Source organism: Hibiscus syriacus, unplaced genomic scaffold (genome assembly GCF_006381635.1).
Source record: "Hibiscus syriacus cultivar Baekdansim isolate YM2019G1 unplaced genomic scaffold, ASM638163v2 tig00111105_pilon, whole genome shotgun sequence".
NCBI classification, from domain to species: domain Eukaryota; kingdom Viridiplantae; phylum Streptophyta; class Magnoliopsida; order Malvales; family Malvaceae; genus Hibiscus; species Hibiscus syriacus.
In genome coordinates this window covers 330,740-452,635 of record NW_024062987.1, presented here as the reverse complement: position 1 = coordinate 452,635, position 121,896 = coordinate 330,740, and the positions used below count along the sequence as shown (strand labels likewise).

Sequence of the window (121,896 nt, the reverse complement as noted above, 5' to 3'; positions counted from 1 at the left end):
AAGTACATAACTTTTGTGTGTGATAAGATTTAAACCGTTGGAGATGCATAACAAATTATACATTAATGTATAGACCAAACCTAAGTTTTTCTTTTTTACCAGTTTGAGCTTGGAGTGGGCAATAATGGCCACTCAAGTGCTTCCACCCATATGTCTCTCGTCCTCCCTTCCTTTGTTGTACTCTCTCTCTCTCTCTGGAGTAGGAACATTTTAATGTACATATAATCTTCTTTTTCTTATGGTTTGACTACGAAAATCTTACATTTTTTATCACTCAATAATAATTTTTGGTGAAAAGGCTAAAGTGAAACAAAAAGGATGGTAGCTTCGAATAAAAGAAAAGAATTCCCTTTTTTTCATCTTGTCGGAGTGGAAAGGTACTAAGGGCCTAGGGTGGGCTTTTTGACAAACATGGTCCCTCATAGTATATCCCTATATACATACACACAACCCTTCGACGATCGTTTAATCAAACAATATATAAAAGCCACATTCGATTCCATACCCAGTTTATGATCTACGTTCAGACTTTAGGATTAACCCACCAATATCATTCTTGAAATTGAAATTCTCTTTTAAATAGGTTTTATCACTATATACAAACTAATTTGATCATCTTGGTTCTCGGACAACAGGTTAAGCTTCCCCTAAATTTTACCACAAATTGTTTGTTTATAAACCAACTGACCAAATGATTTATCCACCTGTTTAGAATGATCGATTTTCAACAAAGCCTTGAATTCCCCCGATAAATAGATATAGAAATAGATATAGAAATACCAACAAAGACTTGGCTCTCCGTCTCTACTACCAAAAAACCAATTTGGTCCGTAAAACTCATGATGACTTCGTACGTTATGATAAAAGCAATTGAGACCCGACGACCAATTGTCAATAACGTCAAAATGTCCCCCAAAAATCCAATAGCTTAGGGGCAAAAAGATCATCAATATGCAGAAAAGTTCAGTAATCGTGCAGCTGCTACAATTATGATGGATCAAAAGCTAAGGTGAGAATATTAACTAAATTTCAATAAAATATAAACTTAAAACCTTATCTAGAGTTCATGGTAACTGCATGGTAGTACGATCATAAAAACGAAAGAAGGTTCTTAAGGAATTTCAGTCCCCGGAATATCATGTAGATAATTAGTTGAGAGTTGAACCGTCATACTATCCACTTGTATCCATCGAACTAAACTCCTCGGCTTCTAGAGCATAATCTTTTTTGTTTAGAACACAGAAACCAAGCAATTGCAAAGAGTGTACCCACTACAGATATCAGCCCCAGCACAACTCAAACCGATTTGGTTATGCGGTAAGAATCTGAATGATATGCATGTAAGCATTTTGCATTAAATCCATGAGCAAGTGAGCAACACAAGGCATTATAATCATTGCCAATCGTAACACCCACTCAAGGCTAAAGACCCAAAAATTCTTGATATTGGCATTAAAAAAGTACAAGCTTAAAAACCAGAGTCACCCCGACTTGAATAAACAAACAATAAAGAAGAACCATTAATCATGGTATTTTGAAACATCCACAACAAACTACAGTTATCATAGTAAGCATCTTAGAATTTTAAAACATCCAACACCCTCCTGTCTTATAATTATAAAGCATATACCAAAAGCACCTACTACTCTGTCATGGCTGGTTTATTCTCATTTGCTTTGGGTTTTTGATCCTTTGGCCTCTGTTCCTCCATTTTCCTGAAAGACAAAGCAACAATTACATCAACACGTCAGAAGTTTGTCGCCATAACAAAAACTTATCTTACAATAAGATTGCAGCAGAAACCAATCATATAACTCATCATATACATCATTGGGCAAAAACATGGGAGAGGAAATAAAAGTATAGCAAATTAAAGCTACCAAAACACAAACAGAACATCCCTCTAAATTGTGAACACAACCACAAAGGAAAATTCACTCTTGCCGGTTAAAATGAACTTGCCAAAAAACATGTTTCAGTGAGTGTCCATATGAAACGACTCAAAGAGACAGACAGCCATAAAAACTTCCTAGGTTGTAAATTTTGGGATATTGGATAGGGCACAGTAATTATGAGAAGTTAAGGGTCCTAACTCCTGTTATGAAATTAGAAGCACCAATTTCGGCAGTGGCTGAGTCACATTGGAACCATAATTTTGATTCTTGTATATATGGTGTCATGTGCATTTTTTTGGGATATATCTTCCAAAATAAAGAAATGGCCTCCAAAGCTCCAATTTTATTTGTAATTATCTAACTCATTGAATCTTTAAAAAGGTATTAAAATTTCTCTAATTTTAATATTTAAATTACTTTTAACTTTTTTTAAAAAAAACTATATAACCAATCAGTTCTAAACTTATGATATGTTTGAAAAGAGTGAAGGTTTTTTCCCTTATAAAATGATTTACTGATATAATTGTGGTGCCTCAAAATAGGCTAAAATCTTTTGGTTCAGGGACGGTGGGATCTAATTTCTGCTCTTTGCATTGGGGGGATCATGCACCAAACACTAGTACAAAAGATCTAAGTGTAAATCTGCTAAAAAAAATAAGCATAAAATATCAATACATATAAATTCTAGGAACCCTAATTTTATGTTTTGAACTGTACATAATATAAATTTGCTTTCATAACCATTTTTCCCCCTTAACTAACGTATCGGACAATTACAGAATATAATAAGTTCATAAAAATGATCGTACACTCGAATATGTATTTGGTCCTATACAGAAATCCTAGCTCCGCCATTAAGTTCCATAAACCATGATTGTTATTAAGCGTTTAATACAATTAGCAGGCAAATCCTCCAAATCCAAGATAAAACATATCACACAATAAACGTGCTAGCTAAGCGTTGTGTACAGAGAACCATATATTACTACAAATTAGAGGCAGCCCATTTTATCACAAACATCATATTACCGTAGTTCATAATCATAAAAATCAAGAAATTCACCACCGTTTGATACTTTATTCACTATAATCACATCGAAGGATAACAAGAGAGGGATAGAGAGGGAACCTCTTGTCGGAGGAACCGCCCTTCTGGCTGAGGAATGAGCGAAAGAGAGGAGAATTGACGTCGTAAATCATTTTTTTCCACGGAAACCCTAGCTAGCTTACTCGCGCAGCTTCAATAACTTTAGCCTGGAGAGGATTTTGGATTTTATTTAGAGCCTCGACCGCCATTATCTCGACACCGCTTATTATTGTGGGGGTTTTTTCCCCAGGCCTCGCCCATAAATCTGTTATGATTCGGCGGTTTTGGGCTTCTGCATGAACTGGCTCATCATTTGAGTATTAAATTTCTGCTCACTTTTTAAAATAATTCATATATTAAAGGGTTTTTAAGCAAAGAAAAATCGTAGTATAATCCTAATCTTAAGACTAGTACCCGACATCGATATGATTGGGAAAATTCCCTCGTTCCCGCAAGAAAACCTTATCGAAAAACAAAACCTATATGGAACCTTTGGAGGAAGACTGCCGGAGGAGAAGATGGAGACCAATTTACAACCAGCTTTAGAAAGAACCGAATATCAGGCGAATCTGAAAGAACAAAGAAATCCAAAGAAAATCAAGAACACAAAGGATTGAAATATCAACGATAGTGTTACAGAAACAGAAGAGATGGATGTCGATAATCTATCAGAGAGAGACATGGCCGAAGCATCCGGCATAAATGAAGTAGAAGAAATTGAAAGCGCAATACAAAAAGAAACAGGAGATAAACCAGAAACAGAGATAAGAGGGAAGGCAACTTACGCAAGCATGGTAGCCAACACATCTAGGGCAAGGAAAACGCTAAATACAGGCTGTGGTATTAATAATGATGAAATTGTGGTATTGGATGAGGACTACGTTATCGACAAATCGGGTGCCTTCCCAACAATCAAATTCTCGGAAAAAGTTCATGATCAAATTGATAAAAACATGAGGAATGTCATCATCGTTCGGCTGTTAGGACGGATGATAGGATACAAAGCCCTGCTAAATCGGATCCAAACCCTATGGAAACCAATTGGAGAAATACAACTAATCGACCTAGAAAACAACTATTTCTTAGTCAATTTTGCAGATGAAGAAAATGGAGAAACAACAAAAAGGAACCTACCAGATCATCAAACAAGGGGAACAAATCGCAACATGAACAATATGGTACCAAAACCAGCAAAGAAAATGAACGAATCAGACAACATAAAAAACGCAATAGAAGTAATTCCAATGATAGAAGGACAGAACATGGAAGCAATGGAACATATAACCACAACAGGGAACGGAAACCACACAGCCATAACCATAAAAGAACCAAGCATGGGAAAAAAAACGCATGGGACTAAATTCCCAAAAGGGGGAGAAGAAGCTGGAAGGATGAGAAAAGAAAATAATGTGAAATGATTAAAAGTAAAAAAAACAAACAACTTTTCGCCCTGCAAATCATAACCTGATCAAAGAATGGGTAAAGACGGTATCTAATAAGCTATCCACAGCCTCGAATGATGAACATGTCAACATTGAACCACAAACACTAGTTAATGTGCCAATACGCAAAAACATGGTGATAAATGATCAACAGATAAAGAACAGCGAAGTGAAGGGAGACACAGAGAAGTCCCGGTTAATGGCCGGACAACAAGGATCTGAAACCTCACAAATTCAACTAAATGACTAGTTTCATGTTTTGGAACTGCCAAGGAGCTGCAAGCCCGACCTTCAAAAGAATATTTAATCTCTTTGTTAGAGAACACAGACTAAATATGGTTGCATTATTCGAAACAAGAACGAGTGGAACAAAAGCAGACAGAATAATCAATAAACTAGGATTCACACAGTCACTTCGAGTAGAAGCACATGGATTTGGAGGTGGAATTTGGCTACTTTGGGAAGAAACAATGGAAATTGAGATTACCCATATATCAAATCAATTCATAAATGGTATATTTCGGCCTAAGGAAGTGAATACATGGGCACAATTCACAGCAATTTATGCAAACCCAAACTGGTCTAAAAGGAAACATCTATGGAGCCAACTAGAGGCACTAGCACCAAACGATAATACACCTTGGATCCTGGGGGGAGATCTCAACGTGATATTAGACGTAGATGAAAGAAAAGGAGGTGCGACGACACGCACAAATGGAAGTTGATTATTCGCCAATTTCATGCATTCTACTGGATTATTAGATTTAGGATTCCATGGTCCACCATTTACATGGAATCGTAGGAACCTACAACAAAGACTAGATCGTTGCCTCGGAAACACAAAGTGGATTTCAACATTTCCAAACTCACAGGTACCGCATCTAGATCGAATTGGTTCAGATCATCGACCCCTTCTCCTAAGGCTGACAACAGACAAACAAGATCATAAAAATCGACCATTCCGCTTCATAGCAGCATGCCAGGAACACCATGAGTTTAAAGACTTTATCAAATCCATATGGAAAGAAAACGGGGAACTAAACGAAAATATTAGCACATTCAAAACTGAAGTGGAAAAATGGAACTCAGACGTCTTTGGTCATATAGGAAAAAGGAAAAAAATCTTATTGGCACGACTGAGAGGAATAGACAAAGCTCTACAACGAACACACTCAGAATTTATGGTAGAGTTGGATAAACAATTACGGACAGAACTCGACACTGTACTAGACCAGGAGGAGAGTCTGTGGAGACAAAAAGCACGGACAAAATGGATACTGGAAGGGGATCGAAACACTGCATTCTATCATGCCTCAACAATAACAAGAAGAAGAGCAAACAAAATCGAAACCTTAAAACGCGAAGATGGCAGTTGGAGTACTGATCAAGAAGAACTTAGAGAAATGGCAAACCAATTTTATACCAAACTATTCTCAAGCAATAAGGATCCTAAATACAATTATGAAATAAGAGGCAAGTTCAAAAAAATATAAGAGCATGAAAAAGAAAGCCTTACATGAGAAGTAACCAATGAGGAAATCAAGGAAGCTATTTTTGGAATGGGACCACTTAAGGCACCTGGAATAGATGGAATCCATGCGTTATTTTATCAGAAAAATTGGAGCTTAGTTGGGAATTCAGTTTGCATGATGATCCGAAAAATATTCACAGAAGGAATAATGCCAGAACAACTCAATCAGACAATACTGATACTTTTACCAAAAGTAGCTAAACCAGAAAAAATGCACCAGTTCCGACCGATCAGCCTTTGTTCAGTGCTATATAAAACAGTCACAAAAATCATAGTTAATCGTCTGAAGCCCATGTTACCAGAATGGATATCAGATAACCAAACCAGTTTTGTTCCGGGTAGAAGCATCATTGATAATATCATAATAACCCAAGAGGTAATACATTCTATGAGAAGGAAATATGGAAAAAAAGGTTGGATGGCAATAAAAATCGACTTGGAAAAAGCATATGATAGTCTGGAATGGAGTTTCATAGATGATACATTACGAGACCTAGGTATCCCAGATGCTCTATGTAATCTTATTTACCACTGTGTTTCGACAGCTTCAACACAAATATCGTGGAATGGATCATTGACAGACGCTTTTAAACCATCAAGGGGGATAAGACAAGGTGACTCATTGTCTCCTTATATTTTCGTTCTATGTATGGAGAGACTATCACAAGCAATTAAAATAGAAATTGAAAAAGGACGATGGAAACCATTCCAAACATCAAGAAGCAACCCAAAGATATCCCATCTATTTTTTGCAGATGACATGATTCTATTCGCAGAAGCCTCCTTAGACCAGCTCAATACCATCAGAACAGTACTAGAAAGATTCTGTGAAGTCTCGGGACACAAGGTAAGCATTGCAAAGACAACAATTTTCTTCTCTAATAATACACAAACAGCACTGCGAAATCAGATAAGCACATCATTTGGATTTACTATGGTTGATGATCTAGGGAAATATTTAGGAGTACCAATATTACACTCCCGAGCCACATCGAAATACTATTATTACTTGGTACTAATGGTTCAAACTAAATTAAGCGGATGGAAGGCAAAAACATTGTCACTAGCTGGTCGAATTACACTTGCAAAAGCTGTTTTGGCAGCCATCCCAACTTACACCATGCAAACAGCAGTATTACCCAAAAAAATTTGTGGAGAAATGGAAAAAATCATCAGACAATTTGTATGGGGTAAAATAGATGGAAAATGAGGGTTGCCATTAGTAAAATTGGAGAAAGTATGCCAAAAAAATATCGGATGGAGGTCTTGGATTTAGAAAGATAAAAGAGCAAAATGAAGCATTTATAATGAAAGTGGCGTTTAATTTAATAGCAAAAAAAGACGTATTGTGGGTTCGGGTTCTCAAGGTGAAATACAAATGCAAAGATGAGATACCGACTAACATTAGAAGCCAAAACTGCTCCAAACTATGGAAAGGGATAAGCATGGTATGGGAGGATGTCCGAAGAAACATAACCAGAATAATAGGAAATGGGGTACATACCGATTTTTGGAGAGACCACTGGATTGCAGAAATAGGGCCATTAATAAATTTGGTCAATCAACGAGACCATAATCAGGTGGGAAAAGTAACCATAAAAAGCATGACTGATGAAAATGGTAATTGGAACTGGAGGCAGATTGAACACCTTCTACCACTGCATATACTTCTGAGACTGGCATCGATTAAAGGACCTCACACAACTGCAAAAAATGATAGAATTGGATGGTTAAAGAGAGATGGTCGTCAATTCTCTGTCAAAACATCATATGAAGTTAGAATAAAACAAAGGGAAGATACTCAAGAACCTATATGGAAGGTCATTCACGCATATAAAGGAACACAAAAGCTGAAAACATTCATATGGCTAGTTTGCAAAGGTAAAATTCTGACAAATGCAGAAAGACTTCGACGACATCTTACAATTGATGGTAATTGCCCAATCTGTGTGACACAAACAGAGGATATTAACCATATTTTTCGACACTGCATTACCGTGACCCCTATTTGGACAACACTGGTGAAAAACGAGAGATTACAGAACTTCCTAACAATGGACATAAAGAATTGGGTTGAAGTGAATTTAACAAGACCAAGCATGTTTGCTAAAGAAAGTAAAGATTGGGAAATCCTATTCGGATCGGTATTATGGAACATATGGATCATGAGGAATTCGATTGTCTTCAACAATCCTATGGAAGATAACACAGGAATATTAGAACGAAGCCGCAGGATGACAAACTCAATAAACAATGCAAATAGAGAAAGAGACCAGGCAAACAAATCACAGCCAATTGAATTAGTTGGTCCAACAGTTTGGCTACCTCCATCAGAGGGATGGGAAAAACTTAATACAGATGCAGTCCATAGAAATACATATGGAAAAGCAGCATGTTGAGGAGTAATCAGAGATTTGAATGGAAAATGGAGGATCGGCTTCAAAAAATTCATAAGAATATGTTCTACAATGGAAGCAGAATTATGGGGAGTATATACAGGGCTAAGATGTGCATGGGAACAAGGAATCCAACAACTCATAGTTGAAGTAGATAGCCTCAAAGCAATATAGACACTGAAGAATAGCACAAACAAAGAAGGAAATATTACCATAATACCGTACATAAGGGAACTGATAAATCGGGATTGGAACATCAGATTGCAACATGTCCGAAGAGAAGGGAATAAAATTGCTGATAAACTAGCAAGAAGCGTCAATTTCGAAGATAGCCAAACCAGAATCTTACAGGAGCCTCCAGCTGATATAAACCAACTCGTGATTGAAGAATGCAATTAGGTTTAAGTAATTAGGTAGTTTTCATTTTCTTACCAAAAAAAAAGGGTTTTTTTTTGGGTAAAATAGATACTTGATTTTTTTAATTAATTAAATCTTTCAAAAAGTTTTGTATATAGTTAATCCCTTCTAATAAATTTAATTAAAATTTTTAAACCAATGTCATTTTTTTAATAGAAGCTACTATTATTATTAAAAGGTAAAATTATCTAAAATTATAATAAAGAATCACAATTATTATCGTAGATTATAAATATAATTTAGACATTTTCTTATAACATTAAAACTAGTATCTTCAGATCATATAAGAGTCGTACATAGAAAATGATAAAAACACAACCAAAAGACTTAAAAAAATAGATACAAAAAAATCTGATTGCTTCGACAAATGAACCACAAAAATGAATTGAGTTACTGAAAGGCCATTGAGAATCGAAAATCAAAGCTAAGCGTCATGAAAAACTATCCACGAACGTAAAATTATGCATCCAAATTCAATCCGACAGTCCATAGCAGGAAAGATCATCAGGATTATAAATAAATGTATATTAATCATTTGTGATATCGTCAAATCTAGCACCAAGAAAACAAAAACAAGAGAATGTTAAATGATCGAGAAATAAAACAAAAAGCATTTCACAGAGACAAAGAAAAACTTATCATAAAAGTAGAATTATTCTTATTAAAAAAATTAAAAGGGAACAAAGAGAAAATAGAATTGGCAGGCAATAAACTTCAAAATCAGTGTCGCCTGCTAAACAAAATCAAAAAATAAAAAGTTAATATGATATATAAAAAAAGAAAAAACTCAAAGGAAAAAAAGAGAAAGAAGGAAGTTGTCAGGGTTTTAATCGATGTTGGTTTCCCCCCATAAAAACAACTAATTTTATTCAAAATATGAAATAACTCAAATTACAATAAATATTTACAATTATAATAGTAAATTAATCACATAATTAGGACAATTTCCTATAATCATTGAAACAAAACTAATAACTTAATATCACATGAGGACATACAAGTAAAGATTAAAATCTAACCAAGAAACTTGAACAAATATAGATATGAACATATCTAATTGCATCGAAAAACGAACCACAAAAGGGAATCAAGATATTAAAAGACCACCGACAAATCGCAAATCAAACTCAAGCGAAGTGAGAAGTTATCTACGAACGCAAATCGAGTATCCAAATCCAATTTGAGGGTCCAAAGCAGGGAAGATCAACAAGATAGCATAAAAATGTCATCTTGATCAGTCGTGACGATGTCAAATCAACCTTTAGGGGAAAAAAGATAAATGAAAAATGGTTAAACAATCGAAAAACATGTCAAAAACATATGAAAATTTGTCATAAAGGCAGATGAAATGTGTCATACAGACAAATTTGTTGAAAATAAAAAATAAAAGAAAATATAGATACAATATAAAAAAGAAAAAAACAATAAAAATATCGACAATCAATATTAAAATTAGTGTCGTTGGCGATCAACGAAGACGAGAAAAAAGAGAGATGAATAACACACTAATTAAAAAAATAAGTTTTTTTCTTCCTGTAATCTTAAATTGATCGATGTTGGTTATTAAATATATTAATGTGATAGTAAATGAATGATAGATTAATATTTTTTGTAGATGTGATAATCTACACGGATGATTTTTTTTCCTTTTCACCCTAGAATATTATTGTTGTCATCGTTGCTCCTACTCCGGTGAACTTCTTTGATCAAGCTAAATCTTAAATCAACTCGTGTGGACCCATTTTCATTTTGTTCAGATTAATTTCATAAAAATCCGGTCTTAAATTTCAATTTAAAGCTTTAATCTTATTATTATTCAATCTAATATTCAATTTGTTAAATCGTTGTGTTCTAAGAATATGTTGTTCCCCAGTTAAAAGAATGTTATTCACCTCCTTGAATAAGACTTCTTTTATCATTAGGATATTAAAGATTAAAAATAAAACTTTCCACCAACATTCAGTTGATTTATTAGGATGAGATATTAAGTCCCTTAAACAAGGTCAGAGGTTTGAATCACGTTTGCTAGTGGAGTAAACTGGATTGGGAGGATAACCCTCGCCTCTGCAGTACCCGATCTGGATTAATTGATCAATAGATCAAATATCAATGATTAATTCAAAAAAAAAACTTTCCTTATTTTCATTTTCTTTTTATATTATAGTTTGATTTTCATTTTTACTTTCTTCTTCTTCTCAATTGTTCTCTACATGTTTCTTACGGGAGTGAGATTTTTTAACTACTTCTTGTTTGTTTGTTTCATGATTTAATTTTTAGTATAAGATCAAATTTATTTAGTAATTTCAATGGTTAAAAGGAAGCGATATTTTCATATATATATATATATATATATATATATTATCTTATAATTATCCAAATTGTTTTAAAAAATGATTAGAAATAGTTAATAGAAAAATAACGGAGGAGGAAAATAACTCTTTAACGTTAACAAAATATTCATATTTAATAATAATAATTTTTTTTGAAAGATGTTGATTTTGTATTTAAGAATCGAGTCAAATACAAAATCGGACATAAACATGGACCTCATTAAAAAACCTCCCTAAATCTAAGTGGAGGAAAAAGAATGTCCATGTTCGTATCATAGAATACATACCACAACTGTTAAACTCAAACACTACACAATACTTTGAAAATACAATCCACCCAAAACAAAAAAAAAAACATCATATACCCTTCCTTAGAAAACATCAGCAGACAAATAACAAAAGAATTGATAGTTTAAATTATTTTCTTATGAAAAATGTCCTTAAATTTATAATGTTTATATCACTTTTCAATCAGACTAACATTAAATTTATATTTAAGAGATTAAAAAATATAAATTAAAAAAATTGAGGTTAAACTAATGTTAATGACAACTACAGACAATGCCAAGATTTTTGCTAGAATAAAAGATTAGAAAAAGAGAATATATAAGAGTGATCAAATTGATAATATATATATATATATTAGGAGTTAATTTATTAAATATTTTAAATTAAGATCAAATTTGTATAAAAATAGACTTGTAAACATAATGTAAATACACGTACAGAAGCATACGTTCCCCTCATCACATTCAAGACTTGGCCTTTAGTATTGGTTCTTTGCCTGTGCAGCGTTTTCTTCGCTTTGACTTTTAATTCCCCCCAAACCCCCCCCCCCTTCTCGTCCTTTATACCAGCAGCTCCGCCATCCTTTGATAAAGGAAAATTATTTGTCAAAAGGTGGTAAAGATAATGGATGTATGAGCCACCACCACCACCTTCTTGGAAACACTCTCTTCATTCATTCTTTTATTCTCTCCCCCATCTTCCTTCTTTCCCTTTACCAACAAAATCCTCAAAAGTTGCCAGATTTCAACATTAAAAAGTACCCGCCTTTCTATCTCTTCTTCTACTCGGTTTCTCTGTGTCTATTGTCTACCACTTCCTTTTCTTTCCCTTTCTCAGGTACCAAACAACATTGACTCTTTTATCTGTTTGTGATTTATCTTATCCTTTGTAATGGGTGATTTTTGCGGTTCCTGATAATGGGTCATCTCCATTTTTTGCTTTGATGGATTTGGAGCCTTTTGGCTTTCTGGTTTTCCCCCTCTTTGATTGTTGTGTGTCCCCCCACTGTCTCTGCTTCCATGAAGGTGGTAGGTTGGTGGGGTTGGCTTATTTTGCTGCGGAGATAGTTGGGATTTTTATCAGGCATACATATTGGGCAACTTTGTTAGTTTCAAACGATGGAAGTTTTTGGCTTTAGATTAATTTATCTTATCTTTTAGTTTTAAATAAAAAAATTAGTGCCGAACTTTATTTCACCTTGCTCCCTTATCGGAGCCTGGTTAACTTTAGGAACTGAGTACCATTTCTTTAGTTTCATTTGTGAATGATTTCTGCTTTTTACCAGCCATCAACTCTGTTGTTCCTTTTTGCAAATCTAATCGGTACATGGGATTTAGCCCCATGCTTTTCTATGTAGCATTATTGAATCAAACTTTGAAGTTGAACATGCTAAAAAGATGATGCCTAAAGCATTTTGCTTTGATCATTCGAATGTCTGCCGAGTGAAATGGTTCCTCGTAGCTGTTGATGAGAAATTGGTTGGTGTTCAGCCAATGGATTGTGTAAGAACTAAGAAGTACTTGCAGATGACATTAATTTTTTGTAACAAAAAAGTTGACTAACATCTGGGAACTTCACCTGGCAATTCCATTTTCCCTTTAGTTTAGATTGTGTAGGTGCATCAGGTTAATTGCATGGACTCATAGTTTTGATGCTCTTCCTTGTTCATTTTGACGATTGTCGTCTTATGCTGTTGTTTCCTATATCTCTCTCAGCAACCTTCTGTTTTTATCTGCCATCTTGTTCATTTTCTATTTTTTTCTTCTTTAACGTTTGCATCAAATGGTTTGATCCACTTCTAAGTTCCAACTCGTCCTTCCTTGCTAATCTTAGGAGCACATACACAAGGATAAATGCAAAGGACGATAAATTAAACCATTGTTCACTAATTAAGGGATTGCCAACATGGTGAGCTTACGCAGAAGGAAGCTTCTTGGACTCTGCTATGGTAATGTTTAATTGGAATGTGCCTTATATTGTATAATTAATTGCTTCTGTGGATAGCAATGGATATGAACTTTCACTATGTTTTGTCATGTGAAATCTGTCTTTCAATTCTTTGCTTTTGTTTTTTAGGGTCAGTTTGTTTGAGTGAATTGCGAGTATTTAAAATTTTAAACATCTTCGAAATTATGATTGATTAATGACCTTTTGTAGGGAAGAGTTCCTTTTTGACTCCACTCTCCAGATTCTTTTGTAGTGGAAATGCTCTTGAAAATTCAAGTCAGAATGCAAAATCAATCAGCGTGCATCCTATGCCCTCATATTCCATTTCCATCAACCAAATGCACGGGGTAAGAATGTGTATTAATCAACCGATTAGATATAGTATATCGAGATTTCACAGTTTATATGAGTTGGTCGTATCACTTTCTTTTACCATTTTGTATAAACTTAGTAGCTTGCAGAGATTCTTTTATCTTTCTTCCCTTTGTTAGGGATGCTTGCCTTTAAAATGCCTCACAAATTTATTTATTCTTATTGTCCGCTTTGAAATATATATCTGGGCCTTCAATCTTATTTCATTTTGTCTGTTCTTTTAATCCTCTGCCAATCTTAACCGATCATTTAAATTGTAACTTTCCCATAATTATATATTTATTAGTTTGTCTCACAAAATGTAACGATCCTAGGAGTGAGCCGGTTGTCACAAATGCATCTTTCATATTGACCAGCGTTCCTGGCTGGTACGGTAGTTATAGTTATGTGAATATCATAGCCAACTGTTGGTGGCATGTATGGTTATGTCATGCAGCAGTGAACAAAAGGTGGATCCATTAGAAAAAGTAGGGCGTTATACATGCTACTTGTTTGGACCCCTTTAACTGATCTGGATGAGAATCATCAAATGGAAAGACTCGTGTCTTCACTCACTACGCCAATGGTAATTTTTGTACTTTGTTCTGTGAATGCTAAGTATGCAAACCTAAGGATTCCTAGGCTCCTGTTCCATTTGGGGGAGTGAAACCATTAACTCTTGATGCTTGGTCATTGCATTGCATCCCGGGCCACCCACTTATCATAGATGATGTTTCACTGTTCCTTTTGAGCAAGAATCTCAGGGTAAAAAGCTAGTTGTCAATTAAAATGGTACTTTTAGGTGCCCCTAGGTGCATCATACTAGTTGTCAATTTCTGCTTATTACTAATCAGTTCCGTATAACTATTTGATGTTGTTTCTCAGAAAAGCACTGCTGTGGTTGGCTCTGTATCAGCAAATGTTTCTGCTTCTGGATCTGGTTCATCAAAAGAGCCTCACTATCAACCTTTTCCAGGTTCGTCTCTTAGGAAACCCGTGTTCCATATGTTTGTTAATATTTTTTTATAAGAATTGGAGGCCTCGTTAAAAACCCCCTTCATAATCATCAACATACTAGACCGTATGTCAACGAAAATTGGAAGGAGGAAAAGAGTACCTCATGATTTATCAAACCAGTACACCATAGAGGAAAGAACGCACCAATCTAGATACAAACACCAAATCAAAAAAAACCAGAAAACCTTTAAGAAAACCCCCTCAAACAGCCAAATAAAACAATGACAGCCCTATCCGATACCAACTCTCGACCTATCCCGAGCCTCACATCACTAAAAATCAAAATAACCGAAAGCAGTACCCAAATTCATTAATGTGAGAAAAGCACAACCGACTCCAAGAGGCGAACCATCTACATATTTGGAGAAGCAATACAATCCAATCAATTAAAAATCCTTCAAAAACCGCTAACAGACCAAAGCCCAAGCTTCCGCCGAGCACTTAAGCAAACCTTAGCCTTTTGCTTGTTCTTTTTAGATTCGTGAGGTCTCTTTTTCTTCCCAAGCTTTGGGCCCTTCGTAAGGTCCTCTTCCTGCAACCAGATTGAATCACCTATTGCCCCATTAGAAACCAATAGGCCCATACTGAGACCGTCTTCCAGGGCACGATATTCCACAACGTTTTGATCTGATCGATCGAGGGCATTAGGTAAGGAAGACTCTGAAACTAAACATGGCCTCGAAGCTAAACCAATCTCACCACCGGTGGTTCCACCGCCAGGTACAACTTCCTTCCCAAGCTGATTTGACAAATTTTCCAGCGATCCAAGGGGAAAGGAACCCGGTGTAGCCTCGGGGGAACTTCAACCAGGAGGAGGAGCTGGAAAACTTCTAGTTGTTTATGGCTATATGTTGGTCTTTCCTTCCTTTCTTCCTCTTCTTTCTGACTTCTTTTATCTTAGTACTTCTGTTTTATTTTATCCTTAACAAGTAGGATAGAAAATTAACCTAAAATATAGTGCCTTCATTTTTCTCTGTATTTGATGCACATATAAATACATAAAAAATGGGGGATTGATTGATGCAACTGGTTTCCTGTTGAATGATATTTATATGGGACCTTTAACATCAGCAAGTCCAATTCAATCTACCCGAGACTGTATTCAAATATTAGGTTCCGGCATCATTAGTTTGAGCATGACCGCATGCTACTAATTTCTATATAATAATTAAGGAAGGACGTTGTAAAAAAGATTTTATCTGCAGATATATAATGTACAAAATTGAGGTGTTATACTTTTAAGTATTAGAATCCTGTTGATGTGTGTTTTTGGATTTTTCTCTTTTCTTTTCTTGTTCTTTTGGGTATACCTAAGAGAGCGGCTTGTGATAAATGACATGTTTGACACAATTACAAAAGCAATTCGAGGAAGAGACAGCATATCACCCTGTTTGTTGGTTAGAATAAAGAGGAAAATGATATATCTCGGAGCTGAGTTCATGCCATTGCCCTTCTGGATAAAGCATCTCACTAAGCAGCATCAAAAATGGATTTTGGAAGCCATTTTAACTTCTACATTTGACTGATGCCGATGTACGATTTCTTTATTTATAGGGCAACCAATCAAGCGCAGGAAGCGACATAGGAGGAAGCACGCTCAAAATCAAGAACCGTGTCTAATGAGGGGTGTATACTTCAAGAATATGAAATGGCAGGCCGCGATAAAGGTTGACAAGAAGCAGATTCACTTGGGGACCGTTGGTTCACAAGAAGAAGCTGCCCGTTTATATGACAGGTAACAACCTGTCCTTTTTTATCTTACCTGTAACGATCGCCACTACAAATTTTCTGCAAATTCTGATCTCCTTGGGGTTTACTTTAGTATTCTGATAAAAACAAAAGAACAAGTTTGATTCCTTTATTTTCACACTTACCATGGGTCGAGGTAAAATTGTTCTCTTCATGTTGTTAACGAGTTTGTTTAAAAATGTTCATGTACTACTGATGATAAATACGATAAAAGTGGTATATTTACAATTTAGTGATCAGAGAAAAACGATGGGAGGTGTATGTATGAGAAAGCTGTGAAAATCATATGTGATTCCTAGCTTCTCAGAAAGGATTTGGAACTCATTGGTTGATATTTTTATCTATAGAGCCGCTTTCATGTGTGGAAGGGAGCCGAACTTTGAGATGTCGTCGGAGGAAAAGCAAGAGCTTAGTAGATTCAAGTGGGATGAGTTTTTGGCATATACTCGCAGTTCAATCACCAATAAAAGTAACCCTTTCTTTATGCTTACGAACCTTATCGTCTTGGCTCTTTTAATCTAATCGAACACTTAAATGTGCTTATTTTGAAATGAATATGATGTTACAGAATACAAGCAAAGGGTTGGGGCTGAACCCCAGAAAATGTCTGAACCTGCAATAGAGAACGGTTATCCAGACGGCAAACGATTCGATAGCTCCTCAGCTTCAGAAGAGGCAGGGCCAGACTCTTCAGCCTCGTGAAAGATTTTGAGAGGGGGGCTGAATAATCCGTGATGTTTAGGTAGTTGCTGGGTTTCCAATTTTCAGGGTTGAAATTCTGTTAGGTAGCCGAGTAATATATATAGATATGATTATCATGTACCAAGCAGATATTATAGTGCTTTAACCCTGTAATAGGTGGTAAATATTACTGGTTTTCATCAGTCAACGTACTGCATATATGCTTGAATGCTCAACCAACTGCGTTTAAACAAGTAATGTATTAAGATCCTCTCTTCCTACACTTGCTGTTAATCCCTATTTTACTCTTTTATCTCTATGATTTCATCTTACGTGAGCAGACTAAGGATATTTTAAAAATATTACTTTATTACTTCTACTATTCTAGTTACAAAACTGTAAAAATAATATTTTAAAATAATATTATTATTTTTTTATAATAAATAATATTATTTATTATATTTGATATCCATAATAAATAATTTATCAAAGCTTTACCAAGCAACTAAAATGTTTCGTAAGTTATTACCCAGACACACGCATATATTCGATAGACCCAACTACGCAAACTTAAAACATATAGAAAGAATAATATGCTTTCTTTACTAATAAATTCATTTAATTAATTCAATAAATATGAACTTAATACCAACTGATAACATATCTGTCTAATAAACACAAATAAGCCCAATAAAACTCTGGGTTGGGCTATACTTACATGTCGAGATCTGACCTATTAAAAACTCTTGCATTAAGGGAAAGTTAAGTTGAGTTCGAGTATTATTAAACTCGTCGACTTAAAAAATTTAAAATTGAGTTTAACTTCAGTAAAAAATTTATAAGATTAAAATTATCAAGTTTGACTCAAACTTGAAATAAAAAAAATTAAAGTTCAACACGATTTGAAAGCTTGTGAGCTTTAAATTTTTAAGTTCGACTCGAAATAAAAAAAATAAAGCTTGACTTGAGCTCGAAAAAATTTAAACTTGAAATACTTTTAAACTTAACTCGACTGAAGCTCAAACTCAACCTAAGTTCAAGCCTAAACTTATATTAAAATATGAATCTTAAATATATAAAAGTCTTATAGTGTATAATTTAAAAAAACATAAATATTAAAATATTATTAATAATTTATTTTAAAAAATTAATATATTTTTCTTAGTTGCTCGAATTTTTTAAATAAGATATTAAATAATTTATTTAATAATTTAGTTGATTTTTCCAAACATAAACCGATTCTTCTATATAAAAATCAAGTGACTTTGATGAAAAATGACTTATTATTATTATTTAAAATTTCGATTCGAAAACAAAAATTATCAAACGTGTAACCGATATATCTCAAATAATAAAGCATCATATTTAAATAAATATTGCATCATATTTAACCAGATTAATCGAAAAAAATAACTCGTTGTAGGTCTTTTGTCTTTTTGCCTTGTTCATTGAGACATCGGGAGTCGTGAATGTTTGCATCGGTTCTCTTTGTTTGAAACAGGGGTTGCCGGTGGAGGATTTGGGCTGGTTTCAAAGCATCGAAAACTGCATGGCCTGGCTAATATTTCAGCTACTTATGCCACTAATTTCGCTATTGTCATCGGCTGCCACTGCGGTATTTCCTTTCTTAATGGTTGCTATCAGCTTTCCTAAAGTATTTAACTGCAAGTGATCGGTTGTTAAAGTCAAAATCTTTTTCGTTTTCGACTCTGATCGGTAGAGGCGATGACTTTGCAAATTAGTCAACGAGATGTTAAGTTGTACTGTGATTTCAACCCTAAAATTAGATAGAAGAAAAACCATTAGTTTCATCATCTATAGCCAACACACATTTTCAGTATTTAATTCTTCCAAAGTATTACTCTATTTTGCACCCAAATCCAGCTTTAGGAGCATATAAAAAGGGTCCTACAGGAATTCTTGCTACTAATTCTCTGTCATTGGTTGTGATAGTGGGTCATATTTTCCTTAGTCGCTTCATTTGTACTCGTGTATAACTGCAAGTCATACTAAAATTTGTTTTCATCTTTCAAAACGTCTGCAATATCTATTCACGAAATTGTCATTAACGGGAGTTACATTGGTGGAAAAGTTAAAGTAACTTGGGAGATCAGCTTTCTTGACCTGGATAACTATGCGGTTTTTTGACACCATGGAGTGCTGCAGCTGCTTGGCAGCTAATATTGTATTCCTCGGATTAAGTTTTGTTTTATTTTCAAAATATTCTAATAATATTCTTTGTTTTACATTAGCTGTAATTTGAAATTTAGAGTACTATTCAATATATTTGTTGTAGAAGAGTTACATTTATATATATATATATATATATAAGGCATAATCTTAACTTTAGGAAACTCTTAAGCTGAAAGTACTAGGGAAATATATAATCCCTAAAAGTTAGGGATTATAACAACTAAAAGATATTCACATAATCCTATTTAATCCATATAATCTTTCTAATTTAGGAATCTATTTTCTGACACTCCCCTCAACATGGGGAATGGATATCCTCCATCCTCAACTTGCTGCTAACTTCTGAAAATAGTTTTCGGCATTATTTGATCGAAACAGTTTTATGTCTGCCCCTAACTGAGTCTTAATCATGGTGTAAAAGGTCTTAAAGGTAGAGCTTACATCAACTTTCTGTTTTAGAAGAAATATTCGTGACACTCAGCTACAATCATCTACGAAGGAAACAAATCATCGGGCCCCAATTATATTTGGAATGGTTGATGGCCCCTAAACATCATTATGAATATGAGTAAAAGGCATGAAGGCTCTTTTTTTGCTTACTGGAAAAGAAGCGTGTTTATGTTTTGCAAGTTCACAAATGTCACAGTGAAATAAGTTAACATTTAAGGATTAGAACAAAGAAGGAAACATAAGTTTTATAACTTTAAAGGATGGATGACCAAGACGAAGGTGATGAAGCCATACTTGATCTTTATTGATTTTAGATTTTGATAAAAGGGATAATGGTGAGGAACTTTGGGCATTAACTTGTGCACCAGAGTCTTCAAGGTAGTATGGGCCATTCATTTCTTTAGCACGTCCAATCCTCCTCCTCATTTCTTGTTCCCTGAAAATACATTATGTAGGATGGAAGATAACACTGCAGTTAATGTCTTTGGTAATCTTCTGGATTGAAATAAGATTAATAAATAGTTTGGGTACACGAAGAACATTTTTTAGTGGAAGAGTTTCACTTATAACAATATCCCCTTGACCAGCCATTGTTATCACAATACCATAAGCTATTGTTATATCTTTATTGCTAGGACAAGGTGTATAGGTGATAAATCTGAGTGAAGAACTTGTCATGTGGTTTGTAGTCCTCGAGTCAATTTCCTTGGAGCTTTGGGTAGGTAAATCTGAGGCTTTAGAGTAATGAGAAGAGGATATATCTGAGAAAACCAGACTACAAGTACCTGTTGAGGAGGGCTTTTCTAGAGACCCTAGCAAGCTTTTCAGTTTTTCAATTTCTTCTCTGTTGAACTTAATCGACAGTTCTTGAGAGTCTTCAACCATTTGTTTTTTGTATATGCTCTTCCTTGCCCTTTTGATGGTCTTTCTTTCTCTTAATAACTCTTATTTGTTGTTTGAGGCTTCCCATGAAGTTTCCAACATTTTTTTTGTGGCGAGGTTTCTTGCAGTAGGTGTGCCATAGGGAATCCCTGTTAGTTGTTTTTACTACTTCTGGTTGCCTATTATCTTTAGTAACCAACTGTTCCAGACCAGTTCTTCTTTCAGTTACGACTCTAATTACCAAGGCTGGACTCTCTACTTGATTGCTTTCAATCATAACTCCCTTTATTCCTTTCTCAGCACAAATAATTGCAATTACTTCATTTAGTGAGAGCAGATATTCATTTCCAAGAATTTGGACTCTCACTGCATCGAATTCAATATTTAATAAAAAAATCATAAATTCTATCTTTTTCAATAACCTTTTTAGGATTGATGCATCTTCACTGTACCTCATTTGGATACACCGGTAGTGATTCATCTCTTGCCACAGATTTTGTAGTAGGTTAGAGTGTTATGTGATTGAGTTGCATCCTTGTTCAGTGGATGAAATCTTGGTCTTGATTTTATAGATTTGGGCAACATCCCTAACTTTTGAGTAAGTTTGTTTTACAACCTCACATATTTCTTGGGTTGTACATGTATCACTAATCTCTGGCACCATAGAATTACATAACCAGGACATTACTAACGAATCTTGTTCATCCCAAGCATCAAATTTGGGAGTTCCCTGTTCAGATCCAGTCCCAAGAAGAAAACTTATATTAGCTCTTCCTTTTAGGAATGTAAGAACTAATTGAGACAATTTAAGATAGTTCTTCCCATTCAATCTATAGACAACTTGTATCTGTAAGTCACCCGTTGAATTAGAGCAACTCCCTGAACAGTCTCAAAACTACTGGTGTCAACCACTTCAATCATGATTTTGTTGCGGTAAGACTACACACTTAAGTAGGGGAATCAAGGGTAAAAAAAGGCTATTAAACAAAGGTTAACAGGACCCAGAAACGATTAAAAAAGCTTTGATACCGTGTTAAAATTAGAGTAATACATAATATATTTGTTGTAGAAGAGTTACAATTATATGTACAAGCCATAATCTTAACTTTAGGAAATTCTTAAGCTAGAAAAGCACTTAATTCTAGGGAAATATATAATCCCTTAATAATTAGGGATTATAACTACTAAAAGATATTTACATAATCCTATCTAATTTATACATAATCTTTCTAATTTAGGAATCTATTTTCTGACATTAAGCATCCGTAGATAATTGTAAAAGAAAAAGTTATTCACTTCTACAATACTTGAGATATCTTAAAAATTGTAACACTTCTCTTGACTCTTAGAATCTCTAGGTCTTTCTTATTACTATTCTCCCCCGATGTTGAGCCTCAACAGTTTCTATAAACGACTCATCATATTCGAATCGCTCTTTTCTTTTCCTAGATTTCTCCATCCAATTTGATGATTCCGGCATCGAGCTTATGCAGGGCAAGCGGAAACCTTCATTTTCAGCTGCCAAGCATTGTTGCATGTTTCCTTCTTGAAGGTAAGCTTCATTTTTATCAGCAAAAGTTGAATTCAAGAGCTCACCATGTTCTTTGTTGGTGATATATTGATCTTGAATCCAATTCGAGTTATTAGTTGCTCCTGGCGCTTCTAATAACCCATCAAGTGGTGATAATTTGTTAGATAATCCATCATTATATAACAGTTCCTGAAACATGGACAATAAAACATATTAGTTATTTCCTTCAGTTTTACATTCTGCATCAATAAATGATTAAAAGAGAGAGAGAGAGAGTTTACTGCTGGAATAATGTCCTCTTCGACATGATACTCTAAGTAAGAAGGCCCTTCAAAGCCCTTGGCTGCAATAACTATATTATGTTCATTGCTACTTTCATTTGAAGGCAGATGTTGAGCCTCAGTTTCTATAGATGGCTCATTATATTCGACATGCTCTTTTCTTTTCCTAGATTTCTCCATCCAATTTGATGATTCCAGCATCAACCTTATGCAGGGCAAGCCGAAACCTTCATTGTCAGCTGCCAAGCATTGTTGCATGTTTCCTTCTTGAAGGTAAGCTTGATTTGTATCAGCAAAAGTTGAATTCAAGAACTGATCATGTTCTTTGTTGATGATATATTGATCTTGAATCCAATTCGAGTTATTAGTTGGTCCTGGCGCTTCTAATAACACATAAAGTGATGATAATATGTTATATAATCCATCATTATATAACGGTTCCTGAAACATGGACAATAAAACAGATTAGTTCTTTCCTTCAGTTTTACATTCTTCATCAATAACTGATTAAGAGAGAGAGAGTTTACAGTTGGAAAAATGTCCTCTTCGGCAAGATACTCTAAGTAAGAAGGCCATTCAAAGCCCTCGGCTGCAATAACTATATTATGTTGATTGCTGCTTTCATTAGACGGCATTTCGAAGCCCTCGACTGCAATAACTATATTATGTTGATTGCTGCTTTCGTTAGAAGGCATTTCGAAGTCCTCGGGTGCAATAACTATATTATGTTGATTGCTGCTTTCATTAAAAGGCCTTTCGATGCCCTCGGCTGCAATAACTATATTATGTTGATTGCTGATTTTGCTAGAAGGCCTTTCGAAGCCTTCGGCTGCAATAACTATATTATGTTGATTGCTGATTTCGCTAGAAGGCCTTTCATAGCCCTCGGCTGCAATAACTATATTATGTTGATTGCTTCTTTCTTTGGTGATTGTTTCTTCATAGTTGGTGAGAATTGAATTGCAAGACTCATCATCTTGTTCAATGGTGTTATATGGATCTCGAACCCTATTATCGTCCTTGGGTTCATTTTGATCCGTTGACAACTCTTTAAGGTGTAAAGGTACCTGAATCAGAGAAATAAGAGTGAGTTTTAGAGAGTCATCATCATCCGCATGGATAACCGATTAAGAATTTTGCATCAGACATCTTACTTTCATAATTGTATACTCTGCAACATGATTTATGAAATTAGATGAAATATTAGAGTCTTCATCTTCATTAACCATGTTATGTTGATTGCTTCTTCTTCCTCCACCATATATCTCAACAGCGCTGCAAGGGTTATGAGCACCGTCATGGTCTTTAGATGTTTCCGACCTGTTAGGGTCTAGAATGTCCTGAACATAGAGAAAGAAACAGTAGCTATGAATACCCACATCATGATAGAAATATACAACTGAATGAAGAGAAGAAACATAGGGAATCTAAGTTCTAACCTCTGACATTGCTTTGTTTGCTACATGATTTTCTAAATTAGAAAGAGAATCCTGATTTAATTGACCGACTTCACTACTGGATATATCGACTTTTTTCTTCAGTTTACAAAGTTTGAAAGGCTTCTACACAAATTAAGGGACAAAAACATATTTGTTGGTGCTGTTAAAGCTCATAAATAGATATAAAAAGTGTATATATATATATATATATATGATAGCAATTTGAAAAGATTGCTTACTTGATCGGAGTCAGTTGTAGCCTTGAGTTCATACTCATGCATAACCCAAGAAGTCTTGTTTTTGTTCTTATTGTTACATTGGCCTCTATAGAAAACCAAAGTCTTCTTGCTGCCTATCTCTGATCCGCTTTCGGAATTAATTATCTTACGAGCATTGCCTGTAGGCTTCCAGTACCCCTCCAGGGTGGTCCTGCTAATCAGTTTACTGTTGCGGTACTTGTATTTAGGTGGGTACATGAAGTACCATGATCGATCTCCTGTCTGCAAGTTTGAGCACCCTGAAAGAAGAGCACAGTCAGCACACATATCCATTAAGATGTTACAACATTTCTTGAAGTAAATCCAGAATTAAGAAGCAAAGAAAGAAGGGATTTGACCAGGTAATTCCCAAGGCTCCAACTCGCAGATGTCTTGTATTTCAGCAATAACTTCGAAAAGAGAATCATGGTCGAAGGTTTTGATATGAAGATACTCGATGAGTTCTTCGTCAGTTGGGTGAAATCTGAACCCTTTCACCAGATTCATTCTTTTTCAAGAGATTGCTGATAAGAAACCTAATAAAAAGCTGAAGAAGATCAAGATGAAATAAGAACTTGGGACTCTTCCTTTTGGTGTATGTGTAATGTGTATATATAGAAAATACTCCTTGCTTGATGAAAATATTGTAAGTGGATGTCGTTAGGTCATGTCTACTTCGCCTCCAAGTTCCTACTGTTACTGTAAAGTGTAAAGCAAAGTCAATATTCTAATGACTTGGCTTTTTTTCCCCTTCTTTTCTATTCCTCAAGATATAAGGCTTTGCTCTATTAATTGGATCGATCAAAGTCGTACACTTAACTTTAGTAGGTGAGTTTTCAATAGAAATTTTTTACATGCACAAAGACTCAAATATAAAATCTCATTTAAACAATATCAAATTAATTATCGTTTAAATTAACTCTCATTTTTTCTCCTTTTAAATATGAATTTCAACATTCGGTTTTAAGGTTTTAATCTCTTAAAACTAATTTATCAATTCCAATATTCCTGTAGCTTACGTCGTATTCATTTATTTATGTCCACACAATTTCATAAGCTTCGTGAGCAAGGAGTACCTTTTTAAGTACACTATGACTGTGACCATGAGCAGGGATAAGAAGCTCCTTTATTTTCTATTAATGATGCTATTATTGCTAATATTAAAATATATTATTAATAATTAATTTATTAAAATAAAATATAAAATCATTTAAATAATATTTAGATCTAAAGTTTTGATGTTAATATTGTGGATAATGTAAATTAAATTGAGAAAAACATCCAATGAGGGGCAAGTCTCTTATTGCCTTCATTCTCAAGATTGCTTGGAAAGCTACAATCTCTCTCACTTGGACGGAAAGGAATTGAAGGAGTTTTTGGAATCAAATCAATAATGGTGAGGAAATTTTGATGTCTATTAGAGAGCTCGTTAGAATGAAAGTTGAGGGTCGATATATAGATAAAAATGATGGTGTAAATGATGCTCTTTATATAGCTTGGGGTTTTCCTTGAATGAGCCCTCCTTTTATTTGAATAGAATTCGTCTGCCTTTTAGCGAGCAAAAGAAGAGAAGTCAAGCAATTCCCAAGCCTCGCATCTGTAGGCATCGATTTCACAATCTACAAACATAGTTCTCATATCTATATGCCACTAAATCCAACTTTAGTTGCCAATGCTTGGAATTCTTTTTTGGTCTTCTTTTCCTCCTGAATTTTGTGTCATCGTGTTTACATTCGTCTCAGAAATGCATTTCAAATGAGCATTAGTCTTGGGTACAACAAGAAGGACGGCATCAACCGCTATAACCTTTCTGTTACTCGGAATCGCATTATAACAATTCTTCAATAGTTTCAAACAATGGTCATCGCTCCAATCATGAAGAATGAACTGTCAAATTTGCTTGCTTACAAGTTGAAATGCTGATAAGATTTGTGTTTTCTCTTCCAGTTGATGACTGTTTCATATCTATGCTTGTTGCTTTGACTTTTGATCATAGTGACGATCAATCGCAGTATATAATTATCATATTTGTGTGAATATATTTGAATTGCGAGGGTTGGGATTTTCCTGAATTGAGTGGTTCTTCTTCCTCCCGTTTGACCGGAAGTACCCGGACGGAATCTGACATAACCGATAATTGCATAAATTTACGTGCAGATTGCTGTCATCTAAACGTAATGGTACGACATATGGAGCAGATAATAGCGATAGGTTGCTATCATCTGAACTTCTATGGAGAGAAAAAACGATGTCGTCTTTCCAGTCCAGTTAGAAATTCACGAGGCCGCTCTAAACGAAGTCATGACATTCTAGCTGTACTAATGGTAGAATCTGCCTCGGAGGATTCAAGAATACCGAGCAATCCATTGTGTTCACTTGTGCGAGCTTTGCCAATCTATCTGCAATCAATTTGTTTTCCCTGGGGTTGTGTCTTATCTGCACGATCGATTCCTTCCGTAGCAGTTCATCGATTACATTTAACAGCATGAATGAGTGTTCGCGGTTTGGTCTGTTTTGTAGTAGCTGAGTCACTTCATAATTGTCGACTTCCAAGACAATACTCCTCTCTCCCAGTTTCCATGCTTGTTGGAGACCTATGACGATCCCCCATAACTCTGCCTCAATGACGGAACAAATGCCTATGTATTTCGCGAATCCCACTATTTTGTGCATAATATGTTATTTCATTTTCAAAAATTATATAGGAATGAAATCCAAATCCAAAATTCCGAGTTCATTGTTTTCTTTTAGAAACTGTACCTGAGTTTATGATTTTCCCTTTTAGTTTGGTCATTCAATAATGGTTGGTTTCCATATATAGGTTGTAACTTGTAGAAAAAGTTTAAGCAACTGTATGAATGAAACGTACAAAGTTTTCAAATTTTGTTTATTCAATCTTTTGGAAATTTGTGCATCGCAGGAAGTTGGAGGCAACCATGCTCAAAGTGTTGGATTTTTGACAGATGGGTTCGATACCACGCCTACCATGAGAAAATTGCATCTCATATGGGTGACTGCACCTATGCACGTTGAAGTACCCTGCTTGCTGCGCATGTGGACCTTTATTTTTCGACATTCATTCGAGTTTTCCATTTCTAATTCATATTGGTCTTTTGTCTGCATATTAGAAGATTTATAACATGAAAGGGCTGGAGGGTACTGGAACTATGAGTATTTACATCTATGTTATAACTTATTGTCTGGTTTTTTTATCCAGCAACACCTTCTGTTCTTGCCTTGCGTCTTATACTCCCGTGTCGATTTGAGGTCTCTATCATGAATGCCATTGCGAATTTTGTTTTCGTTTGTACTATTTCTTTTCTATATTAATTGTGCTGATCGGAATGATCATGTGCTTACATATTTCTTGACATTAGTTGTTCTGTTGTGGAAGCTAATTCATCTACTACGATTTCAGCAAGTGGGTGATGATGAACCAGGACACTAGGCCGCTGCAGAAGGTTAGTGATGATCTCAAGGAAGAATGTCTTATCTTCTGTCCACCGGAAACTTCGGAGGTGTTTCACCTTCCGGCATTATTTACTTGATATGTTGTTTCTAATTGACCTTCTCGTTGCATTTATAGATTAGCATTTCCGGAGGAGAACAGTAAGAGTTAAAAAAACAAAACAAAAAAATTGCCAAGTTTGAATATCCTGTTCAGTATTCCAGGCTAGGGCTGAAAGTAAGCTTATCCGCTTCATCCGATACGTGCAGATATTCATTGTAGTTCTTATGAGATTTTAATATTTGCAGCCAAGACGAGGTGATCTTGATATAAACCAGCATGTCAATAATGTCACCTACATCGGATGGGCTCTGGAGGTCAGTAAAATGACATTTTTCTTTCTCTAGACTTTTAATGTCCAAAACTTGGTTGGTTTCATAAATTCATGTCTGTACGGCAGAGCATGCCTGAAGAGATCATTGACACGCATGAACTGCAAACAATCACAGTACGATGTGGTTGACTCGCTTACCAGTCCGGAACTAGTGGAGGGTACAGAAATAGGTTCAGAGCTTCATGGAACAAATAAGTCCGCAATTGCAACTACAAGAGAAGACCAACCAGACTGTCGTCAGTTTTTGCATCACTTGAGATTTTCTGGTAATGGGCAGGAAATAAACCTAGGTCGTACCGAGTGGAGAAAGAAAGCCTCAAACTCATTCGAAGCACAAAGTTATGGTGTGTTATTGCCCTACTACAGCCTGTTGCAGAAGCAGATGATGATCATATTTTTCTGTATCACAATCTTGTATCACGATATACATTTTATTTGTAACATTAGGTATATATAATACGTATTTCACATTAAATTCATGTTTAAACATCGAATAAAGTCGACTAATCAAACTAAACCGAAAACAGAAGATCTGATTGCTAGACAAGCCTTCTTGCTTCTCACATTAAATAGAATACAATTTTTATCATCAAAGAAAACGAGCATGTAAGTAGTGTTGATAAACCGCAGCTTGACAGAAATTACTCTATTTCTTCGAAGGAGCCCTTCAATGTATTTACAATATTCCACACAGATATTGAATCCATGAATTCAGTCTCTCATTTCCTACACCATGAAATGCAGCAGCTCTGGAGGGGGGGGGGGAAGAGAAGCAGGAAATGTACATAATCAGGAATTCATATAAGATCCGTAGAAACCACCGTAATAACAACTGCAGTTCTTGGACAGGTTCCCGAAAAACATACCTTAGCATTGCTGTTGGCCGGCTTCCTGTTCCGAGCAGTGCGGTATGGAGATTGCTCACCAGGCGTGCCTGGTGCCCTACCCCCAGTTTTCCTCTCTTCTCGCACCTTGTTGAATATGTGAGTATAACCATCGGCTGATGCCGGGTTATTCTCATCCCAGTCACCAAATTTCGGAACAGCAGCACCTTCATCAGGCTGTCGTATCAGATATCAGATTGTTAGCAACAAGTTCTAAGTTAATAACAAGCTTTGAATAAAGTGGAACTCACTTATGTTCAAGTTTATTCTATTTATGATCAAATGAAATAACACAAGTAGAATTTACACTTTCATCGCCTCGAGTACTTGGCCTCATTCTGGACCTTGTAGGAGTGCCATGGCTACTATCATAAGAATTCTTTCCCTCCCATGCAGGTGATGCCGTGTTACCTCTCCCAGCTGCCCGTGCATGGTGATGGAGAGGTGATCTATCTATGCTGTTTTCAGATCCAACCCTTGGTTTCGGGGATTCACGACCATAACGTGACGGTGTAGTGTCCCCAGAAGCTTTACGGTTGACATTGTCTTGACGTGCAGGAGAATCGGCACCTTCTTCTCTGCTCCTTCTAGCAGGTCTACGTCCTACCGGTTCATCCAGTTCCGATTTCGTTTTTGAAGCAGTGGGAGCTCTTGTTGGAGCTACATAATCACGATGCAAGTCGGGATTCTCTTGGGGATCGTTCGGATTTACAATCTTTCCACCGGTTCGACCCTGACGGGCCTTGTCGAAATAAGCTGTGTAGGGAACATTCTCATCACCATCCCAATTGCCAAACTTAGGTACATGAGATCGTTCCTAGAACAGAAACGCAAACAAAATTGAAAAAAATTGGTTATTAGATAAACCAGCAATCAAAATTCTCCTCAAAGAGATGGAATCCTTGCACGCATTATTGGATGATTAAAGTTTTGTTTGCATTATCAAACTAAAAAAACTACATTTTTAGCAGGCAAATCGATGCATAGTTTCGAAAATAAAAAAAAAAATACGCCCAGATCAGTCAAATAATATATGAAAGTTCATCAACCAATTATGAGCGATCAAAATAAAAGCTTAATAGATCATACAAACAAAAAAGAGTTAGCAATACAAAATCTCAATAGGTCATACAAAACTTAGTTTAACAGCTAACAATAAAAAACAAGCTTCAGCGTTGCTTAGCTTAGAAATAAGCAAAATGAAATTCCATAATCCTCAGCTAAATTTTTCTTGGGAAACAAACAGAATATAATGTATACTAAGCAAAACAAAGAAAGCAATACAAATAAAAACTTACTGCCATCAGCAAACTTGAGAAAGAAAACCCTGAATCCCCAGAAGAAAGACGAAAACGAAGCTTCCTTTTTTTATCAAACAATTGCAGAAAAAACCCAGATAAATAAAAATAACAACTTTTTATAAGAACTCTTCAACTAAAATTCAAAGATTGAAAGAGAAAGAGAGAGAGGTGGAGATGGAGATGGCTTTCATTGAGAAAAACAAGAGAAATTATAGATTATGAGAGAGAGAGAGAGAGATGGTTTATTAATCGGTGACACGCAATTGGTAAAGTTTGACCCTTAACTCTCTCTGTAAAAATCTCTGTTTCTTCTTTGCTTCAGATGTCTCTGTCAAAATCGCTGTTACGGTGTTAAATTTTGGGCTCCTTCCACGCCAATGCATCGACGTCTTTCTCCCCTGGAGTGCTATTATTGGGGAGTGGAAGGAATGATAATTGATGCTGGAAGTAGCAGTCTTATGAAGGCTTTGCTGGCCAACTTTTAAAAGAATCGTATATTTAACGCCGGTTACTTCTATTGGCGGCTGACCTGTCAACTTATCCTGAGAGTTTCGCTGTCTTTCTCCCGCTTAATTATATTAATTTCTTTAATTGAACCAAAAACAATACATTTTTTTTCTGTTTGCCGGCTTCTGTTCTTTGTTTTAAACTACACTTGTATCTTTGTTTTAAACTACACTTGTAATTATAGCTATAAATAATAATTAAATAATTACCATAAAATTAATTAGGGTAAAATTCACATTTGATACCTAAACTATAGTTTTAGTTCATTTTAGTACCTAAACTTTCAATATTTTCAAAACCATACTAAGTTTTAGTTATTTTTTAAATTTATTACCCCACAGTTAAAACATTAACGCGTTTACTGCCTAAAAATTAGTTTTGACCCATTTTAGTGCCTAAACTTGCAATTTTTTAAAAAATTAACATTAAATTTTGAACATGATTATTAAAATGAAACAAAAACTAAACTTTAGGTATGGTTTTTGTAATCATCATTTTTCAACCAGAACCTAAAACCCAAAATAGACCCTAAACTGGGCCTCAAGCCCAACCCAGACATAACACCCAAATCAAAATATAATCGAGCCTCGAGCTCAAACCTCAAGCCCCATACCCAAAACCAAACCAAAGTAAAACCCAATCGAAGCCCCAAACCTAAGCATCAAACCCGACCTGGAACCCAAAAAAAACCTCGACCTAATCTACCCTAACCCCTACTGTAGTCGCCCTAAAAACCCCAATCAATTGGCACCTTCCTATGTCCCCCAATACCCCAAAAAACACTTCAGCACGCCACCGGCAGCCCCACTCCACGCAACATGCATCAAACAACAAGGAAGAAAACAAGACAAAATCATATCATTTTTATCTGTAAACGGATATAAAAACCTGAAGCAAAATCATGGAAAGCCTCTATGTTATTTTTCATTTTTTAGAAGCAATAAACATGAACTTTCAAAGTTACTTTTTTTTTCTCTTTTTTCTTTAACTTTGAGTAGTATTTTTCCATTTTCGAATATCAACGAAAAAAAAAGAATCATGTTTGAGTATTTTTTTTCTTTTCGAATAATAACATCGAATGTTTCATTTCAGTTTTGAATAACTAGTAAAATACAAAAAGGACACCTTTTAGTTTGAAATAAAATAACTCAATCCATTTTACGCAAAAAAAACTAAAAATAAAGAGAATAAAGAGAGAAGCTACCTTCAGACGAAACCTCATCGGCGACAGAAACTTCCGTTCGAAGATCCCAATGGTGAAACGACATAAGAAATAGTGGAGAACAACATACTCTGAAATTTATAATTTTACAAGATGGTCATGGCAGGGACCTTTTTATAATTTTCTCATTTCTGTTTATACTATGTGATTATTGGTAAAAAATTTGTTTAGTCCCCCTAACTTTAGTATGTTTTTACATTTCGGTCACTTGAAGGGACCAAAAATGTTATTTTCCCTTTTCTTTGTATGTTTTATTTTTTTGGTAAATTTACTTTCAGGTCCCTGTATCTTTAGCGTGATTTTACACTTTAATCACCAAATTTTATTTATTTTGATTTTGGCACTATGTTTCATTTTTTATTTAGTCATATGTTTTGATTATTACCATTTTGGACATTAGTTTTCAGGGTCAAATACCATTTAAATCCTCTGAACTTTGCTGTGTTTTTATATTTTAGTCCTTATGTGCATGTGTTGTTTATTTATTACGATTTTGACATCCTGTTGGATTTTATTTTAATTTAATCATCATTTCAGGTTATGGTTTATTAGCAGTTAGTCGCTGTTTTTTCTTCATTTCATTTTAGTCATTAATCAATTTTATTTTCTTTATTTATTCATGATTTTGATGTTATATTTTCAATTTATGCATTGTGGTTCTTTTGCTTTATGCTTTAATTTCGGCTTTGTATTTTTAATTTATTTCAATTTAATCCATATATACTTTGTTTTTTTTATTATTTATTTTTACATGTTTATTGTTTATTTTAAATTTGTTATTTTAGTTTTATTTAGTTAGTTTTTTATAATTTGTTTGTAATTGGATTTGTAAATCGAACATGATCAAGAAATTAGGACAATACATTAATTATTAATTAGGGAGCAATTCGAGTCGAGTTTTCATATAAGATGTTCGATTACTCGAATCGATCGGTCGACTCTTTTTAAAATTTATTAATAATTTATATTTTCTAAAATATAAACTTTAGGTTTAATTCCCTTTTAATAGACTAATTTATATAATAATTAGGTTCTGTTGAAAACATTTTTGTATTTCAATATAACAAATTAGTTTAAATGAATTTTAAGATTTTACAAATGATTTTCTAAATATATTCGATTCAATTAATCGAATATGAAATTATTACTCCAAGTCTTTTTAAGATAAATTTCAAACCTTACTAAATGTGTAAAATTGTGTTTTATACTTAATATATTTTTGAAACAATTTTCACAAAGTATTTTGAACCAAAATCAAGCCTAAAATCAATTTTTCAGAGTGATGCACCGATGCACCAATCTATGCATCGATACACCATGAATTAAATTGAACATCGAATGCATTTCATGCATCAATGCACATACCATGCACCGATGCACTGAGGATATTATGAAAACATCGAATGCATTTGATGCAACGATGCACCAGTCATGCATCGACGCACTTTGGCTATTTTGAAACATCGAATACACTTGATGCATCAATGCACTCTTAGTGCACCGATGCACTAAGGGTCCAACGGTCAAAATATTTGAATTTTACACTGATGCGCCGATGCACCATGGGTATGCATCGATGCACTGACGCTCCCAACTGCTTTAATTAATTGTTTTCACACTTAAACGACACTATTGACTCCACTAATCATCCCCAAAATTCAGAAGTAATTCACGGTGTATTTAAACAAGCTTAGAAGCCACTGATCAATAACAAGAAACATCAAGCAACTAGAATCAAGAGAGAATCAAAGAGAAAAGCATCAAACCTCAAGTTTGAGCATTTCAAGCCTATTTTTCATTCAATATTCATTTTTGCTTTCAATAATACTTATCGTGCTCAATTGTATTTATTCTTGAGTGTTCTTTGTTTGTTCTAGAATTGTGCAAACATATTTGCCTTGTGAGGTTTTTCTTGTGAGTTTGTAAATTTGTAATCTTCTCTTTGAGAAAAGAGTGTTCTCAAGAATTGGGGTATATTCTTGAGGGAGTTGTAAGGTTATCTCTTTGGCCTCAAAAGAAAGAACAAATTAGTGAATTTATTGGAAAATCTTTAGTGTGGATAGCTAAGGTAGTAACGTAGACTTTGGTTGATAAAGTCGAACCACTCTAAATCGCTGTGCAATTACTTTCAAATTTCTGCAAAAACTTCCACAAAATTTTAATTGCCAATTAACCCCCTATTGGCCGATTCCGTCAATCGATTAACCCAACAATTGGTATCAGAGCCTAACTCATTTGAAGGTTTAATCGCCTCTTGAGTCAATTCGGGAAGAGTTACATCGATAATCAAAGTCATCAATGGCCTCTACTTCAAACTTCGACTCCGGTCTCGATTCGATGCCCGTCAACAAGCCTCTTTTCTTCAATGGGGCTAACTATGCCTATTAGAAAAATAGGATGATGTACTTCATTCAAGCAAGTGATATGGGAGCATGGAATGTCGTAGAAGAAGGATACATCAAGCCTCTCACTCATCCAAGATTGTGGAGTGAAGGAGAGACAAAAATTTTCCAGCTCAACTCCAAAGACATCCATATCATATTTTGTGCTCTTGGACCAGATGAATACGGAAGAGTTTCATCTTGTACAATTGCCAAAGAAATATGGGACAAACTTCAAGTTACTCATGAAGGTACCGATGAGGTAAAGAAATCTAAAATTAGTATTCTAACGCATAGCTATGAAAATTTCAGGATGAAACCAAATGAAGATATCAAAGCTATGACGGATAGATTCTCAACGATTGTCAATGGTCTCAAATCATATGGAGAGATCATTTCAAATGAAAAGCTTGTGAGGAAGTTAGTTTACTCCATTCCAAAATCATGGCAATCAAAGAATACTGCAATCATCGAGTCTAAGGACCTAACGTCCTTAACTCTTGAAGAACTAATCGGTTCACTCCTCACTAATAAAATGATGCTTGAAGATGAGGTGGACCTCGATAAGATTGAAGAGAGACCAAAGGAGAAGGAGAAGAAGAAAAACATTGGAGTTGCTCTCAAATCCACAAAAGATGAGAGTGGTTCGGGTGAAGATGACGATGACGAGAAAATGGCATTGTTTGCCAAACGGTTCAGAAAAATGATGAGACCTTATCGAGGAAGAAAATTCAAACGAAATGAAGGCCTAAAAATGAACCAAAAGAGAAGGACCCAATCATTTGCTATGAATACAAAAAGTCAGGGCATGTCAAATATGATTGCCTATAATTGAAGAGAAAGGGTTAATCAAAGAATAAGCACAAGGCTCATGTGGCTACATGGAGCGATGAAGAAGGTTCCGATGAAGAGGAACAAGAAGTAGCAAACTTGTTCTTGATGGCATTCGGGGAAGATTCTAAGGTAACCTCTAACTCATCTGATTTTGATGATTTATCTTATGATGAGTTATTAGAGGAATATAATGGGTTGGCTTCGGATTATGAGAAATTATTTTTAAAATATAAAAATGATATTTCAAAATTGAAAAATGAAAATAAACTCATATCCAAAACCAACAACAATCTTGAAAGTAAAATCAAAGATTTGCAAATCAAACTAGAAGAGTTTGAAAAAAAAAATTGGATTTGCAAAATTTACTTTCAAAAGTCAATGATGATCATCAAAAGAAAATTGATGATCTTAAAGCTTCTTTTGATAAAGTTGGAACAAAATGTTTTGAAAATGGAGAAAATTCAAAATCCAACTTTGTTAGAAAAAGTTTTAAAAACTACAATCATAGAGGTCCCCAAAGAACCTCTAATGGAAAAATCGTTAGAAGTATATGGGTTCCTAAAGAACTCATTACTACTAAAGATAAGGATATCCTACACAAATGGATACCTAAGGGGACTAGGATTTTGGAAACTAATGAATATGGACCCAAAAGAATTTGGGTGCCAAAAATAAAAAATTAATCTATGTTTGTAGGAAAATGAGCATGGATACAAGGCACGAGAAACAAATCTAAATTCATGGTACCTTGATAGTGGATGCTCGAGATACATGACCGGAGACAAAAACTGGTTCATAGAGCTTAATGCCAAAAATGGAGGAGAAGTGACTTTTGGTGATGATTCAAAAGGTCACATTGAAGGTATAGGTATAATAGGTAATACCTCTTCCATACAAATTAAAAATGTTATATGTGAATGGATTAAAGCATAATCTCTTGAGTTTTAATCAATTATGTGATAAGAGATTTGATGTCATATTTGAAACTAATGGTTGTAAAGTCATTGACATTGCATCTAATAGAATTATGCTTGTTGGTCATAGAATAGGAAACATATACGTGGTGCATTTAGACTCTATAGAAATGACTAATTTATGCCTAGTTACAAAGGATGAGCATGATAGTTGGTTATGGCATAGGAGACTAGGACATGTAGTATGAGTGTTTTGCAACGTCTAATTCAAGGTGATTTAGTTCGAGGGTTGCCTAAGCTTAAATTTGATAATGATAAAATCTGTGATGCTTGTGCTAAAGGAAAACAAAAGTGAGTTTCTTTTAAATCCATTAATGATGTGTCAACTAGTAGAGTATTACAATTGATACATATAGATCTTTTTGGGCCAACTAGAACTACTAGCTTGGGTGGAAAACAATATGCATTTGTCTTGGTAGATGACTATTCTAGATATACTTGGGTTTTATTCTTAAGTACTAAAGATGAAGCATTAGAAAATTTCATCACATTTTCAAAAGTAATACAAAACGAAAAAGGTTACTCTATCACTAGTGTTAGAAGTGATCATGGTACTGAATTTGAAAATCTTGGATTTAATGAGTTTTGTAATTCTAATGGTATTAGCTATAATTTTTCAGCACCTAGAACCCCTCAACAAAATGGAGTTGTTGAGAGGAAAAATCGAACTTTAGAAGAAATGGCTAGAACCATGCTTTGTGAAAATAATTTGCCAAAATATTTTTGGGCGGAAGCCACAAATACCGCTTGTTATGTTGTAAATCGAGTAATGATTAGGCCAATTTTAAAGAAAACTCCATATGAAATTTTCAAAAATAAAAAGCCTAACATTAGCTATTTTCATCCTTTTGGATGTAAATGTTTTGTTTTAAACAATGGTAAAGAAAACCTTGGCAAATTTGATGCTAAAAGTGATGAAGGAATTTTTCTGGGTTATTCCTTAAATTCCAAAGCTTATCGAGTATTTAATAAAAGAACTTTGGTTGTAGAATAGTCTATACATGTTGTTTTCGATGATAATCTCCTTCCGAGGAAAGATTCTTGTTTGAATGATGATGTAGGTATTATAAATACAAAGGACGTTAGACATGAAGTTGGAGAATCATCATCAAATGAAGAAACGAAAGATGAGGAAACTCATGATCATCTTGAGAATCCAACCATTGAAGAAATGGAAGTATCTTATCCAAGAGAGTACAACTATGTCAAGGATGGTGAGATTATAGGTGATCCATCCAAAGGGGTAATAACTCGATCTTCTCTTAGAAATATTTGTAATTATGTTACTTTTATTTCATGCATAGAGCCTAAGAATATTAAAGAATCATTAAATGACGAACATTGGATTATGGCTATGCAAGAAGAGTTAAATCAATTTGAGAGAAGTAAAGTATGGACATTAGTTGAAAGGCCTAGTAATAAATCTACTGTAGGTACTAGATGGGTATTTAGGAATAAGCTTGATGAGAGTGGTAATATAGTGAGAAACAAGGCTAGACTTGTTGCTCAAGGGTATACTTAAGAAGAGGGCATATACTATGATGAAACATACGCTCCCGTAGCTAGGATGGAAGCAATTAGAATGTTATTAGCATTTACATGTTTTCATGAATTTAAACTATATTAAATGGATGTTAAAAGAGCATTTTTAAATGGTTTTATAAAAGAATAAGTGTATGTGGAACAACCTCCAGGTTTTGAAGATTCAAAATTTCCGGATCATGTTCTTAAATTGACAAAAACACTTTATGGTTTAAAACAAGCTCCTAGAGCTTGGTATGAAAGATTGTCAAACTTTTTAATTGAAAAAGGTTTTTCAAAAGGGAAGGTTGACACTATATTGTTTTTAAAGCATAAAGGTAAAGATTTATTAGTAGTTCAAATTTATGTTGATGATATAATATTTGGTTCTATTAATGATGTTCTTTGCCAAGAATTTTCTAAGCTAATGCAAAGCGAATTCGAAATGAGCATGATGGGGGAGCTCTTATTTTTCTTGGGACTCCAAATCAAGCAAAGAAAAGATGGCATCTTCATCAATCAAGCTAAGTACGTCAAAGATATGCTCAAGAAGTTTGGACTGGAAAATGGTAAACCTCATGACACTCCAATGAGCTCTTCTACAAAGCTTGACTTGGATGAAGGAGGTAAATGTGTGGATGTTAAATTATATAGGTAAATGATTAGTTCTTTGCTTTATCTATCTACAAGTAGATCGAACATTATGTTTAATGTTTGCTTATATGCTAGATTTCAATCATGCACTAAGGAATCACATTTACTAGCTGTCAAGAGAATCTTTAGATACCTTAAGGACACTCTTAGTTTAGGACTTTGGTATCCTAGAGACTCTAGCTTTAGCTTGCATGCTTTTTCTGATGCGGATTATGGAGGATGCAAATTAGATAGGAAAGCACCTCCGGTACTTGCCAATTCCTTGGAAATATGCTTATTTCTTGGTTTTCAAAGAAACAAAATTATGTTGCATTATCTACCACTGAAGCTGAATACATTTCAGTTGGTAGTTGTTGTGCACAAATTTTATGGATGAAACAACAACTTTTTGATTATGGAATTGAAGTAGGTATCATTCCTATCAAGTGTGACAATACTAGTGCTATTTGTCTCACTAAAAATCCCATCCAACACTCTAGAACTAAGCACATTGAAATAAGACATCACTTCATTAGAGACCATGTCACTAAGGAAGATGTAGTTCTAGAATTTGTTGATACTTTGCATCAATTAGCATATATCTTTTACAAAACCTTTAGATAAAGAAAGATTTTGGACACTTAGGAGAGAATTAGGTTTAACTGACCTATCTTCACTTAGTGTTTAAAAATAATTTTTAGCACTTTTAAGAATAAATGAAAAATGCTTAAAATAATATTTTTGATTGCATTCTTGCTATTAGTTAGGGGGAGTTTATGATTCTTGATGAAAATTAATTTTATGTTCAAATAAATATTAATTTGATTGATTGAACATGATTAATTTTTAATATATGAGGTTCCAATACCACTAGAGCTAATTAATTTAGAATTTTAAGTGTTCAAAACGTATTTTTGACATTTTTGGGCTTCATGCATCGATACACTTAACAGTGCATCGATGCATCCCTTTGAATGTGCATCGATTCATCATGATGATGCACCGATGCACGCCTTGAATGTGCATCGATGCACGGGATTATGCATTGATGCATCCGCTGGGTTTTTAGATAAAATCCTTGTTTTTCTTCATCTTCTCAAAACCTAACTCTAAAACACTCACGCCATTCGCCCCTCTTCTCTCTAAATCCTCCTCTTGCTTAAAATATCGGAAAATCATCGGTTTCTTCGTGCTAGGGATTTATGGTGGATATATTGTATTAAAAATAAAATCAAAATAAATCTGCCCCACATTATATTCAGTCAACTAGTGGACATCGTAAACATTGTTCCTTCAAAACATGTTGAAACATTGATTTATAGATGTCTTCTTAGTAACCTCTTTATCAAACTTGGTCTAGAAGTCTCTCTCGACAATCCTATCCCACTCCAAAATCAAATCAATCTCACATCCTTGAAGAAAGCGGATTGGAAACAAGATGAGGTAACCGGTCAATGGTTTTTAGACCCGGCAAGTAAACTTCGGGAGCTAGTTCCTCACGAACTGCTCTTAGCTTTTCTCGTGCTCCTCCGGCTCCGGCTGATGACGATGATCCTGAATTTCAACAACTTATGCAAGACATCGATGATCACGTACCTGATGACGAGCCTACACCAGAACCAACTCCACAAGAAGATCAAATGCCTCCGTATTTTGTTCATTTTTGGAGATATTTGATTTACGGTATGCGTTCATGGATTCACGCTTCACATTCATTGAGTCCCAACTCTCTACCTTGGGAGCTCGACAACAAGAAATGAATAATCGTTTGGATGCACTCTCGCTTGAGATGAGAGCTCGTTACACTCCTCCTCCTCCCGATCCTTCAATGGATGAATAGACTTATCTTGCTTTGATTGTTTTTGGGTTGAATTTGAATTTAAATTGTTAAAACATTTTGGATTGTCTTTCTTTGATTGTTGGATGATTGTTTGATGGATATTTGAAATTTTATTTCATATATATTTTGGTTTGTTACAATATATGCATCATTTACTTTTTAGTTGAAATATGACCAATTTACCATTTCACATTTTATTATGAATATTGATTATGAAACTAATGGCTAATCTCTCTTTTGATTGTGATCTTAGCAGCTTAAGCTATATATATATATATTTAATCAATTGGCTATGTTTTTCAAAACCTTGTTTAAATCGATTTTAAGTCTTTTTGATTTAACAAAAAGGGGGAGAAGTGTTAAGTGTTAAAAGTTTTAAAGGGGAGAAGTGTTATAGTAAGGGGGAGTAATTTGGAGTAATTTTCAAATTTGATTTCAAAACTTATTTTCAAAGAAAATCTTAAAATTACTCAAGAGTTTTGTTATATCAAAAAGGGGGAGATTGTTGAAAACATTTTTGTATTTCGATATAACAAATTAGTTTAAATGAATTTTATGATTTTACAAATGATTTTCTAAATATATTCGATTCAATTAATCGAATATCAAATTATTACTCCAAGTCTTTTAAGATAAATTTCAAACCTTACTAAATGTGTAAAATTGTGTTTTATACTTAATATATTTTTGAAACAATTTTCACAAAGTATTTTGAACCAAAAGCAAGCCTAAAATCAATTTTTCAGAGTGATGCACCGATGCACCAATCCATGCATCGATGCACCATGAATTAAATTGAACATCGAATGCATTTCATGCATCGATGCACATACCATGCACCGATGCACTGAGGATATTATGAAAACATCGAATGTATTTGATGCATCGATGCACCAGTCATGCATCGATGCACTTTGGCTATTTTGAAACATCGAATGCACTTGATGCACTCTTAGTGCACCGATGCACTAAGGGTTCAATGGTCAAAATATTTGAATTTTACACTGATGCACCGATGTACCATGGGTATGCATCGATGTACTGACGCTCCCAACTGCTTTAATTAATTGTTTTCACTCTTAAACGGCTCTATTGACTCCACTAATCATCCCCATCGTTCAGAAGTGATTCAAGGTGTATTTAAACAAGCTTAGAAGCCACTGATCAATAACAAGAAACATCAAGCAACTAGAATCAAGAGAGAATCAAAGAGAAAACTTCAAACCTCAAGTTTGTGCATTTTAAGCTTATTTTTCATTCAATATTCATTTTGCTCTCAAGAACACTTATTGTGCTCAATTGTATTTATTATTGAGTGTTCTTTCTTTGTTCTAGAATTGTGCAAACATATTTGTCTTGTGAGCTTTCTCTTGTGAGTTTGCAAATTTGTAATCTTCTCTTTGAGAAAAGAGTGTTCTCAAGAATTGGGGTATATTCTTGAGGGAGTTGTAAGGTTATCTTTTTGGCCTCAAAATAAAGAACAAATTAGTGAATTTGTTGGAAAATCCTTAGTGTGGATAGCTAAGTTAGTGGACGTAGACTTTGGTTGATAAAGTCGAACCACTCTAAATCGATGTGCAATTACTGTCAATTTTCTGCAAAAGCTTCCATAAAATTTTAATTGCCAATTCACCCCCTCTTGGCCGATTTCGTCAATCGATTAACTCAACATGTTCTTTTTGGTTTATTAATTAGTCCTCAACTTTAGAAATGATCGATTTACGTCCTTAAACTTTTAAGTCTTTTAGAACTCGGTATTTTAGATCTTGACCTTTTTAGCCCATGAACTTCGATTAGACCTTTAAGATTGACATAATTAAATAGGATAAACAAAGCCTTAACTGTTAGCTAGATTTCAATATAGCCCTCTTAATTTAGGGAATAATTCGAGTCGGCCCTTGCGTAAATGCTCGAGGGATCATATTGGTTATTCGATTTAATAATTGTTTCAAAAATCAAATAGGGTTAATATTAGAGTCTACATTTAGGTTTAATCCCCTAGGTTCCTTAATTTTCATAATTTGACACTTTAAGATAGAGGAAGCCTTAATATACCTTTAGTTAATTAGGATTAATAAAAATTTGTTTGATTGCATTTTATTTTTTAAACCTAAGGCAATGTTCACTTATTAGGGAACTAATGATCATATTGGTTATTCTAGATTTTTGCAGACCTTAAAACTTTGTATTTTGATAAAAATAAAACGTTTTATTAAAATCAACAGTTTTCATGGTGTCCTAATCGCACCTTAAATGATTGGTAGCGACTCCTCACATTTTAAAAAATCTTTTCAAAAGAAAACCCCAAGTTGGTATCGGTCTTTCCCTGCCAAGGCGAAAAACATTGTCGACAGCTTGGCGTGTAACATCCCAAACTATGGGTTAGTGACTTAATTGTAAAGTTTTAGAATTTGATGATTAAAGTAGAAGAATGAATTAGTTCAATGATTTATCTGAAAATAAATCCTAAAAGTTGTTAGTAATTATTAAAGGATTTTAAGGGCAAAGTGGTCATTTGACTTGGAAAGGATAAGATAATGATATATATGGGATAAGATTGAGAGATTTCTCCAGAAACTCTCTTTTCTTCTTCTTCCTCTCCTCTTGTATCTCCAAGCTCAAAGGTGAGTCTTCTACTGAGTTAATTATTTGTTAAGTTTAAGATTGAGTTTTGATCATTAGATGATAACTAAGCTTAAGGAAAGCTTAAGTTATCTTAAGATCAAAAGATAAAGGAGATAGAGAAGATTAAAGATTTGAAGTTCTTAAATGAAATATTGGAATATAGTTCATAACTAGAATTGAAAGTTGGATTTGACTTGTCATCAATCTAAGAAAGAGATATGAAGCAATAGAATTGGATTTGAAACATGTTGCAAAATTGATGTAATTATTGAATTACATATGAAAGATAGGATTTTGAGGTTTAAGATGAAATAAATGAGTATAGATTGGTTTAAGTATGTGTACTAGAGTTAAGAATGAAAAAGGAGATGAAACATGAAGGATTTAATCCAAAATGAAAAGATTGAGTTTTGATCATTAGATGATAACTAAGCTTAAGGAAAGCTTAAGTTATCTTAGATCAAAGATAAAGGAGATAGAGAAGATTAAAGATTTGAAGTTCTTAAATGAAATATTGGGAATATAGTCATAACTAGAATTGAAAGTTGGATTTGACTTGTCATCAATCTAAAAGAGATATGAAGCAATAGAATTGGATTTGAAACATGTTGCAAAATGATGTAATTATTGAATTACATATGAAAGATAGGATTTGAGGTTTAAGATGAAATAAATGAGTATAGGTTGTTTAAGTATGTGTAATAGAGTTAAGAATGAAAAGGAGATGAAACATGAAGGATTTAATCCAAAATGAATGATTTTCGGGTTTAAAAAGAGGATTCTAGGTAGAGTGCACCGATGCACATTCATAGTGCATCGATGCATCAAGGTTAAAGCCCAGAAATTTTTTGAATGTGCACCGATGCATTGGTAGTGCATCGACTCTTTTAAAATAAAAAGATCGAATGCAATTCATGCATTGATGCATAAGTAGTGCATCGATGCATCCCATTAATAGTGAAACATCGAATGCAATCGGTGCATCGATGCATCCCAATAATAATACAACATCAAATGTATTTTATGCACCGATGCATCAGTAGTGCATCGATGCATACCCTTATTGAAAAGAAGAAATTGACATTTATCTTACTAAGAGTGAACTATTAGAGTATTATTTATAATACTAATATAGATCTATGTATGATTATGTAGATATAGAACGTGATCCCGTTCTGAATCAATTGAAGGATTAGAATCGATCAAAGCAAAGCTAAGGTGAGTGCACATTATTTAGTATATGATGTTAAATGGAAAATAAGACTTGTGATAAGTCTAATCCTTATGTTGATTTTTATAATACAATGATTGTGAACATGCATACATGATAATTATGGTGATATGATATGTGATTGAGAACATGATATGAATTAAGTGATATGAGCTACATGATCTACGTGAATGTATGCACTTGTGATACATGTGATATGATATGAAATATATAATTACACATACATGTGTATGTGACAGAAGAGAAAGAACAAGTGATATGAAAGGTATAAGAATAATGCCCATAGTATACGATATGAACTATAGGTGTGGCATGCCAAGACGAGGGTTACATATGTTTAAAGGCAATTTTACATATGTTTAAAGCACATATGAACAGTTTACATATGTTTAAAGGCACATATGACATTTACTAGTTTAAAGGCACATATGAACAGTTTATATGTTTAAAGGAACATATGAGCAGTCTACATATGTTAAAGGCACATGAACAGTTTATATTGTGACCTCTGGATCGTGGTCCTTCGGACTAATACTGAACTAAGGTTCGGTGCCCCATGAGGGAATTGATTGAGCTGTGGTGACAGCATTAGTGCACAACCTCAATGCACTCACATACCTCTATTCTCAATAATATACATGGGCTATGCAATTGAAAGACAAATGAAGTGAAAGTAATACAAGAAGGTATTGCATGTTGTATGACATGATTATATATTGTTATCATGCAATACATGCATATGAAATGTCATGATCCAATGGTAAATGAACATTCATAGTTTATTGTTATATGTTTATTTATTGCCTCACTAAGTCAACGACTTAGCGTGTGATTTTTTCACACGTAGGTTTCGAGAAGAGTAAAGAGTAATGCAGAGCAAGATATGTCAGTTTTCCTTACCAAATGTCAGATCAGAAAATATATGTACTGTATATAGAGTGTAGTTGGCATGTAGTCTAAAGATATAAATTGTATGAACTCTGATATATTTTGTAATCGTTTGAATAAGTTAAATGATAAAAGTTTTTAAATTATTCACTATTTTATACGAATAAATGTTTGAAAAGTCAATGTGACACTTCGGACTCGTATCCGGGTCGGATACGGGTTGGGGGTGTTACATGGCGACTCCACTAGGGATGTTTTGTTTTTTTTAAACAACTTGAGAGTCGAGCCACGAGTAGGTTACCCTATATTTATGATTCCAGAAATTATGAATTCGATCTTATTTTAATTTACAGTTCATTATGATTTTTCAAAAGAAAAAAAGATTTTTTTCTCTGGTAAATGCTACACTTCCGTGAAATTATTTAGGACTGTTACATATCATAGCTCTAAACTCGAGCTCAATCCCCATTTACCTAAGTAGAGGGAAACATCACACCTCATGAGGAGCATTGGGCTTCCTTGTATGGGTCTGACAAAGTACCTCTGGAAAACAACCTAAATTACCTGTCTGGATATTAATTATGAGGCACGCTTTTAGCGGTGTGATCTCCTGAGCTGAACCCTATTCGTAAGTCTAATTATAACATCCCAAACACCGGGTTAGTGACTAAATTATAAAAAATTAGAATTTAGTGATTAAATTAGATAAATTGTAAAGTTTAGGGATTTATATGTAAAATTTTGTATAGGACTGAATATCAAAGAAAGATGAATGGAAGGGAAAATGGTTATTTGACCAGTAAATGAATTAAAAATTGGTATGGGTTATGATATATACTCGTGGAGTTTGAGCAAAAAGGGGAAAAGAAAGATTTTTCCATAGATATTCAGTATTCTTCCTTCTATTGGCGTGAGCTACATAAGCAAATGTGAGTTTATTGCTAGCTGATTATTCATTGAATTTAAGTTTGGTTTATGTTCTTTAGATGATACTTAAGCTTAATGAAAGATTAAGTTGTCTTAAAACCAAAAGATGAATGAGTTAGGAAGGATTAGAGATAAGAGGTTTCTAAGTGATTTTGGGAGAGAGTTAGTAAGTAGAATTTGAGACTAAAATTGACTTGTCCTCAGATGAGATATTGAAGATAATGATATTTTATATGGATATAAAACGATTTGAGTAAGTGAATTTAAGTTTAGTGGCAATAAGAGAGTGTAAAATAGAAGATTTAGGTGAGTATTGGTAAAATTTCGAGTTTAAAGAGTGACTTTTGGGCTGTGAGTATCGGTACTGATTCATCCAGTATCGATAATTCAAAGGTAAACAAGTGATATTTGGAGTAGGGTACCATCGGCCAAAATTGGATAAGTTATTCAAGGAGTATCGATACCTAAAGGGTAATATCAATATCAAGGGTACCAATACCATAAGTCAAGTATCGATACCATTTTGAAATAAGGATTCCAGAACCGGGAAAGGGTATCGATACCAAGGAGCAGTATCGATACCACATTGAATGAAGTATTGGTACCATACCTTGGGTACTGAACTACTCAAAGTGGAAATTTATATTAAGCACCTTTTTAGCTTGGGTTATTAATGATCGAATTATAATACTTAGAATTCTGATATGTATATCAAATGTATGATTGTGTAGATATCGAGCATAAGTAAGTTCCGAAACGATCGAAGAGTTAGGAATTATCAAGAGAGAAATAAAGTCATAAAAGTTAATTTGGACTAAGTGAAGCTAAGGTGAGTGCATGCTATATTAGATAGTATTTTATGGAAATAAGACTTGTGATCAGTCTATTTCCTATGTTAAATTCATGGTTTTATAGTTATAAGCATATAGATGTCATGATTATTATGAGTATATGCATTTGTGGTATATGTTTATATGTCATGATATATGCTATGATTCAGGTGAACATAAAGGACAACATACTATGGTATTAAAAAATAATTATGCATATAGATGTTACAAGATAACATATATGATTACATGATAAATGAACAGCTATGAGTATTAATATGTGATAAATTAGTGATTATATGGATATATGAAACATATAAATATCAAGCCTATGTTATGTGATCTGAGAGCTGTAGGTATAGTTGGCATGCCAAGAGTCGAGGTTTATACGAAGGTTCTTCGGGACATATACAAGGTCATTTGGGACACATATGATGTCCTTTTGGATAAATTTTATATGTCACTTAGTGGAAAATTATACGAGTTGTGGTGACAACATATGTGTACAACCTCAATGCACTCACATACCTTAAGTTCTCAGTAATGTACATGGGCACATAAAAGATATAAAAAGAGTTTACTTTCTTATAAGATATTATGTTATGATTTGTAATGATGGATCTTATGTGACATGATTGAATAATGATATGATAGTTGTGATTGCATATGAAATAATTGGATTGCGTGTTTATACTTTAGGAAATACATTATTGTATTATAAGGCTCACTAAGTTTGTGACTTAGCGTGTGAGTGTTTCACACGTAGGTACCAAGAAGTAGGAGGATTAGAATTAGGATTTACTGAGACTGTATACCTCTACTTTACCAGCAGATCATATCATAAGTAATTTACACAATATGTATTTTGTTGTATAAAGTGTGTTGGCATGTAAACAAAGTTGTGAATTACATATGCTCTTATCGATTTTGTAATATTTTGATTATACTTATGTAATCAGTTAGCTTTATTTTAATGAAATTTTAAATTTTTCATGATTTTTGTAAGTGGAAATATTTTGAAAAGTCAATGTGACACATCATATTAATATCCGGATCGGATACGGGTCATGGGTGTTACAAGGATATTAATTTAAATTTTAACGTTATGAAGATAATAAATTGGATTGAAATAATCACTTTTATAATGAAGTATTTAGTCTATATTAATTGGTTAATAAATGAATATTAATAATTATAGTAAAAAATCTATAATTTTTACTATAATTTCACTAATGAAACAATATATTCCAATATATAAAAGATAATAATATAGCACGAGCTCGATCAAATTTTATGTTTATGTATTATTTATATATATTATAATTATTTTAAAATATTCTTTTTATATCATTTTAAAATTTTGATTTTATATTTTACTAACTATTTACATATGAAATTGTCAAATCTAACCACCATAAAAGAATGAGATAACTATATGATTGATCATTTTCTTTTATGTTTTATCTATTTCTTCATTGAATTTTAAAAAAAATATTTAATCAATTTCGTTTTTATTTAATTAAGATGTAGTCATTGAGGGTTAACTACCGTTAGATTTTTTAATGGATTGTCGATGTGTCACAATGAATATATAAAATTAAAAAGGGTAAACTACATAAATGATCACTAGTGTTTGAGTAATTTTTTGTTTTCCCTGCTGAAATTTCAAAATTGACAAATTGGTCACAAATCATCAAATAGTTCATTTTGTCTCTTCTATTATCTGCCTACGACATATATTAACCTCATTGGTTAACAACACATCGAAGATAGAAACCTAATTTCGTGTCAGCAAAAACGCCTCCATTGAAGAAGCTTTGGTTTTCTCGACTCGATGTGGTGGTGGATTGATGCATCTTTTCAGAGTTTTATTGATGAATACTCTTCATTCTTCCCATTGAACATCCGTTGTCAGTCTAGAAAGTCGTAAAGCAAGAGCCAAATATGAGTGTAATTTATATGATTTTCTTGTTTTATTTGCTTTGAATTGTTTAAGTTAATCCATGAACAATAAAACTGGGATTTTAATTTTAATTTATCTTTAAATAATCACATCTAAAATTCATTTTACTTCGCTAATTTTAATAATGACTAATAATTAGAAACAAGAAGACTAATTCGAAGGAGTATATATAATTGAAGAATAAGTTAAACAACAATGAATTCTGAGGAGAAAATATATTTAAAAAGTGAGTAAATTGAAATTTTATCTATTACAAAGTAGTATTTTATCTAAAGTAAAGTTCAAGAGAAAATAATGAAGTTGTTAGTGAGATTTTCTTGGATGCCAAACAGAGAGTGAATTTACTTAAGAAGAAACAAGCTTTAATAAGCAGTGTGGAGTATAGAGGATGAAGAAACCGTTTAGGGAGACATATATCACAAAATGATATTGACCAATTTGTTATTTTAAAAACTTCAGTAGAAAAATAAAAACTTATTCAAATATTAATGAACATTTGTGTAATTGACCATTTTTTATTTTATATATTTATTATGCCAAATCAACAATATCCTTTAAAAATCGAACGATAGCTAACCCTTAATGACTATATCTTAATTAAATAAAAACGAAAGTAATCATATATTATATTTTTTAAAATCAATGAGAAAAATGAACAAAACATAAACGAGAGTGATCAATCATATAATTAATCCTAAAAGAAATAAGCAAACATTGCATGCAAATATATTAAAGCCCAAACGAAAACCCATAATCAATGATCCATAGATAAACAGGTCAAAGCCCGTTTGTTTCGTCGTCTTCCTTAGGCAAAACCCAAGCCTACTGCTCACTGAGAGGGGTCGCATAGTAACCCCGAAAAGCACCTGAGCCGAACAAAACTACAAAAAAAAAATCGCCATTTTTTTAGAGCTAAAACTTTAAAAAAATTACGGAAAGGACTTTCAATAGAGAGGGACTCGACTACTCGCTTATGGCTAGCATTTGCAGGGAGGTATCGTATTATATAGTTAATTCATGTCGTCTTGATTGAGGGCAAGACATGGTTAATTCATGTCGTTTTGATTGAGGGCAAGACATTGTGGGAAGGTTCGAAGCTTCAAAACCCTAAGATATAGATAAGTAAAGCTGTTGAAGAGAGTGGGGACGTTTCAGTTACTCCTCGATGCTTTACCCTAGCTCCCAATTACTTGATCGCATATCCCAATTCAGGTTATTTTCGTTCTTAATTTTTGTTTTAGAAACCCTATAATTCGTGTACTGTTTCAAGTTAGGGTTTAATTTCCGTGATTCAACGCATTTGGGTTCCATTTGTTCCTCTTGGGTTTCTATACGCATTTGGATTGAATGCTTATGTATTTACGTGGTTGACTGTCATCTTTTGTGTTTATTTGCACTAATTTGAAGTTAAATGCTGAGGAAGCTCCTTAGTCTCTACGTTCCATTGTTTAGCTTCTAAATTTTGAGTTCTGCTGGTTATTGGAATTTGAAAAGAATTTCTGGTATCAAGCTATTTAAATGCTATCATTTGTTTCTACGTGCATGCATATTTATAATATGAGGAATGGTTATCGGATTGAGTGATAGAATTGTTGATTTCCATCATCCAGTATTGGTTTTGGCGTTTGGATTAGTGATGAGCTATACATTTCCTTCATCAAGCTTTTAACTATTTAGAGCATAGTGGCAACCTCTGCTAATGCAAGTTTAATATTGCTTTATGCGTTTTTCAATAAATATAAAGAGGTGAGTGAGCTTTAATTGATTTTTGAGATGCTTTGGTTATCTTCCCTTACCTTGTAACTGCTGTGCAGAATTGGGAAATAAGAGATGAAAGATATGCAACCAACTATTGATCCCCTTTTAGAAATTCATCGCTGATAAGATCAAAAAAAGTATTAATCACCTTTATTTTCCAGAATATCAGTCAGTTGGAGTAATACTGCTGCTCATTAATCCTGTTAAAAGCATTTTAAGAGTACAGTTTGTTCCTTTGTCAGAAAAGTATTTCTAAAGTGATCCTTCTTATGGTAAAACAATGTATACACTGCTTGCATAGTTCTTCTCTGCTGTATGCCCTTTTGGTTGTTCTTGTTCCATTTCTTGGGGTGGGGTGTGGGGTGGTTAACCTTTTTCTTACTTGTTGGTTCTATCCATATCTGAGCTTCTGAAAACCTTATATTTTGATCATATTGAGTTATTTTGATGATCAGTTTGCACAGTTGTGATTTCATACAAACTTGAATCCTTATTGAATGAACTAGTAGCACACTATCTTTACTGTGGTCATTAGGGTGTCTCTCGATTGCAACTTACCGAAGGGGAAAATATTTGTTCGTCATGGTTTTGCTGTTTCTTTTCTATTCATTATTTCCCTTGGTTTCTATTTACTCTACTTGTAATTCTATCTATATATATATATTTATTTTCTTTTCTAACATTTTTGTAGGTCACCAAGATATTCTTTTTTGAATTGATGGGAGGGGCCAGCCTGTAGATAATGCATGACTGTAATTCAGGATCCGCTCTCTTAGTAAATGCTGAGGTTGATTTCATGGGAGGGGTTGTTGATGGTGGAGTTGGGATTGGTGTCCAAACCTCTCCACTCAGATCATCCATTGAGAAGGCTGAAGCAGAGTTGAGGTGATTATTACATGCCACTTCTGTGTGCTCATAACCTTCTAAATTTTCAGAAAAATGCGCTTGGTTATCATTCCCAAGTACTGGCAACTTATTTTCTTTCATATTTTTCTCTTATTTATATCAGACATGAGTATGATGTTCTTGAGAAAAGGAGAAGGGAACTAGAGTTTCTTGAAAAAGTATGTTTTTTAATCTTCTTTTGCTTCTTCTGATTTCTTATAGATTAATATTCATCATAAAACACATTGCTATCAGGGTGGAAATCCCTTGGATTTCAAATTTGGCAATGCAGCTTCAGTTAGTGTCCAATCTACTTCCTTCACTGATCAGCAAGCACAACATTTTGTAACTAGGTATATTCTTTTTTCTGTTGTGTGTTACAGAACCATAGTTCTGCTTTATATTGGAGTAACTAGTTGATGCTTCCCTTATCCACTATTAATACAGTGAAGCGAAAGGTAGTTTTGCGCTGACTGCCTCACCTCATGGCGATTCTGTGGAGAGTAGTGGTAGACCAGGGTTTCTTGTGATTTGTGAACCCAATAGTGCCGATAATCTATTACTTTTTTATGGTGAAAATGAGTTACCTGAAGGTGAAGGGAAGTCTATGAATCCTCGTAAGAGGAATACTGTTGTTCCATCAGAGCAATCTTCACAGGTGGATGGGGCTCGAAACGCTAAGGAGTCAGAAGATTCAACTATTTTTCGCCCATATGCTCGAAGGTACAGGTCCAAAATCAAACGAGATGGAGCTCGATCGGGTTCTGCAGATATTGTTCAGGGTCGAGGTGGTCATGGTTCTTCTTTACCTGCATGTGGAGCATCAAAGGATGCGAAGGCTTTGACATCTGAACCAAATAAACAAAAGGACAAGAACACATCATCTGCTAATACCACAAAATCTGCAACTTCTGATGTTGATTTGGCTTCAAGGGTGATAACTTCTGATAATCAGCTGAATATGGAGTTGGATGGTGAGAAGGCTGCGGAAGAAATGTCTAGCCAGTCAAAGGGTGATCTATGTGAAAGCAAGGTTGATATCATAGTTTCCAAAACATTGATAGAGGACCTGCCTAAGGAACCTGCTCAAATGGAAGCTCATACATCTCCAATTGGTTTGGCTTTTGAGGAACCTAATCTTGTTGGAGGGAAGGAGCAGATGGTTTCAACCAGTCTTGAATGCCCACCTGGTGCAGGCACAAGAAAAGCTGAAAATGAAACTAATTCCCATCAGCTAAATGGGTTTGGTGATTGCAAAAGAGATATTAAAAACATAACAAATGAAGGGAAAAATAACAGTGAGACAATAGGGACAAAGGGCTTGGATTCGGAGTCATCTTGCACTAAACACAGCTCAAACTTGGGCGTAAACAATGATAATGATGTGTGTATTGATCCAAATTTTTTTTATTCTAATGGAAAGCCTGTGGAACAAATATCAGAAAAGAAAGAGTCACTGAACTTAGCTGTTGGTGAATTGGCAAAAGAAAAGAAAGAAATCAAGGCTGTTGATAATGATGCTGTCTTTTGTGATGCTAATGCTTCCATGAGTAAGAATCACTTGCTTAATGATTCCACTGTCAATGTGGAGGAAGAAGTAAGATCTGAATTGCAAAATGAGGTAAGTTGTCCTTCCAAAGAGGTGATGCAAAGCAATCATGCTGTATCAAAAGCTGAGAGGAAAGTTAGTACTGTGCAGGGTGATAATTCTAATTCCAACATAGACAAAAATTGTGCGAGTAGGCCGCAAGGCACAATGGATAGTTCTATTTTTGAGATTCCTGAGATGAATTTGTTAGGAATAACCTCTACTGCTAATGTTGATACTCGAACTAGTTCGGATAATCATGTGAAAGTGGTTGACAAGGCACATGAAGATTCCATTTTGGAAGAGGCACATATCATAGAGGTGGTTTGTTTATCTTTTTGATTGGTGTCAATGATGTGTGCCCAATTTAGATGTATTTTGCTTTTTCCTTTGAAAAGCTTAAAGGTTTTGGTATAATGGTAAACAGGCTAAGCGGAAAAGGATTGCAGAGCTATCTGTTGGTACCTTACCTTCAGAAAACAGTAAAAAAATTCATTGGTACTTTGTCCTTGAGGAAATGGCATGGTTAGGTCATGATTTTGCTCAGGTATTATTTTATTATTAAATATTTATTGAATTCATATTATGCATCCTTGAAATGACCATCCAGCTCAATTGGTAGAGCACAAGGTTCTTAACCTTGAGGTCGTGGGATCGAGTCCCATGGAGAGCATTTCATAATTTGGAGGTCTTCTACGGAAGCTGCTCTCAACCTAGTGTTGGGGACAACCTACTATCTTACCTCCCCCTTACCCCATTATATATGGGAACAAGGGACAACCATTTTTTTTATCTTATGCATCCCTTTTTGTTCTTTATATGAAGTTGGGCATGGAATGTAGTCACTGGCCTATAAACTTCCCATTTTGTTCTTTCTATGCTTATAGGAGCGTCTTTGGAAGTTGGCTGCTGCTGCTCAAATTTGTAGACGTGTGGCTTTTACTTCTCGATTGAAATTTGAAGAAAAAAATCGATATTGGAAACTCAAAAAAATAGCTTTAACCCTTGCTAATGCTGTCATGGACTTTTGGCATTCAGCAGAGGTGCTTCTAGATAGTAAGAATGCAAGTCTTGATCCAAAAATCTGTGGCCATAACTTGGTGGGGTCAAGGACCACTGAGGTTACTGAGACTACGACTACAGAACTTGATGTGGTACGTGTTATTTGTTTGACATTTATTGGTATTTGTTTGTAATCTATTTACGGATTTCTTTCTGTGTGGTGACAGTGATGATAATTTTTATGTTTAATTTTCCTATTAAAGCCTGGTGCGAGTTGCTTGGATATGCTTCAAATTGATTACAGTGTTCTTTGACCCTGTGTTTGGATTGTAGAAAGATAAGGGAAAGGAAAGTTAAGGAAACTGAGATCTTTTCCCCTGGTTGGGTCATTTTTTTTTATTTAAGGTAGGGAAAGACATTGGAGTTGAATATCCATTGCTTTCCCTTGAAACTCTTAATTTTCATTTACCCCAATTTTGGGGAAAAGCTAGGGAAAGGAAAGTAAGTTATTTTTTTAATCCTCTTAATCTTTTACATAAGTAATTTTATAAGTAGGATATAATTGGAAAAATTCATTGTAATCAATCTTTTCCTTTCCTTTCCTTTCCTTTCCTTTCCTTTCCTTTCCATGGTTTTAACCAAACAAAGTTTGTGAAAATTCCTTTAATATTTTTTCCCTTGCTAATTTAAACTATCCAAACAAAATATACATGTATCATTTCATTTCCTTGACCTTCATTTCTTTTCCTTTATATTTTTTTCTCCAAACATGATGTTAATGATGATTTTATGTTGGTTTTCAACTTAAACATTCTGTTCTCCAATACTTGGTATCTTTTGCTTGGTCTGGGGAAAATTGACTTATCTTAGAAATGTAGAGAGAGACTTTTGAGAACATGGCTACTTTATCAATTGTTGTCTTTTTTTTTAATCAGAACATTTTTTGCTTGGTTTGTTGGGCTTGGTTGGATTATTTGATGATTGAGTTTTTAGGCGCTGCATGAGAAGTTGATGTTCAACTGAAAAATTATTATGGCCTTTGAATTCCAGAACTAGATTCTAGAATATCCATATAATATTTTGAATTGAGTCATAGTTCTAGAACTGTTTAGGATATTTCTCCTTGCTTTTAGTTCCTTCTCTTGTGAAAGAAGTCCAGTACTACCTTTATATTCATTTTATAGTTCATATTAGACCTTGAAATATTTTCTGCCTTATCTTATTGTGAAACTGAAACATGATATGGAGCAGGATGCAAAGGAGGGCCAGCAGCACACTAGTAAGAACAATGAATTTGCTATCCGGGCTTATGCTCTTAGATATTTGAAATATAATAGCTCCCCAGTTCCATCACTTCTAGCTGAAGCACCAGCAACTCCTGATAGGGTATCTGATTTGGCTTTTATGGACATTTCTTGGGATGAATACCTAACAGAAGTATGGCTTAAATATTTCCTGTCTTTTGAGTTTTATTTGCCCATTATTCTTGGCTTTTGCATAGAACTTTTCAATCTATCTCTTCTAATAACTCATATCTGTGTAACCCAGCATGCCCAGTTCTGGACTCCTTTACTTGTGGTAATATTTTCTTTATGTTTACATTCTTTGCTCAGTTTTGTATGCATTTTATTGTCAGGAAAGCCTCTTCTTTGGAGTTAAGTCTGGAGCTATGGAAACCTATCGAAGATCTATTGAATCTTATTCGGTACGTACTGAGGTAAAATATTTCTTTTAACGAGTTTATACATGCCATTTTTCATTTGCTTTTGCTACATTTATTAAGGGTCAGATTCTGAAGGGCATAGTTCTCGACTGATATAATATATCTTAAAATACTTCAGTCATGATTATCATGAACTTTATATATAGTTCCATTTCTATTTGTAAATTACCTGACTGCCGCTGTCAGAACCTTTCTGCTCGATCTTGCTTATTATTGAAGGGTTTTCCCTCCCTCCAGAAAACTGGGAGAGCTGTACAAGAGGGGATTGAAATGCCTGTTTATGATGCTGGAGCAGGTAATATTGACTTTTTTTAATTTTTTTTGAGTTTCTTAACAATCAAATAGTCTTATGTTCCTAACAGTTTCATTGAATTCAGAGTTTGGATATGAAGACTTTGTGTATGATGAGGATGAAGGAGAAGCAAGTACATATTATTTGCCTGGAGCATTTGAGGGGGGACAATCATCAGAATTATACCAGGAATAAGCTAAAGAACCCAATGAAATCATATCCTGTGAGGCATTATAAAATAATGGCTGCTGATTTGCCATATGGAAACTGTGCTCATTCGTCAATGGTGATGGGAAAAAGGCCCAGCAATAATCTAAATGGTGATCCAATTCCAACGAAACGAGTGCGCACTGGCTCCAGTCAGAGGGCTTTAAGTCCTTTTAGCAGTGCAGCTGCTGCTGGGGGTTTACAGGTTCCAACCCAAAATGATGCTTCTAGTGGAGATACTAATTCTTTCCAGGACAATCAGAGTACATTGCATGGAGGATTACGGACCCAAAACAGCTTGGAGGTTGAATCTATTGGGGACTTTGAAAGGCAGCTACCATATGATTGTGCAGGAACACCAACAAAACCTAAAAAGATGAAAAAGGCCAAGAATCTCGTATGTAGGAATTCTTCTGTTTTAATTGATACTGGGGTCTCCCCCTGGAATGGTATGGATAGTCTCTTTATTTATCTACATTGTTTCTAAAGGTGCCTGGATTATGTTTCTGGTAGGGTTCTGCATACAATCAGGGTTGGCAGCTGGAATCTCCTGTTCACAATGAGCTGGTAATTTTTTAACCATTATTGTTCCAAGCTTTTTATCTTGATAGAAATATTTTTTCCCTTTTTTTGCTTCATAGTTTTCTTTCTATTTTAAAGAATTAGTATATTTCTTTTATAGTGAAGATTTTAATTCTTTTATTCTGCCTGCATGAAGAATTACTATTTTTTTATTCTGGTGTGTTACGTCAAAAGTGTACTTTTACCCAGCTTGAGATTCAATTTTTGAAATGTATTGCCTGTTTTTATTGGTTGCCAAATTCAGTCATATTTATACCGTTCTCTTGATTAAGTAAAATTTTCCATTTTCAAAGCTTTAAGGTTTATTATTTTCAACATTCCACCAGACCACATTTGATCCTGCTTTCCATGATAGTTATGAGGGTTTCAATATAACTAATTAGTCCTTTTATGCAGCCTTGAACTTGATCTGCAAGTTCTGTTTGTGTTTGCCAAAATTTTGTTCTATGTGCTCTTTTCTTATTAATGATCGCATGTCTAATGCTGCTATTCTTTCAGAGAGATTATTCCAAAAAGAGGCCAGAGAGTCATCAGCTTGATTCTAATGGAACCAGTGGTAAAGCTCTGTTTTTGTCGTATGTGATTAAATGGTTGGTTACTTGGTTGGATATATCTATCTGGTGTTATGTTTTTTGTCCTTCACATTTTCAGTTGCCTTTTTTCTTAGGTTTACATGGACAATATAATGTCAAGAAGTTGAAGATAATGAAGCAACAGCCTGATAGTGCTTATGACATCATCCCTCCCAATGGATCCATCCCTTCACCAGTAGGGTGCCAGATGAGTAATATGCCCAACCCAAGCAAAATCATTAGATTAATTCATTGCAGTGACAGGGGTAGAAAAGCCAAAACACCCAAGGTAGTTTTTCGTTACCCATTTCTTGATAATCTGGTTGATCATGTGCTTCATGGTTATCTTAGCTTTGGTGTGATTGAAACTTCTTCCAGATGTCTACCAGTCAGCCTTCTCCTGGTTGTCCATGGTCACTTTTTGAAGATCAGGTAACTCTTGTTTTCTTTTCTTGAAATTATTCTTCAATTTATATTATCGTTACTACGAGGCCTTGAGATGTGTCTGGATTTGTGTTCAGGCACTTGTTGTCCTTGTACATGACATGGGTCCAAATTGGCAGCTTGTAAGTGATGCCATCAACAGTACCCTTCAATTTAAGGTTAGTGCTTGAGCGAAAGGCCTATACAAACATATGCTATTATCTAGTGCTTCCTTCCAATGTGTGAGATAATTTAAATTGCAACCAATGATGTGTCTAGCTCTAAATGTGCTACTTATTCTTTTATTTGTGGATAATTTCTTTTTATATATACAGCAGCCTTTCTAGTTTTGTTTTTTGTCTTTTGGCCCTCACCTTGCTCCACCGTTCTACTTGTCACCATTGGGAAATAACCTTGTGAACTTCTCAATGTTTTCAGTGCATATTTCGCAAGCCTAAAGAATGTAAGGAACGTCATAAGATTTTAATGGATAGGAGTGGAGATGGAGCTAACAGTGTAGATGATTCAGAGTCCTCGCAGCCATATCCATCAACCTTGCCTGGTATTTTGAAGGTACCCCTACTTCCTGAATGCTTGTAGTTTTCATTTTACCGTTTGATTAATGACATTCAATGGATCTAATTTTATCTTGTATCATCGGCTGCTACTGCTGTATTTCATGCAGGGAAGTCCCAGACAGTTGTTTCAACGTTTGCAAGTGCCGATGGAAGAGGATACTCTGAAATCTCATTTTGAGAAATTTATACTTATCAGCAAGAAACAGCACTATCGACAGAGTCAGGTACATATGTGAAATTTATAGTACATATATTTTCTCTAGAGATTCTGGCATGTCAATGTCATATGTTTTAAGGAACAAATCAGTCTGATTTAATCAACTAGGTATTTTTGGCCAAATTTGATCAACTAGTTGAAGGTAGTCTTTTTGGTACCTTCATTAATTTCAATTCTTTTTCTTTTTATATTATTTCGAGCATTGATTTAAATTATGACTGGGCATTTTAAGGATGTCCGTGCACTGTTAATTTAATCTCTGAAGGTAGATAGGACTTGTTAAAATCTACTAGATTCACCTTACTCTTGCTATTTTGAAACATTTGCATCTATGCTTCAAGGACATAGGCAAGCTGGCATGCACCATTTTAGGATTCTATTTGTTTTATGATCAATACCAGTGTGCTATCTTCCGTCTCTTTAAATAAAGAAATATATGGATGATGTTTCACATCTTGTAATTGTGGATGTTGGTGCTCTGAAGCTGAAATGAAAATACTGAACTTCCAGTAAACTATTTGTAAAGTGAAAATAAATGATAATGTCAAAGAAGCAGACAAGTACTATTATCCTCTACCTGCAATTTCTTAAAAGGGTTTCATTAATGCTTCTTGGATAAGCTGAAAAAAGAAATAAAAGAAGTGTTCTGTTGGTTGAAGGTGGCCTTTCTCTGCTTCCACTTATAGAATAGAGGCTTGCTCTGAATCCTTAGTATCCTTAGCATTGTCTCTGATTTTCATCTCAGGTATTCATGTAGTTCTTGAGTAGTATAAAACATTAATATAGACAATTAAAGTGAATATTAGAATTTTATTACTTTGATAACATTGAATTAGCTGTCTTTTAACATGAGATGTTCCCCGATGTATGATGGAACTTTATTTGACATTAGACTGTTCTCTTGGAGAACTATTAACTTAAATTGATCCGAAATGTATTCCATTTTCAGAGAATCTTCACCTTTTGTTTCACAATTTTGTTAGCATTCAGTGGTGTGGCATAAAGTCTGGAATTGAACAAAACCTAAGCATCCTAAATCCTAATTTGTTTATTTTACCTTGATTCTTCAATTTTCCCTGACTTGGGCCTTTCAATCTTCTTTCTATGATTAAGCATGATAATCAGGATCCGAAGCAGATAGTTCCAATCCATAATTCTCATGTTATTGCACTTTCACAAGTCTGCCCAAATAACTTAAATGGAGGGATTTTATTGTAAGATTTACTGTTTTAGTTAATGTTTTAGCTTGTTATTTTATTCATGTTCATTAATTTTTTGTTGTGCTTGTTATTATGTTGCTTTTATTGCAATGCGCTGAATTTTCATTTTTGTGTTCATCATCTTGATAAAGGCCTCTAGATCTATGTGATGCCACTGCATCAAGCCAAGATGTTCCTCCCTTTGAATGTCAGGGTTCTCATATAAGTGGTTTAACCGTGTTGAGTCAAGAATATATTGGATCAATGCTTCCTGCCTCTGGAGGAAATTCCTCCCTGCAGGGATCTTCTGGCATGGTTGTTGGAAGTAATTTATCATCACCATCTGCCCCACTTAATGCAGCTGTGAGGTATAAAGCTTACGTGCAGCTTGCATGCATTCTCAGTGTTTACATACTTTCACATACTAATAGCACAAATTTTTGGGCCATTTGCTCTTAGGGATGGTAGATATGGTGTTCGTAGAACATCTTTACATGCTGATGAGCAGCATAGAATCCAACAATATAATCAAATGTCATCTGGAAGGAATATTCAGCAGTCCAACTTGTCCCTCGCCGGGACTGTTTCTGTATCAGATCATGGTGTTCATATGCTATCTGCTTCAAATGGCATGGGCATGATGTCTGGGATAAATAGAAGCATGTCAATATCAAGGCCAGGCTTCCAAGGAATGGCATCATCAGCAATGCAGAATTCTGGCAGCATGCTCTCCTCAAATATGTCAGGAATGCCAAGCCATGTCAATATGCACTCTGGGCCAGGTTCTGGTCAGACCAACTCGATGTTGAGACGACATGACACCACGCACATGGTGCGAGTAAGTTATTTTCTTTCCAGAGAGCAGTATGATTAAATCTATGCCTCAGCATACTTGTGTGGCTTGTGCTTCTTTTGTTCCGTGTAAATGGTTAAGTATTACATACAAAGGATCAACGTCGATATTTTCCCAGAATGTGTGGATTTTGAGGACTGCTTGATGTTAAAAACCTCATCAAAATAAAATTTAGACGACTTTAAACCTAAAGTTTTGTTTTATCATAGCTCTCTTGTTTCGGTCAGAAAGAGAATGAATTGTGGGTAACTAAATAAACACTTTCTTAAGGTTTTAACGACATGCTGAAATTCGGGAATTAGTATAGGCTTGATTGCAGGCTTCAATCGCTTCAGGTTGGATGTTAACAATTTGACTATATTAATGAAATTAACAGGGTGTATAATAGGTGTTTGTTCACCTCAATGGCATCAAATTGGATAGTATTCTGGCTCGACTGATAAACAATACCCATTCTGCAATTAATTGTTGATATGAACAAACCTTTCTTATGATTTTGTTTTATATTATACTCTCTTAAGACTTCTTTTTTTTCTCTTTTTTTAATAGCCTGGCCACAATCCAGAGCATCAAAGGCAATTAATGGTACCTGAGCTCCAAATCCAGGCCCAAGGGAACGGCCAGGGAATTCCTGCTTTCAATGGGCTGACTTCTGCTTACCCTAATCATCCTCAGCAGCAGCAAATGCCTCCACAGCAGCCCCATGCACCGACTAAACCTCATCATGCAACTGGGTTACAGCAGCAAGTATATGCCATGCGCTTAGCTAAAGAAAGGCAAATGCAGCCACAACAGCTACATATGCATCAACAGCAACATCAACAGTTTGCTGCATCTAGTACTTTGATGCCACATGTTCAACCTCAGACCCAACTTCCCATCTCTTCTCTTCAGAATAGTTCCCATATTCAATCTCAAGCATCACCTCCCCTGACGTCAACTGCACCAATGACTCTTATCACAATGCAGAACCAGACGAAACACCTGTCCCCTCATGGGTTAGGTAGGAACCTCCAACTTGGTACTAGTGGGTTGAACAATCAGATAGACAAGCAACGACAGCAGCAGCCTCTACAGCAGCAGTTTCAACAGTCTAGCAGGCACCATCCTCTGCAACGCCAACAAATGCAGTCTCAACAGCAGGATAAACCTTTGAAGGGAGTGAGAAGAGGGCTGATGCATCAGAAACTTTCTACTGATCTTGTTCATCTTAATAGTGTTGGCATGACCCCAGGCAACCAAGGTGCTGAGAAAGGAGAGCATATGATGCAATTAACACAAGGTCATGGCTTGTATTCTGGGCCAGGTGTAAGCCCTGTCCAACCACCTAAACCTCTAGTTTCTTCTCAACCTTTGAACCATTCCCAGCCACAGCAAAAGCTAATGTCTAGGGCAGCAGCACCTTCTACAAAGCAAGTCCAGCAGGTGGCTACTGATTTCGATAATAGTTCCCAAGGCCAGATGTCCCCAGTGCCTTCTGGTCATACACTTTCATCTTTGAATCAATCTGTGCCGCTAGCAGCTATGGGTTCACACCAGCAACATTCACAGCTACAGTCACAGCTGAACCAAAGGCAGGCTAATCAAAACCAACCAAGTGTTCAAAAGATGCTTCAACAGAAACAACAAATGAACTCTGACTCGGCCAGCAAATCTCAAGCTGAGCCAGTTCAAGCTGATATACAGCCCAGGAAGAATGCTTCACAGATGGGTGCAATGACAACCATGGCAATGCATCAGGCTGTTACTGATTTAGTTAATAATATGGTACCTGTTGTTTCTCCTTCTGTTGGTTCTCAGTGGAAATCACTTGAACCAGTGTATGATCCTGTTATGCCAAATGTGGCCTCCGAGGTGGGATCCATAGGTAGCACTCCTCTCACAACTTCTCCTAGTAGAGATCCAGGACCTTTTGTCAGCCAAGGGCTAGGGCGGAGACAATTATCAGGTGGTTTACCCCCTCATGGGAGTAATGATGGAGTGCAGTGGTCGCAACAGCCACAGATACAACAATCTCCCACACCACCACCTGCTCAACAACACTACCAGCCACAAGGGCAATTACAACAAGATCAACATAATTCTCCCCCACAACAGTTGCCATTGCAGCAGCAGCCACAAGCACAACAGTGAAGTCTGCATCTGCAATCAGTACAGTGCAGTGTGTATCACAGGGCTTCTAATTCTAAGCTAGAATGAAGTAATATAGTTGATGGAGCAGTGCTGACAGCTATGGGTCCTGCTAGGGTTGGGTTTGCATGCCCTTGTAACAGCACTGTAAAGGTAATAACAAAATATATATTTAGGCAGGTGTGATATGGTGTTACTATATTTTAGGCTTCCGTAATAGGCAAAACTAAAATATGCAGAATTATCCGACTGTTGTGATATCAATGATGATAAATGATAAATTATCATAAGCTTTTCTCTCTCCCTCCCAATGCACCACGCACCCTTCTGTTTATTGGAGGCCTCAATTTTTTTGATGGCTACTTTCTACAGCTAGCTAGCTGTGGGTGCTTGGCCATGTAACTATTTGAGTTGTGTAAATGTGCCTTTTTTCCAGTTTCTTTTTCTTTATTTCTTTGGTATCTAAATTTTCTTGAACTTGGATGGAGAGTATACACTAATTGAGCTATGGGTTTTGTGCAGATGAAGCCGGTTAATCCATTAGGGCATAGTGATGTGGAAATAGGTCATTGCTATATGCAGGTTAGAAATTCACTGATAAAAAGGACTTTCTATTTTTGTTTTCTACTTTCTTTTTGGGTTTTGGGGGATAATGTATATGGCTGTGTTAGACTATAGAGAAGACGGAGACAGATATAGAGGCATTTGTACATAGGTCACATTTCCATTTTCTTGGTGCTTTCTTCCTCTTTTTCCATGGTCTCCATAGGAGGGGTCTTATTTCTTTTTGCCCCACTAGATAAGTTCATGTATCCTTATCCTTTCAGATCAATGTTAGTTCACTTAGTAGCAATCATTTTTATGGACAAAAGCCTTTGAAAATTTTAGCAATATATAAGATTTCTGGATACATTGGTTGGTGGCATTAGAATGATCAAAATTTGAATATAGTAACTATTAAAAGGTGAAATCCAATGGGCCTGGGGTTTGAATCCCAGTATCTGTGTTTTCCCCTATCCCTAAAGCCTCCTGTAAACCATTCCATTTCCATTTCCATTTCCTTTTGGCTGTAATAAATACTAATTACAAGCCCTGGTGTTATCTTAAGTGGATTAATTTTGTTGGAGGTAAAACGCTGGTCCGGACCTGTCTGGAGGTTTAAGATCCGTAATTTTGGTGCCATCTGAAATGCACTCCGGATCTTATTATGATCTTTGATTTGATTTGTTTTGAATTTGAAACAAATCAGTCTTCTAGAAGAACTCTATTGCATCTCATTCTGGCACTTCCTTTGCTTTTGCCCTTTCAATTCTTATCTAGTTTGGTTTTGCTGTGTAACTGAGGTGAACAATTAAGTGCAGAGGACTTTGGGGTAGTATTTTAGTTGTGCTTTACTTTCTTTTTTACGTATTTGTACTATAAATTATAATGCAAAGTTATGGCCAGTGTGTCACTTCTACACAAACCCATCCTGTTTACATTTAATGTAAAATTTAGTTATACAGGTTTTCATAATTTTTATACGATTTATATGTTTATTTTACTGTCATGATTTATGCTTATATTCATGCAAATAATGTCATAAAATTTTCAATAAATAGAAAAATGGTTTAAATTGTTAGATGTCTGCATGGTATAGAAGAAATCTTAGAAGGGATTGTATCAAAAGCAAGAGGGACAGGTTGTTGATTTCAACATGTGGAATTTAGCTCAAATTCACCTTTCAGAATGTATGGTAATGTCATCTTCTGTTTCTTAGATAATGTAAATATATTTTTTATGAAATTTTTAATAATTCTATCCGATTTTCTTGTTTTGTTAATCTAATTCTTTTAAATTTGACCCGTTCATGATATGGGTGATTCGTTTAGTCTGGTTTGAATATATTTAAATTTAATTATAAAAATATACTTTTAAATTTAAAATACAAAATGTGGGTGAAGTGTACGGAGTCTGAACTTGATTTTTTTAGTATTAAATAATGTACGAGTTTATAGACATCTATATTTCAAATGAAATACGTAATGTGAATATGTCCTCTTTTATGTTTTTGTACATTTGGTTTGAATTGCTTAGAACAATTTGTTAATAATGTTTATGTTATAGTTCATTCTTATACATACTTGATAATATTAAGGCTTAATTATAAAATAAGTGTTTCAAATTATACCACTTTTCTTAAAAAGGTGTTTAAATCTTTTTTCTTGAATCATCCAAATTTTCGAGTTTCTATTTAAATTTTATTGTAAATAGTTACAATATTATGATATGATTTGATCTTAATTTAAATGGTATTTTATAACCATATACAATACATATATATTTTTCATATATAATTTACATATAGCATACAAAGTCGATGGACTCATTTTACAACTCAAATTGAATTTGAAATTTTTTTGAGTCGAACCAAGTTTATGAAATTACAACTCGAAGTTAATTCGAGTTGAGTCGAAAAAATAGATTTTTCGAGTCAAATTGAGTTTTGATCACTGCTATCAACAATTTTGTGTTCCTTTTAACGACAAGTGACCAAAATGGAATTAAAATGTAATTTTAAATATAATTTTAAAAAGATAAGGGTACATTATACCAGAGATTACCCAACTATAAGCCTCTTTTCATTTTGACCATCTTTTTTGAATTCTTGCCAATCAGACCATCCAATTATTTGAATGTGTTCAATCAGACCATGAGTCGTTAACATTTAACTGAAGTGATGATGTGTCAGTTAATAAAAAATGATATAATTACACATTTGGACTTCGATATTTATACATTCTTTTAGTTTGGTCATAATTTTAATTCAATTTGATAAATTTAACCTCCAGTTAGGTGTTAACATGAGTCGCTACTAGATTGAAGGATATTTTATTAATTTTAATTATTTAATTTATTTTTATTTTGTATCCAATCAGCTGGTGACACGTTTCACCACACTTTATTGTATACAAAATGTGGAAAATTTTCAACTTTCTCTTGGGAGATTAACCAACACCCCCATAACTCCTTTAAAGGCATGCCAAAACCACTTGGCTGAGTCTCTCAATTGGTATTGTATTCCAACATTTTATATATAATATGTTCTAACCAATGGTAGAGAAAAATAGGAAACTAACATGATTTTAAATGGATTCAAATTTATATATTGAGTTTTTCTATAAAAAAAAAGTAAAATTTAGATTTTTATATTTTCAAACTATCTTTATTTTTATATATAATTATTAAATTATTTTTAATATAATAAATAATTTAAATTTGTACATATAATTATTAAATTATTTTTAATATAATTAATAAGTTTAATTTTATTTAATAATTATATATATATATGATTAATTATGTTAAAAAATTAAAATTAAAATTTGATTATATAAAAATAAATATAATTTAAAATCTAAATTCAAGTTTCGATAAAATTAATTTTTAAATTATTTTAAAAATATTAATTTTATTTTTATACATATTAAATTTATTATTATTTTAAATATTTTAAAATTTATTTTTATACAAATAAAGCATAATTTTAATTTTTAACATAATTAATAATATATATATTAAATAAAACTAAAAGTATTAACTATATTAAAAAATAATTTGATGATTATATAAAAAATTGTATAAAAGTTAAAGATAGTTTAAAATAAAAAATCTAAATTTTACTTTTTAAAAAATATATACGTTAGTTTCTTATTTTTCTCTACCATTAGTTAGAATATATTATGTATAAAATGTTGGAATACAATACCAATTGAGGGACTCGGCTTAAAGGTTTTGGCATGCCCCTAAGGGGTTGTTTGGTTTGGAGAATGTGGGATTCCCATGAGAATGAAATCTACATTCTCACGTTTGGTTGATCGGGAATCTCATTCCCGGTAATGTTTTATTACCAATAGTGAATTTTTTGGGTATATTACAGGGAATGTCATTACTCCCTTCTCTTAGGTATAGGTATTGTCGGATTACCGGCATATTGGACTAAAATGCCCTTAGTTTTTTTTTTTCAAAAATATCATTCTTCTGTCATTGAATAATAAAAATTCTACGAAGGTTAAATTATAAATTTATCCTTAAACTATTTTAGATTTACAAAAAAAAAGTTTATAATTAAAATTTTATATGAAGTTCAGGGGTTAAAATAAAATTTTACCCTTTCATTAAACCTTTTTATATTTTCAATTTTGTAACAAAAATTATATAAATTTTATGAATTTAAATTTTTTAAAGAAAATATATAAATATTTTTCAACTTGTTAAAAAAACAAATATATAATAAGGATAATTTGATCAAATATACATTCCAATAATCTTTTATTCCTTTAACCAAATACGGTAATCTTACATTCCTGCTAAACCAACCAAATACAAAATACAACATTCCAGTAATCGTATTCCCTGGTAATCTTTTATTCCTACTGTAATCTTACATTTCGCGAACCAAACGTACCTTAAAAGGTTGTGGGGGGGGGGTTTGATCCCTCTCAAGAACAAGTTGAAAATTTTCAACATTTTGTATCCAATAAAGTGTGGTGACACATGTCACCATAGGATTGAATACAAAAAATAAATTAAATAATTAAAATCAATACACAATTGAACAAATTGAATTAGTAGTGCCACGGGCAACCATTTTTTTTTTTTTTTTGATGAATGATATCAATATATTGCCACCACAAACAGAATACCTTATCAACAGAACAACCACAAAAACCAGCTAAAAAAAATAAAAGAAACACATACACTAGCTGCCAGGCTAAACTAATCTCATTATTCACATCAATTTGCTTTCCCCATAATTCCAGCTTAACCATATCTTTGATCCATCCAGCCACCTCGGCAACAGTGATTAACTTTCCAGCAAAAAGTTTCTGGTTCCTCGCCTTCCATATCATTGCAATATGGCAATTCCAATCCAACTTCAGCACCCAAGAGCGAAACGACTTGCCCTTTAAACTCCCACAGGCCCATCGAAATTCAATCTCCCAGTCCATAACCGACCTATCAACTATCCTACCAAACCAAACGAGACACCTCACACTCAAAACAAATGGTCTCTAGTTTCCTCGGCACTCGCACATAAACCACCACCACCATCAATATCAAGGCCGAAAGAAATAAGCCTACTTCTAGTGGGCAATATGTCCAACACGACCATCTAAGCAATGAGCGAATTTTTTGGAATATGTCCCGGATACCAAATCAGGCGCTCCCAAGGAACCTTGTCCCTCTTGCTCCTAATCTCCATTCACATCATCGAAATCGATGATAGAGCCAAAAACCCCTGCGCTGAAACCATTTTTCCCCTAAGGCTCAACAACGTTCTCCAAGTCCAACTACAATGATGGGGACAAGAGAGGTCCCAAAACGAATTATTCTTGATGATGTACGAATGAACCCAGACAACCCAAATCGAGCCATCCTTCAACAACGCCTTCCTAATAAGAAATAAAAAGCACGCCTGGTTCCAACACTTTAATTCTTTGAGACCAAACCCCCCCTTCCGACTTAGGATAACAAATTGAGGTCCACCCCACTCCCGCTCCCTTTGCAGCCTTGTCTTCACCCTTCCAAAAGAACCTGGAGTAAAGCTGATTGAGCCGATTAATGACCGCATCTGGGAGAGCCAACTGACAACTTCAAAAGTTCTGAATACTATAAATCATAGTATGGATAAGCTACATTCTCCCCGCATAAGATAGAGTCTTCGCTTTCCAACTTTATAATCTAGCCGCAATATTATCAATAAGAGGGGCACAATCTTTAACTGAGAGACTCCTAGTAATGAGATGAACCCCAAGATACCGAACAGGCAGCTTACCACAAACGATTCTCGTAAGCTCATTAATCTCCTTCAAAGTGTTCTCCTCAATCCCCACAGAGAATAAAGCAGATTTGTTGGATTGGTTTTAAGCCCCAAGAAACTATTGAACAAATTCAAGCCCTCACATATTCCCAAAACCAAATCTACAGTGTCTTTGGAGAAATTAGCAATTCATCAGCAAAACAGAGGTTTGTAAGCTTGATCATGTGGTACTTCGGATGAAAGCGAAAAACACCGTACTCAGCAGCCTTATCCAAAAGCTAGGAAAGAACATTCATTACGATCACAAAAAAAATAGGGGGATAAAGGGTCCCCCTGGCGACCCCTTTCGCTCCCTCAAAAAACCAACTAAACCTCTATTCAGCGAGATAGAAACCCTTGGCGTAGTTACACACACTTCAATCCAATGAATCATCACCCTCGACATATCCAAAGCCTCCAAGATAGACAAAAGAAACTTCCAATCAACAAAATCAAAAGCTTTTTGTAAATCCAGCTTGAGAGCACACCTTGAAGAGCAAGAAGCCCTATTGTAGCCCTGCACTAACTCCTGTGCTATCAACTTATTATCAGTGATAGCCCTGCCATGGATGAAAGCACTTTGACTACCATATATAACCTCAGGAAGAAACGTGCAACATCTCAAAATTTGGGTCGGTCATCGGGTCGATTTCTAAATTTTCAGTAAAAATATTAATATTGATATTTGTAATTGATAAACATTTTCTAAAATGATTTGAAGGGGTTGAATTAATTATTTTTAATTTTGGGAATTTATAATTTGATTTTACAAGTGACTAAATTAAAGAAATTGGAAATCGTGTTTTAATGATTAAATTGTAAAAGATCACAAATAAAAATCTATAAAGCTTAATTATCATTTTGTAACAAATCGATAATATTAGTGAGTAATTTATAATTTTAAAAGTTTAGTGGTGAAAATGAAAACGAAAACTTACTTAAACTTTAATGACCATCCGTATAGTTTACCCTAAACTATTTGAATCAGATCGATTCGGCTCGACTTTTTAACTTTAAAATTTTTTGGTTTCAAAACCCAACACCCAATAGTCCGTGGTGAGTAGTGACCACAAGACAGCAGCAATTTTGGAGTTTTGTTTTGTTTGTCAGCATACATCTGCTTTTTTTTTATAAGTAAGAATTTTATTATCTAAAATAGTAAAGTTTTGCTATAATCCAATCAACCAATTAATATAAAAAGAAAACTATGCATAACTATACAAAATCAATGATCGGTAGAACTATAAGTCCCAAGCATTTCATAGGTTAAGATTAGTACTAAGTTTTCCCCCTAAGACTAAATCGAACAACATCAATGATTTCGTTAAGCAGATTTTCAGCAGGTCTTGACCGATTATGGAAGATACGCTGGTTCCTTTCCTGCCAAACAGTATATATAAAAGCTGACCAAGCAATTTTCAAAATGAAGGTGAGAAGAGATTTCCCTTTCCATGAAATGATTGTTGTAGCAACCGTTTCCTCCCAATCCAAGTTCGTAGGATTCATTCCATTCAAGTTCAAAATAAAATTCCATAAGCAGGCTGCTAGAGAACACTCAGAAAAAAGGTGGTTTCTTGTCTTTTGAAAAATGTTATAGATTATGCAAGTTGAATCAGTGTTAATACCCATTCATTGCAGGCGGTCTCTAGTTGGTAATCTGTCTTGTAAAACAATCCACACAATTAAGGAATGTTTCGGTATATGTATGGGAAACCAGATGAGCTTATGTCAAGGAGCTTTCTGTCCTTTAGGTCTAATTTCATTCCAAATATCCTTAACCAGAAAAGAGTTAGAAATAAATGGCACTACATCAGCCCTCATTTTTAGAATTCGTTTCGTGCTCCACCTAACATTTGAACCAGGTTCGAACTGCCAAAAATCACTATCTTTGATGACATAGCTCTTTAGCTAAGCAACCCAAAGGGATCCATTACCAGTTAGAATTTTTCGTATTGAGCGAAGGAAAGGTCTATACTTTGGCAGACGTTAGTGAACACAACAATGCTAAAGACTGCTGGCTTGTCATCGGGGGTAAGGTACATCCTTTGTTTTCTAATTTAGCCTCCACTCAATCTGGGCTTACTTTTTTTTACTGGTAAAAAATGGTTTCTTTTGTTTGCATGTACAAAAGTTTGATACTTTAACTTAATTATGAAGTTACAAGATTTGAATGTTAATGGGTTTGGGCTAGATAATAAAATTTGGATCTCTCGTAAGTCCTAACGGCTGACTTATCTGTAGAAGCCTAATACATTTCATGGTCTATTTTTCCTATATGAATAATGTAAATGAGACGAGATAGATCGTGAGCTATTCGAGATTGAATCGATCAAAGTTTGATAAATACTCGACTCAAATAGACTCGACTCGATTTCGAGTTCAACTCGAGTTCTTAACGAGCCGAAATGAGCTGCTTGATACTCGACTCAAAAAGTTCATGAGCAGCTCGAAAATATAATATATTAAGATTTTATTTTTTTAAATAAAATTTAAATAATATGTTATTTTAAAAAAATACAATACAAGGTTTTCATGTATTTAAAGTTCAGGTTTGGGTTTGAGTTTGAGACTTTGATCGAGTTAAGTTTAAGATTTTTTTTTCATTTTGAGCCTTTTTGAGCTTTTACGAGCTTCAGTTCATGATTTCGAGTTCGAGTCGAGCTTAAAAGTTTTAGGCTCGCGAGTTTTCGAGTCGATTCAAGCTCAGCAATACTCGCACTCGACTCAGCTCGTTTACAGCCCTAGATTCAATATCACAATCTTGGAATTCATTAAGGGTTCATTTGTTTCATGGAAAACAGATTCCGGAAAATGAATTCTGTAAAATTAATTACAATTCTTAGAAAACATTTTCTTGAAAACATTTTACGGTGTTTGGATGATGTTGTGTAATTCATTTTTCACTAGTCAATAATTTTTTAAAAATTCTTTATTATAATCATCAAATACAATGAATAATATTATCTATTAATAAAATAATAATAATATTTTTAAATATAAAAATAATTTATTTAATATTATTTGTGTCAATATTATTATTAAAATGGTATATCTATAATTTTATAAATAAAAATATTACAATTATTATGTTTTATTAAAATAAAATTATTATAAATTATTATTTATTAAAATGAGAATAATATATTATTAATTATATTAATTATTTACTAAAATAATAATAATATTAAAATATAAAAAATATAATATTAAATAAAAATATTATATTATATTTTAAAGAGTATATATTAAATATTCAACAATTAAATAATATTATTTTATGAAATTAATAAATAATATTAATTTTATTAATAATTTATTATATATTATTAAAATAAAAGTATAATATTTTTTATTTAAACTAGGTGATTACAAGTAGTGTATGTTTTAAATATACTCTCAACTATTTAACAATAAACGTTCAATCACCCTGATGTAGTCGCTAATACTCGAACCCGTAACCTCTAGGAATAACAACGATTACTTTAACCAATGAGGTAAATTGATTCATGCAAGTGTAATAATATAATTATAACAATAAAATATAATATCATATTATTAAAATGATCAATAACATAATTTAATAATTAATATTTTTATTAAAATTGTATCAAAATAATATTTTAATATTACATATATGAAATAATAATCTTTTGAGTGTTTATGCTTTGAAGTAAAAAGTTCATAAAATGACTTACGGAAAATCATATGGTAAGTCATTTTCCAAAAAATGCAAAAGAAATTCAATTGACCAAGAAAATAAATTACATTGATCATCTGTTTTCTACCAACCAAACACTAGAAAATGAGGAAATGTTTTCTGAAAAATAAATTATAGTGAAACAAACAAACCCTAAATGATTTTAGTATTAAAAGATAATGTTGTTTTCTTTAGATGATCTGTGTGTTTGAATAGTTGTGTTTGCGGTATGTGTTTTGTAAAAAAACAAAAAATAATTCTAGACAAATACAACCTTGTAATCACTTCAATGCAGTGTATGGTTTGAACCACTGATAACTGATGTGCCATGTTGCTACCTTTAGATTTTGTAATAATAAATCAGTGCCAAATTTGTAGCAACATGAAGCACTTTTCAGCTTTTGAGTTGGAACCATGTTCTATGTTCCATTCCAATTTTCGACCCCTTTACTTCCCATTTCTATGTTCAAACAGGTATACAATGTAACGAAATTTTTGGAGGACCATCCCGATGGCGATGAAGTCTTGTTGTCTGCAACCGGTACGACAAATATTTTTCTTTTTTTTTTCTTGTTTTGTATGATCTAATGTCCAAATTATTGCGAAAAGGTGGAAATAACATTGGCGTGGTGTGTGGCTCGCAGGGAAGGATGCAACCGATGACTTCGAGGATGTTGGTCATAGCAGCAGTGCTAGAGCAATGTTGGATGAGTTTTACGTGGGTGACATCGATACATCAACCGTCCCCACCAAGACAAAGTACACTCCTCCGAAGCAGCCTCACTATGAGCAGGCTAAGACCTCGGAATTCGCTGTAAAGCTTCTCCAATTCCTCGTTCCCCTCCTAATTTGGGATTGGACTTCGGCATCCACTTCTATACCAAATCACCAGCTTAAGCATTGACACCACAAGAGAATGCTGGAAAAAATTTCTTCACAATAAGGTTATCTTAGTTTAAATTTTGTGGGACTGTGGCATATGTGCTGGCTTTGTCCATCGACCAGTTCCCGGTGCCCACTTTTCAATGTAAGATCTAAGATTGTAACATTTGTTTTTGGAAAACTTGATTTTCTTGCTCAAATTGTAACCTTGAAACTAGTCCTTTTGAAACCAACCATGTTCTGCACTTTGTTCCATTGGTTTATGAGCAAAATTCAGGTCAATGCTGGCTGTGAGCAAAATTCCCACATTGTGCTCATCATGGAGGTCTGAAATAGTTCCTAGTTCCCGCCGAAACCATCCGAATTTATTGGTAGCATATAAATTTATGTCTTAATCTTTGTTTCAATTTTAGACCTTACTAGGACTATTTTGCTGAGTTTCTAGGATTTGACATTTACGGCTTACGAGTTGTCTGAGATAAAGTGATCGGACATGTCCATCCCGGAAAATGGTTTCTCGGCTAGTCCTTGTACTTCCATTTAGCTTAGGGTACAAAATCAGTATACCAACGTCTTTGAATGTTCATGGTATGCCTTTCATGGTGTAAAATTATGGAAAGAGATGATACAAGTTATCTCTATTGCAAGCATTTCTCCAAAGACCGACATTATTTAACTGACAAAACGGGATCTACATCCATGATTGAAAGAGTACGAGGACAAACAACAGGATGTATTATGTTCTTCCTTGACATTTTCTTACAGGTATTTGCTAAAGAAGAACAAAAGATTGGCAACCATTGAAGGAGAATTCTGAAAGCAGTGCATCAGGGCAGGCATTCGGGGATTAACAACGGCCCCACCGTGGTCAAAAGAAAAAAAGGTCGAAACACATTAACATAGAAGGTCACCGAAAACCGTGGCCTTTCTCGACAAAGAAAGGGAAAAGAAGCCATTTTAAGCATCTAATCAGTGCTAGCACATGTTCTTTCAATCACCTTAGAATCAGTTCTGTATGACTGCCTTGAAGGGGAACTTGATCCTCTTGATGAGCTATGTCCAAACAAGCTTAGTTTACCGATTTTCTTTGAGAAAGATCTCATAAATTTATGTGGACGAGACTTCACCATATCTCTCATGCAAACATGATCTTTCTCCAGATCGTTTAATCTCATCCGCATCCGAGTGAGCTCGAGTTTAAGCTCCCGGTTTTCTCGCCTCAAAGATGCATAATTGTCTCTTGGGGACATTGCTGCACTGAGTGCTCCGCTGTTGATTCTCCAAGAATGGTGATGCACCACTGGCTTGGGGTCCTCCTCCGGAAACGAGCAGCACAAGGCATTTCGGAGCCTTAATTGCTCGAAATAAAGAACTTGAACTATCGATTGGATAGGCAGTCGTTCGTTTTGTGCAGCATGTGCACCGGCTTCTTGTGAGAGCTTCTGGAAATCGATCAGTTTGCAGAGCTTCTTCTTGTCTTCATCCGATAAGCCTTGATGAGCCTGAAAATGCATTCATTACAAAGTTGGGGAGTTGCCTGTAAAGGTTATTGAAATCGGAAAATATCAGCATGCATACTTTCAGGTAAATATCAATGGCTCGATATAGTCCATCGTGGATAGTCCGAGCATGTTCTGGTAATGTCTCTGTAACTGCCATGAACTTTGCAAGCTTGAGGTTTGCATCAGGAGCAATTTCAGCTAAATAATTATCCACTAATATTGCAACTTTAAACAATGCAGTTTGGGATGGTGATCGAGGACTATCGGATTCGAAAACTGATGCATCATCCATGTCTTCTTCACTATCATCTTGCTGTGAAAAGTTCACTAATAACCTTTGAACTGTATCGACATCGAATAAGGTACCGTCTCCTGCATGTCGAAAAGATGGGATTAAAATGTCGTCAAGGGTTGCGATATCTAACTGTGATCCGATTCGCCTCTCTAGGTCGAGCCTGCAAGCAATAGAGCAATCAAGCATCACTGCACTTCTAAGAAGTCCGAATAGGAAACTGATTTGCACTGCAAGTTTCTCAACAGGTAAAAGACCAACAATCGTCTCGACCACAAGCTGTTCATGATCAGTCGAAACCAAATCAGCCTTCGTATGGCCTGACGGATTCCACAGACTGCATTTCTTTGTCAGCTCCTTTTGTGCGAAATTCACAAGGGATGCGCCAATGCTTTCGGGACGGACGCCGCGACATTTCATAGCCGTAATGAGTCTTTCATACAAATCAATCCGAATAACAGAAAGATCTTCAATCCACCAGTCTCCCTCGCATTTCGCTTGCCTGCTCATATGAAGTCTGCCCGAACTGCTGTATTCTAAACGAGAGAAGCTCGATGCAATCTGCTCCGCACAAGCCTTCGAGGCGATCGCATCAATGCAACGATTAACTATCTTCAACTCATGTGCAAGAGGAAGCAGGCTCTCGCACTGCTGTAAAACTTCAACACACATCTCCAGGTTCTTGCAGACGACACTTTCGAGATACTCTTCAGCACGAGAGCCGAGATTATCTTTCGAAAATTCCTCGGTCATTTCAAGGTAATCGGAAACACAGTAGAGCTGAGCCACATTGAAGGATGTTATCTCAAAGTTAATGCCATAGAAGAACTTTGCAGCCAACTCGAATGACTCGGCACCTCCAGGTATGTTAACAAGCTCCACTCTGAACATATCGGAATCCCTATGTTCTGCAACTAGCCTCTGAATTCGCCTACTTCGGGAGACGAGGGGAAACTGCATATTCACACACACACACACATATATGAACCAAATATATATATGAAAGAAGTCTGGAAGTGAAAAAATTAATGCAAAAAATTACCTTGTGTAGAGCAAATGTGACTCCATTTACTTCTATTGTAATATCACTTGGAACATCTCGAAAAATCCTACAATTAAGAGAGGTAAATACTTAGAAAACATCAGTAGATTGAAGATAGAAAAACATAGTGAATCTTGACATAGAAAAGACAAGCAAATATCTTGACAAAAGAACCAGTTAGCAAGGTAGCTGCCTGAATGTAAGAGATCAAACTTGTACCATTCATTGCAACGCTGTCTGGTGCTCTTTGATAAGAACAGCTGCTGCTGCTGCTTGTCCATGGGCAGAGAAAAGTGAGTCAACTTTCGGGAGAGAGACAAAGAGGGAATCCTAGTTTAGAGATGTATGTGTTGTTTGCGAAACTTGTTCGGCCATTTTTGATGAACCATTGGTTACTAGTGGGCCTCTTTGGTGGGTTATCTTACACGGACGCAAAATTTTATGATGAACTTATAAAATTTGGTGTCGAAATCATATTATCAATAAAAAAATAAAATATATAATAATTTTATATTTTTAAAGGAGCGACCGTAGTCCCCGATCACTCCCTCAGTCCATCCCTCTTGTACACCTCCCTCTCTTTTTCTTTCTTCACGATAATCTTATCTTTTTTATTTATCAAACTTCAAACGTACTAAGAAATCTACTAAATCCTACTGTTTTCTTGATGTTTGGCTCTGCTTTGTAGACAAACCTCGGGTTTTTCTTTTTTTGGGGACTTAAAAAGTCAAAAACTGCCATTAGAACATAGGAACAAAGAACAGCAAAAAGCGGGAACAAAAGGAGTTGTAATCTTTGGACATTTTCTTGCATGCTTTTTGCTTTGCTTTTCCTGTTTCTCATTATAAAATAGAAATCATCAAAAACAGTTTTTTGAAACAGAAAACTTTCTGCGTGTGTATTGTTTGACTTTATATTTAGCGAACTTTCGCCACAAGTTATGCCCCGGACGTTGATCTGCAAAGCCATGAGAGCCTGCAAGTTTGGAAAATTTCATGATAGGCGTACTGTTTGTTTTGTCTTGGGATCATTAGTGAAAGACAGAAAGATTAGCGTTGACATGATTGGTTTAACAACGGAGTTAAAAGTTTTCTTATATATTCTTTTCATATTTATGTTCAGGATTTATGGACATCTCTTCCATTAAACTTAGATTTTCTACAGTATAATATATTGTTTTATGCTAAATCTTTTCGTTTTTACTATTGAAATTCAGTGTGTATGACTGAATACTCTCTCTGGAAAAAAAATGACTTCACACATGAATGAGAACATTAATAGTTAGTAATTCCTTCGGCTTCTTAATCCTCCAAACGAAGCCTAAAATTAGACATATCAATTTGGTAAATTTTTTATATAATATTAGTAAATTTTATATGATTTTGATCATTTTAATAATATGTGATTTTAAAGAACAATTTTGGTAATTTCATAATTATTATCAGTGGAGTTAATTAATAATTTTCTCATTTAATATAACTTTATTCTAAAATAAAAGTTAGTTAATATTAGTTTTTTTTATCATAACTATGATGCGAGTGATGGGAGCATATATATAATAATTTATAGTAGAATGGTAAAGGTTTACACATAAATCTTATTATATATGTTTAATCCTTAATCTTATATTTTTTTAATTATTTTATTTAAAAATTATATAAAAATGTGAAAAGATAATATGACTAACATAATAATATCAATTAATTTCAATTTCTTTTAATAAGTCTGGAGTGATTAAAAGGTAATATATGTTTCTAATTTTTTATAATCATTGACCATAAACACATACCATACAGACGCAACTGTTCAAACTCGAGAAAAAATAATATTTCCCTTTAACTATTGAGATCATTTAATACGTTTATATTGAGGTCGATTAATTTCAAATTAGAAAAGATATATTATTTTTTTTGAATAGTCTGAAGTGATTACAAGGTAGTATATGCTTCTAATTTTTCATAATCATTGACCATAAACACACACCATACAGATGTAACTGCTCAACTCAAAACCTCAAAAAAATTCCTTTTAATTATTGAGTTCATTTAATACGTTTATATTTTAATTACTTTTTTAGTTGAATTGATGTTGTTTAATTGAACTTTGTTCACGTTTTCGCTTGAAGGTTTATTTAAATGGAAGTTAATTCATGCGTATGTGTATATGTTACTTTATATTGCTTTCTAAATTATTAGTTTTGATCGTGTATCAATTTCTTTCAAATTTACTGTAAGAATAACGATGTTAATAAAATTAAATTTTCAATTTTATTCATATAAGAAGAGAATAATGTTGGGCTGATCTTAAATATTAATATGACTTTTCTATTAATTAAGATTATCTATTATCTATTATATTTGTCTTGTGAGGGGAAAAAATCGGTGAAGAGTACGATTTTATTAACCGATAAATTATAACAAGGAAAGATTGGCGCATATCTTATTAAAAATCTTGTTAACCTAAATGGAAGAAAATAGTACATACGCTAATCAACGAAGTCAACAACTCAAATTACATATAAGGTAAAACCAGAAATTAAAAATTAACAACATCAGAAGTCTTCATATCTTATTGCAAGAGTTGAAAGATAGGAGTTGGCGATGTAACGAGAAACACAGGATCCAAGTTTTCAAAAGAAGCATTCTTTGCCTTTCTTGTCGAAGAACATGTTGAATTTGAATACACCAGTGTTGTGAGAAAAAATTTAATAGAAAGAATAGTGAAAATATTACTATTTCTTTGGTATCTTTTAATTAATGTTATAATTATTGTTTCTAATTTTATTATTGTTATTTTTTTTTTGAAATATTAGATGTGTAAAATAATTGAGTAAACCTATTAACTTAAATCATAATAATCCTTGGAAATATTAGTTATCTTATTTTTTTTATTTATTAAATAAGTATATTTTTCTTTTTCTTTTTTGCATAACTATTGGTATCTGATCTATAAATTAATTAATTCAGATTGTGTATTACAAAAGTACCAATGATTTTCTCAATTCAATTTACTTTATTCTCAATCGTCAAGATCCACAATCACTTTCACTTACAATAAAAGAATAATGTTAAAAAAAAGGACAAAGAGACAACCCAAAACTCGAATGGAGAAGTTGGGGAGGCGGTGCTGCCACATTTGATGATGAATTATGATTAGCCACCGCCAGCGGCCACCACCACAACTACCATGTTGAGGAGAGAGTGAGTTTTTGAGAGTGGTGTTATGATTAGTGGGATCCATTTCCCATATGTTTTACCTGTTTTTTGGCCATTGATTGCTATCATTTGATATGATGATATCTCCCACTAACCTCCGTGAAACTCTCGACGGAGACTCTCCCATTAGCGTTACCCCATTTTTAATGGATAATTTTATTGTACGATGATCTAATTTAATGTTAAAAAATAATAGAAAATAAATACAATCGAAAATGTGAAAAAAAATTTAATATTTTTGGTTGAGCATGATTTAAAATGTTAATATCTTCTAATATTTTTCAGTCGAACTGAAAATATTTTAAAAAATATAATATTTTCAATCATCAACCGAAAGTATTAAAATATTAACATTTTAAGTTACGTTCAACTAAAAATATTATATTTTTATCACAATTTTTATTATACATAACCTTTATCACTCCTTAACTTTAAATTTAGTTATTGCCTTTTAGATTTTTCCTATCTTTACTCAAGGCACCCGATATTGAAGACACGATACCAAATCTCTCTTATATCTCCAAAAAAAAATCATATTAATAGATTTTAACTTAATTTGAATAAGAATTATATTATCTATCGTACATGAAAAGAAATCGAATTAATTACAGTGAATCATATGCTAAGCATAAATTATTTTTAGATTACATCTAAATATCTTTAGAACTGATTTCTACATCCAAAATTAATACTTTTAATATTTTTTTAAATGAATCTTTATTTAATAAAAAAATTAAAAGATTTATCAAAAATTATAATACAATTTTGTAAATAATATTTATTTGACTTGTTTCAAATTTTATGTTGAACTAAACTAAAATAAATATATATATATGATAATAAAATGATAAATAAATTTGACTCAATCTAGGAAGGTATTGATCAATGATGACCCCCATTATTACTATTCAGCATGCGTTTGTGTTTGAAAAATGGTTGTTTCTAGGACAACATTATTATCTGACATCTATTGTCCCAACAAATGTTTCATGAATTCGGGTAATTCGATAATGGTAATAAAAAAATCCCAATTTTGTCAAATTATAAAAAAACAAAAAAAAAATTGTAGAATTTCGTTATAGGTGGCTACTGCCGGGTATACATTTTTTTCAATTACTTTACTAGGATTATTGGTACCTAAGCTTTCTTCTTGTATTTATGTATTTTATATTACTTTATTTGAAATATTATCCTTATATTAGATCTATATTTTTTAATATAATTAATTTTAATTTACATATTTTGCCCGCGAAGAATATCCTAGTATAATATTAAAATAATGAATGCAACGATATAAAAAATTAAATAGTAAAAATATAATTAATATCAATAATATTTAAAATAAAATAATTTATAATTTTTTGTAATAATAAAGCATTATAAATTATATTGTAGTATGTTTTCTTTTAATTTTGATTATGGAGCCAATGCTAGAGTTTTCTTTAAATATTCACTTAGTTTTGTAATAATAAAGCTCATATTATTGTTGAATTTGCTTTGTAGATAAGTAATGAATGCGATGGGTGATTTAGTATTTCAAGTGATTCCGATTAGAAGAGTAGCGCGTTAATCCGAGAATGATATATAAAATAATAATGATAATAAAATAAATATCATTATAAAATTAAAGGAAATGAATGGATAAGAGATAGAACGAGTTTACTTTTATCTTAAAATTGTTAAAAGAAGTAATAATCTAAAACAAAATCAAACCTGACAAAATCAACCAAAAAAGTTAAACTTCTTAGAAGATAAGATAAAATAAACGAAAATAAATACTCCTTTTATTTTGATCTATCGATTGGAATCAGTTGAGGTCTGTCACTACACAGTTTCCTTAAGACAGATTTTCGGTCACTCCATTGGTGTTCGATTTCGTTGGTAGTCTGTCTCCCATGATACAACAACTAATGATAACCTACAGTAGCACATCTGCACAGATCACGAACGATCATTGCCTTCAACTATCACCAAAAAACTAGTGGAAGAGAATTTTTTTAAGATAATAGTTATTCAAAAACTGAGTTGTTTTGATACGTAAAAAAACTAACATGTTTACTCACTATTTATAGGGGGATTTTCAGGAGAGATTTAATTCAACCAAATATATTTTAATATTCAACATTAAGAATATAATAATATCTTTTAATTTGAAATATTCAAAAGATAAAACTCATTTTACCATTTAAACTTAAATAGATATTATTTTAATTTAAAATATACAAAAGTATATAATTATCTTTAATATTCAAAGTTAAAAAAGGTAATAAATACCTTTTTAATTGACATATTCAAAGAGTAATTATCCTACTAATATTCAAATTAAATAATATATTTAATTTACAATGGTCAAAATAAACTCTTTTTACTATTCAAACTTTAACATATATTATTTTAATTTGAAATATAAAAAAGTATATAATTTTTTTAATATTCAAAATTAAAAAGATAACAAATACTTTTTTAAATTGACTTGTTAAAAGAGTAATTATCCTACTAATATTCAAATTAAAAATTATCTTTTAATTTGTAATAGTCAAAATGACTATAAATTTAATATAAATATTAAATCTATCAATTAAATTCACTTTTTTCATAAGAATTCCTTGTCAAGCTTTACTGTTTGACAATGTAATAAAAAATTGTTTTTAAATTATGTCAGTATGGGTTATTATCAGGATTTTGGTAATTACATGATTACTTTGAAATTTCTAGTATGTTCCTATTGTTTTTAATTGGTTTAATGACGTTAGACATTTAGTAAAACATGGTATTGATGTATGCATGTTGGTAGTTAAATAGTGTAGCTTTGTGTCAAAAAAAGATCATACAATAAATTGTTGTTTAAATTTTGTATTTGTAATGTTTTCGCATGTTTAAAATGATTATTATGTGTTTAATAAGTAAATATGTTGGTGGTAAATGCCTTGGAATGCAATGTCGGTATGTAAGTTGTGTGATATGCATTATATTTTGAATGTTTAACAAGTAGGCGTATGAACCAAGTAATTTTAATGATTAAGAGGATAATTATTATTTCTAAAAGTTTCATGTTTAATGTAACATCTTAATTCGATCTAATTCGAGATCGATGGAATAAAGTATTACACGGGACCATCGAAAGGACTAACTCAAAATTTTCCACTTTAAAATGACATTTAAAAACATCATTCAATATATATATTAAATTAAAACATAATGATGAAAACATAAATATTTAGGTTTGTAAATGTGGGTAGCTTCCGAGACATCCTAAAATAATACATATCAAGTATTTCAAAATAGAGTTACGACTCGAATACATGAAGGTCTATAATAGTACATGCCCTCTAAATAAATTCAAGACATACTCTGCGGCTCTGAACAGTCTGAAATGCAAGTTGTGCGATAAGCTCCTCAAGACCCTCTTAAGAACATACGGATGAAAACAAATTCCTAACGTGGAGCTCACAAACTCAGTGCCACACTAATAACTATATTATACTACATGCGTTCATCATATGGTCATGCTAGCAAATAAAGACATAAGCATAAAAGTATGCTAAACACATATGACGATGTAGGCATCATGGTGTGGTCGCAGGATTTACTGCATCTCGGGACACACACCCCTTTATTCTACCTAGGGTGAGATCTGAAATTTCTACACCGAAAATGTACACCTGACCGATCTACTCCTCCTGAGTACATAAGATATATACACTCAGCCAACAATTGAAGTATATTGGCACTAGTTGAGATATATTCAAATATTCTAATCACACAAGATGATCATCATACTGCTAAAGTAACTTGGATGTCCTTACTGTCTCCCGAGCATCACACAATGGCTAGTTTTATGACATTCTTAATTCATATCATTCTTAGTTATTATTTTATTCCTTAATTGTTCTCACTTGTAAGTTCATTTAAGAAGTTTTGGTGCTTCTATACCCCTTCCCAAACCCTTGGATCAAAGCTGGATTTTTCCCCAAATCAGGACGATGGTTAAAATACTAAGTCCTTTAGTATCAATATTGACCCTTCAATATCAATAACAACCCTTAGCACCAATACCAATATTGCTCACCAGAATTAGAAAACACCTTGTAGTGTTGATACCCCTATTTGGTGTACCAATACCCTTATATTGTGGTACCAATACCACCCTGGGTATCAATACTAAAATGGGATTCAATGTTTAGAAAAATATATTCAATATTGATACCCTTTTATAGAGCATCTATTTCGTATAGTATCGAAATCCCTTTAGTATCGAAACCAAAACTGGCTATTGAAAATGGTAACTTAGTGATGGTATCAATATCCTTGAGTATCGATACCTAACAAATAGTATCGATCTATCAGTCAAAACCCCTATTTTTGGCTATCTAGTACCGATATCCAAGCCTAAAAATGTTATGTTTTAGCTCGAAAACCATACCCAACACTCATTTATAACTCTAAGGCTCTCAAATGTTATTTAAATCTTATGTAAGATTAAAGGGTTTTCATTAGTCATTTTTCATGTTATAAAACTTCATAAACCATAATCTACCATGAAATACACTTACATGCTTAATAAACTCAAACAAGATGCCAAGCACATCTACTGACACACAAGTGGTATAGAAGAGTGAGAAATGTGTTACCTTGAATCCTAAGCTACTAGAATGACACAAGTCTCAACCAAGAACTAGTTTTTCCTTGCCTTTACCTTTAGAGCTCTCACCAATTTCTTTCACTAATCACAGACAAGGAAAATGAGTTACTAACTCATTTAAGAGCTTAGAATGGAGTTAAGAACACTTCCTAAACCTTAAATCTATCAAAAACGAGTTAAAATCACATGAGTTTTTAGCCCCCTAAACCTCCAACTTATGGCTACCATGTCCAAACCTTGTTTTTAAGAGCTTGAAAGGAAGCTTGGGTAAGATATTACAACTCTTACCTTAATATTTTCGAGATAGACTTGCAAGGTTACAAAGTTGCTACCTTTTCTTGAGATAATGGGAAACAAAAGGAAGTTTTGAATGAGAGGAAAAACAACAAAATAATGAGGAAAATGAGATATCAAAACTCAGTTTTCCCCTCTTATTTCTAGCGTGTGACCTCATCAACCATTAAGGAAATCCGGCCTTTGAATGAATAATAGGATAATTACTCCTTTGGTCCCTCAAGCTTTGGTCATAACTCAAAAATACATTTTTATTCACTAATTGAGCTCAATCCAACTCAACCTTAGGCTAAGATTTCCTACAATACTGATGGGTTTATCCAAAATCCTCTCCGGTTAACCCAAACTACTAACCCGAGATTTTGAGCTTTATATTTAAGCAAATAGTTTGTAGGAATTTGAACGTTTATTATCAAATGTTTTGAAGTATTTCGTAAAGGTCTCAGACTAATAAAAAAAACAAGTAGATAAGGTCAAGTTATGCAAATAATATGTTATGGTCCATTTAGTTGGTGATTTGGTATGTTTACAACTTATATGATATGTTGGAGTTCGTGAAGGACTTCGAATTTTTTTTAAGATGTGCATACACATTAATAATATAAAAGTTTTGTATGAGATATGCACAAATAAAATTTAAGGTTAAATACAATTAATAAAATAATTAACTAATCGAAGAATATTTAAATTTCAGGGTGGATACATGTCAACTTTGGATCCGCTCTTGGTTGGAGTTATGTTCGTTGCACGTTAGTTTCATTATAGGTTGATTTTGTGTTGATTTTAGACTTAATAATGTCAAAAGGTTGTAAATCTGATGACAAGTATCAATTTTAAATGGTTCAATATCGATACTATGTAAACATATTGTTAATATTAGATATTGATTCTAAGTAGAATATTGATATTATTTTAGGACACTAAAATGTTCCAATGATATCTTAAATAAAAATATAAATACCCAAAGCCACTATTTGATGTTTTAACTTATTTTATATTGGAATATATTCTGGAATATATGACTGAATTCTAGAATATGCAGTAACGTGTGTATGTGCTGCTAATGTGAGTGTTGTGTGTGTGAGTGAGTTGTTATAGCTGTTAAGAAATATTGGATTCTGTTATGAGTTTGTTATAGAGGTTGAGTACACTTGAAGTTACAGCTTCTATATAAGTTGGTTGTAACGTAGTTAACAATGAGCTTAATGAATGTTATCAGAGGTTATTCATTGAATTCTATCTTCTCAACATGGTATCTTTCGCCAAAGTCCTGGAAATTTTGGTTTCACGCTTCTAAACTTTCTTTCTCTCGGTTACTTCACGAAAAGAAAATGACGAAGTGTTACTCAACTGTGACCGATGAATGCCAGAAGGCAGTTGAAAAGGCTAAGAGGAAGCTCAGAGGTCTAATCGTTGAGAAGAACTGTGCTCCGCTCATGCTCCGTCTAGCGTGGCACTCAGCTAGGACTTTCGATGTTAAGATCAAGACCGGAGGTCCATTCGGAACCATGAAGCAGCCTGCTGAGCTTGCACACGGTGCTAACAACAACCTTGATATCGCCGTCAGACTTCTCGAGCCGATTAAAGAGCAGTTCCCCATCCTTTTCTACGCTGACTTCTATCAGCTTGCTGGTGTTACCAAACTCTCCAGTCAGATGCCTCTTCAAGAATGTGGTCTTTCCAATGCCTCCATCGCCAACGATGATGAGCTTGAAGCTCGGATAATCAACAGTATCTTGGTTAGGTAAAGCCATTGATTACGAAACTCGAAAGGCGGTATGAGAAAAATAATAAATTTCTGCGTTTGTTTGGCATCGTTGTTATAGAATAGGTTTTTTTTGGAATTTTTTGTTGAATGTTCATTCACATCAAAAGTTTGCATGGATTCAAGTCGAACGGATGGAAGCATCGACACTTCCGATTCAAGTCGAACGGAAGGAAGCATTCGCACTTCCGATTCAACTAGAACGGATGGTTTACGAAATCATTGTACAAATCTTCGTTTGAGCAATTTCGACCCAAAGTGCAGGTTTTGTCATTTGATCAATGAGAAGGAAAAAAGTAGGGAGAATATTGGAATATATTCTGGAATATATGACTGAATTCTAGAATATGCAGTAAAGTGTGTATGTGCTGCTGATGTGAGTGTTGTGTGTGTGAGTGAGTTGTTATAGCTGTTAAGAAATATTGGATTCTATTATAAATTTGTAATAGAGGTTGAGTACACTTGAAGTTACAGCTTCTATATAAGTTGGTTGTAACGTAGTTAACAATTAGCTTAATGAATGTTATCAGAGGTTATTCATTGAATTCTATCTTCTCAACATTTTAACATATTATTACATGTCCAATTGTATGTGACTCAGATTTGGATATCAGGACTATAAATGGGCTCATTTTGGTGAAAATTTACATGATTAAGTATGATTTATTATGCATTAGCTTAAATTTAAATGATTTAATTTAACACATTGCATAAGTCGCATAAAAAATCTCATCTTAAAAGATAATATCAAGGCCCATCTGTCACAAGTATTAAGTCCACAAACTCGTGACGAAGAGGGCCAACGGACCAATCCTTTAATGAACAATCCAGCGTCTACTCTAAACCCCAAGTTTGTTCTTCCGAAATTAAGCATCTTCAAGCCGACTAGGCAGAAACAGGGACTACAGTGCTAGTTGAAATTACACGAATAAGCATCCAAAATCAGGACACTGCCGATTTATTTTACATGCAATTGTGAAAACATGTAAACGAAAACTCTCCACTTTTTTAGTGTTTGAAAACGAAAGAAAGTAACTGCAGTGCCTGTAATGTCCCATTTTTCCTCCATGATTACTAACAATTCTATTATTTCTTTGCCACGCTCCTTGCTCCGTTCAGCTGGTTAAATTTTAAACATTTTGACCACCCACTTTTTAACATCTGTTCTTTGTGTCACCACTTTGAGAAATCTGCTGGTTCCCTGGCAACTTAACCACCAGTACTGGGCCCAACATCAGGCACTACCGTTGCTGCTTTGCGGTTTTTCGGCCTAATACCCGGTAAAAAAATTAGGGTATTGGGCCTACCCAAGTTTTATTTAGCAAACTACAGCATTTGCTACAATCCGCTTGGAACTCATTACTTCGAGGTGAGGAGTTCCGTTGGATATTATTTTTAATGGTCCTCGCATAGTAGATCCCACACGAACCATTATTTAATTTTATAAAATTAAAAAAAAAACCGATGGAACTCATCACGCCGACTTGATGAGTTTCTTCGAATTCAAAAAAATAGTTGTTAGCTAGCCGTTGTTCAACTGGCAGGGGTAGCAACAGTCAGTAGAACTCGTCACCTCGATGTGACGAGTTTGACCGAGTATTTTGAAAAATCGGTCGTTTATAGTCGCGGGGGTGAGCCCATAAATAGGGATTTGAGGTTTTGGTATTTCACCAAACCATGAATCCAAAAAAAATGAAAAAACATATGTTGTACGAAAATCCCAAAAAATGACAACCCGAGAATATATGTTAAGCCTAGATAATATCCATATTATGTCGATCCAACGCGGGTCGGGCGACGAATGTGGTATTCATAGTCGGGGGATGACAATCAGATAGATGCTTCAACGGATGATGACATATCTGCATCAATCTGGTATATTCCCGACAATATTTTTACGTTGCTTCAAGGTGTACCCGACGTTGATCGAGGCTCTGATCGAACATTGGTGCCCTAGACGAACACGTTCCATTTCCCGAGTGGTAAAGCGACAATTACTCTGGAAGATGCCGCTTATCAACTCGGTGTTCCAGTGAATGGAGCCCCCGTCATGAGTCATAACACGTATGACCCCTCGGCGTTGATCTTCCAAGTGTTGGGAAGATGGTCGCCATCCGAGTTCATGAGGGGCTATTGAGTAATGATAACATGGCTGGAGTCCAAATTTCAAGTTACGGAAGAATCTACCGATGCGGAGGTTGTTTTTGCGTCTCGAGCATTTCTTCTCAAATTGATCGGAGAGATATTATTATCAGATAAATCTGGTAATTTGGCGTACACACAATATCTATGATATTTGGAAGAGTTCGTTGTGTGTCGTAATACCAGTTGGGGCTCGACGATTTTGGCCTTTCTTTACTGGGAGCTTTGCAAGGCTTCAACTGCCAACGGGGTAGAAAGGTCGATGTAACAGACTACCTGATACTGCTACAGTCTTGGGCATACTTTTGCTTGCCTTTTTTATGCCGATTACAGATTCCCCAATCGAGTTTCCGCTGGTGGCAAGGTACTTTTTTTATTTATTTAATATTTTTTAATCTTAAATATTTATTTTTATTTATTTATAATATTTTTTTACTTTTAAATATTTTAGATGACATCATAAAATCACCGAGACGAAGTTGGCGGGTACCGATGCACGAGACGTACGGATGAAGATCGACATCGCAGGTCAACACACGGTATGACATAGAAAATTATTAATATTATTATTTTAAATCTTTTTAACTTTATGTATACTAACTTTGATATTTAATATTTACAGTTCTATTGGCTTTCGTATGTCGACGAGGAGGTCAATCGTGTGTTATTAGAGGGATTTTTTGAGGGGTGCCACTTATGGTGTTCTGTGTCGCCGTTATTACACCAATCGATTGTTGAGTGGCATGCTATTGATAGGGTGATGCACCAGTTTGCGTCGCACCGACCTATTCCTACGCCCCTCAAAGTTTATATGGGTGTGCTCTATGCAATCGATACTCGTAGGAAACATGATGAAAATTAACTGATGCGACATGCTTACTACACGAACTACGTAATCAGCGTGAACTATCGTTTCCCCAGCGTCATGACATTACATCACTGGACATAGATTTTGATTATTTTTCCTTATCTTCGGCTTTACGAACAAAATAGCAAACCATATCTCACGAGATCGGAAGAGAGGGCAGAATGGCAACATCATAAAGCCACGCACACCAAGTCCAAGTCCAAGTCTAAGAAGAAAGCATCGTCGTCTTTTGTTTCCGCTTCAGCATCTGCCGTTGAAGAGTATTATCATGCATCCCATGCCACTTTCGGTTTTTATCCTTCATTTCAAGCTTCAGACGAGACTCAATCGAATTGAGTTGGAGGTTCATGGGATGCACCACGAATCTTCAACAGAACATAAAGTTGCGAGTGAGTGGGACCATATCCTATATGGTCACCAAAGCTAAGTCGAAGCAATTACAGCGATGATGACGTCAAATGTCATAAATCCATCACCGTATTTCGAATTTGGATCGCAAAGTGTGTTGGGTACACCTCTTCCGCAAGACGACGACGATGATAATGATGATGATCAAGGACTACGATACCGTCGTACTTGACGAGCCCCGCGGTATTATCATTTGACAACTCTGCTGCATCGTCAAGAACTTAAAAGACAGAGATAAATTATTTTTTACTTTGTAATTTTAATTTAAAAATTTATATTTTACATTTATTTATTTACTTTGTATTTCGTAAAATTTAAATAAATTGATTTTTCTTTTTAATTTTATTTTTTTAAATTATGCCAAGTCGAACTCGTCACCTCGAGGTGACGAGTTCCACTGAACGTTGTTGCCCTTGCCCGTTAAACAATGGCTAGCCAACGACTGTTTTTTTTTAATTCGAAAGAACTCGTTACGTCGACATAATGAGTTCATCGGATTTTTATTTTTATTTTTTAAAATTTAAAAAAAATAAATATTTTTTAAAAGACTATTCACCTCGAGGTGACCAGTCTTTATAAACCTAATTAAATAATAGCCCATGTGAGGCCTATTATGCGATGACCATTAAAAAATAACATCTAACCCTGCTTTACCGCTGCTACCAAATAACATCTTACATCTGCATAAAAGTTCAGCACCATTTTTAGACTAATTTATTTAGAAAAATATCGATATTGTATGAACAGATACCGATACAAATATTTTATGAAAAAGTTTGAACAAAATAAATGGTGAACTAATGGTATATAGTACCCCCCAAATTGTTTTAGAAATGGAAATGTTGTTTGCCATGGAGTGTCATGGCGAATCTTTTGTTGCTGCACACAGCAGCAGCGGAAGAACCTTTTCAGTGATTACCAGTATTCCTTTTTCCATGTGAAGATTTTTGGGTCTATCCCACATGTTGGGGCCAGCACTAATCATGATCCAAGATTTACAAAGATAACCAAATTACTTGCAAAGTAACCATTTTTTTTCAAATTTTCATCGCTCTAATCATGAGTTTTTAGCTTGTTTTCGTTGCCTACTGATTCATAATATCAAACCATTTTACTGAAAATATAGCATTGTGAAGAATTCTGCTACTGAAGCAACTTCAATTATTGGTTTTTATCCATCTGGATGCAAGCAGATTATCAGAAGAAATGGCCCCGATACATACACACAGCAGTCAAGTTTTTTTTTTTTTTTTTTGCATAAAAGAAACAAGAAATTGTCAAACTGTAAACACTGATCTTCTGGTGTCAAAGAACTGTTCCCGAGTTAACGAGCCCACTGAGTCGAACCATGCTGGCAGCTGGGTTCAGTAGCATGGTGTTAAGAACTGTTCCAACATTAATTTGCCGGTGCCTGCTGGTCTCTTATCATATATATATATATATATGTGTGTGTTTATGCCATTGCCTGTCGGTCATGAAAAAGGGGCTCTGAATCAGATGTTCTCAGACCTACTATTTTCATTTTGGATTTCAAGTCATCCCATAGACCCTCAAATCTACCATTACTGTCTGATACTTTCTTCAGGCTTACGTCAATGTCAAATAGTAGTATACTATTTCGTAAGCAATGATTCGAATTTCAATTTTGTCTTTCTGGATTCAAGGATTTTCACGTCAAACCATAATTTTATTACATAAAATCCATATAGAAGTTAATTAAAGATAACATGCCCGCAAATAAAAAAGACATCAAATTTAAGGCTGAAGATGTTAGAGAAACCTTTACACTGAAAACTCTGTAAAAAATAAATAAAAATAACCGTACAGTGTCCCATGTGAGTAGGGGCACACTCACACACAACAAAAGTCTTCTTCCTGCTGCCATTGATGTACCACTCACAATTAATGCCGGACTCAGTTGACAAACTCAGCAGCTTTAGTAATTCACCCACAAATGTTCAGAGAGAAAACAAGAGGTTGAAGCAAACAAATAAATGAGGGGGAGGGGGTGGAATCAACAAATTGGGTTGAAAGATAATTTGAAGTCCATTTCTGGGACATAATGATTGAAAACGATATTGAAACATGTCTGGTTCTTTGTATTAGAAATTTAACCTTGCCTGTTCAATCGTCCTTGCAACACTGAATGGGAGCAGATTCAGCGAAGAAAATTTTAATTTCTTTTTGGGTTTTTGAAATGAAATCTTGTTGCTGGATGCACTGAATAGCAAACTTGAATACAAATTGCACGTGAGTTACTCGTGGATATAGTTAAAAACAAAAACATGGGAACCGATAAGTTATAGAATGACAAATGACTTGCATTTATTACCAGAGATCATCCAGACCAAATGAAAGAAAACTACGTGGGATGAAGAAAAAAAAAGGGGAAATGAAAAACCAGAAACATTGATCATTAATGTACTCCTAAACCAGTTACAATGATGAGAAGAAGAAAAAAACAGCAAATTCCTAGCAGTCTAATCTTTGTTTTGAACAAGTGATTTGAGGTTTGTAATCTGGGGTTAGTGTGATTCATCAGCTCTGTTATGTTACAGATCTTTAAATTACACATCTTTGTCAAGGCTCAATCAATCTTTACATCAACTTGGAATCAATCGTGGACTTGGCTCATGGGATCATTTTCACCCACTCGTAACGTCCCGGAAGAGGCAAATCATTCACAATATCGAAGTTATACCTGTAGGAATCCGATTCGTAAGACTCCAGTCGGCTACAAACATTAGACGATTAAAACAAACTCCAAAAACGAACTTACTTCTCCATGAATTGCCGCTGCTGTTGCTGTTCTGCAAAGGCAAAAAAACCCTCCATTTCCTGTGCTGCCACGATGGATCTCTGCACGTCGTTCCCCGGCCCTCTTCGGTGAGTCAAAGGGGAGGTTCTCGGCTTTGTGGTCGAAACTGGAGCTGCAATGGTCTCGAAATCCTTTATCAAACCACATGACGAGCTTTCTCTAGTGTTCCTACATAAAAAAAAGGGACAAATCATCTCGGCAGAAACAAATTACCACTTAATTATACACCAAAACAAAATTAATATTCTCATTAAAATGAACAAAGCCCTCATATATTGAAGAGACAAGGGCAGGGAGGAGACTAAAACAATTGGCCAAGTAGCAACGAATTTGCCACCTTTTGTCGCTTATTGCAGCTACACAGAGAATCCCACATTCATGTCTGTAAACAGGCCCCGTGAATTGATATATCATTGCTAACACCTAAGCTATATCCCATCTTTTTAAAGTCCTTTGAATACAGATACGATCCTAAGAACTAACATAAACTACCAAAAAACAAGACAGATTTCTGTTCAATATTGCCAAAAGATTTTTATTTTTTCTTGCAATTCATTATTAGCAGAGAAAACACAAGCAAGCAAAGGGTTGCAATCCGGAAGATCAAACAAAATGGTTTTTTCTTCTTCTCTTTGTACCATGTATTGTCAATCACCCATATAGAAAACTAAACTTTGCACCAATGTTCATAATCAAAAGCAAACCCAGAGAACGAACAAGTTTTTGTCAAGTATTTTTCGTATTGAAGGTATCCTATTCTTAAAAGGTAAGCAAAATAGTAGAACGTGCAACAAAGAGAACCATACTCGTCATTTAAAACGTCAAACATAAGAAACAAATGAAAGAAAACTCGTGTAAGCTAAAAGATGAGGGATTTTTTTTCAAAAGAACACAAGACAAAACAATGCTGGAAAAGTTCCCAAGTGTTAAAGCCAAAATATAGGAAACAGAAAAGGACTTTTTTTTTTAAGAAAACATCAAAAGAAGAAGAAAACCATACCTGTCTCTGAGTTCTCCACCAAAACAAGCCTCCTCTGTTGTTCCACGGCAAATCCCCACCCCGACAACAATCTCCCTGTTCCCAAAACACCCTTCACTATTCTTCCCGCCATTCTTCTTCTCCCCTTCTCGGAAACTGCTCTCCTTCCCCTCTTGTCTCTGTTTCATCTTGTTCGAAACAGGGGAAGCCAGCTTCTCAAGCCTACGATTCCTCAGCTGAAGATAAGAAAACGAAGACACGTCCGGGTTTAAACCGACACCGGTTGCCGGCGAACCGGAAGGTGTTGTTTTCGAAAGCCTTTGCAAAGCAAGAGTCTTGGCAGCTCTGGTACGGGACCCCATTGTCGACTGATGAGAAACTCCCATCACTGCTATGTCACCTGATATCTTAGATTTCTTCATGGAACTTTTCCCCCCACAATATTCTTTTTTCTTTTGAGAAATATGGAGTTTTAATGTTGTCACCAAGGGCTGTGTATAATCAAAACGTTGGAATATAAGAAAAGGAAAAAAAAAAAGGAGGGGGCTTTCTCAAAAAACAGAGGGTGAGAAATGGAGGGTGAAGTTTTTTTTTTCTTTTTTTTTCTTTTTTTCTTTTTTTTCTTTTGTTTTGGTTATTCTTACGGTGAAAAGAAGGGAATAAGAGGGTGTTTTATCAACAAAAAAAAAAATTAACTATTAAGCATTTTTATTAAATATTATTAATTTAGCACATTTTCTAGTGTGATAATAAAAAGCGGATCATGAATCGCGTCTTCGCAAGGTTCAATTTAAATTGATGTCACATTATCTAACACGTACAAGAAAGCGCGCCTATTCACCTTGAATTATTGTACATTTCATTATTACACTAGCTTTAAATCTCGACTATTCACCCGTTCCCCTTCCCTATTAATACTCCCGAATGCAAACATCAAATCACACTAAAATTACTTTCACATTCTTACTTCTATCAAACTAGATAGATTTTGTTATAGTTTTTATAAGGTAAAATTATCTTTTATTATATTATATTTATTTTGTATTTAATTATTTGATAAAATTTTATTATACTAATTATTTTTCATTACTTTTTGCAGTTGTAAAATGGAAGGCGGAATCATATCTCAAGACATTTTGCATATACGGTAATAACATTAAATTGTGTTATTTAAATCACTGTGAATTTTTTTTTAATTTTTTTAGCATTAGTTTAAATTTTAATTCGTATATTATTTATTTAATTAGGTGTATTTCATCTATTGTTTTTGTATATATATGACTCTTAATCTTTCAAGCTCTCGAACTCTCAACATGAGGCATTTCAGCTATTGTTTACTATGACAGATAATTTCGGGAAGATAAACTTGACGTTATCTTTGCATAAAATCATTCTATCAGAATATCCTTCAAGAGAAACATCACTCTTGAGGAGCTTATTACTAAAATTTCAATGAATGTTCATGTTGGACGTACTAGAAGATTGTACTCACTTCAATATAGATTTCCAACTGCACTATTTTCGTTAACTTATACAGCGTTCAAACTCTCCAATGATGATAATGTTGCTATGATGGTTGATGCTCATAATCAAAATTCAGACGCTAATACAAAAATGTATGCCACATTTGTTGAATTATCTGCGGTTCGTGATACGTCATCATGCTCCCACTATGGGCTGGCTCAACATGCTGATCAAGTTTACAACCAAACTCAAGTAATGTGTAATGATTTTAACTCGTTAATGGAAAATCCACATCCTAGTACCATCCCATCAAGTTCAATGGGGAGACATTCATCATCAACTTGTTACGATCTCTACCGAAATGGCTCTACGAACAATCCGTATGGCATTATTGCATCCAGTTCAAGGAGAAGACATTCAACTGCCAATTTCTTTGACCTGAATATGGAGATTCCCTCGATACAACAATCTATTCAGTACCTATTTGACATTATGCCTTCAAGTTTCGTGGGAGGCATTCAATTGTGAGCTTCTTCGACCTCAATGTGGAGATGCATGTGACACAACATTCAGTTCAAACCCCGTATAACACGATGTCTTCAAGTTCAAGGGGAAGGCATTAAAAACATATGATATATTCGTTAATGTATGATACAATCTTATATTATTATATTATTAAAAATAATATCATTAATAAAATAATGCCATTAATTACAAAAATGGTTGTTGAGGGTGATTTCAGAGCCCACTATCTTGTGGATCCTCGAATAGCATTAGTTTTATACTTCATCGTGACGTATATGGTATGGAGTTAAGATCTCTTAGTGGGGTTGTGAGCCTGGATATCTAAGGTTTTGTAATTTTGCTTTGGTTTCTTTGAAAATTATATATGTACTCTTTTCCTCCAAGTAAGTTAAAGAAGTTTTTAACGAGACACGTATTGTCATGCCCCAATTTTTTAGTTTTTAATTTAAACTTATTTAGTCAATTTTTAGGGGCTAATTCGTGAGTTTTCGAAGTTTTAATCTAAATTTTGAGTTTATTTGAGAGTTCAGGGACTTACCATTGAATTAGACCATTGTTGGCCATAAAAAGAAGAAAAATGTGAGAAATTTAGAAATGTGTGGCTGAGGGGAATCAAACCCAGTCTTTAGAAATAGGGAGCCATGCCCTAGCCTAGTTTCGTGTTGTAGATCATAAAAAAGAACAATAATAATTTCGAAGTTTTAATCTAAATTTTGAGTTATTTGAGAGTTCAGGACTTACCATTGATTAGACCATTGTTGGCCTAAAAGAAGAAAAATGTGAGAAATTTAGAAATGTGTGGCTGAGGGGAATCAAACCCAGTCTTTAGAAATAGGGAGCCATGCCCTAGCCTAGTTTCGTGTTGTAGATCATAAAAAAGAACAATAATAATAAATCGATCGGTTGATTGGGATTTAAATCCCTAAAATTTATCCTCAATTTGATTCGAATTGAAACCCAAACTAAATTCTTCAAAGCAAAGCACCGCCACTTCATCGTTCATCCACCTTCAGTCGGCGGTGGTGTTCACCGCAATCACCAATAGCTCCGGTGACATCTCACGACCTTAACCCTAACCGTTTTTTACCCATATCGGACGCTGATCATCAAGAATCGTAAGAAATGGTTCAAAGTCCTTAACATCGATTGCAACCATCGTTCGTTGGTGAGTGACACCAACTTCACCGAATAAAGTGTTGTTCCCATCAGTCACTCGCTGTGACTCGCCGTCGAACGTTGTGGAGAGCACCGCAAAAGCTTCGTCGAAAAACTTAGAACCTTAACGTTGTTTTTACGATTTTGGCCAAATCTGTCATCCATCTACTTCACATCCTGTGTCATTGGATTTACCGGAGAGTTCCAGAATAACCCAACTGGGTTCATCGCTCTATCGTCCTGTCTTCGTCGTCCGCCACTAGGGTAAGCTTATGATTCAATATTCAGTTATTTCATGGTGTTTTGGGTTTGATTTCTGAATTGTTATTGGTTAGATTGGTGACAAATTAAACGGGGAGTAATCGGTCGTTCGAATCGACCCTATCACTGTTGTCACGTATCACCGTCACGTATAGGGTTTCTCGATAAGCAAGGAATTTTCTAGAATCGGTCCAGTTGGATAGTATCAGACTGAACCGACCTATTTAGGCCGGATCGGTTTGAGCATGAATCAGCCCACTGAGTCAACTCGCACTGAGTCAACTCAACAAATATGACCCGTTGGCTTTGACTGTTTGTTGACCTGACCAGGATTGACTTTGATCAAAAAGTTAATTTTTTAAATGCCTATTCTATGTTTTTCGACGTCCTAAGTTCGAATCTAAAGTTCGTTTCGCCAATTTCAAACCATGTAAGCTATTTTCAACATTTTAACTCTCAATTCGATTCAACTTTCACATCTAAATTGCGTTTCTAACGTAATTTGTTTTTCCACGTACCTAAGATATTATAGGATGTAGAAATCAAGTGTGAGGGTGATCAAATAGAGATTAATTGGTTGATCGATGTGACACGACAATCGAGGTAATATAATACTACTTTTGTATATTTTTTGGTACATGTTGATATTGGTTGTTGTATGAATGATCATTATTGGCCGATTAGGTATAATTAATTATTTATGGGCTCGAACTGAATTCCGTAAAAAGTTAGTAAAATGAAGAAATGACAGATAACTAGCATAAGAAGTTGAAAGACCGGTAGAAAATAATTTCAAGTCCCGTGATTAATTAGTAAATCTGTTGACCTCAGGATCCATAAAAATATTGATTATTTCCGATATGGGTTAAGCGCCGAAAATAATTGGATGATAAAATTACAAAAATTACCTTATATGAAAAATTTACGAAAATACTCTTATGTTGTAAAAAGACCAAGATTTCCCTGAAAGTGGAAAGTAACCCTAAAGAGACATGCTCAATCTAAATTAAACTATTGTGCACTGTTAAATGCTTGTTTTGTTTAGAAAACATCTGATATCCAATTTTAACTTCTAAGATGACAAAAGGCTTAAGATTATGATTATTGAATAAACTCCTGGAGATTAATATATTTGAAGTAATGCAAATAACAAAAACAATGAAATGAAAGAAATATCCTTAAAGTGTAAAAGGGACTGTGAATGAATGTGATAGGGAAAACGACCTGGGAAATTCATATTTTAATCCGTTTGAACCTATGAATCATTGCATAAAGTCCTGATCTGCATGAAAATCACTGAAAATCAGCTTCTACCTTTGGAATTCATAGTACGTTGATCTCCTATTTTTAGAATGATCACTTGAAGACTATATTAATGGAAGTATGACATGTCACTGAAGTATTTACAATGACTAGGTTATCCTATATTTTTAAAATGACCAAATCACCCTTAAACCCAAAAATAACTATAATAGCATGAACTCTAAAATTATTAGAATAACCCCAAGTATTGGAAATGACCCAAATACCCTCATGATCTGATTCAAGGATATATTTGTATATAAATTTTGAAAGTACCATTGAAGTATTAAATAATGTAACAAACCCTAAAGGTTATGGAGATTACCCAAGGATGTCGGTCATTCTTGATACTATTACAATACATAAATAAATTAAATATCATCGAAATACTTGTTCGCCTTATGAAGATTTGTTGAATGTTAATTCTGTAGAACACCCGTTCAACTAATGCAGTCAGTATTAAGAAACATATATTTGTGAAGTATTTTGGCCCGAATGATTTGCAAGTATCGTAGTATTGGAATCTGATAGTTCGATTGGACATGAAAATCTGATAATTTGATATAAATCACCAAATACTACAAACCATTGCTTAACCCTTATTGGGTTATATTTCTAAGAATTATTCAGGAATTGTAATGATTAAAATGCCCTTGATGGTCTGAGTAATGAAATCACTCGTGTTATGTTCAAATCTTAAATAATTCTAATGAAATGTTGCTAAATACATTCCTAATGCACCCGATTCCAAAAAGGTCATGAAGTATCAATTTCTGAATGTTTGTTTTGATCTGCTAATAGTCGAACCCATTTAATAGGGATATTGTTTTTGAAATCCTATTAATATACATTAGCTTCTTGGTAACTACCAATGCCTCCGGAAAGATCTCTGAATCCTCTAGTGTGTTCCCTGTGCACATAAATATTTTTCTTTGGTTTTAAAAGTATGATTATGATATTTGAAATAAAAACATGGTTTCTGAATACTGGATATATATGGCTCTTGATTTATATCGGGTACTATTTGGGATCTGTTACAAAGTTCTACATGATCAGTCTCGATCAGGCTGGTAAATCCTTACGGACCTAAGGCGGCCCTTAAGTAGGCTCTTAGGCTCAATGGACCTAGTGGTAATACCTTATGGACCTTATGGCACTCCCATAGAGTGACTCATTTTCTTTGTGTTTAGGGTAAGTCCTTATGAACCTGGGGGCACTCCTCTCAAGGTGCCTCTTACGCTTCAACTAGGGTAAGTCCTTATGAACCCAAGGAACTCCCTTAGGTTGGCACCAACGCCCTTGTGTTAGGGTAAGTATTTATGGATGTAGTTATGGGGAACCGCATATGAAGTGTTTGGGAGCAAGATACTACTGTGATTTTAAAACATGTTTTACTAAAATAAACTACTACAACTAATGTTTTTAAACTATGATTACATTTTTCTGGTTTTGAGGGAACACTCTAGACGTTTGTTTCAATCTCCTAAATCTGGTTTTTTTAATGTTTCCTCTGAGCTATAAACTACACGTATGTTATCTAAAGAAATAATTATGAAACCTCATCTCATCATTATGATCTGAATATGCTTGGATAAATAAAGAAAACTTCATGTTGCACCATATATTTGTTTGTCCTTTAGCATCTTCTAATAGTTCTGCATTACTGAGCTTTCTTAAAGCTCATTCTGTTACTCACCATTTCAGGTTTTAAGGAGTTGATTTTGTGATGTATCAACATCAGTATGGGAGTTCTTTCGACATTGATTGCGGAGTACGATATTATTGTAATTAGGGTGTTGAGTTAATCGATCGATAGAATTGGCCAAGAGGGGGCTGAATTGGCAATTAAAATTTTGGTGGAAGCTTTTGCAAAAAATTGAAAAGATTTGCATAACGATTTAGAGTGGTTCGACTTTCTCAACCAAAGTCTACGGCCACTACCTTAGCTATCCACACTAAGGATTTTCTAACAAATTCACTAATTTGTTCTTTCTTTTGAGGCCAAAGAGATAACCTTACAACTCCCTCATGAATATACCCCAATTCTTGAGAACACTCTTTCTCAAAGAGAATATTACAAATTTGCAAACTTACAAGGAAATCCTCTCACAAGGTAGATTGTTTGCACAATTCTAGAACAAAGAAAAGAACACTAAAAAATGAATACAATTGAGTACAAGTAGTGTTTTTGAAAGCAAAATGAATATTGAATGAAAAATAGGCTTGAAATGCTCAAACTTGAGGTTTGATGCTTTCTCTTTGATTATCTCTTGATTCTTGTTTATTGTGTTTTCTTGTTTTTGATCAATGGCTTTCAAGCTTGTTTAAATACACCTTCAAATGATTCTGAACGTTGGGGATGATTAGTGGAGTCAATAGAGTCGTTTAAGTGTGAAAACAATTAATTAAATCAGTTGGGAGTGTCAGTGCATCGATGCATACCCAAGGTGCATTGGTACATCAAGTGTAAAATTCAAATATTTTGACAGTTGGATCCTTAGTGCATCGATGCATGAAATGCATTCGATGTTTCAAAATAGCCAGAGTGCATCGATGCATGGCTGGTGCATCGATGCATCAAATTAATTCGATGTTTTCATAAAACTCTGAGTGCATCGATGCATAGTATGTGCATCGATGCATGAAATGCATTCGATGTTCAATTTATTCCATGGTGCATCGATGCATGGATTGGTGCATTGGTTCATCACTTTGAAAAATTGATTTTAGTATTGATTTTGGTTCAAAATACTTTGTGAAAATTATTTCAAAAATATATTAAGTATAAAACACAATTTTACACATTTAGTAAGGTTTGAAATTGATCTTGAAGACTTGGAGTAATAATTTGATATCCGAGTAATTAAATCGAATACACTTCTCCCCTTTAAAACATTTTAACACTTTAACATTTCTCCCACTTTTTGTTAAATAAAAAAGTCTTAAAAATCGATTTAGACAAGGTTTTGAAAAACATAGCTAATTGATATATATATATATATAGCTTAAGCTGCTAAGATCAAAGATCAAAAGAGAGATTAGCCATTAGTTTCATAATCAATATTCATAATCAACTGTGAAATGGCATAATTGGTCATAATGAACTAATATGATGCAAAAATTAAGAAAATTCAACCAAACCAAATATATATATATTAAGTTCAAACAACCAAGCATCCAAATCATAACTCCTAACAAATTCAAACATTTAAGGATCCAAAATAAACAATCTAGAAACTTCAAAATCAATCAAAATTTTAGAAAACCAAGAAAGCATAACAAGGAAACAAATCTACTCCATCGGAGGATCGAGAGGATGAGGATAATGAGCTTGAACTTCAAGAGTGAGAGCGTCTATTCGTTCACGCATCTCCCGCTGAAACTCAGTAATCTGAGCTCCATGGAGGCAAACCTCATATCAAAAGACTCTAAGAAAGATCGAAAATATGGTGGCGTTTGATCTTCTTAACGTGCTGGTTCCGGTGCAAGCTCATCGTCTGGTACATGATCGTCGATATCTTGCACGAGCTGCTGAAATTCTGGATCATCGTTAACAGCCAGAGGAGGAGGAGGAGGAGCACGAGAAGAGCTAGGAGGAGCTCGTGAAGAACTCGCTCCCTGAGTTTGCTTACCGGGTCGAAAGACCCAAAGACCGATTACCTCGTCTTGTTTCCAATCGGCTTTCTTCAACGAGATGAGATATTGGGTTTTGGAGAGGAATAGGATTGTCAAGAGAGATATTTAGACCGAGTTTGATAAAAATGTTACTAAGAAGACCTCCATAAACTAATGTTTCGACATGTTTTGAAGTAACAATGTTTATGATATCTACTAGTTGACTAAAAATAATGCGGGGCAGATTTATTTTGTTTTTATTCTTGAGACAGTGCATGCACCATAAATCCCTAGCACGAAGAGTTGAGTACCTACCTCCGGATGGTCTAAACCACCAAGAGATCATCAAATGAAGAAAACGATCGTGATGAGAACATAGAGTACTAACACTAGCGTTTGGAACATAGGGATAATCCATATTTTCATTCTCATTAAATAAACATTCGTCATCTAACCCAAAACGGAAAACTATAGTCTCAGGTCAAATTAATATATGGCCTAAAAGATATGATCTAATTGCTATAGTCCCACATTGAGTTTGGTTTTGAATGCATACCGCATTGGAGTAGAAAATGCGGACTAACTGATGATAGACGATAGGTTTGACGTGAAACATTTTATTAAACTTCCAAGTTTTAAGAATCGGAAGGTATTCGAAGTCAATATCTATCATGGCTTGAAGAGAAGGAATACGCTCTTCCCGGATTCTATAGGATTGGAAAGAATTTATGTTCCTAAAGTACAAGTTGTCTCTACGACGTTCAGCATTAAAACAGGATCCTATAAGAGATGTAGGTGGAGGAGGAATGGTATTAGGAGGTTGGTTTGAACGAAAACGACTCGATGAAGTTCTAGGGCGTTTGGGATTAGACATGGTTTAGGAATCGGAAAAGGAATGAAACATGCAATTTGAAACACATTTATGCACAATAATCAATCCCAACACTCAATTGAGTCATCAATAATTCAAGGTTCTCTAAATCGAATCCTAATGGGCATAGTTTTGAAAAAGTATTTAGAAAACAATGTTTAAAAATTATAATATGTATGGTTTTCATGAAAACAACATAATTAAATCAAAAACAACAAATTTAGAAATCAAATTTAGATAGAAAAATACCTTGAAAATTTCGGATTGATGAGAATGAGATGTTGTGTTGCACGATTTAATGATAGTAGCAGGATATAGAGATGAAAAGCTCAAAGATTCTGACAAATTTTCGTTGATTTTGAGCAAATAGAGATTTAGAGAGAGAGAGAGACGGCAAGGGAGTGTTTTTTTAGTGTTTTGAAACAAAGAAGAGAATGAAGTTTTTTAACCAAAACCCGATGGGTGCATCGATGCATGCCTTGTGCATCGATGCACATTCAAGGCGTGCATCGGTGCACCTTCATAGTGTATCGATGCACATTCAAAGAGATGCATCGATGCACTGTTAAGTGTATCGATGCATAAGGCACAAAAATGAAAAAAAATCCATTTTAAACACTCAAAAAATCCATTTTTCATTTATTCTTAAAAATGTTAAAATTATTTTAAACACTAAGTGAAGATAGGTTAGTTAAACCTAATTCTCTCCTAAGTGTCCAAAATCTTTCATTGTCTAAAGGTTTTGTAAAGATATCCGCTAATTGATGCAAAGTATCAACAAATTATAGAACTACATCTTCCTTAGCGACATGGTATCTAATGAAGTGATGTCTTATTTCAATATGCTTAGTTCTAGATGTTGGATGGGATTTTAGTGAACAAATAGCACTAGTATTGTCACACATGATAGGAATGGTACCTACTTTAATTCCATAATCAAAAAGTTGTTGTTTCATCCATAAAACTTGTGCACAACAACTACCGGCTGAAATATATTCTGCTTCAGTGGTAGATAATGCAACACAATTTTGTTTCTTTGATAACCAAGAAATCAACATATTTCCAAGGAATTGACAAGTATCGGAGGTACTTTTCCTATCTAATTTGCATCCTCCATAATCCGCATCAGAGAAGGCATGCAAGCTAAAACTAGAGTCTCTATGATACCAAAGTCCTAAAATTAGGTGTGTCCTTAAGGTATCTAAAGATTCTCTTAACAACTAGTAAATGTGATTCCTTAGGGCATGATTGAAATCTAGCACATAAGCAAACACTAAACATAATGTCCGGTCTACTTACAGTTAGATAAAGCAAAAAACCAATCATTGACCTATATAATTTAACATCCGCACATTTACCTCCTTCATCTATGTCAAGCTTTGTTGATGAGCTCATTGGAGTGTCATGCGATTTCTCATTTTCCAGTCCAAACTTCTTGAGCATGTCTTTGACGTACTTAGTTTGATTGATGAATATGTCATATTTTATTTGCTTGATTTGGAGTCCCAAGAAAAATGAGATCTCCCCCATCATGCTCATCTCGAATTCACTTTGCATTAGCATAGAAAATTCTTGGCAAAGAACATCATTAGTAGAACCAAATATTATATCATCAACATAAATTTGAACTACTGATAAATCTTTACCTTTATGCTTTAAAAACAATGTAGTGTCAACCTTCCCTTTTGAAAACCCTTTTTCAATTAAAAAGTTTGACAATCTTTCATATCAAGCTCTAGGAGTTTGTTTTAAACCGTAAAGCACATTTGTCAATTTAAGAACATGATTTGGAAATTTTGAATCTTCAAAACCTGGAGGTTGTTCCACATACACTTCTTCTTTTATAAAACCATTTAAAATGCACTTTTAACATCCATTTGATATAATTTAAATTCATGAAAGCATGCAAATGCTAATAACATTCTATTTGCTTCCATCCGAGCTACGGGAGCATATGTTTCATCATAGTCTATGCCTTCTTCTTGAGTATACCCTTGAGCAACAAGTCTAGCCTTGTTTCTCACTTTATTACCACTTTCATCAAGCGTATTCCTAAATACCCATCTAGTACCTATATTTAGATTTATTACTAGGCCTTTCAACTAATGTCCATACTTTACTTCTCTCAAATTGATTTAACTCTTCTTGCATAGCCATAATCCAATGTTCATCATTTAATGCTTCTTTAATATTCTTAGGCTCTATGCATGAGATAAATGTAACATAATTACAAATATTTCTAAGAGAAGATCGAGTTGTTACCCCTTTCGATGGATCACCTATAATTTCACCATCCTTGACATAGTTGTACTCTCTTGGGTAAGATACTTCCCATTCTTCAATGGTTGGATCCTCGAGAGGATCATGGGTTTCCTCATCTTTCGTTTGTTCCTTTGATAATGGTTCTCCAACGTCATGTCTAACGTCATTTGTATTTATAACACCTACATCATCATTCAAACAAGAATCCTTTCTCGGAAGGAGATTATCATCGAAAACAACATGTATAGATTCTTCTACAACCAAAGTTCTTTTATTAAATACTCATTAAGCTTTAGAATTTAAGGAATAACCCAGAAAAATTCCTTCATCACTTTTAGCATCAAATTTGCCAAGATTGTCTTTATCGTTGTTTAAAACAAAACATTTACATCCAAAAGGATGAAAATAACTAATGTTAGGATTTTTAGTTTTAAAAAATTCATATGGAGTTTTCTTTAAAATATGCCTAATCATTACTCGATTAATAATATAACAAGCGGTATTTGTGGCTTCCGCCCAAAAATATTTTGGCAAATTGTTTTCACAAAGCATGGTTCTAGCCATTTCTTCTAAAGTTCGATTTTTCCTCTCAACAACTTCATTTTGTTGAGGGGTTATAGGTGCTAAAAATTATGGCTAATACCATTTAAATTACAAAATTCAGTAAATCCAAGATTTTCAAATTCAGTTCCATGATCACTCCTAACACTAGTTATAGAGTAACCTTTTTCGTTTTGGATTACTTTTGAAAACGTGATGAATTTTTCTAAAGCTTCATCTTTAGTACTTAAGAATAGAACCCAAGTATATCTAGAATAGTCATCTACCAAGACAAATGCATATTGTTTTCCACCCAAGCTATTAGTTCTAGATGGCCCAAAAAGATCTAAGTGGATCAATTGTAATACTCTACTAGTTGATACATCGTTAATGGAAGAAACTCGCTTCTGTTTTCCTTTAGCACAAGCATCACATATTTTATCATTATCAAATTTTAGTTTAGGCAACCCTCGAACTAAATCACATTGAATTAGTCATTGCAAAACGCTCATACTAGCATGTCCTAGTCTCCTATGCCATAACCAACTATCATGCTCATCCTTAGCAACTAGGCATAAATTAGTCATAACAATAGAATCTAAATACACTATGTAAATGTTTCCTATTCTATGACCAACAAGCATAATCCGATTATATGCAATGTCAATAACTTGACAACCATTAGTTTCAAACATGACATTGAATCCCTTATCACATAATTGACTAATACTCAAAAGATTATGCTTTAACCCATTCACATATAAAACATTTTTAATTTGTATAGAAGAGGTATTATCTATTGTACCTATACCTTCAATGTGACCTTTTGAATTATCACCAAAAGTCACTTCTCCTCCATTTTTTGCGTTAAGCTCTATGAACCGGCTTTTGTCCCCGGTCATGTGTCTTGATCATCCACTATCAAGGTACCATGAGTTTGAATTTATTTCCCGTACCTTGTAGAAATGCTCATTTTCCTTAGAATCTTCCCCGAATGCCATCAATCACAAGTTTGTTACTTCTTGTTCTTCTTCATCAGAACCTTCTTCATCGCTCCATGTAGCCACATGAGTCTTGTGCTTATTTTTTGATTGACCCTTTCTCTTCAATTGTGGGCAATCATATTTGACATGCCCCGACTTTTTGCATTTATAGCAAATGATAGGGTCCTTCTCTTTGGGTTCATTTTTTAGGCATTTATTTCGTTTGAATTTTCTTCCTCGGTAAGGTCTCATCATTTTTCTAAACCGTTTGGCAAACAATGTCATTTCCTCGTCATCGCCATCTTCATCCGAATCACTCTCATCTTTTGTAACATCCGCAATACCGGGTTAGTGACTAAATTGAAAAGTTTCAGAATTTGGTGATCAATTTAGGAAAAATTGAAAAGTTTAGGGATTTAAAGTGTAATATTTTGATAGTGGATTAAATGGTAATTATGGAAGAATTGAAAGGGTATTATGGTCTTTTTATGTAAAAGATATTTATCTCTTATTTAAAGAGAGAAGTTTATGGGTGAGGAAGTGTCTGGAAAGCTTCATTCTTCTTCTTTCTTCTTCCCTTTAGTTTACTTCATAAGGGTGAGTTTAATTTCAGCTTCTTAATTCTTGAATTTATAAATTAGTTTTGATTCTTTGGGTATTAAATAAGCTTAAGGAAAGCTTATATGGGATTTAAACAATAAGATAAATGAATTAAGAAGAAATTTGTAATATGAGTTTTAAGATGAAATTTGTATGGTATGGTGTTGAAGTTTTATGGATGAATTTGACTTGTCATCAATCTAATTAAGAAGTATGAAGTGTTAGAATTAGAATTAGAACACATTGAAAATTTAGTGTGATTCTTGAATGCCATGTAAATGATGGAAATTTGGGTTTAAAGAAGTGATTATGGAATAGAAATGAGTTTAAATATGTGTATGGAAGTTAGGAATATTAAAGGAAGTAAAATATGAAGGTTTAAGCTGAAATGAAGTGAATTTCGAGCTCAAAAATATGATTTCTGGGCAAGAGGAATTGGTACCCATTCAAGGGGAATCGATACCCCTTCAAACGAATAAAAATTTCCAGAATGTCATGAGGGAATCGATACCCCCTTAGTAGGGAACCGATTCCCCCTAAAGGAAAATTGTAAATATTGGTTTAATAAGTTCGTTTAAGTTGCTAGTATCAAATTACAAGGTGTAGGTATCTAATAATTGTCTTAAAATGTTAATTATGTAGATTCAGAGCCTAAACGAGTTCCGGAATCATTGACAAGTAGATCGAAAAAGGGAAGATAAGAGATTGTAATGGACTAGTGAGGCCAGGTGAGTGCATACAAGTTAGTTTATGATGTTTAATGGAAATAAGACTTGCGACGAGTCTATTTCCTATATTAGAATGCATTAATTTATGATCATAGGCATATGTTTGATTTGGGTATGTGATATATATTACAATATGTGTTAAATGATTGTGTGAATACATGTATTGTGATAAGTATAGGAATTAATATGAATGGTCTATATGATTGCATGAGAATGTGAAATATGTTATATGATAAGTGACCATACATGTTAATAGTATAAGTGATCAATTATAAGAATTAATATAATAGATTTATATGACTACATGAGAAAGGTGATGAGTTAAATAAGATTAGACTATAGAGTAATATGAGAATAATTTATTAGTGAAGGAAATTGAGTATAAATGACGATACCAAACCATAAGATAAGTATTTACTTATAGGATAATATGATATTATATGAATATAATATATAACTTTATGAGGAAGAATTGGGTGTTATATGATTTAGGTATGAAAATGATCTATGCGTAAGTAAATTACGTGATTATGTGACTATGTGTGAAATAGAGTAAACTAGGTAAGTATAAGATATGTAAATATATGGCTATGGAACAAAGTATGTAATAATACAATGTTATTTGATTTATGATTTTGATATGTGCATGGATACATGAAATGGATATAGGTTATTATATATGTTACATGATTATATGCTGTGTGATATATGCTATGAGACATGCCCAATGTGGAAGGAAATAAGCCAAGTGACTATATGAAATATGTGATGGTAAGATCAATGATTACACGTACATGTGGTACGTGACAGAAAGGAAATGATATGAATAAGTGAAGTGAAATGATATAAATGACAATGCCCATGTTATGTGTCATGAGAGCTAGGGGTATTGGCATGCCAAGAGTCGGGTCTATGTGGTCCTTCGGGACATATATGTATTCTTTGGAACATGTGTGAAGTCTGGTGAGACACATACTTGATCCTTAGCATATGTATATGATTCTTAAGGAATGATATGTGGTCCTTCGGGACATATATGTATTCTTTGGAACATGTGTGAAGTCTGGTGAGACACATAATTGATCCATAGTATATGTATATGATTCTTAAGGAATGATATGTGGTCCTTATGGACATTATTATATGGCACCACGGTGCAATTCTACGCGGCACTACGGTGCAATTCTATGTGGCACTTCGGTGCATTTATATGAGCTGTGGTGACAGCATTAGTGCACAACCTCCATAAACTCACATATCTATAGTTCTCACATATGTACATGGGCTAATCAAGAGATATAAACAATATATGTTAGTGATATGATAAATGTTATAGAAATGATATGATTTGTGTGTGTGTGTTTGATTGAAAAGGCTAAGCATAAAAGTATGTGATTACATGATGAACTGTTAATGATGAGTTATGTGTATATATGTATTTACTGTAATTAATCTGATATGATTTTATATGATACGAGGAAATCATGTAATTTTGTATAACATGATATAACAGAGCATGCATGTATTGATATATGTTATAAAGTGCATTATAAGTTTTTATGCCTCACTAAGTCTTCGACTTAGCGTGTGATTGTTTCACACGTAGGGTACAGAAGCAAGAAGAGAAGAAAAGAAGAGTAATACAGGTCAGCATCTCCCTTACAAGATTTTAGATCAGAAAATAGATGAGTTAAATGATTTTTGTTATTTTGAATATAGTTGGCATGTACTAATTGATTGAGTTAAATATGCTCTGATCGATTTTGGTTATTGTGGTCAAATTACGTAACTAAACTGCTTTTACTCTAAGGAATGTTTTAAATTTTCTTTGAATTTTGTCAAGAGTCAAAGTTTGAAAAGTCAATGTGACACCTCGAACTCGTATCTGGGTCGGGTACGGGTTGGGGGTGTTACATCTTTTGTGGATTTGAGAGCAACTCCAATGTTTTTCTTCTTTTCCTTCTACTTTGGTGTCTCAGAAATCTTATCGAGGTCCACCTCATCTTCAAGCACCATTTCATGAGTGATGAGGGAACCGATTAGCTCTTCAAGAGTTAAGGACTTTAGGTTCCTAGCCTCGATGATTGTCGTCTTCTTGGATTGCCACGATTTTGGAAGTGAGTAAACTAACTTCCTCACAAGCTTTTCGTTTGGAATGATCTCTCCATATGATTTGAGACCATTGACAATCGTTGAGAATCTATCCGTCATAGCTTTGATATCTTCATTTGGTTTCATCTTGAAATTTTCATAGCTATGTGTTAGAAGACTAATTTTAGATTCTTTTACCTCGTCGGTGCCTTCATGAGTGACTTGTAGTTTATCCCATATTTCTTTAGCGGTTGTACAAGATGAAACTCTTCCATATTCATCTGGTCCAAGAACACAAAATATGATATGGATGGCTTTGGAGTTGAGCTGGAACATTCTTGTCTCTCCTTCACTCCACAATCTTGGATGAGTGAGAGGCTTGATATATTTGTCTTCTACAACATTTCATGCTCACATGTCACTTGCTTGAATGAAATACATCATCCTATTCTTCCAATAGGCATAGTTAGCTCCATTGAAGAAAGGATGCTTGTTGACGGGCATCGAATCGAGACCGGAGTCGACATTTGAAGTAGAGGTCATTGATGACTTGATAATCGATGTAACTCTTCCTGAATCGACTTAAGAGGCGATTAAACCTTCAAATGAGTGAGGCTCTGATACCAATTATTGAGTTAATCGATCGATGTAATTGGCCAAGAGGGGTGAATTGGCAATTAAAATTTTGGTGGAAGCTTTTGCAGAAAATTGAAAAGATTTGCACAGCGATTTAGAGTGGTTCGACTTTCTCAACCAAAGTCTACGTCCACTACCTTAGCTATCCACACTAAGAATTTTCCAACAAAATTCACTAATTTGTTCTTTCTTTTGAGGCCAAAGAGATAACCTTACAACTCCATCAAGAATATACCCCAATTCTTGAGAACACTCTTTCTCAAAGAGAAGATTACAAATTTGCAAACTTACAAGGAAATCCTCACAAGGTAGATTGTTTACACAATTCTAGAACAAAGAAAAGAACACTAAAAAATGAATACAATTGAGTACAAGTAGTGTTCTTGAAATCAAAATGAATATTGAATGAAAAATAGGCTTGAAATGCTCAAACTTGAGGTTTGATGCTATCTCTTTAATTCTCTCTTGATTCTTGTTTCTTATGTTTTCTTGTTTTTGATCAATAGCTTCCAAGCTTGTTTAAATAAACCTTCAAATGATTCCATGGGCATCGATGCATGGATTGGTGCATCGGTGCATCACTTTGAAAATTTGATTTTAGGCTTGCTTTTGGTTCAAAATACTTTGTGAAAATTGTTTCAAAATATAAGTATAAACACAATTTTACACATTTAGTAAGGTTTGAAATTGATCTTGAAGACTTGGAGTAATATTTGATATTCGAGTAATTAAATCGAATATACTTAGAAAATCATTTGTAAAATCTTAAAATTCATTTGTACTTAATTTGTTATATCGAAACATCAAAATGTTTTCAACATAGGGGCATATAGGTCATATTTTTTTTATATTGAGTATGCATCTTATTTTGACATGGGTCGCTATTGGATTATGTTTTTACTATATGAATGGTTTTCTGTATTTGTATTTTTTATTATAATTGTTTATGTTTTGAAAGGTTTAACATAAATTTTAAATTTAAAAATTTTCAATTGTTTTACTGTGAACCACTGTGGTTGCCCTAATGTGACACATCGAATCGGACCAGATCGGATCACCTGTATCGGTATAAGGGTGTTACACGTATAATTTTTCCAATGTATGGTTTTCCTTTAATCATACCATCCTTACCAAAAAAAAGGTTACACGAAACCAACTACACAACAACCGTAAACATTATTCTTATTCCATTGATGATGAACTGACGCTCCTGAATGCCATGTCGCTTCATCTTCTTTTGCTTTCTTTAGTGAAGTGTATATGCAAGATTTTTAATGTTAGTAGCAGACCTAAGATAATGATAGTTATTAATATTTTAGCATGATAAATAAATCTCATTGTTAGGTAGTATATTTAGATATTCAATTAATAGATCGCATGATACTATTAGTGATTATGTCAACTGATTATAGTTGATCGAATAATATGAAACTCAAAAGACTTTAAAATCCTTTAAAAATGTAAGATTTAATAGATGAAAAAATAATAACAAAATTATATTCCACATTACTCAAACTGATTTTTTTTTATAAATTATAATATCAGATTAATTTTTTTCCAGCCGATCGTACCGATGATTTAAACTTTAAACAATTTACACAAAAATCAACTTAACCGACTCCTTAAATAATTTACTCAAAAAAATATAAACAATAGTTAATATAAGATATAAATTAGGAGACGGCTAAAATATTATTTTTGGGAATTAATAATTTTAAAATGAAATATATTGTTTATAAGCATATCCGTTTTAACTTTTAAGGAATCTGAAGATTGACTGATTGATTGTTTTTTTAAATTAAAATATTATGTAAACAAATGCACCGAATTAAATTACATGTAATTTTATTAACTATTAAATATATTAAAAGCTGTATTTTCTAATATAATAAGAATATCAATCAAATTTAATTTTAATTTATTCTTATTTTAAATTTAATTTTAGTTTAAATTTTATACAACTTTTTGAAATTAAATTACACGAATGTTATGAAATTCAATATATTTCACCTGAGCTCAAGGAATTAAATATTGTATTCATCCAAAATTTTACTGAAATGAAAAGAAAACCAGTATACCATATATTTTTTATTGAAAATGAAATTAATATTAAATATAGTACTAAATATAATTGAAATTTAATATATTTTCTAACTTATTATACTTTTAATCAAAAAAATAATTTCTTATATTTAAATTTGCATAATTTACCGAAAATATACAATTACGATTACCGTATGCAAGTTATGAGGATACATCGGCCTCGTACTCTGTGTAGGTGTAAATACAATCGACACCAAATTTAGAGGATTGTTTTTTAACGTACGATTATCAATAATCATTACATCATCCTCAATTAATTCTACAAACTTTTGTCCAAAGAAAATGTTTTTCTATAAATAACACACGACAATTCCAATGGGGAATCTTTTTCCCGCCAAGAAACACTTTCACTTATTTTGGGGCTTTAATTAGGGTAAAGTTTAAAAATATAACAGCATTATTTCATTTGTTTTAATATTTATAGCATTAATATAACTGCCATTGAAAATCAAATTATTGGTTATACCTTAAAATATTACTTACAATTCCCCACAAAATATTTGTTTATATAGTTTAGACATATACTAATTGATAACCTTAATTACCATATATATATAATAATTAAATTAAAAATTAATATTAATTTGAAAAGCGTAATTCTCAAGGTAGCAATAATGTGAGTCCTTGGTTCCATATACGAATATAAATATTTTATATATGAATATAATCACATATAAATCCTAAAATGAGGGCAAATGACATTATTTTTAGCAAATGACATTATTTTTTACTAAATATAACTATGGACAACATTCTTTTAAGTTTTAGGGTAAGGTACACAAATGATCTCTAATTATAAGATATTACTTTATTAAATCTTTTTGTTATTAAAAATTATAAACTAAACATATATAATTGTAGTACTTATTTTATATTTAAGCCTAATAATAGTAATAATGATTGTAGTAGTAGTAGGGTAGTTTTACGCAGTATTTGTAATCATTCCATGCATACATCACAACAAATTAATATGCAAATTGAAAACATTTTCGTACATGGAACGTGGCCCTTTACTCAATTGCCTGATGCCAAAATCCCATCCAGAAATAATAGTATAAATTAACACTATTAATTTACTCGTGGGATTCCTAAGGCCTTTTTTCTATTTATTTTTTAAATAGTATAGATCAATAATTCATAATAGTTCATTTACGAGTATAATATCTATTTGTATATTATATCAAATAATTTAATATTATTATTATTGGATAATTGAACTCCTCGAGATTTCTTGTAATAGGGAAAGAATATCCCGGCAACCCTAAAACCCTAGGGACTACATATGAAGTACAAACCCAAAAATCCTAGTGTGTGTCTGGCTCGTAGCCTAAAACCCTAGTTTATTTTTCATATTTCTTGCTGTCCTTATAAATATATGAAGGTGCTGGTTGTTGGTTTGAATTCATTTCGCGGTAAGAATGGTTGGTAAAATAAAAGCGGTAAGAGTATTAATGGCAGATATATAAATATTTTTTTAGAGGGACCATATGTTTTAATAATGAAAAAAATTTATATGAGGTACGTACAAATAAAAGTTTAGGATGTGGACATTTTTAGTAAAATAAATGATTAACATAAAGAAATTTACATTTTAAGATGAGTTAAAATAAAATTACAAGATCAACACCTTTAATAAAATAAATAATTAATATAAAAAAATTTAAATTTTAAGATATTCATGTGATTGATTCAACATACAACCTCAGGTGAAGAGTACCCTCACTCAATCTACTCAACCACGAGGTGTTGATTTTTTGAGAAAATAATCTCATTGACAAAAAATGCCTTATAATATACGATTTTAACCAATTTTTTTTGGATTTGCCAAAATGACCAACTAAATTGTAATGCGATCGATAATTCGCAACGCGATCTCCGGTATCGCAAATCAGTTTCCAGATTCGCAACGCGAACATCGACTATCGCAATGCGATTTTCCAAATTCGTTGCGATTTATTCCAAATTCGCGTTGCGATAGTCCAAAATCGCAACGACTGGTGGTATTGCATTTGTTTCTTAAGAATTTTTTCTAAAAAGATAGTATTCGCGCGGACGTGTCAAAGACACGTATTACCACGACCACGACCACGACCCGAGACGATACGGACGGCGGTGGTGGCGGCGCGCGAGAGTCCCTCTTGTTCTCTATCACTTAACAAGGAAGTGGGAAAGCCCAGCCTTAAATACCATTCCCAATAGTGTTTCCAATACTATGTGGAATTGAGCATTATCAACACTTGTTCCCAATACTATGTGGGATTGAGCCTTAAATAGTGATATTATTTGTGAATTATAGTTAATGACTTTAGTATTTGTATGAAAAGTATTTGTGGTTCGTTTAGTTTTCATGCAATTCTTATTTATTTTCAATTGATTGTAATTGCACGATAACAATTTTTTTATTCTCGCGAGTGATGCAATTTTTTTTGAATGTTTTGCTTAAAATTGCAATAATCGCGATTGATTGTAGATTGACTTTTAATTATGACATATTTAATCGTATAATACTAATGCAATTGATTGCTGATTCAGCTGTTTTAAGGTGCATGATTGTTAATTGTTTCCTGAATAATCACATAGTATTGGAAACAAGTGTTGGTAATGCTCAATCCCACATAGTATTGGAAACACTATTGGGAATGATATTTAAGGCTTGGCTTTCCCACTTCCTTGTTGAGTGATAGAGAACAAGGGGGGCCCTCGCGCACCGCCGCCGTCGTCCGTCTCGTCTCGTCTCGTCTCGTCGTGGTCGTGGTCGTGGTAATACGTGTCTTCGACACGTCCACGCGAATACTATTTTTTTAGAGAAAATTATTAAGAAACAAATGCAATACCACCAGTCGTTGCGATTTATCGCAACGAATTTGGAATAAATCGCAATGCGATTTAGTTGGTCATTTTAGCAAATCAAAAAAAATTGATTAAAATCATATATTATAAGACATTTTTAGTAACTGAGTTTATTTTCCCTAATTTTTTTACCAACTAATTCCAAATTTAAAATTACTTTGCCGTGCTACCTTTTTAATGACACTTCAATTAATATTTTTGTTTCATTTATTTCAGTTTAATTAGATTAGCTCTTTTATTTCATTACAGGTTTCCTTGCTCCCGAGGGAGTGAAGGCCGTACAATTGGCAAGCGTGTGATTAGTAGGCCCAATCATGACAATGCTCGGATCTCCAAATACCCTTTACTGTTTACCATTAAACTCCTTTAATGCTTTTTTCAAGTCCTCCCGCCTTTCCCACCTATTTGTTTAGTCCAAAATGTGGGATGCCGTACAATTGGCAAGCGTGTGATTAGTAGGCCCAATCATGACAATGCTCGGATCTCCAAATACCCTTTACTGTTTACCATTAAACTCCTTTAATGCTTTTTTCAAGTCCTCCCGCCTTTTCCCACCTATTTGTTTTAGTCCAAAATGTGGGATCAAGCGTGATGTTAGGGCGTGGATTACACTTACCAATGAAATCGTTTATAACGGTTCTATTGGGGTTTTCTTAAATAAATTAAATAATTTTTGGCTTTTAAATTAATTATCGAGTCATTTAAAGTTTCATGAGATTTATTTTAATACATTCATATATATCCGTTAATTATACTGGACCGAATAATCTGCAAATTTTAAGATTGCATTTGCTTATACAGACAATCTGCAAAATCAGGGCTCTCGTCGACCAACCGAAGAGAGCGCGAGAAAAGGGCTTTCAATTATACCTAAGCCCAATCCCCAAAACGGAACAGCCCAAAACATATTTTAAGATTAGGATAAATTATATTTTTGTTTTTGAATTTATTTATCTATATATTTAGAGAGAGACATTTTTGTTCGATGCTTTAATTTAATTTATTTTTAATATAAATGTTTTTCATATTATTATTTTTTGCACAAAAGGAATTTTTACGTGCAGTATTAACAATGGTAAAAGAAAAGCAGCTATTATATATGCATACGATGGCTGAAAAGATGTTCACAATTTGCAGGTTTTTTTTGCCCAATAGGGTAAATGAATAAATTATTTGAGCAAATAGAGTAAGTAGAAGTTTATTTTATCACATCGAAGTGATAAGTTTTAATAATTTTTTTGTATTCAAACTCATCACTGATGAATTTAAATGAAATATAATTTTTCATTAAAATTTATCACACCAAAATAAAAACTTTGAATAAAAAAATATTTTTATTAAAATTTCTCACTTCGATGTGAAGAGCTTTATGTTACTGTAAAAAATATTATAAATCACAAAATAAATTTTTATTTGTCCTATTGGGTTAAATAAAAAACTCGTATAACGTACTGGGACAATTTTACCCAATTTGCATGGGGTTTTGTCCACATTACATGGAGTTAAAGCTCAAACCCAAAATGTATAGTAATATAAAGAATCGTGATGCAAACTCGATCGCTCGCGCGCTGCGCGGACACCTAACGACCGAGCCGCGTTTTCTTTGCCGCGCAAGACCGCCACCATCTCTCATAAAGTTTAAATAATACGTGTCAAAACTATAGTGGATAGTAAGTTCTAGAAAGTCATAGAAGACTCCGAATCCCGCTCGTATAGAATCTTGGGCACCGAAAAACCTGACCGCCCAATTATAAATTGAGCTCTTTTCCAATATTTTGTCTAATATTCGATTTCACGCAACGACCAATTGAAAAGGAGGAAGGAATCTTTTTTGGTCCTATTCTTTTTCTCAGGTGCGTTTCTCTGATTCTTCGTGTTTTTAGTTTATATTTCAAATAATTTTGATTATGTATCTTAGGATTTGTCCGATTCAACTTTGTTTGCGCTTTAGATTGCGTGTCGTGTTCTGCAATTAGGGAAATCAGAAGTAATTTGGGGCTTTCAGGTCAAGTATCTGGGATGTAAAGCTAGGATTTTAATTTAAGACGTGATCTGCTATCATTTGTGTGATTTCTAATTTGCCAATTTAGATCTAAAAATTTGAATAATTCAAACGTAGATAAATGATATTCGCTTTGAGAAACATGAATGAATTTTCTATCTGGCTAAAGGGGCATTCAAGTTAAATTTTTTGTATGGAAAGCCTTAAGAAAAGTTATTGTCATGGAAGGGAAATGTTAATTTTTCCTAATTAGCGGTATGTTTGAGCATAATTCTATTATCATTGGACGTTATAGGAATGTAATAAAAATTATCGTAGGCAAGATTCTTCCCTGAAATTTATCTTATTGATCTGTTCGAATTTCTGTTTGCGCAGGCTATTTTCGCCAATAACATTGAAGGTTGCATTTTTTATTCTTCTAGCAAGAGCCTTTAGATTGGACTGCAGGAATGGCTGAGGTATCAGATTCTTTGCACGCCTTTTAACTTCTGTTTCATTATTTTCTTTTCTCTGTTATATTTTGTTTGCCCATTTGCATTTTGTTTTAAAGGTTTAATCAATTATACATGTGAACTATAACGTCTTTGGTTTTGGTTACAGGAGAGTCACAAAGTCACCTTGAATGTGTACGACTTGAGTCAGGGAATGGCTCGGCAGCTTTCCATGACCTTATTAGGGAAGGTTATTGAGGGAATATGGTAAGCATTGTTTTGAATGTGTGAGCTTTTCGTTGAAGCCCAACATATTTAGCTGAAGCTGTTCCGCTTGTCTTTCTCGAATACCACCAACTTCCATAGGTCAAATGCAAATTAGATGTGGTTTACAGTTTGCATTGCTTGCTATACTGATTATCGTATTGGTTTATTATGTTTGCCCGACAGGCACACTGGAGTTGTGGTTTACGGTAATGAATACTATTTTGGTGGAGGCATACAGCACATTCCTGCCGGGACGGCCCCATATGGGAAACCGATTAGAGTGATTGATTTGGGTGTCACTCATTTGCCTAAAGATGTGTTTGAGATGTATTTACAGGAGATTCGTCCCCGTTACACAGCCGAGACCTACAGTTTGCTCACCCACAACTGCAACAACTTCAGCAATGAGGTTGCCCAATTTCTAGTCGGATCAACCATTCCGGACTATATTTTGCAGCTTCCAATTGAAGTTATGAGCAGCCCAATGGGTGCACTCTTAAGTAAGCCGTTATTGTTCATGTTCAAACTTTACTTCATTAATTGTACTTCGATGAAGTGGATAGATTTGTAATGATTTCATTTTGTTTATTCATTGTACAGTGCCCATGATACAAAATCTTGAGACAACTTTGAGGGCAGGTGCTGTTCCTCAAGCTCCTCAATTTAGGTCATCTGTTTCGGCTCAGCCATCTCAGTCCTCCGGTGTCAATGTTATCAATTCCTCTGATAATGCTAAGCGTGACGAGGTGAAGGCTGAAGAGCAACCAAACCTTGCCGATGCAAAGACATCAGAAAAGACGATGCCATGTGCCAAACCAACAGGAGCACAGGAAAAATCATCGGACCCTCTTGGGGATGCTCGAGCCAAGGTGCAAGAAGAGATAAGCCGTGAGTTTGCCACAATCATGGCTGCGGGAACATTACGTGCTAGTGAGGCAGCTGCCCTGGCAACCAGGAAAGTGATGCAGAAATATGGGCACTTGAATGCTGCTGCTATGCCACAGAATTAGAAATATGGGAAATGATTTATTGGGATCTTGTACGTTTGCCAATTTGGATTTGGGACAACCCCCCTTGAAAAAAAGTGAAATAATTTGTTGTCCAACTTCTGTATTCTGACTTGGAGAAAGCGATCAAATTATTTTTTGGTTTCCAATGTGTTGGTGCTTATTTTTTGAACCAAAAAAGGGGCCAGCATTTATGACCGAACGTGCATTACCCTCGATGATGGTATCACTGAAACTCAGATCAGCTGCTAGTTGAATGGCGTAAGCTGCCGCCAAAGCTCCTGCTTAAAACACCAAGGTGATTCTACCTCCTGATGTGTTGGGCTTCTCTTTTTCTTTCTATATGTGACGCAATAACATATTTGTTTATATTTATACGGTACTCTTTTCACTGAGCTTGGTGTTTATCTGTCAGTTATATTACTAAAACACTGTAAAATTAATAACAACCAACTAAAAGTAACTTTTATGGTATTTTTAAAAAATATAAAAACAATAAAATAATGTTTAAAAGAAACATATCCATGGACTAATAAGGTTAGTTTGAGTTGTAAGTAATTTAATATCGCTTAAGTAAAATTTTACTTTTGAATCTTTGTGCCCATCAAAAACTAAATATATGACATCTATTGATTTGAATTAATCAAGATGAAGTTCTGAAATTAAGAGGAGGGCGACCAAAGAAAACATATTCCCTTTGATCCAAAGGAAAAAATCCTTCAAAGGAAAAATTCCCTTCGTATAATTGGAAAAATAGGAATCTTTTATATTTGAAAATTTTCTTTAACTAATAATAAAAGGCATATCAAAAATTTTCACCGTACTCAATTAACATATAGTCAACTTTTTTAGCAATTAAATGATTGGCTAAAATATTAAAAAGGATGTTTAAGTTCTTGTCTTTTAGGGACTAGTTGTTCAAATATTTTTTTTCCATCAATTTGATGAGTATAAGATAATATCTGTTTAAAGTTTAAAAACTATTTTTTTTTTTTACTTATTACAAAAGATAACAACCTACTAGTGCCTACGTAACTCAGGATGAACAAGTCGCACGATCAGCCTATAGAAGCTTTCTTACCGCCTTAGGTGGTGAATCGAAAGAATGGAAGCCGAAAGGCAAAGCCCAAACAACTTTAGCCTTTAGCCAAACCGTCTGCAAGGTTATTACAATCCCGAGGGATGAAACCATGACAATATTCCACGGCCGATCGATAAACTTACGGATGCGTGTCACCATTGGAGAGCTGTATGTATTTCGAACTCTGATCAGGATTAAGCATCGAAATCACTTGCTTGATGTCTGATTCCACTGCCAAAGCTTGAATACCCAGATCCCAAGCTAGCTTCAACCCCTCAAATATTCCCCATAATCAGCATCTAAGGTTGAACATACCCCAATGGATTTAGAGAATCCCACCACCCAGATACAACCTAATTTCGAATGACTCCACCACATGTACTTAGCCCCGAACCATGTCGTCTGGATCCATCTGTGTTCAACTTGAACCATACATGTTGTGGAGACATCCCAGTTAACGGTCGTGTTGGAATCTCTCCTTCAATCCAAGTCAACAGATCAAGCTGATAAAACTCAGACTGATACTCGATCATCTTGTTCCATACATTCCTGGCTGGCAAACAGTCCCGAAGAATGTGCATAGATCAATTGCAGCACCACATTCAAAACTCTTGATAATGTTTCTACTCTTATGTATGCGGTGTTCGAACTTTAAATCTCAAGAGATAAAAATAAATCTTTTTATCATCAAGGTTGTTTGGTTCGTGTAATTGTTCAAACAATTAAAAAAGTGTGACGTATGTGAAGTACAAATAGTCGCTAGATTTAAAATTCGACCTTTTAAACTAATAGTTGAAATACTTGAATGTATGTATAAATGAGGAATAAATGAGTAACGGTGAGATCTAAAATATAGTACAAATTATGAAGATTTTTTAAACTTTAAGATAAATTATGCGTTTAGTATTTTTTTATTTTGATTAAGCTAAGATGATTATTATTCTCAATCATTTAATAATTATCGCTCAATCACTCTGCTGCAACTGCTAATGCTCAAACCTGTAGTCTCTAGAAACAACAATGATTCCTTTAACCATCGAAGTAAATTGATTTGTGCAATTTGTACACATTTTATTATTATTTAATTAAAGTGTTTTAGATTAAAAAAATCTTGTAATTAAATTTTATTTCAATGTCTAGGTTAAGCACTTAAATTTTGTTTATAAATTGACACATATTAAAAGAATATTAATAAAATTCAATATGAATAAAACATATCTATTTAATACACGATGCCTATAAGACTGTTAAAAATAAATAAAGATACTTTCTATTTTTAAAGAAGGGTAAAAAAAATTGAATATTTCAATTTTATTTTCATCACACGTATTCAAATTATAATTTTTATTTTAATTTGATCCTTAATTTTTTTTAATATTTTTTATATTTTAATTTTATCTTCAAACATTGATTTATTATAAATTTGTCTTTAAACTTTTGAATGTTTCAATTTCATCTCCGAACTATGGCTTTCATTTTAAATAGATCCTCAAACTTTTGATTCTTCCAATTTCATCAAATTATGTAATTAGTTTCAATCATAGTATAACCTAATTCTTTTTCAAGCACATATTGTTTGGCCTAACGGTTTTACGAACAAGTGATCTGATTATTATGTATCAATAGGTTGAAATGAAATTGAAACGTTTAAAAGCTAATGGATTAACTAGAATAATGGTAATAGTTTGGGGATGAAATTGACACATTCAAAAATTTTAAAACTAATTTAAATTGTGTAATAATTTAAAGATAAAATTAGAATACTCAGAAATTTATAAATCTATTTAAAAGTCACAATTTAAGGATATGAAATGTAGAAAAACCCATGTTTCTTTTCACATGCTTTTGTGGGTGTTCCTCTAGACTTTAGTAGACATAATATGAACCCAATACCTTGTTTACCCGTTAGCTGCCGTGGTTCACGGGGAAAAGTAAAAGGGCAGGGTCATTTTAATTTTGGGCCAATTGTAATAAATCCATTAATTTATAGCTTATTTTTTCTTCTTTATTTTTCAAGTTAAAATCAGGTATCGACAATGACTAAATCCTGTAATTTTAGTTTTGCATCCTTTTTCATGCTTTTATTGCATCTTCCATTTGTTTTATTTTTTAAAATTACCAAATAGAAATTAATTAATTCACTTATACGTTGGGTTCT

At 33.9% G+C, this 121,896-nt stretch overlaps 8 protein-coding genes, 3 long non-coding RNA genes and 3 pseudogenes across 13 annotated transcripts; 9 read left to right on the top strand and 5 right to left on the bottom strand.

The window, feature by feature from the left end:
• Window positions 1-1,468: 1,468 nt before the first annotated feature.
• Window positions 1,469-3,233, bottom strand: LOC120153892 (wound-induced basic protein-like). The gene is made up of 2 exons (XM_039165756.1): window positions 3,025-3,233; window positions 1,469-1,715 (listed from the first exon to the last, which is right to left on the bottom strand). The coding sequence occupies exons 1-2, from the start codon at window positions 3,093-3,095 to the stop codon at window positions 1,643-1,645; spliced, it is 144 nt and encodes a 47-aa protein (XP_039021687.1). The 5' UTR covers window positions 3,096-3,233; the 3' UTR covers window positions 1,469-1,642.
• Window positions 3,234-11,953: 8,720 nt separating this feature from the next.
• On the top strand, window positions 11,954-17,410 carry LOC120153966 (ethylene-responsive transcription factor-like protein At4g13040). 2 transcript variants are annotated; one of them, XM_039165823.1, is made up of 7 exons: window positions 11,954-12,223; window positions 13,220-13,334; window positions 13,544-13,680; window positions 14,570-14,660; window positions 16,256-16,436; window positions 16,798-16,919; window positions 17,019-17,410. In XM_039165823.1, the coding sequence occupies exons 2-7, from the start codon at window positions 13,292-13,294 to the stop codon at window positions 17,150-17,152; spliced, it is 708 nt and encodes a 235-aa protein (XP_039021754.1). In that variant the 5' UTR covers window positions 11,954-12,223; window positions 13,220-13,291; the 3' UTR covers window positions 17,153-17,410. The 2 variants fall into 2 exon arrangements, with proteins under 2 accessions (XP_039021754.1, XP_039021756.1); XM_039165825.1 differs by lacking the exons at window positions 11,954-12,223; window positions 13,220-13,334; window positions 13,544-13,680 and adding an exon at window positions 14,031-14,270.
• Window positions 17,411-21,871: 4,461 nt separating this feature from the next.
• LOC120153956 (NAC domain-containing protein 53-like) lies at window positions 21,872-24,732 on the bottom strand. 2 transcript variants are annotated; one of them, XM_039165814.1, is made up of 7 exons: window positions 24,524-24,732; window positions 24,147-24,424; window positions 23,908-24,030; window positions 23,623-23,808; window positions 22,996-23,535; window positions 22,469-22,909; window positions 21,872-22,376 (listed from the first exon to the last, which is right to left on the bottom strand). In XM_039165814.1, the coding sequence occupies exons 1-7, from the start codon at window positions 24,669-24,671 to the stop codon at window positions 22,011-22,013; spliced, it is 2,082 nt and encodes a 693-aa protein (XP_039021745.1). In that variant the 5' UTR covers window positions 24,672-24,732; the 3' UTR covers window positions 21,872-22,010. The 2 variants fall into 2 exon arrangements, with proteins under 2 accessions (XP_039021745.1, XP_039021746.1); XM_039165815.1 differs by lacking the exon at window positions 23,908-24,030.
• On the top strand, window positions 21,912-24,796 carry LOC120153957. The gene is made up of 3 exons (XR_005518835.1): window positions 21,912-22,208; window positions 22,683-22,741; window positions 24,374-24,796. It is a non-coding gene; the product is annotated as an uncharacterized LOC120153957 (long non-coding RNA).
• Window positions 24,797-26,341: 1,545 nt separating this feature from the next.
• LOC120154058 lies at window positions 26,342-28,469 on the top strand (annotated as a pseudogene).
• LOC120153817 (RPM1-interacting protein 4-like) lies at window positions 28,457-30,409 on the bottom strand. The gene is made up of 4 exons (XM_039165688.1): window positions 30,189-30,409; window positions 29,198-29,707; window positions 28,873-29,067; window positions 28,457-28,755 (listed from the first exon to the last, which is right to left on the bottom strand). Exons 1-4 carry the CDS (start codon window positions 30,192-30,194, stop codon window positions 28,726-28,728), a joined length of 741 nt encoding a protein of 246 aa, XP_039021619.1. The 5' UTR covers window positions 30,195-30,409; the 3' UTR covers window positions 28,457-28,725.
• An 18,995-nt stretch (window positions 30,410-49,404) lies between these two features.
• LOC120153874 lies at window positions 49,405-63,338 on the top strand (annotated as a pseudogene).
• LOC120154057 lies at window positions 62,679-73,012 on the top strand (annotated as a pseudogene).
• An 871-nt stretch (window positions 73,013-73,883) lies between these two features.
• Window positions 73,884-76,236, bottom strand: LOC120153845 (BTB/POZ domain-containing protein At5g48800-like). Its single transcript, XM_039165716.1, has 4 exons — window positions 76,053-76,236; window positions 75,834-75,900; window positions 74,576-75,745; window positions 73,884-74,499 (listed from the first exon to the last, which is right to left on the bottom strand). Exons 1-4 carry the CDS (start codon window positions 76,112-76,114, stop codon window positions 73,963-73,965), a joined length of 1,836 nt encoding a protein of 611 aa, XP_039021647.1. The 5' UTR covers window positions 76,115-76,236; the 3' UTR covers window positions 73,884-73,962.
• Window positions 76,237-85,315: 9,079 nt separating this feature from the next.
• On the top strand, window positions 85,316-85,732 carry LOC120154056 (L-ascorbate peroxidase, cytosolic-like). Its single transcript, XM_039165910.1, has one exon. It carries the CDS (start codon window positions 85,316-85,318, stop codon window positions 85,730-85,732), a length of 417 nt encoding a protein of 138 aa, XP_039021841.1.
• Window positions 85,733-91,563: 5,831 nt separating this feature from the next.
• Window positions 91,564-95,476, top strand: LOC120153808. The gene is made up of 3 exons (XR_005518820.1): window positions 91,564-91,656; window positions 92,717-92,724; window positions 95,467-95,476. It is a non-coding gene; the product is annotated as an uncharacterized LOC120153808 (long non-coding RNA).
• Window positions 91,654-93,518, bottom strand: LOC120153807 (cyclin-dependent kinase inhibitor 3-like). The gene is made up of 3 exons (XM_039165681.1): window positions 92,986-93,518; window positions 91,947-92,153; window positions 91,654-91,868 (listed from the first exon to the last, which is right to left on the bottom strand). Exons 1-3 carry the CDS (start codon window positions 93,384-93,386, stop codon window positions 91,799-91,801), a joined length of 678 nt encoding a protein of 225 aa, XP_039021612.1. The 5' UTR covers window positions 93,387-93,518; the 3' UTR covers window positions 91,654-91,798.
• Window positions 95,477-95,885: 409 nt separating the features above from the next.
• Window positions 95,886-96,972, top strand: LOC120153978. The gene is made up of 3 exons (XR_005518836.1): window positions 95,886-96,372; window positions 96,444-96,799; window positions 96,902-96,972. It is a non-coding gene; the product is annotated as an uncharacterized LOC120153978 (long non-coding RNA).
• A 19,731-nt stretch (window positions 96,973-116,703) lies between these two features.
• On the top strand, window positions 116,704-118,663 carry LOC120153783 (desumoylating isopeptidase 1-like). The gene is made up of 5 exons (XM_039165664.1): window positions 116,704-116,803; window positions 117,328-117,410; window positions 117,553-117,650; window positions 117,834-118,150; window positions 118,251-118,663. The coding sequence occupies exons 2-5, from the start codon at window positions 117,402-117,404 to the stop codon at window positions 118,658-118,660; spliced, it is 834 nt and encodes a 277-aa protein (XP_039021595.1). The 5' UTR covers window positions 116,704-116,803; window positions 117,328-117,401; the 3' UTR covers window positions 118,661-118,663.
• Window positions 118,664-121,896: the final 3,233 nt, after the last annotated feature.

Coding starts and splice junctions, on each gene's coding strand:
- LOC120153807 (XM_039165681.1), bottom strand. CDS start 93,386: ATGAAGAAATCTAAGATATCAGGTGACATAGCAGTGATGGGAGTTTCT. Junction 92,154..92,985: donor GGTGGAGAACTCAGAGACAG/GTATGGTTTTCT, acceptor TTTTTTATGTAG/GAACACTAGAGAAAGCTCGT. Junction 91,869..91,946: donor CAGCGGCAATTCATGGAGAA/GTAAGTTCGTTT, acceptor GGATTCCTACAG/GTATAACTTCGATATTGTGA.
- LOC120153966 (XM_039165823.1), top strand. CDS start 13,292: ATGGTGAGCTTACGCAGAAGGAAGCTTCTTGGACTCTGCTATG. Junction 13,681..14,569: donor CCATCAACCAAATGCACGGG/GTAAGAATGTGT, acceptor GTTGTTTCTCAG/AAAAGCACTGCTGTGGTTGG. Junction 16,920..17,018: donor CAGTTCAATCACCAATAAAA/GTAACCCTTTCT, acceptor ATGATGTTACAG/AATACAAGCAAAGGGTTGGG.
- LOC120153817 (XM_039165688.1), bottom strand. Junction 29,068..29,197: donor GTACTCGAGGCGATGAAAGT/GTAAATTCTACT, acceptor CTGATACGACAG/CCTGATGAAGGTGCTGCTGT. Junction 28,756..28,872: donor CGGCCAACAGCAATGCTAAG/GTATGTTTTTCG, acceptor CCCCCCCTCCAG/AGCTGCTGCATTTCATGGTG.
- LOC120153892 (XM_039165756.1), bottom strand. CDS start 3,095: ATGATTTACGACGTCAATTCTCCTCTCTTTCGCTCATTCCTCAGCCAG. Junction 1,716..3,024: donor GGCGGTTCCTCCGACAAGAG/GTTCCCTCTCTA, acceptor TTTGTCTTTCAG/GAAAATGGAGGAACAGAGGC.
- LOC120153783 (XM_039165664.1), top strand. Junction 117,651..117,833: donor AAGGTTATTGAGGGAATATG/GTAAGCATTGTT, acceptor TTTGCCCGACAG/GCACACTGGAGTTGTGGTTT. Junction 118,151..118,250: donor CCCAATGGGTGCACTCTTAA/GTAAGCCGTTAT, acceptor TTCATTGTACAG/TGCCCATGATACAAAATCTT.
- LOC120154056 (XM_039165910.1), top strand. CDS start 85,316: ATGACGAAGTGTTACTCAACTGTGACCGATGAATGCCAGAAGGCAGTT.
- LOC120153956 (XM_039165814.1), bottom strand. CDS start 24,671: ATGAATCTGGTGAAAGGGTTCAGATTTCACCCAACTGACGAAGAACTC. Junction 24,425..24,523: donor GGAGCCTTGGGAATTACCTG/GTCAAATCCCTT, acceptor CTCTTCTTTCAG/GGTGCTCAAACTTGCAGACA. Junction 23,536..23,622: donor CAGAGTATACAATTATGAAA/GTAAGATGTCTG, acceptor TCTCTGATTCAG/GTACCTTTACACCTTAAAGA.
- LOC120153845 (XM_039165716.1), bottom strand. CDS start 76,114: ATGGACAAGCAGCAGCAGCAGCTGTTCTTATCAAAGAGCACCAGACAG. Junction 75,901..76,052: donor AGACAGCGTTGCAATGAATG/GTACAAGTTTGA, acceptor TCTTAATTGTAG/GATTTTTCGAGATGTTCCAA. Junction 74,500..74,575: donor CCATTGATATTTACCTGAAA/GTATGCATGCTG, acceptor ATGCATTTTCAG/GCTCATCAAGGCTTATCGGA.